Source organism: Nicotiana tomentosiformis, chromosome 3 (assembly GCF_000390325.3).
Source record: "Nicotiana tomentosiformis chromosome 3, ASM39032v3, whole genome shotgun sequence".
NCBI lineage: Eukaryota > Viridiplantae > Streptophyta > Magnoliopsida > Solanales > Solanaceae > Nicotiana > Nicotiana tomentosiformis.
The window spans coordinates 98,549,708-98,693,886 of record NC_090814.1 but is presented as its reverse complement, the minus strand read 5'-3'; the positions used below and the strand labels follow the sequence as shown (position 1 = coordinate 98,693,886).

Genomic DNA, 144,179 nt, shown 5'->3' with positions numbered 1-144,179 from the left:
ACCTCTCTTGCTTGTACCTGAGTAGCTTCAGTATCTGCCCGATAGACGGCCACTAAAGCATCTGCATTGGCCTTTGCTTTTTCAACATCAGATTTTGCCTTGGCAAGTTTGGAGGCCAACCGAGCCCAACTGAGCCTCGAGCTCCTCTATTTTTCTTTCTTGAACCGAGCTCTTCTCCTTTATGATTTGAAGTTGGTTTTCAGCCGATGATAATTGGGCTCGAGCAGTTTCTTTTTCTGCGGCAAGACGTTCCATGCCATCTTTCCATTCCAATTTCTCCTCCCTTATCATATCGACCTCCTCACGAAGCTTCCCAATCACCTCAAGCTTCTGTTGCAGTTGTGAGATCGAAATATTAGCCACCATTCCAGGATCAAGCCTATGGGTTTTTAAGATATTTAATAACTGCTCGATCAGGTCGGTCTGGTCTTGATGAGCCTTGTCCAACTTAACTCGAAGGTCTTTGGGCATTTCTCGCCTCTATGACCCATTGGAGGTCGACCTCATACCGACGCAGCTCAGCTCGAGACCGAGAACATATTTCTCGATGAACTACTGCAGCCTACGTAAGAAAGAAGAAAAGAAGTTAGAGAAGAATAGCAAACATAAAAGTAATATCAGCGAAGGGAGCTAAAGCTTACCCGATTCAGAGCTTGCTGTACTTCATAGAAAAGGCCCGACATATCACTAGGGCCAGCAAAATCCTCGACTCCAGTAAACAAATCACAGAATGGTCCCTTCATGAGACCGGTTTATCTCGAGGGCCCCTAAAGCTTGGGCTTCCCGAATCGCCCCTTCGGAAAAGGCAGGGAGAGTGGGCAAGTCTCCGATTACTATTGCCCCAAGCAACTCGCTTGGGGCGTTATCCTCAGTTCGGAGAGCTTCAGGACCGGCCCCTTTTGATATACCCACCGTTTGTTGACTTCGGTGGGGAGCATCCTCGATCTCTAACGATTCGGGGACTCTGCCCGAACCTTCCTCCGATATCTCCTCAGTCCGAGGCGGAGATTTATAAATCATCATCGATTCAGCTGCCTTTGGGGCATCGATGGTTTTATTCATTCGGGCCACCAGCACGGACCCGTCATTTTCTTCTTCTTCTTCCTCATCTTCATCCCTTAGACGTATAACTGATTCCATGGTTAAAGGGATGGTATTCTTCCTCGGCTTACGAGCCGTCCTCGTCTTCGGTTTTGGATCTTTGGAAGCAGAAGCCCTTTTTTCTCTTATTATCCTTCATCGGTTTTGGAACAGAGGTCAAAGCCACTTCCTCGACGGGCGGGGGCCTCAAAACTGCATCTTTTCCCATACCTACATACAGAAAAATTGATTTAAGTATATGGAAAGCATCTCGTTCGAACTACCAAAGATACGAGAAAAAGGCTTACCATGATTTTTGGCCACCCATCGGCCCTTTGATAAATCACGCTATGAGCGCTCGGCATATGTGGAGGTCGAAGCTAGATCCCGTATCCAGTTCTTGAGGTCGGGAACTATACCGGGCATCTAAGGAACTGATGCATCACAAAAAGGGGATATCGGTGAGAAAAGAAATGAAGGGGCAAAATAGAAGGAGATAACAACAGAATTACACTTACGCTTCATGTTCCATTTCTCGGGAAATGGCATATTTTCAATCGGAATCAGGTCCGAAGTCTTCACTCGAACAAACCTGCCCATCCAGCCTCAATCCCTGTCCTCGTCTATGCTCGAGAATAGAACCTTGGTAGCCCGGCGCTGAAGTTTTATTAACCCGCCTCGAAAGAGGCGAGGGCAGTACAATCGAATGAGATGGTCGAGGGCGAAAGGCATCCCCTCGATTTTGTTCACAAAGTATCGGATCAAAATAACAATCTGCCAAAAAGAAGGATGGATCTGGCCTAGGGTTATTTGGTATTGATGGAAGAAATCAATAATAACAGGGTCGAGGGAACCTAACGTGAAAGGGTAAGTATATACACTTAAAAACCCTTTCACGTAAGTGGTGATATCTTCTTCAGAAGACGGGATTACTATTTCTTTGTTCTCCCAATTACAATCTTTCTTTAGCTGTTCGAGGTGCCCTTCGATTATCGAATACATATATCTCGATACTAGCTCACATCTGCCGGGAACCGACGAGCCTTTGTCGACCTTAAAATCAGAGGTAAGAACACACACCCCAGGAACGCACTCCTCAAGCCGTGGCTCCACCGGTGTTTTGTCGGCGACAAGCTGTAAAGAAGAAGCTTTTTCTTTTTGAGGAATGGATTTTGCTGTTTTCGCCATTTTTGGATTTAAAGATCAAAAATAGAAGGAGGTAACAAAGATTTGGTATTTTTGAAGAGAGATTTATCAGTGAAAAATCACAGATTTACAGATAAACTCAGAATATGCAAGAAAGAACTTTATAAAATTTGGAGATTGGAGACGCAAAAGTGGTAAATAGTAAAGAAATGGGCTATTTATAGATTAAGCAATGTCGGTTCAGTATCAACAACGGCCGACCATAGTCTGACACGCATTAAATGCCTTGAAAACTAAACCGACGGGATAGCTATCATGTGCGTCATGATCGAGCCTGATGTAAACGTCAGCTTATATTTGATCGAGCCGTTGGTAACTCATATCGTTTCTCACCATATCCTTCCCGAGAAACGAGGGGACTATCTGTATACGGTCGAAACTAATTTCGGCCTTCGTACGTATGATCGAGATGGGAACATAATGGGCCGAAGAAAGTCTTCATAATATCGAGATGGGATCCAAAGAAGGCACAAACGAGCTTCAAGTTTCAGGGATAGGTCAAATACCGAGCTCGAAGTCATTATCGAGCTCGGGTCCGAATCGAACTATGATGAGATATGATGGAATCGAACTTAAGGGCCAGAGGCCAACCAATACCGAGCCCAAGTCATTACCGGACCCCGAGTCGGCATCAAGCTCAAACCCGCATCGAGCTCTAAAACTGGAAATCGACTAATACTGAGTCTGATCAAGATCGAGCTCATAGACAAGAGCCGTTGCAGCCGCACTAAAGGAGAGAATCTCGACGGGAATTAGGGAAAAGCTTATTTATCATGGGTTACCCACTATGTATTTTTAATTATATCTAAAGTAGGATCTCCCACTATAAAAAGGATGGCTATATTTTCTGTAAAGCATCAAGTTTTGCATACATTGTAACTCAGATATCATACACTTCCATACTGAAGAATTGTCCTTTTTTTAGCTTCATAGATTGATTCATCTTGCTTAATCCATAAATCATCCTCTTTTCAACTTTGCTTATTTCTCACTCTTTACAGTCAATATTTGATATTTCTATTTACTCTTACGATTAGTGTCAAGTTATACCACATACCCTTAGAACTACGTACAAATTCAACTCTATTCGTTTTTCGGGTAAACAGTTTGATTTGTGTAACATTTCTCCATTGGATCAATCTTCATTAATCTTTGGACAGTTTGTTCAACTTTCATGCTTTCTTTCCGTTCCTAATAATATTACAACATTGAAATGACTTCCTCCGTCCCAGTTTATATGATATTCTTTCATTTTTAGTCAATGCAAAAAAGAATTACATTTTTTTATACTTAAAAATAAATTAACTTAAAACTTACCACTATACCTATAATGACATGATTTGTAGCTACATAAATATCTATGGCTTGTTTTAGACCACAAGTTTAAGAAGTTATTTTTTTTTTTCTTAAACTCGGCATCCAATTAAATATCTTCACATAAATTGGGACGAAAAGAGTATGAAAACTAGCCCTTGTAAAAACAGAATTGTGAATTTTGTACACCAATATGGGCCTATAAAATTGCGATGCACGTCTTTAGGCCCCATTATTGATTACCAAAATCCCATTGAGTTGGGCCACTAAGTTATGGGGCTAGTTCTACTCATAGAACCTCTAATGTTCATACATAATTTGCTGACTTCCCAACATGACTCCACTGTATTGCCTATTTTCATTCATAATAATTAACAATTTGCTATATCCAATTAAATTGCATTAGTAGAAATATATTCTGAACTTAATCTTTCAATTTATTTACTTAAATACTTAAATCTATAATGTTACCCTTCCATAAGAAATCAAAGAACAAAGTCATCACCTATGTCGTTGGAGAGTTAAGGTACTTGAACAATCTTTTGAATTAAAGAACACAGTCACCACCTACTGCAATTTGTTGAGTCCTCTATTTGGAATTCACTCTTAAGATTTTCTTCCAAGAGAAGAAAGGAAAGAAAAAGGATTTTAATTAACATGTAAATCTTGCAATCGAATTTGGGAGGGTGCTAAGGAATATGCTTGTTCTTCTTAATAGTTGCTATGTTTCATTTTATATGTTTTACTTTGATTGTGCTCATAATTTAAGAAAGTAAGAAAACTTTTGAATCTTGTGGTATTAAATTAAAGTTATAATGTACCAAAATACCATATCTAATTGTACTATTTTTCTTAATACTTTTAATTCAGAAAATAAATCTAAACCATCAATATCGGACTCAAGATTAAGGCAGTATTTTTTTTAAATTCCCATTATCTAATGATCTCAGTTTTTTTACGCTAAATAGAAAACAAAAAATATTTTTATATGTTTCAAATTGTTCAAATCTATTTTGAAGTAAAAAAATAGTCATGTCTACTATGTATAAATAGTAATTAACTCTGAAGGACTCTTCAAGAGATTTCAATATCAATATTTACGTCAAATTATTTTTTTCTATATATCACACGTTACTTACAAAGTTCGGGTTTGATTTTCATTTCAGATGCAATTTTCTTGGCAAAAATCATACCACTTGTAAATCCTTTTACCCCTTAAGCTTTTAAGATACAAGTTTTAAAAGTCTTTTTTTTCTTAAACTTCGTGACGAGTCAAACAACCTCATCTAAATTGAAACATAGATAGTATATAATATAATGGGTGAAATTTAAAAATAGCCAGATTTACAAGTGATAATTTAAAAATAGCCATAGTTTCAAAAGTAATTGAAATTTAGCCACTTTTCATGTAAAGATAAATCTGAACAAAAACACTGTTCAAAATCTAGAAAATATTCCAGCATAATATACTGGAGTTTGAATTTTTTACATGTAAACTTTTAGTATATTATACTGGAGTTCCAGTATATTATACTGCTGATGGAGTTCCAGTATATTATACCGCTGATGGAGTTTCAGTATCAATATACTGAAATTTATACTGGAATTCCATCATAATATACTGGAGTTCCAGCATAATATACTGGTCCACCATAATATGCTGGAAGTTCATACACAGGTGCATCAATCTCCAGTATATTATGCTAGACCGGTCTGTATTGCAGCAAAATAGTGGTTATTTTTCATTAACTTTGTAAACGGTGTCTATTTTTGAATTACCAGTCTGAAAACTGGCTAGCCCGTACTATTTTTACTAATATAATAGGTGTAATAAAAAATAGACCCCTACAAATGTGAACAATTGTTTTACCTGCTTTAGGGTAGGCCGCCCCGAACCAGAACTTTTAACTCTTTAAATACAAATTTTCCATATAGAATTAGTACAATCATTGGTAACTTTATACTGGTAGTGGAGTAGGAGTAGTGTTTATTGTATTGCTAGAAAAACATCAATCATAATGGACAAGAGCAAACCAAGTTCGGACAATAGCGCAAAGATTCTTCCTCATTTTTTGGGTTCGTACACAAATTAAAGCTAGTCCACTGCGGCATCAAAGTAAGTTCAATATAGGTAGAGTACTCTATCAGACCTAAGCTCATGAGTTTCCTATTGCTGTGGCCAAAAAGCAACCAAACTATTATGGGTACTGGGGAAGAATCACAGAAGTTTCCTATTACTATGTTATATTCTTTTTGTTCCAATTATGTGATGAATATCACATTTTGACAGTCAACCAAGTTTTTTTTTTTACTGTATTTTTTTCATATGCTTTTAAATATTTTGAGTTGTTACTTATAATACTTTTTATATAGTTTTCAGATCTTAAAAAACTTAAGGATCTATGCCTGAATTCGTGATCAAAATCAAAAAGTTTGATCCTCACAATTCCACCTATATCACATAAATTGAGACAGTACGTACTAGTTTAGTTCTAAACAATGGAATACATATGAAAGGAAGATTTGGTTTTGTACTCCATCATAGAATATTATTTTAGTTATATAATCATTAGGAGATAAATAATAATAACACAAGTATATTAAGATCAATTGTTTTATTCAAATGGTAAGTTAGAATATGAAATCATTTTATATAACCAAAAGGACAAACAAAAAGATCCACGGACAAGGTGCAGAGTGCAGACTACAGCCGAGCATTAAATTCGCACGAAGTGCCATCCATGATTGTATTGGTCTAACTGAAAAAGTAACTTGTAAAATTAAGAAGTGAATTTTTATTTTACAGTATTTAAAAGTAGGAGAATCTATGCCACGACATACTAAGCTATGAAACAAAAGTAGCTTAATTTAATGTTGTTTTATCGAAGTAGCGGTCTAGTTTTACTCTTCACATTAGTGCACAATCTCACATTTTATTTCACATAAAAAGTGCGATCTGTACGCCCTACTCACTTGTATCCCTCTTATGATCAATGCAACCCAGGTTCCAGTCGGAAACTTATATAAAAAATAAAAAGTGCGATCTGCAAAAGAATGAATGAATGGTGTTGATCAATTGTTGATGCCAAGGCTTGTGAGATGAACCATTCCTTCACCATTGGAGATTCTTCTTCTACTTCTTTAATACTTAGTACTCATTCGTAATATTTTTAACTTTATTGGTTGTGGTGAGATAGATAAGATCCCGTCATATTTAACTAGAGGTATTGGGTTTGAGCTATGAGTATGAAAAAAATCCTGTTGGGAAGTATTCTCCCTTAATCGGTCTTACGCTTCAAATATAATCGGGCCTCAATGTGGATACCGAATATGGACGTGAGAAAACCAAAAAAAAAAAAAACATTTAAAACTTTTTTTTATGAGAAAAGGTTATTGGAGTACAGAAGGAATGCATGTGATGTCTTTCCACCCCTTTACTACTCCCTAGCTATTAGTGCCTTAGAAGGGAGAAGGGTACTTGTACGGCTAGTTTGAAGAGTCAAGACTTTGAGTTTTCATTTTTATTCATTCATTTGGTACTCCCGTTATTCATTCATATGCCAACTCATTTGGATTCTTGTCGAGCAAGATCTATCAAAGGAGAATCTCTCGTTAATATTCCCCAGTGCCAGTTTACATAAACCTTTCCGTACCAGAGGCAAAGTGACTAACTTTTAGCGTAAGTTCGTACATAGAATTTTTAAATTTTTGAAATAAAAGTTATATATTTAAACTATATATTAAAAAAAAGAAACAATAGCTAACAATTCATAATATAAAAAAAGATATTTGCAAAACAATGTGATTAAAAAAAACCTTATTTGACTCCTAAATAATATTTTAAGTATCACATAAAGTGAAATAGAGGGTGTAAGAGTTTTTTCATTTCGCTAATCTCAAACCCAAAATCAGTGATTAAGGGTGTGTTTGATATGACGAAAAACAAAATATTTTTTTATTTTTTACTGTTTGGTTGCACAAAATAGTTTGAAAAATATTTTTCTAGATATTACATTTTCCTGAAATTGAAGAAAAATGACTTCTCTAGAAAAAAGTTAGGAAAACATTTCCCACCCATCCCCCCTCCCCACCCCCCACTCCACCTCCCCCCACCCCCCTGATAATTTTTTTTTTAAAAAAAGTTTTTAGTTCTGATTTTTTTATTTTTCAGTTAACAGGTTTGAAATTTTACGAGTTCCAAAGTTATGAGTTCGGAGGTTTATGTGTTTGGAAGTTTGCAGGTTCGAAAGTTCAGCGGTTCAGAAGTTTTTGAAATTTGTGGGTTCAGAAGGTTGTTAGTTCGAAAGTTTATGGCTTCATGTTTATTGTATCTAACTTATTTATGAATACTCTTGAGAAGTTATTTTCCTTAATTTGCGTACCAAACACCGGAAAATAAGTAAGATTACTACTTATTTTTCAAGAAAATATTTTTCACGAAAAATATTTTCCGTTATACCAAACACACCCTAAACGGAGGGATTTTTCGTCCATCTCACTATATTATTTGATGATCAGACATTAAGCTAAAACGAAGACATTGAGTTAAAATGAAGGTGAGAGCAAAAGTTTAATTTTTCGGCGTTCAACATCTTTAATATTGTCTAACTAACGCATAGAGAAAGCTCATATTCCAGCTCCAGATGATAGTTTACCGCTTCATGGCAGTTAAAATGCTCAAAATAACTAATATTGGATTATTGATACCTGCCCAATTTACATTATGTTGTCTAAGGAATTATACTGAGATTAGATGCCTTTGCACCTAAGTTCCTGCTCATACACTCGTCAACAAAATGGAGTAGTCAAGAGGAAACATAGACACATCCTAAAAACAACAAAAGCAAATAGATTTCAAGCTAATTTGCCAATTTAATTATGGGAGACATGTGTAGAAGCACCAACATATATAATTAATAGAATTCAATCAACTGTGTTGAATAAGGATGACATGTGGGCCGGGCCCGGTCCTAAATGGGATTCGCGGGCCCGGTCCTAAGTGGGCCGGTCCTAAGCGGTCTCGGATTTCGCGGGCTTCTCGTTGGAACTGGACCGGGACCGGGATCACGAACTAGCGGGCCCAAACGATCCTAAACGGGCCCAAATGGGCCCAACGGAAACTTTCTATTTTTTAATTTATTTTTATACAAGTTAGAGAAAAAAATGATAATAAAAACATCTAAGGTAATTCCTAGTAAATTATATTATAGAATTATCGCCTAAATTTTTTAATTCAAATTTAAAGACAAAAATATTGTAAAGAGATATTCAAAGTAATGCGTTATAATATATATATACTATACTATACTATATATACATCTTAAGATATATAAGCTATATTTGATTTACTATATATGCATCTTAAGATTTATACATTAATATATATGTGTATATATATATACACACACACACTATACTATAATATATATATATATATATATATATATATATACATCTTACTATATTAAGATGTATATATAGTATATCGTAAAATGTATACTATCGAATATGGCTTATATACTATGTATATAGTAAGATGTATATATATATATATATATATATATAGAGAGAGAGAGAGAGAGAGAGAGAGAGAGAGTATAGTATATACTATATTATACTATATGTATAGCTTAAGGTATATAAAAAGACAAAAATATTGTAAAGAGATATTCAAAGCAATGCGTTATATTTTTATTATAGCATTAAAAAATCATGACAATATCTTTCTTAGTCTTCCTCCCCCTAAGGAATGAGCACAACAAGGTGCTAATACCACCATTGAGAAGAAAAAGAAACTAATCAAGATGTGCCAAAATACAAGTTACATATTAATTTACATGGTATCTCTTACAAATTCCATAAATCCTTCAAGGTCCGGAGGAATTTTCGTTGGTGGTGGCGGAAATGAAGCTTAGTCATCACCGCTTCCAGGCGAAGCATCATCCTCCGCAAGTTCAGCTAGCATTTGTTTATAAGCTTCGTCTACCTCTGGTTGTGATTCAGCAAGTCCAAAATTTCTTCTTTTCGAACGGATCCAATCTCTGAAAAGTACTTATTTTTCCAGGCTCTCCCTCATAGACGCTCTATAATCACCGAGTTGAAGTCTTGCTTGACTGAAAGCGCTCTCTGATGCCACTGTTGAAACTTGAATAGTTAAAATGTCTCGGGCCATCCTTGAAAGAATCGGAAAGTGTTTTTCTTTGTCCTTCCACCATTCCAAAATATTAAAGGAGCCGTCGGGATTCACTTCCTCAATTCCCTGTGACAAATAAACTTCAAGCTCATTTAGTTGTGAAAAATCACTAGTACTAGAACCTTGAGAACCCCTGAACCCTGCCCAAGCACTAAGTGCTCTTACTCCCGCAGTTCTTTTAGATGATTGAGAACTAGAAGAAGAAGGAGTTGGAACATTTGGTCTAGCATGATCTAATGCAACTTGATAAGCATTATAAATAGTTTGAACATTTATTTTAATTGAGGCTATTGCGTCCGCAAGTATAGACAACTCCTCATCTTCAAGTGCTAAACCATTATAAACAGTTTCATACCAAAATTGAGGACCTCCTAATTTCATAGTAGGATTTAACAATGCAGCAACACCATAAATAGGGGGAATAGGGAAAAAATATTTTTTAAATTTTTTTCTCATGGAATCAATAGCAAGTTGATAAATTTCTCCACCCTCTGAAAAATGATCAAATAAATTTGCAAGTTCTGCAATATAAACTAAACAGTTAGAAATAGTAGGATAATATTGCCCAGAAAATTCATTTGTAGCAATATGAAATTTTTCTAAAAAATCTACAAGCATTTTAACATTAGCCCAATCCGCATTTGTAAGGTGCTAATCATCATCACTTACATGAGCATTAAACGTTGAGTTTATGGAGTTTCTATATTCATATGCAACAACTAAACTTTCATACATGTAATTCCATCTAGTTGGACAAGGTTTAGGAACCTTTCTTTCTCTTAGGCCAAATTCATCGCATCTTTTAAAATATTCTCTAAGTCTACTTCTACGGTTTGAATAAAAAAGCCAACTAAGATCCATTTTAACCTTTTCAATTTCAACATTTAAAATTCGCATACCATCACCCACAATTAAATGGTAAATATGACAAATGCATCTAACATGAAAAATGTTACTAAATGCAGGACTTAGTGTAGTGGTAAACAAGGCCACAACATTTGTGTTACTAGTAGCATTATCCATTGAAACTGACATTATTTTATCAATAATGCAAAAATATCTTCAAATATCCATAATCGTGCTAGAAATAAACTGCCCTGTGTGACGTGAATTAATTATTCTATAAGCAATAATGCGCTTTTGCATTATCCAATCCTCATCAATCCAATGACTGGTAACAGTAAGGTAATCACAGTCATTACCACTTCTACCAATATCAATTATAATAGCAACACGATAATTTATATGAGTAAATAAATAGCGCAAATATTGTTCATATTCATATTTATATTTATAAATATCACTCTTTACGGTTGTGCGAGGAAAATCTTTATAAGTAGGATTATAAACTTTTCTAATATAATGCACAAAGTGAGGGTTAGAAGGAAAACTATAGGGTAAGCACATAACAATAACCATTTTTGCCAATTCTTCCCGATCTTTTTTTGGATCATAATATAAAATACCACCGGTAACAGTATTAATTTTCGGTTGAAATTGATTTGACCCAGTACTAAGGTCAGCCTGACTAGGTGCACTTGTTCCCTCGGCCAAAGCTTTCATACGAAAATATCTAGCTTTATCTTGAGGGTGTAGCAATATGTGTCTAGTCAAACTTCCCCCCCTCCCCTCCCCCGACTTCCAACATATTTAAAAACTAACTCTTTGCCACAAGTTTTACACTTAGCCCTATTTTTTTCTCTTAGTTGAGTAAAAAATGACCAAATAAGAGATGTTTCTTCCCGTTTAGAAGGTTGTCTAGAAAAAGTAGGGCAGTAACAGGAGGGTCAGACGGGGGATCATTTGGATTATTATTAGTTGGGTTAACTTCAGGAGCAGGACTAGTGGGTGTATCGTCATCCGGTTGCATTTTATCAAAATCTATTTCTTCATCATCAGTTTCATCAATAGTTGGATTACCATAAAGAGCATTCATATATTCATGATTTAATTGTTCACCGGGGGCAATATTATGGCAAAATTGACTCTCGGTAATTATAATAAACTATTATCGCTATCAAGAATAGCAGGTGTAGGACAAGTAACAGGTTTCGGCCGGGGAGCCGGGGGAAGTGGAGGAGGAACAGATTAGCCACTAGATTCACCACTCTTAGATTTTTCCTTATTTTTACTAAATATTTTTTTAGGGAATAAACCATCTTAATTAATCAAGCAAAGTAAATAAAACAAACAAAACTATAATATTAAAACTTAAGAGTTGGAACGAGATTATCGAATTGACGAACAACTTGTTGAAAAATAATTATCGTTGAAGACTTGAAGACTTCAATTCACCAACTTCACAATTTTGCACAAATTGTAACAATTAAGTAAGCAATTGTAGAAGAATATTAGAGAGAGATTGAGAGAGATTGATGATTTTGTGAGAAAAATGAAAGAATGAGGGGGTATTTATAGTTGAAAATAGGGAAAAAGTATAATTATAAAAAGTTTGGGTTGAAACAAAATTTGGGGGGTTAAATGGCTATTTTGCAAATAGCCAACGGCTATTTTAGCAGACCAAACGGTCAAATTTTTTTTTTAAAAAAAATTATCCGTTGGGCCCGTTTAGGACCGCTTGAACCAGCCCACTTCTGAGCCGGTCCCGATCCTAAACGGTCCCGATCTCGCGGGCCTCCTCTATGAGACCGGCCCACTACCCGACCCACTACCCCACGGTCCCGGTCCTATCCGGTTAGGACCGTTTAGGCCCACTGCCCATGTGGGCTGGCGGTCCTGGGCCGGTCCCGGTCCTAACAAGCCCACATGCCACCCCTAGTTTAGAAAGTTGTCTAGAAAAAGTAGGGGCAGTAATAGGAGGGTCAGACCGGGGATCATTTGAATTATTATTAGTTGGGTTAACTTCAGGAGCAGGACTAGTGGGTGTATCGTCATCCGGTTGCGTTTCATCAAAATCTATTTCTTCATCATCATTTTCATCAATAGTTGGATTACCTTAAAGAGCATTCATATATTCATAGTTTAATTGTTCACCGGGTGCAATATTATGGCAAAATTGACTCTCGGTAAATTGCAATAAACTATTATCACTATCAAGAATAGCAGGTGTAGGACGGGTAACAGGTTTCGGCCGGGGAGCCGGGGGAAGTGGAGGAGGAATAGATTGGCCACTAGATTCACCACTCTTGGATTTTTCCTTATTTTTACTAAATATTGTTTTTAGGGAATAAGCCATCTTAATTAATCAAGCAAAGTAAATAAAACAAACAAAACTATAATATTAAAACTTAAGAGTTGGAACGAGTTTACCGAATTGACGAACAACTTGTTGAAAAATAATTATCGTTGAAGACTTGAAGACTTCAATTCACCAACTTCATAATTTTGCACAAATTATAACAATTAAGTAAGCAATTGTAGAAGAATATTAGAGAGAGATTGATGATTTTGTGAGAAAAATAAAAGAATGAGGGGGTATTTATAGTTGAAAATAGGAAAAAAGTATAATTATAAAAAGTTTGGGGTTAAAACAAAATTTGGGAGGTTAAATGGCTATTTTGCAAATAGCCAACGACTATTTTGGCAGACCAAACGGCTAGTTTTTAAATGGCCAAACTGTCAAATTTTTTTTTTTTAAATTATCCGTTGGGCCCGTTTAGGACCGCTTGAACCGGCCTACTTCTGAGCCGGTCCCGGTCCCGGTCTCGCGGGCCTCCCCTATGAGACCGGTCCACTACCCGGCCCACCACCCCACGATCCCGGTCCTATCCGGTTAGGACCGTTTAGGCCCACCGCCCATGTGGGCTTGCGGTCCTGGGCCAGTCCCGGTCCTAACCGGCCCACATGCCACCCCTACCCCTAGTGTTGAAAGGCAAATCATCTTTTGAAGTATTGTACAACAAACCACCTTATTTGGCTCACATGAGGGTGATATGTTGTCTTTTCTATGCAACTACACTCCCAAAATAAGATAAGTTTGGTCGAAGAGCAATAAAGTCAATTTTGTTGGGATATGGTGTTCATGAGAAAGAATACAAACTTTTTGACTTATCTTATAAAATGTGTTTTATTAGTAGAGATGTTGTATTTCATGAAGGCATATTTCCCTTCCAGGATAGTCAAAAAATCCAAATCCCTTCAGTTGTTGATATTACAAAATTACAGAAGACTATGTGTAGTGGATGGTTTTGACATTGCAAAAACAAACATTTTACCTGATCAATACACTGAAAACCTCATGTCACAGCAAATTCCAAATGCATCAGTAAACCTTGATCAAGAAAATCATGAAACTCAGGAGTCTTATGGTGATATAGCAGACCATGTTGAAGATATAAAAAAATTGGGAGAAATTCAAACAACGGATTTGACTGAAAGAAGATCATGTAGAATAATTAAATCACCTATTTGGCTTAAGGATTATGTGAGGACCGACAAGCAAACAGGAGCACATACATGTTTATATCCTATCTCAGATGTCATCAGCTATGATTGCTTGTCTCACAAATATCAAAGCTTCATCACCAAGTTCTTTGCAGACACTGAGCCTAACTCTTACGTAGAAGCAGTCAAAGACTCCAGATGGATAGAAGCAATGCAGATAGAGATCAAGGCATTGCAAGATAACAAGACATGGACATTGGTCTCTTTGCCAAAAGGGAAGAAGGCAATTGGCTGTCGATGCGTGTATAAGATTAAATATAAAGCTACAGGAGAAGTAGAGAGGTTTAAGGCAAGCTTGTTAGCCAAAGGGTATAGCCAAAGAGAAGTATTCGACTATCAAGAAATATTCTCCCCTATTGTTAAAATGGTGACAATGAGAATTATTATTTCATTGGCTGCAATGTATAAGTGGGACATTCATCAAATGGATGTCTACAATACTTTTTTTTCAAGGTGATTTAACTAAAGATGTGTATATGAAGCTGCCATAAGGATTCACTTGTGAAGGACTTCACCAAGTCTATCGACTGCTCAAATCACTGGATGGGGTTAAACAAGCATCTAGGTTGTGGAATATCAAGCTAACCTCTGCATTGACAACTTCTGGCTTCATTCAAAGTCACTTGGATTATTCTTTGTTTACCAGAAAAGTTCAAGGTAAAATAGTAGTGGTCTTGTTCTATGTTAATGACCTACTAATTACAGGAGATGATGCTGATTTGATACAGACGACTAAGGAGTTCTACAACAACTTTTTATAATCAAGGATCTAGGAGAGCTAAAGTTCTTCTTAGGGATTGAATCTTCCAGAAGTAAGGAAGGGATTCTAATGCATCAAAGAAAATATGCATTAGAACTCGTTTCAGATATGGGATCTCGGGTTCAAAGCCAACAGGTGCACCTTTGGAGGTCAACAAGAAACTTAAAACACTGGAGTTTGACACTCAATTTGGAATTGGAGATGATAAAGTTCTTTGATGATCCTGGTGCATACCAAAGGCTGATTGGAAGACTACTTTACCTCATCATGACTAAGCCAGACATTGCCTTTTCAGTATAATGTCTGAGCCAGTTTATGCATTGCCCCAAGATGTCACACATGGAGGCTACCATCAAGGTGATTAAGTATGTGGGCCTCTTGTCCCAACACTAGGAGATCCGTTACTGGGTACCTAATCAAGTTTGGGAGTTCATTGATTTCATGGAAGTCAAAGACGCAGACCACCATATTTAGAAAGAAGCTCAGCAGAAGCTGAGTATCGAAGCTTGGCTTCAATAGCAGCTGAAATTGTTTGGGTAACTCGTTTATTTGACGAATTAGAGGTGCATATTCAGAAACCTATGTCCATGTTATGTGACATTAAATATGCCATACAAATAGCTGCCAATCCAGTTTTTTACAAGCGAACAAAATATTTTGACATCGATTGTCACTTCATTCGAGAAAGTGCAACTTGGACTTGTTCAACTTTTGCAAGTTTCTTCTTCAGAGCAACAAGCCGACATTCTCACTAAAGAACTAGGTGTCACACAACATCGTTATTGACTGTCCAAGCTAAGCATGAAGAATATCTTCATAGCACCTAGCTTGAGGGGAGGGGTGTGTGTGTGAAGGAATTGGATAAATATCTTACAGTGCACTGAAGCTACCCCGTAATTAGTTAGTAAGTTAAGTTAAGTTAGTTAGTTGTTAGTTGTTAATTATGTCGTTAGTGGAGGTTAGGTATACAGCTGGCTACAACTGTCAGTTAGTTAGGAAGTAGTTATACACTGTATATATAGAAGCTAGCTTATTCATTTTGTACTTAATTTTTCATTCCATACAGAAATTCTTTCTAAGCTCAACCTGTGCTTTCATTTCTCTATTCTCTGTTCTTTCTCATTTCAATGGTGATTGGAGATTCGATGGACTTTGTCATAAATAAATTTTATTCTGTTCGATCCGTGGTTGGATTTAACAGTTGTTTTATCAATAAAAATATATCTAGAGAAGGCAACCTCCTATGTACATGATGGTGTTGTGTATTTGAATAATTATCTTGAAAATCAATTTGTGTATGACTCAAGAAAGTAATGACCATGACAATTTAATGGAAGTAGAAATAACTTACGTATACATAACTATATCTATATTGATGAAGAAGACGTCTTTGATTAAACTGCTGCATATGATGAAGGCAAAAAAGAAATGAATCTTATCCAAGCGAAAAGGAAAATGGAAAATCCAAAAGGATCAAGGAAAAACGAACAAGATTATACATGAGTTTGCGCATTCAAGAGAAAATATTATTTATTGCACATATTTTGCACTTTGTTCAATTGTTCCAAGCTAATAACCATTTTATCCTTCGCCCTCAAATATCACTTGAGTTTAGCATAATTGAAAATCTCTGAATATAATATATGAACTACAGTTATACATAGTTAACAACTTGAAGCAATATAGTTGATTAACATCGAGTTGATAGGGAGAAAAACATGGAAATATATCTTAAGTTATAGTAATATAATATTCTTGTTACTACCCAAAATTCACTAGTCGTGATGACACCTAACTCGATCCGATAGGTAAGCCAACAAACAGTCAATACAATCCAAATGAGATTTATAGGAAGCATTGAAAAATTATCTGAACATTTATACAATAACTCAACGACTGGTAGTACAAATCATGAGCTTCTAAGACTTAGAATTTACTAAAGCTGATACGAATAATACATCATCTATTTGAAATTTACCTAAATAGATTAGCAAAATCTAAAGCTACCAAGGACAAGTGACAGTTATAACAGAAATGCAGGTACATCTTCAATGTTAGTTCCCGCCCCACTCAGCGACTCCAGCTCCAAAAACTGCACGCAAGGTGCAGAAGTGTAGTATGAGTACAACTGATCCCATGTACCCAGTAAGTATATTTTCTAAGCTTGTTGAAGTAGTGACGGGACTTTTTAGTTAAAAGATACTTACTGATATAACATGTGTAGTAAACTAACAATAGAACAACACTACAACATAACAGAAAAGAGTACAAGAAATGAACATGCGAAGCAGTTAGTGATTACTAGAAGAAGTCACGATTTATTATTCCTCAATATCTCGACTAATTCTTTTCTTAGACCGATAACCAAATAAACCACGATAGTAAATCCATAACTCTCATAGTGTGAGAAATATACTCAAGATGTCAAGTCAATGGCACGGCAATAACCTTCGTACATTTATCTCATCCTTACCAAATATACGTATAACAGTACCATCTGAGTAAAAGAAATGCCAATAATAGTAATGACAAAGTGAAAAATACACAGATAGCTATAACGAACAAGGCAATATATATGGACAACGGTAACAGACTAGGTAGAAGACATAGAAATAATAACAGCAATTGAGAAAGAAGAATATAAATCTCACTAACTAGCATGGTAGAATGCTTAGGTACAAATATAACAAACAAGAAGGAAAGCATGAATTTTATGAGCGCACAAATAGAAGGCATGAATAACTAACATGATAGGAAGCTTATTCGAAAGTACAACATATGAGAAATGGCATGGATGTAGATATAACAACAAGAAGTAAAACATGATATTTGCAAGTTAAACAGATAGAAGGCATATGCATCACAACAACAATTGAGATAGAGGACAAAAATAGAATAATAACTGTCACGACCCAAAATCCACTAAAGGTCGTGATGGCGCCCAACACCTCAGTTAGGCAAGCCATCAGTGGATGATTAACTTAATTATTCATTTTAGTATTTTTGAAATCATAATTTTGATCAACTAAGTAGTAAGAAATAGAATTTTACAGGGTAACTGTTAATATTGTCACAACTACAATAATGAACCGCCCACAAGCACACCCAAAACCCGGTGTCACAAGTGCATGAGTATCAACTAGAAAATATAATACATTACAACATCTGTCTAGAGTACCATTTAGACAGGAGAATATAAATAACTCTGATGGAGACTCTGCAGGTTGCGGATCGTAACATAAAATGTAGCTCACGGTAAGTCCCCGAAACATCCGCGACTCTACGCCCAGAAGACCACCAGACATATATGTACCTCCACAAAAATGTGCAGCAAGTATAGCATGAATACATAAATAACTGCATACCCAGTAAGTATCTAGCCTAACCCTAGAAAAGTAGTAACGAGGGGTCAACAACGATACTTACTAGTGGTCCAATAAGACAGATACAGTAAGAAGTAAACAGATATGGGGCAGAATAAATACACGAATTAAACAAGTATAAATATGTGGTACAGTCTTCCTCTCAATGATAAACTCAACTCTCGATTAGCAGTCACCTCCTCCACCAGAGAGTGAGTGTGTGTGTGTGTGTGTGTGTGTGTGTGTGTGTGTGTGTGTATGTGTGTGTGTGTGTGTGTATATATATATATATATATATATATATATATATATATATATATATATAATGGACCTCACCAGATGGGTCGTCATAATTCAAATCAGGAAAACTTCCAGATAAACTAGCCTTTTACAAATTATACGCACGATTCCATAGAAGGATGTTTACAGAAATGTCGAGGCGTACGATCCGATCCCATCATAATCTGGTATATAACCATAGATACATCTATTATATATTGCCGTGGCGAACGACCCGCTACCATGAGAGTGTGGGATATAATCCTGCCCAGGCGAACAGACCGATCCCATAAGGTGTGCGCACGGCCGAGGGTCAAACAACACGAACCATAGATGTATCTATCCTATAGAGGCAAACGACCCGCTCCTATGAGAGTAAGAAATCTTTGACGGGTCCTTGACCCCACTCACGAAGGGACGAGTGAGTTTTAGGAAAGCTTTGGGGAAAGCCCTTCGATGAGAACGCGTAACGCGGGGGGAAATTCATAAGAGGAGTACAATTATTGTATGACAAATCATAAAGTTCATCCGAGCTCTACAATAACGAGTCTACCGCTCTACATAAGTCTAGTTTCAAATTTTATCATGTAGTAAATGAATCTAATAGGCAAGAGACAACTCAAATAGTACAGTTATAGCATGACATGAACCTGAGTCTACCCGGACAATAACACGAATATAGGTACATACGGACTCTCATCACCTCGTACGTACGTAACCCCCACAACATGTAGCAAATATCAATTACAAGACCTAGGGGTAGTTTCCTCCTCACAGAGTTAGACATGAGACTTACCTCGCTCCGAAGTCCTATAACCGGCTTCAAAGCCCTTCTAACAACTCAAACGGATGCCCGTTGGTCCAAAACTAGTCAATCAATATGCCAATCCATAAATACATACTCTAATACTCATTATAAATCAATTTATAACAATTTTCAACTCCGCTCAAAAAGTTAATAAAGTCACCCCGGGCCCACATACCCCGATTTCAAAAATTTTGAAGATAATCATTACCTATAACTTTACGAACTCAAATATATGATTTATTCCCATGGACGAAATGAAGTGAAATTGAGCCAAACCCTCGTTTTAAAGAAGCACACTGCCCAGCCCGACTTTCGCACCTGCGGTCCAATAGTCGTTCCTACGGCTCCGCACCTGCAGAGAGTCCATCGCAGGTGTGGCTCTAACTCAACCCAGCAGCCTCCACTTTTACGGCCCAAATAGCACTTTTGCGGACAACAAGCGCTTCTGCGCTCACGCACCTGTTGCCAAAGTCCGCTTCTGCGGTCCTAGGCCTTCTTGGCCAATTCCGCTTCTGCGATCTCTCCTCCGCATCTGCGGCTTTGCAGCAGCAGACATTTTCTCACACTTGCGCTCCTGTACAGCTCGCCTAGAATCGCTTCTGCCACCCTTCTGGTCGCTTTTGCGGTTCCGCACCTGCGGTCAAAACCTCGCAGGTGCGGTTACACCAGATGACAACAGCTCTAGCATTCCTCCAAGCCCAAACTCGATCCGTTTATCATCCGTAATCGACCTGAGACCCTCGGGACCTCAACCAATTATACCAACACGTCCCAAAATATCACACGGACTTAGTCGAGCCTTCAAATCATATCAAACAACGCTAAAACCACGAATCGCACTTCTACATTCGATGCCGAAGTCTATCAAATCACGTCCGATTGACCTCAAATTTTGCACACAAGTCACATTCGACATTACGGACCTACTCCAATTTTTGGAATCGGAATCCGAACCCGATATCAAGTCCACTCCTTGTCAAACCTTCCAAAAACCTTTAAATTTTCAACTTTCGCCAAATGACCCCGAAATGACCTACGGACCTCCAAATCCACATCCGGGCGCGCTCCTAAGACCAGAATCACCATACAGAGATATTACCAGGCTTGAAATTCCAAACGGACACCAATAGCATTAAAATACGCTTCAACCCAAATTTATGAATTTCTTCCAAAATGCCAACTTCCGACAATAGGCACCGAAACGTTTCCGGGTCATCCAAAACCCGATCCGGACATACGCCCAAATCCAAAATAATCATACGAACCTGTTGGAATTTTCAAATTCCGATTCTGAGGTCGTTTACTCAAAAGTCAAAACTTAGTCAATTCTTCAAACTTGAAGCTTCCGAAATGAGAATTTTCCATCCGAATCGACTCTGAACTTCCCGAAATTCAATTTCGACCACACGTGTAAGTTATAATACATGAAGTGAAGCTACTCAAGGTCTCACACTACTGAATGACGCGCTAGAGCTTAAAACGACAGGTCGGGTCGTTACATTCTCTCCTACTTAAATATACATTCGTTCTCGAGCATGCTAAGAACTGCTCCGAAGTTGTCCGAAATCACTGTTTAACACCTCGTGCACCTACCCGTGCTATCGCAACCCAATTGAGCACATTAGCTTGATCCAATCTGAAGATCCTCCCTTTTTATTTAATCAAGTAAGCCTTAGAGTCAAATTCCAAAATCCGAAATTCTCTACCAGGCCTGTTTTCAGCATACAAACACCGTATCAATCACTACACACTGTACCAAACATGATTGTATACCCTTACTAAATTCAAACCATGCACCGCATAATTTTCATGACCTTAATAACACCCTCTGGCCACACTAGCCGAAATCCCATGAGTCTGATGCCCACAACACACCTCATGACGCATATAAGTCCTGTTTCAACTCTTGCAATACTGCCATGATGGAAGAGATGTGTAGAAACTCATAACCACCTTTCGAATCTCCATTTATGGAGTCTTTCCTCCTGACAAGAATCATTACCTCATTTTGGACTGAATAACAATATTTACTCTTTAATATGACTTATATAAATCCGATCGCACTGATCCCAGGTCCAATAATCTCGTTTCACTCAGTACAAGCTGCTCTGGCAATAAGCCACCTCAGACACTGCCAAAAATCTCATATGATGCCATAATGTGCCAACAAGCTACAAAATCGAATGTGATACATAAGGAAAAGCGAACTTTGGAACGAACTACTCAACCCACGTAACTAATTAAACAACCAAAAATATGTTATGAATCTTCCCCAGAAAATGAGGAACAAAACACACAAAAATAGATATGGGGAAATGTACTCAACATCATGTTGTTGCGGCGTGTAACCCAATCCACACATGATACCGTTGTTGTGTGCAACCCGATCCAACCATGTTACTCGTGGCGGAGTGGCACCCGATCAAAACAACATACTCCTGGCGACGTGCCACCTGATCCACACATAAAATCTGTAAGGAAATACTTACCGAGTTAGGATGCCCATGCCTACGAAATACCCGAATGTCGGCCACAAGCATGCTAAGTGCATAATACCATCCCCAGGGAGACAAATAGCACCATACGCTACAAAACTCAAGCACGACTAAGGTGCAATAAATGACTTGCATATCGAGAGCCATCCTGCTCATATAACACCGCAAGCTACAAGGGACCACGACACATGTATGAACAATCAAGCCATCTCACAACCCACACGGCACAATAAAGTATTACATGGAATAGCCGACAATAAAAATAACATCCAAAGCCCGAAGACTACTCCATAAGAAGCGCTATGCTGAAATGAACATATCCGGCCTGATATAGAGCACACATTCACATTTATATCCATCCACGGACCTCAAGCCAATTCTGATCGTACCGCACTAGGCTAATAACCTTTCAAGGATCCACAATACCCCTTTTCCCATGACCCCCAAGAACAACCGTCAAATCTGAAGCAAACTCACGCGGTCCATAGTCTAAGGAATAGAACGCCCTCACGTATAAACTTCCTCACATTAGCGATAGCACCATAATCCCATACTTGGTTTAAATCTTTAATTAATCAAGTGACTGCATGCCACACTTATGCAATCTTCCCCTGGGATACGCTCCCACCACCTTTCGCACCAGGTAACAAGTCTGCACATCCATACCACCGGCCATACTAATGTTGTCAAGCAAATCGAGAATTCGCAAATTAGTACACAAAGCCTCTTACACATGACAACGATTTCAGGTGGTGTTAAATACAATACCAACTTACTCTAAATATTTGAGTTCTTTCCCGTTCATCCGAGCTCGTGACATTCTTGTCTACACCGAACCGCAAACCTTGATCCTTAACTTCTAATTCCTATGCTGCTCACTGCACCTAATATGCCAATACGCGAGAGTACAAGAATTCCATAACAACTCCTGAACCACTAATAGAATAAACACTCCATCCTATAGAAACCTTTCACTTAACTCATTTCAGGAGAACCATTGCAACACGTGACTAAATTCCCATAACCGTAGAAAATACAATTCTCAAGTAGTGGTCTAAACCACCATAACTCCTCTGGGATCCATCTACATATAACAGTCCATTATAATCAAATATCTATAAATAAATCAGATTACGGCGTCCGTCAAGCCTCGCACGTACCGCCACAAATCACTTGCATAACTTAACACGCCGAAGGAACTGATTATTGGCACCATCATGCCGATTCAACCATTGCTAACCGATCCAAGTCTTCTAATTTACTCTTAACTTGCCTTAGAAATAATAATAGCTCCATTTAAAAATATAACGAACTCAATCTGCATTCATCATGAGTGACCCCATTTCACGAGACCACGTTGCCTCAAAACCCACGAACTAACTCATACCCTCCTTGTGCGCATATTCGCATCTTTAACTGGTACACCCATTCTGATAATTCCTCTATGAGTCCGAAGTTATTTTCTCCCATTCCTCCAATGCTACACCGCAGACCGATGATAACATAGAACACTCCAAGTTCTTAGGCACTGCACTTAAGTTCTTGAACCCATTAGGACCACTGTTGACAGCCACCCACTTTGACTTGTCCCCGAATATAAGCCACACTCTAGTGCGCTGTTAGCACATGAACACCCTATCAAAGAAGCACCCGACCAAATTTTTTTCCTTGTACATAACCCCCACATGAAGCATCACTCTAAGTCTTCCCAAAATCTGAACATGAATCGATAAGGCCAAATATAGAACACGTTCCTCAAATCTTTTGCTCAAATTCCCACTGATGTTTTTCTTTCCTTAGTTGTAATAACCCACCAATACACTGATAACCAGAAACCGCACAAGTAGACAACCACGCAATCCAATCATAGATGGTGGGGCTCTCCCACATAGCTTGAAGCTACAATTACATAACCCTTGAATCCACCAAGATTCCTTCTTCCCCGTTGATATCAACCGAAAGTCCAACAATACATTCCAAACTCTAAGTCATGTTGCATCCAAATAAAATCCGTGGTCCTAGTCACTGTCCATCACGATTCCCAAATTGCTCTAAACTTCTTTCAAGGCGTGTGGCTATCCTACCACCGAACCCATTAGCTACTCTGCCACTCTCCCACTTTGGTTAAACCCTCTCCTCTAAGCAACTACTCGACTTCTGCTTCTCACACTTGCCCTCCTAGAAATGTAACCATCGCAAGACACCTCCCACATGTCCTTCCTCATAAATGCCCTGTGAATCAATAGATCACTACCAACTCTAAACCTCTCCGAAGATCATCCTTCTCGAGCCATCAATATTAGGAACACCGATTCGATTCTGAACCACTGCACACCGTGATCTCTGATAGTCGCTTCCCCGACACCATGTCATAATACACTGCCCCGAAGACGAATTGAAGAAGTCCATAACACCGGCGAACTTAACATATTCAACGAGGACAATGACACCACATCTCAGATGAAAATTCCACCATGCTCGAAATTACCAAGTCTCGTTTCTCCATCATCCCAAACCTGAACATCCATAGTCCGATTGCCTTTCCTCCACTGGAAATAGAATGCTGAACCTCTGAATCATACACTGAGGAAAACCTCATTTCGAGTCATTCACTGCCCTATCACATAGACAAGCACCCTACTATTACCCCAATACTGTGCGATAGCAACACACGAATCATCATAAATATCAGTGCCCAACTTCAAAACCATAGGAAATATTGATACTGAGCTGAAATGACAGAACATCCTTCCACAAGGCGACGACAATAGCCCAATCAAATATGCAGGGAGAAACATCATGCACCATATCCGCAGTACCATTTTAATTACTCGATTCCCAATTGATAACAAGCGCTTCATATCGCATAAGATGGAGTAGGAAGGAAATAAAGGCATAAGCCTCAAAGGAAATAAAACGGCACGAAGAGGAATCAAGAAGGGAAGTTCTCCTAACATCCATGTAGCCTCTCGAAGATAAGTACAGATGTCTCTGTACCGATCCACAAGACTCTACTAGACTTGCTCATGAATTGTGACACCTAAGTGAACCAAACACTCTGATACCAAGTTGTCACGACCCAAAATCCACTAAAGGTCGTGATGGCGCCCAACACATCCGTCAGGCAAGCCAACAGTGGATGATTAACTTAATTACTCATTTTAGTGTTTTTAAAATCATAATTTTCATCAACTAAGTAGTAAGAAATAGAATTTTACAGGGTAACTGTTAATATTATCACAACTACAATAATGAACCGCCTACAAGCACCCCCCAAAACCCGGTGTCACAAGTGCATGAGCATCAACTAGGAAATATAATAAATTACAACATCTGTTTGGAGTACAATTTAGACAGGAGAATATAAATAACTCTGATGGAGACTCTGCAGGCTACGGATCGTAACATAAAATGCAGCTCACAGTAAGTCCCCGCAACATCCGTGCCTATGCGCCTAGAAGACAACCAGACATATATGTACCTGCACAAAAATATGCATCAAGTGTAGTATGAGTACGTAAATCAACGTGTACCCAGTAAGTATCTAGCCTAATCCCAGAGAAGTAGTAACGAGGGATCGACATCGACACTTACTAGTGGTCCAATAAGACAGATACAATAAGAAGTAAACAGATATGGGGCAGAATAAATTCACGAATTAAACAAGTATAAATATGTGGTACAATCTTCCTCTCAACGATAAACTCAACTCTTGATTAGCAGTCACTTCTTCATATATATACAAAATGGACCTCACCAGATGGGTCGTCATAATTTAAATCAGGAAAACTCTCAGATACACTTGCCTCTTTACAAATAATACGCACGATTCCATATAAGGATGTTTACAGAAATGCCGAGTCGTACGACCCGATCCCATCATAATCTGGTATATAACTATAGATACATCTATTATATATTGCCGAGGCAAACGGCCCGCTCCCATGAGAGTGTGGTACATAATCCTGCCCAGGCGAACGAACCGATCCCATAAGGTGTGCGCACTGCCGAGGGTCGAACGACACGAACCATTGATGTATCTATCCTGCCGAAGCGGATGACCTGCTCCCATGAGAGAAAGAAAGCTTTGACGGGTCCTTGACCCCACTCACGAAGAGATGAGTGAGTTTTAGGAAAACTTTGGGGAAAGCCCTTCGATGAGAACGCATAACGCAGGGGGAAATTCGTAAGAGGATTACAATTATTCCATGACAAATCATAAAGTTCATCTGATCTCTACAATAACGAGTCTACCGCTCTACTCAAATCTAGTCTCAAATTTTAACATGTAGTAAAAGAATCTAATTGGCAAGAGACAACTCAAATAGTACAGTTATAGCATGGCGTGAACCTAAGTCTACCCAGACAATAACATGAATATAGGTACGTACGGAGTCTCATCACCTCTTGTGTATTTAGCCCCCGCAACAAGTAGCAAATATCAATTACAACACCTAGGGGTAGATTCCCCTCACAGAGTTAGATATAAGACTTACCTCACTCCGAAGTCCTATAACCAGCTCCAAAGCCCCTCTAACAACTCAAAATGATGCTCGTCGCTCCAAAACAAGTCAATCCATATGTGAATCCATAAATACATACTCTAATTCTCATTATAAATCAATTTATAACAATTTACAATTCCGCTCAAAAAGTCGATAAAGTCACCCCCGGGCCCAAATGCCCTGATTCCAAATACTTTTAAAAATAATAATTACCCATAACTTTACGAACTCAAAAATATGATTTATTCCCAATTCCATGTCCAATGTTGTGGTCAAATTCCAAAATACCAAGTTCTAGGTTTTTTACAAAAAATCCCATTTTCTACAAATTTTCATGCTTAAATCCGTATATAAATCATGTATGTAACTCATAATATGAAGAAACCACTTACCCCATTATAGTTGATGAAGATGGCACTCCAAAAGTGCTCCAAAATCGGCTCCCATGGATGAAATGAAGTGAAATTGAGCCAAACCCTCATTTTAAAGAAGCACACTGTCCAGTCCGACCTTCGCACCTGCGGAAAATCCATCGCAGGTGCGGCTCTAACTCAACCCAGTAGCCTCTGCTTTTGCGGCACAAATAGTGCTTCTGCACTTCCGCTTCTACGGACAACAAGCGCTTCTGCGCTCACGCACATGCGTGCCAAAGTCCGCTTTTACGGTCCCAAGCTTTCTTGGCCAATTCCGCTTCCGCGATCTCTCCTCCGCATCTGCGGCTTCGCAGATGCGGACCTTTCCTCGCACTTGCGCTCCTGTCCACCTCGCCCAGAATCGCTTTTGAGACCCTTCTGGCTGCTTTTGCTGCTCCGCACCTGCGGTCAAAACCTCGCAGGTGCGGTTACACCAGATAACAGCATCTCCAGCATTCCTCTAAGCGCAAACTCGATCCGTTTACCATCCGGAATCCACCCGAGGCCCTCGGAACCTCAACCAATTATACCAACATGTCCCAAAACACCATACAAACTTAGTCGAGCCTTCAAATCACATCAAACAATGGTAAAACCATGAATCGCACCCCAATTCAAGTTTAATGAACTTTAGAACTTCAAACTTCTACATTTGATGCCGAAGTCTATCAAATCACATCTAATTGACCTCAAATTTTGCATACAAGTCACATTCGACATTACGGACCTACTCCAACTTCCAGAATCTGAATCCGAATCGGATATCAAGTCCACTCCCGGTCAAATTTTCCAAAAACCTTCAAATTTTCAACTTTCGCCAAATGACCCCGAAATGACCTTCGGACCTCCAAATCCACATCCGGACGTACTCCTAAGACCAGAATTACCATACGGAGTTATTCTCAGGACCGAAATTCCAAATGGACACCAATAGCATTAAAATACGTTTTATCCCAAATTTATGAATTTCTTCCAAAATGCCAACTTTCCATAATAGGTGCGGAAATGCTCCTGGTTCATCCAAAACTCGATACGGATATACGTCCAAGTCCAAAATCATCATTCGAACTTGTTGGAACTTTCAAATCCCGATTCTGAGGTCGTTTACTCAAAAGTTAAACCTTAGTCAATTCTTCCAACTTAAAGCTTCCGAAATGAGAATTTTCTATCCGAATCAACTTCGAACTACCCGAAATTCAATTCTGATTACACGTGCAAGTCATAATACTTGAAGTGAAGCTATTCAAGGCCTCAAACCACTGAATGATGCGCTAGAGCTCAAAATGACCGGTCGGATCATTACAATAACGATAAGTCACATAGAAAAATAAGGTACAACAATAACAACTCAAGGTAAAGCCAAGAACATTTACACAAGGAAAAAATATTACAACATAATGCATGTGTATCATCCTCGCCCGTATGGAAACACCCTTCGTGCTTTTACCCTCATCCTCACATGATAATGTAAATGAGAATACGATAATATAAATGAAACGGGACGGCATCACCTTTCATGCTTTTACTCTCATCCTCACATGATAATGTAAATGAGATCATGATAATGTAAATGAAATGGCACGGCATCACCCATCATGCTTTTACTTTCATCCTTACATGATAATGTAAATAAAATAGAACAGCATCACCCTTCGTACTTTATACTCTTCCTTACACGATAATGTATATGCAATGGCATGACATTACCCTTCGTGCTTTATACTCTTCCTCACCAAGAATATGTATATCAGTGACAAGTAAGGTAGGAAGCATGAATAACATCAAGGAGAGCGTTTAAGCGAATATTCCGAATGAACATCAATCATAGTTTTCAAGCCAATAACAATTCAATAAACCTCAAGTGCTTTATTATTCAAGTATTTCAACAAGTCTCAATATGATCTTTAACTCAAATGTAGAATCCAATATCTAGAGAATAACGGTCGTAGCGATGTATTAGTAATTAAGCATAATGATGACCAAATTAAATACATCAATGGTTTCACAAAATTCGTCAAATTTTAGTCAAGTCATAATAAGCTAAATCTTGGTTTCTAGCATTTAATTTCATATTCTTGGTAATAGATTTCAAGTAAAACATGAAACAAGAAGGTCACGAAATTCTACAAGGCACAATTAATCATATAATTTACCACAGAGCCTGATTAACCCTGACATAGGCATATACGCTCCTCACCTCATATATGCATCACCCCCGCATGTAGCAAAAAATAGCAATTAGTAGTAAAAATACTCCCAACAAATTTAGGCAAGACACTTACCTCAAACAAGCAAAATTAATACACTAGAAGCGCCATTCCGCTCAAGTCATCCTCCGAACGGCTCGAAACTAGCCAAAACAACTCAAAACCATCAATTAATGCCATAGGGATCAAACCCAATCGATAAGGGTCGAATATTTACACATTTACTCGAAGTCAACCAAAAAGTCAAACTTAGGCTTGCACCTCAGGACCTGACAAAATTCCCAAAATCCGACAACTCAATCAATTACGAGTCAAACCGTACTAATTTCACTCAAATACGACTCCGAATCGATGTTTAAAACTCGAAAATTCACCTTATGAAATATTAGACAAAACCCCCAAAATTTCTCTATAAATTTCATAATCCAATTACCAAAAACAATGAAAGATTCACGAAATATAATAAAACCCGAGTGTAGAATACTTACCACAGTCCATGTGGTGAAAATCGCTTCAAAAATCGTCTAAATCCGAGCTCTATAGCTCCAAATATGTTAAAATGGTAGAAACCCCCAAAAATAGAGAAATTATAATCAATGGACGAATTAATGAATCGCGATCGCGTAAATACCATCGCTATCGTGAAGAAGCAAAATGCACTGCCCAGAAATACTTTATTCGATTGCGGAATAAGCTTCGCAGTCGCGAAGCACAAAATGCTTAACCTTGAAAAGTCACTACACTAATGCGGCCCCAGGCTCGCGAACACGGTGAAGAAGCCATGAAGACCTGCGCAGCTCAGCTCTACACTACGAGTGCATGCACACATGCGCGAATGCGATGCTCAATCTGCAGCAACCTATGCGGACGCGGACTAGTATTTGCCAACGCGAATAAGAAATACTCAGCTCTAATTTTCCCCTAAGCGATCACATACCTATCTTCGCGATCACATAGAATGTTTGGTGCACCAGACATCATCAGAAATCAGCAATAACAACATGGTCCAAAATGGTTCGAAACCCATCCGAAACTCACCTAATCCCCTCGGGACCCCGTCTGAACATACCAACAAGTCTCATAACACGACACAAACCTAATAGAAGCCTCAAATCATGCATAACAACATCAAAACTATGAATCGCACCTCAAATCGAACTTAATGAACTTTTGAACCTTTAGCTTCCAAGACTCGTGCCGAAACATATCAAATCAACTCGGAATTAACTCAAATTTTACACACAAGTCCCAAATGATATAACGAAGCTATTCTAATTCCCGAACCACAATCCGAGTCTAATATCATCAAATTCAACTCGCGGTCAAACTTATGAACATTCCAAACCTTCAAATTTCCAACTTTGCCAATTAGTGCCAAACCCTTCTAGAAATATCCAATTACACATCCGGGCACCACCTAAGTCCAAACTCACCGTCCGAACCTAAAGGAACCATCAAAACTCCGATCCGAGGTCAAATACGCAAAAGTCAAACTTGGTCAACTCTTCCAACTCTAACTTCTAACATGAGAATCCCTCTTCTGAATCGATCATGAATCATCTGAAAAACCAAAATCAATGATTCAAATAAGTCATAATACGTCATATGGAGCTACTAAAGGATTCAAATAGCTGAATAGAATGAAAATGCTCAAAACGACCGATCGGGTTGTTACATCTCCCCCCCCCACTTAAACATATGTTCGTCCTCGAACGTACCTAGAGTCATTCCCAGGCCATCAAATCGCGGTGTAACCTTCACGTACACATACCCGGAGGTGATCCCACGTCACCCCGCTCCATATAAGCCTACCAACACCACATAACTGGGGATCCTTACTTCAACCTTAGTCTGTAAACCTAAGAACCCAATATCCAACATCTGCAATTCATTACAAGAGTCGAATTTCGTATCTACACATTGTATAAGTCTGAACAAGCTGTATCAAACCATAACCATGATCCAAGGTATAATCACATGACACACCACAACTTAGATACTCACAACAATAACTACTGACCACCATAGCTGCCCAAAAGCAAATCCGGTGCCAGGAGTAAACCTCATTCAAAACCTTGGTACACTACCGATGATGAAATAAACACACAGAATATATTAACCACTCATTTTATAAATAAGCTAAGAAGCTCGCTCATCTGACCATGGCCATTGCCCAAATCCTTAGCGGAAATATGGTATCATTCTTCCGAACATTCCTTATCCCAATACGATAGTGCAAATCTCAAGTATAGTGTTAAGGCTAAGCCTTCCTTCATTTTGGCATGATCTCGTAGCTACATGTGTTAGTAATGAGACAAAAGAGAAGTTCATATTCATGAATTTATTCACACTATTCTAGTCTCATAAGTTACAATATTATTCCTTATCGAGACTCTATATTCAATTTTAGTATTGTCTTCTTCCAGTCAAGAGAGCAGCAAGCCTATATATACAGTATTACAGTATTTTCATTACCATCGAGCTATAATCGATGGGCAGGCCCCTATTGGGCAACTTCTGATCAGATGGAAAGTTATATACCGAGCCTACTGTGGCCGAGCGCCTATGAGCGAGCCCAGCATGGTCGAGATACATAGCCTAGTATGGCCGAGCGCCTATAAGCGAGCCTACTATGGCAGAGCAGTTATATATACCAAGCCTTATAAGGCCGTACAATTATTTTACTTACTATATTGAAGGAGTTGAGTCAGTATTAGCAGGTAAGTATATCTCCAGATCATCTTTGACTCCCAGTTAATTTCAGTTATCATATTATCAGTTCAGTTTCAGATTTCAGTTATTTTATTGCCTTACATACTCGGTACATTATTTCGTACTGACGTCCCTTTTTTGGGGGCGCTGCATTTCATGCGTGCAGGTTCAGACAGACAGACGGGTAGACCTCCTCAGTAGGTGTTTCCCGAGTTCCGCCTGATCGGTAAGCTCCACGTCTTTCGGAGTTGCCAGGACTAGAGTTTTGTGTACATCTTATGTATATCTGTATATATGTTATGGGTAGGTCGGGGCCCTGTTCCGATCACAGTACATCTATCAGTAGAGGCTTGTAGGCATATCCTGTTGGTTAGTGCAGTATGTTGGGTTTGTATAAATTGGTGGTTTGTCAGCTGTAGTAGCTATGACGGCCTTGTCGGCCTAGCTTTATATTGATATTTAGTTAGTGCTAGTTTCCATTCAGTTTTATATTTTGCTTCGCAAATTGTCTTGCAAGGTGGCCCCATGGCCAAAGTATGACATTATGTGTTCAGAGTCCCTTAGTCGCAATTTGGTACGCCAGGTTAGGTGAGGCACGGGGTGCTTGTCTCGCTCCTAGGTTCGGGGCGTGACATATAGAAACCTTATCCCAGCCAATACAAGTAGCCCAACTAACAAGTCTAACCAAAAACCATATGGATCCCCACACAACGCGGTTCCGTATACCAAACAAGTAATAATTCAGACATGACAGATAATGGTAAGAAAGTTTAATATTGTAATGATCTGACCGATAGTTTTGCTTTTTAGAACCTAGTTCCCCTAAATAAGTCTCTCAGTATGTGCTTTTACTATTGTATGCCTTGCGGGGATGGTTAGATTGGGATTAGGAAGAGTTCGGGTTGAAATCGAAACACTTGGTTCCTTGGTTTGGCTTTAAAAGACTAAGTTTGACTTCGGTCAAAGTTTTGATTAAACGGCCTTGGAATTGGGGTTTGACGGTCCCAATAGGTTCATATGATAATTTTGGACTTGGGATTATATTTTTATCGAGTTTTGGATGATCCGGGAGTGTTTCAGCGCCTAATAGTGAAAGTTGGCTCTTTGAAGGTTTTAAAGTTCTTTAAATTTGATTTGAAGTAGGATTTGGTATTATTCGAGGTCTAATTGGGATTAGGAACCAGACAGTAGTTATGTATGGTGATTTAAGACTTGCCCGCAAAATTTGGTGTCATTCCGAGTAGTTTAAGTAGGATTCAGCGCTTTCAGAGTAAGTTGGAAGAACTTGAAGTTCATAAGTTGATCCAATTTGGTTTGGAGTTTAATTCTTAGTTTTGTTGTTGTTTTATGCATTCCGCGGGTGCGAGCTAGTCCATTTTATTATTTTAAACTTGTTGGTATGTTCGGGTGGGGTCCCGGGGCCCCCGAGTGTTAATCGAACAGGCTTGGACCAAGTTGGAACTTTGGAGCAACAACTGAAGCTCTCAGCTTCTGGTTTGATCGCACCTGCGCTTGGCTAGCCGCAGGTGCGAGCTCATAGAAGTGAGCCTTTTTCCGTAGAAGCAGCCCAATGTGGGATGCCCAGAGACCACAGAAGCTGGGTAAGCCCCGCACCTGCGCAGCCGCAAGCACCGCAGAAGCGAGCCACTGGTCGCAGAAGGGAGGGAGCCGGCTGAGGGGAAAGACTGTATCTGTGAGGCCCTTTAGCTCATTTATTTCATTCCATGGGCGATTTTGGAGCTGTAAAAAGGGGGATTTCAACCTAGCTTTTGAAGGTAAGTAATTTCTACCTAGTATAAGTTTATTACATAGATTATTTTTATATTTAACATGTAAAATTTGTGAAATCATGAGTTTAAATGAAAAACCTAGGTTTTGATAAAAAATGGGATTAACCACGAAAATGGTTATGGAATTTAGTGAAAATCATATATTTGAGTTTATGAGGTTATGGGTAACAACTTTCTTCAAAAAAAATCTGGAATCCGGGCAAGTGGGCTTGGGGTAAATTTTAGAAATTCTTCAATTAGGGTTGGGAAATCACTTTAATAGTTAGGATATAAACTTTTGAACATGCATTGACTATTTTATATAACATTTGACTAGTTTCGAGTCGTTTGGCACCGAGTTGAGGGTTTAAAGAAAATTTGTGGGGAAAGTATGCTTTGAGACGAGGTAAGTCTCTTTTCTAACCTTGTAAGAGGGAACTCATCCCCTTAGGTGTGTTTTGTTGTAAATTGCTTATGTGGGGAGCTACGTACACACTAGGTGACGAGAGTCTGTGCGTAGCTATAATCCACGTAATGTCCGGGTAGTCTTAGGTATACACCATGCCTTATTGACATCGTTATTTGATTTTTATTAATTGCCTTGAATAAAGCTGAGATTGAGGATTTCAAGATTTAAAAGTTTACAGTTTGGATTTCTTATTTTTAGAAAGAATTGAGGAATATTATAATAACTTTGAGAAATCTATGTTCACTCGCGTCGCAAGTATTACTCCGCGAGCGAGGTAAATTCCTCTACTCTCATGGAAACGGGCCGTTCGCCTCGGCAGGTTAATAGATGTGTCTATGGTTCGTGCCGTTCGACCCTCGGCAGTGCACACAGTATATACATATGTATTTTACATCAAGTCGTACTTACTCGGCATAATTCGTGCGTAATAATTCTTGGAGCCCAATTATAATTGATATTGTTTCATTGACTTGAGAGATTAATTTGTTAAATGATGAAAATTAATTTGGGATTTACTATTAGTGAAAGAATTGTTCATTTATTTCTTGTTATTGAGTTTTCAGTTGTATTTATATAGTCCATCCTTGACTCCCTCGAAACTTAGCGGTGAGCTGCCTTCCGAGCCCGTTCTGCAGCACCCGAAGTCTTCCTTTTGCTTTTACTTTCTATCTATCTCACTTCGGACAGTAGTGTAGTAATTTTTTTTGTATATTCTACTAGTAGCTCATACACTTGTGATACGAAGTCTTGAAAATTATGCTAGTAGACACATGATGATTTGTTTTGGATATTTACTTATCTCATTTGCTCTTAAAATTAGTTATCTCTCATCTTATTAAATTTTTACTTCCTATTTATGCACTAATTAAAAATCAGCTATTTTAAAAATGTTAAAAGAAATAATCATGTGGTTAGTTTATTGTTGGCTTACCTAGCGGTAACGTTGGCTGCCATCACGACCTATAGGAGAATTTGGGTCGTGACAAATATGAAGGCTACTAAGCAAGTTAAGTAGGCAGGGTAATTTTAACATTTTCCTATGAACTATTTTCAACAAGGTGAAAGCAAAATACATGAAATAAGCATAAGGAGTTATATCTCATCACAGTACCGTTGCAGCGCGCAACCCGATCCAATCATATCAATCTACATAGTGTTACCTATCAAGCCATAATACTCGGTCTCACTGATCATATGTGCGTCACATCAAGCACAATAAAGTGCACAAATATAATTGTGGGAAGATGATTAGGCATAAACAATACTCAGAAAGACAAGCACAACTATGGTGCAATAAGCAAGTCAAAATCACGCGGGCTACCTTGCCCATAATGCCATAAGGCCTGAACGGATTTACAATATGCGTGGGAAAAATCATGTAACCCTCACAGCCCGTCATAGCATAAGAGAGAAACACATAACATACACCAAGGTACGAATAACATCCATCTCGCTCGATGATATACATGTGATAATAGTTGCGCAAGAGCAAGCAAATCCAGCCCGATACAGAATACACATTCTTATTAGGCTAAAAAATAATCCCCAGACAAAGTTTCGATCATCCCCAAATAGGTAATTAACCTTCCAAAAGTATATAGCCACCTTTCCATAACACCTACCATCAATCATCCAGTCCTCAACATTTCTTCATAACGTGCAATCAAGGAATGGTCTGCCAACAAGAACATCCAGTCTCGAAACCTTACGAATACCAGAATCTTCATATCCGATCTCAAAACCGCTACTCAAATGGCTGATACATCACTTATACTCCATCATCTTACAGGAAATATCCACAAGTAAACACATAATGCATCCACCAATATGCGCACTCTCCTCCTGTAATATTAATTGGTACCACATCCTCTTAAACATTTGAAATCGTCTGTGTCATCAATAACTCATATCCTTTCCTTTAAAACATTACCGCAACCTTGTACTTGCAACTTTCAACCCCACACAGCGTACCGCTTTTAACATTCTAACTCGTGATACTACAAAAATCGCATTGCCAACTCTGACCATAAGCAAATTGAACACCTCATCGACCGAGAACCTTTCATTTAACTCAATCCAGGAGAACATCACCATAAACAATATAGCTTATATACATGTAGAAAACATCAACTTCGTTAGAGGACATAACCATAATGAATTCTTCGGAGCTCATTAACACGTGATCGAGTCATCAGAACTGATTGCCTCTAACTCAATCGAATCATCCCGATTGCCAACCCGAAAGTGACTCAATATGCTATGCTCGCTCTGAAGGAACCTTATAGAAATTCGAAGCTGTTTCTTGCATCCCTACAATATTACCATGTTGAATCATTCTTGACATAGAAATACCGCAGATCCGATTACCATTTGCTACCTATCTCAAGCCTTACCCATACACAAATTTATAAGTCCTTATATGTTACATATGCTTTGGAACTTGTCGGAACCTTGTTGATAACTACTCACTTTACTTTGATCTTTAATACATCGCTAATACATACCGAGCAACCCGCGCTTCACCAGCACATGACTATTCAAAGAAACAATCAAGTAATCCCTCAGCCCGAAAACTAATACAACGCATGATCCTACAATCCGATCGTCATTAGCAGACTCCCCCACTTAGCCTGAAGCCATAGAACACATCATCGGTGATTCAAAGTACCATGTCTTCATTGCTGCCCCGATCCCACACCGCTATTTAGTTGAATACTTCAAAAAGGCATGCAATATCCGTTATAGAACAATCCGAAGACTCTGCGAAGCACTTACCCATCCTTGCAATAGTCAAGAAAACTTACACATATGCTCTGAAATGATAATATATACATTCCACCGAAAGGAAGCCTCACACGAAACACACGATCCAACTCATCACGCAGGAGATAACCTATTGGCTGTACTCAAATCGACACCTTACCATGAACCCACCTTAATCACAACAACTAGGCCACCAGCTTAGTCTTCTCAAGTCTGTGCTTACCAACTATATATAAGAATGTGCCTTGTACCACAGATGAACGACTGAAAGATATATCATTGTATCCACTCCCAAGACCAAAAAATACATTGCGATGATAATCAAGCATATCCGCAGCATCACAAATCGTCGACGCATAACGAATATCCAGTGTGAGCTACATCGCATATGAATGAATAAGAAGAATCAAAATCATAGGATTCAAGCTAAAACAAGGTCGCACGATAAGAAGAGAAAAAAGGAAAATTTTCCAAAATGCCCCGTAGCCTCTCGAAGATAGGTATGGACCACATCATACCGATCTGCAAGACACTACTAGACACTTGCTCATGACTCGTAGAACCTACGAACCTAGTTCTTTGATACCAACTTGTCACGATCCAAAATTCACTAGTCGTGATGGAACCTAACTCGATCCGCTAGATAAGCCAACTAACAGTCAATACAATCCAAATGAGATTTATAGGAAACAATGAAGAATTATCTGAATATTTATACAATAACCCAAGGACTAGTAGTACAAATCATGAGCTTCTAAGACTTAGAATTTACGAAAGCTAGTACGAATAAATATATCATCTATTTGAAATTTAGCTAAACAGATTAGAAAAATCTAAAGCTACCAAGGACAAGTGGAAGTTGTAACCGGAATGCAGGTACATCTTCAATGCCAGCTCCCGCCACACACAGTGACTCCAACTCCAAAATCTGCACGCAAGGTGCAGAAGCGTAGTATGAGTACAACCGACCCCGTGTACCAGTAAGAAGTATAACCTCGTTGAAGTAGTGATGAGGCTTTTTAGTTAAAAGATACTTACTGATAGAACATGGGTAGTAAACTAGCAATATACCAACACTACAACATAACAGAAAAAAGTACAAGAAACGAACATGCAAAGCAGTAAATGATTACTAAAAGTAGTCACGATTTAATATTTCTCAATATCTCGACCAATCCTTTCCTTAGAGCGATAACCAATAAACCATGATAGTATATCCATAACTCTCATAGTGTGAGAAATGTAATTAAGATGTCAAGTCAATGGCACATCAACACCCTTTGTACATTTATCTCATCCTCACCAAATATATGTATAACAGTACCATCTGGGTGAAAGAAACGCCAATAACAGTAATGACAAAGTGAAAAATACACATGTAGCAATAAGAAACAAGGCAGTATATATGGAAAACACTAACAGACCAAGTATCTCACTAACTAGCATGGTAGAATGCTTAGGTGCAAATATAACAAACAAGAGGGAAAGCATGAATTGTTTAAGCTGACAAATAGAAGGCATGAATAACTAACATGATAGGAAGCTTATTTGAAAGTGAAACAGTAATAGCTCAAGTAAAGGCATGAACGTTTACATAAGGAAAGGTTATTGCAACATAATGCATGTCCCCCTGTAACGACCCGACCGATCGTTTTGATACTAATAGTCCCAATCCCCTATTTACTATTTTTCCCATATCTTTTTCTGCTTAAGTGACTTGCGGGAGGTTTTATTTTGGTTTCAGAGTATTTTGGGACACTTAGTCCCTAAAACGGAAGCTTAAGTCTTAGGATTGACCGTAGTCGGAACTGTATAAAGACTACTCTGGAATGGATTTTTGTTGGTTCCGTTCGCTCCGTTGGGTGATTTTGGACTTAGGAGCGTGTCCGGATTTTGTTTTGGAGGTTTGTAGCTCATTTAGGCTTGAAATGGAAAAAGTCAAATTTTTTAGAGATTTTGACGGGTAGTGGAATTTCTGATATAGGGGTCGGATTCAAATTCTGGAAGTTGGAGTATATCTGTAATATTAAATATGACTTGTGTGAAAAATTTGGAGTCAATTGGACGTGGTTTGATAGGTTTCGGCATCGATCGGTTGTCGAATTTGGAAAATTCTAAGTTCTTTAAGTTTGAATTGGAGGATGATTCGTGATTTTTGTGTCATTTGGGGTCTTTTAAGGGCTCGATTAAGTTCGTATGGTATTTTAGGATTGGTTGGTATGTTTGGTCGAGGTTCCGGGGGCCTCGGGTAAGTTTCGGGTGCTTAACAGATGGAAAATTTGACTTGTGCATATTATGAAGTTGCTGGTTCTGGTGTTTTCGCACCTACGGTGGTAAGTCCGCAGGTGCGGTCCCGCAGAAGCGAGAAAAAAGGTCGCAGGTGAGCTTTTAATCTTGAGGGCCAGTGCTCGCAGGTGCAACGAGTAAGGCGCAGAAGCGGAGCCGCATCTGCAGAAGAGAGATCGCAGAAGCGGATTTGGGGAGGAAGCCAAGTTCCACATAAGTGGACGATGGAGCGCAGAAGCGCATCCACAGATGCGGATATATGTGCGCAGGTGCGGAGCCATATAATTTAATGAAATTACGTAGGTGCAGAGCTTTAGCCGCATAAGCGGTACCGCAGAAGCGGTTAATGAACTGCAGGTGCGGTTTAAGTGGCAGAAAAGGGGCCAAATCGAGGGTTTGATTCATTTCATCATTTTTGGACTTGGGATCTCGGGAATTGGTGATTTTTTGAGGGATTTTCAGAGAGAGCTTTGGGGTAACGATTCCTAACTCGTTTTTGGTTGTATTTTATTAATCTATATTTATTTCCTCCATTTGATTTCGGATTTGGATTGAAAAGTTGGGAAAATGGGGAAAGAGTTCCCTAACCGAATTTCTGAGTTTTGATTGGGATTTATTAGATAATTTTGGTACGAGTGAACTCGTGAGTGAATGGTGTTCATATTTTGTGACTTTTACCCGATTCCAAGACGTGGTCCCGGGTCAACTTTTTAGGGCGAATTTCGAAATTTTTGTTAAAGTATTGATTTAATTAATTAGATGAGTCTATTGTAGTTGTATTTATGATATGTAATTGCTTTTGGCTAGATTTGGTCTATTTGAAGTCGGATATTCATGGGAAAGGCATTGTGACCAATTGATTGAGCTTGGTTCGAGGTAAGTGGCTTGCCTAACTTTGTGTGGGGGAAAATCCACGCAGGATTTGTTCTGTTTTTGATATATGAACGTCGTGTACGTGAGGTGACGAGTACGTACACAGGTTAATTGTTATAAAAACCCCAATTTCTGCTAAGTAATAACATGTTTCCTTCTTATTTGAGTTACATCAGCATATGTAGTATCCTGTTAGCTTAGAATAGCATGTTTACTTTCCTTAATTGCTTATCTGAACTCCGTGCAGCATGTTTAGTGAATTTTCTGTTTTTCCTTGACTTGTACTTTGTCTAAATTGTAGGATTTTGTGTTGTAACTGTTAATTCTATTATTTGAGCTGTATATTTACTTTTGGGACTATGGAACGGTATTCCGGGAGACCCCCTTGTACTGCATATTTACTTTGGGACTACGAAACGGTATTTCGGGAGATCCCCCTGTCTTGCATATTTACTTTGGGACTACAGAACGGTATTCCGGGAGATCCCCCTTGTACTGCATATTTACCTTGGGACTACGGAACGGTATTCCGGGAGATCCCCCTGCACTGCACATTTACGTTTGGGACTACGAGACGGTATCTCAGGAGATCCCCTGTTGTATTTCTGTGTAATGCGCTGTTACCTTCTATTAATTCTTTCTTGTCAAATTTCAGTCTTTATTTTACTATGATATTTCATTCTTGCCTCGCCTTATTATTATTTACACCAGTAGGGTCCTGACCTGGCGTCGTCACTACTCGACCGAGGTTAGGCTTGGCACTTACTGGGTACCGATTGTGGTGTACTCATGCTACTATCTGCACATGTTTTTCGTGTGCAGATCCAGGTGCTCCTTATCAGCCGCGCTATCAGTGAGCCGGGATAGCTTTGGAGACTTTAAGATATATCTGCCGCATCCGCAGACCACAGAGTCCCCTTCTAGTCTTTCCCATGTCAATTATCTTCTGTATTTTGCTTTTGTTAGACTCTGATGTATAGAGACACTAGACTTTACTTCTATAGTTTGTGATTCATGATGTTCCAGGTTTTGGAAATTTACTGTGTATTTTTGAATAGTTGGTTATTATACATATCGGCGGCATGGTACCCAGTTATGTTGTTACTGCTACAGTTAGTTGTTAAATTTATGTTTTCATTTTATTATTCCACAAATGTTAGGCTTACCTAGTTGTAGAGATTAGGTACTGTCACGATGTCATACGAAGAGGAAATTGGGTCGTGACACCCCCGTCCTCGCCTGCACTGAAACACCCTTCGTTCTATGAACGCATGATAATATAAAAACATGAATAATATAAATGAAATGGCACGGCATAACCCTTCATGTTTTTACCCTCATCCTCACATGATAATGTAAATGAGAATACATAAGTATAAATGAAACGACACGGTATCACCCTTCGTGCTTTTACTCTCTTCCTCACATGATAATGTAAATGAAATGACACGGTGCTTTTACTTCATCCTCACATGATAATATAAATAAAATAGAACAATATAACCCTTCGTGCTTTATACTTTTCCTCACATGATAATGTATATGCAATGGCATGACATCACCCTTCGTGCTTTACACTCTTCCTCACCAAGCATATCTATGTCAATGACAAGCTAGGTAGGAAGCATGAATAACATCAAAGAGAGTATTTAAGTGAATATTCCGAATGAACATCAATCACAGCTTTCAAGCCAATAACAATTCAATAAACCTCAAGTACTTTATTATTCAAGTATTTCGACAAGTCTCAAAATAATCTTTAACTCAAATATAGAATTAAATATCTCGAGAATAACAATCGTAGCGATGTATTAGTAGTTAAGCATAGTGATGACCAAATTAAATACATCAATGGTTTCACAAAATTCGTCAAATTTTAATCAAGTCATAATAAGCTAAATCTTGGATTCTAGCATTTAATTTCATATTCTTGGTAATCTAGAAGTCAAGTAAGACATGAAACAATAAGGTCACGAAATTCTACAAGGGATAATTAATCGTATAATTTACCCCCGAGCATGATTAACGCTGGCACATGTATATACGTTCGTCACCTCATATATGCATCACCCCCGCATGTAGCAAAAAATAGCAATTAGTAGGAAACATTTTCCAATAAATTTAGGCAAGACACTTACCTCAAACAAGCCAAATAAATACACGTAGAAGCGCCATCCCGTTCAAGTCATCCTCCGAACGGCTCGAAACTAGCCAAAATAACTCAAAACCATCAATTAATGCCATAGGGATCAAACCCAATCGATAAAGGTCAAATCTTGACGCATTTACTCGAAGTCAACCAAAGAGTTAAACTTGGTCCCACATATCAGGACCCGACAAAACTTACAAAATCCGATAACCCATTCAATTACGAGTCAAACCATACTAATTTCACCCAAATCCGACTCTAAAATCGATGTTCAAAACTCGAAAATTCACCTTATGAAATATTATAACCCCTCCCCCCCCCGTCCCCAAAAAAAAAACAATTCTCTTTAAAATTTAGAATCCAATTATCAAAAACAAAGATATATTTACGAAATATAATAAAAAACCGAGTGTAGAACACTTACCCCAGTCCATATCGTGAAAATCGCTTAAAAGATCGTCTAAATCCGAGCTCCATAGCTCCAACTATGTTACAATGGCCGAAACTCCCAAAAATAAAGTAGTTATAATCACTGGATGAATTAATGAATCACGATCGCGAAAATACCTTCGCAATCGTCTAAACCCGTACACACCTGTGCGAACGCGATGCTCAATCTGAAGCAACCTATAAGAACACGGACTAGTATTCGCGAACGCGAATACGAACTACTCAACTCCAATTTCCCCCTTACGCGATCGCATCCCTATCTTCGCGATTGCGAAGAATGTTTGGTGCACCAGACATCAGCAGAAACTAGCAATAACAACATGGACCAAAATGGTCTGAAACCCGTCCGACATTACCCAGGCCCCTCAGGACCCCGTCCGACATTACCCAAGCCCCTCAGGACCCCGTCCGAACATACCAACAATTCTCATAACATGATACGAACCTATTAAAAGCCTCAAATCATGCATAACAACATCAAAACCATGAATCACATCTCAAATCGAACTTAATGAACTTTTGAACTTTTAGCTTCCAAGACTCGTGCCGAAACATATCAAATCAAGTCGGAATGAACTCAAATTTTGCACACAAGTCCCAAATGACATAAAGAATCTATTCCAATTCGCTGAACCACAAAAACCAATATCATCAAACTCAACTCCCTTTCAAACTTGAATATTCTAAACCTTTAAATTTTCAACTTTGTCAATTAGTGTCGAACCCTTCTAGAAATATTCAATTGCATATCCGGGCATACGCCTAAGTCCAAAATCACCGTCCGAACCTAACAGAACTATCAAAACTTTGATCCAAGATTAAATACACAATAGTCAAACTTGGTCAACTCTTCAAACTCAAAGCTTCTAACATGAGAATCCCTCTTCCGAATCGATCCTGAATTATTTGAACACCAAAACCAACAATTCAAACAAGTCATAATACTTCATATGGAGCTACTCAAGACTTCAAACAGCTAAACGGAATACAAATGCTCAAAATGACCGGTCGAGTCGTTACAAATTAAGTAGCTCTAACAAAAACAAATACGAATTTAGGTGTTTAATCTACGATTTTTAGCTTTGTTACACATTTTTTATATAGTAAAAATTAAAAATAATTTAAAAAGTCAATTATTACTATGAATATTATTTTTATTTTTATCTTTATTTTAAAATAAAAAATAAAACAAAAAATTAAAAATTGTTTTTAAATTTTGGATGGGAATAAAAAAAGAGGAAAAGAAAAAGTAAGGAATTAAAAAATAAAAGTAAAGAAAGGTGGAAATTTTTTTAAAAAAAAGTAAAAGAAAGTGGGAAAAAAAATATAAGTAAAGGAATGTGGGAAATAAAAAAAAAAGTAAAAGAAAGACGAAAATAAAAAAGAAAAGTAAACGTAAGTGGGAATTTAAAAAAAAGTAAAGAAAGTAGAAATAAAAGAAAAGTAAAGAAAGTGGAAAATAAAAAAAATAAAAGTAAAAAAAGATGGGGAATATTTATTTTTAAAAAAAAGGTAAAAATAGGAAGTGAGAATTATTTTTTTTAAAATAAAAAATAAAAAAGAAATCTAAAAAATTTCGAAATGTTTTCTATAAATAGAAGGAAAAAATGGAAGGAAGGGGGGAGGGGGAGGGAGGGGGGAGGTTCTTTTGCGCTAAGGGAATTTCTACTCGTTTCATCCTTTCTTCTTATTTCTTTCGAAATATCCAGCAATTCATCACCCTGTTTAAGACCCAAAAATGCCTCAAATTAAAGCCTAAAAATACCATGTGAAGCTTTATTGGTGGTCACCTCTCTTACGCCAAAAACCAGCAGCTTCACGAAGTACAATTGAGTTTCAGTCCGGGCTCAAATTTTAGAAGGTTCATCGCTAGATTTTCTGCTCGTTTACCGATTTGACCTTAGGTTGGTGTTTGGCTCAGAAATTTTCTTGCATTAATCAATTTCTGAAGGAAATATTTGCTTAAAGGTTCATTACTTATCCTCCATTTGTTAATTATTTCATTGTTTGTGTGATGTTCTTATAGAGGTTCATGTGATAATTTTTTGTGCTGTTTTATTTATACACAATGTCATGTTGTAGTTTCTTTTACATGTTTCAAGCTATTTGTCAACAGATTATTTGAATAGGATTTTATCTTAATGAGATTTGCTATTTAGAATTAAGAATGAAGATCTTGCCATATTAATGGGTCATGCGTTAGAGTTCAAGTAAGTGAACTAGAAATGAGCTACGATATTTAATAGGAAAGAAAGAATTAGCCATGGGTTGGATTGAGTTTAAATCTATGAGGTCCAATAATTTTAGTCACTAGATTAATAATTAGCCCATTCTTCCATAATAGATAAATGTCTCCAAATTTTAAAGATAGAGTAGTAAGTTGTAAATATTTCTAAGTATGGATAACTTGTCAAATACTTTAAATAGCTAAAATATTTCCCAACTTCCAAATAACTTCCTATCCATAAACTCTTGGCCTTACAGTAAATTCAAATTAGTTTAGATAAATGATTCAAGTGCGCTAGTTTCTTTAGGCACGCTTTAAATAATTAAATATCATGGCTATGTGTTCGGTTCCCGTGGCATAGTTGTGATACGTAAACCTAAATACAAGTGCGCGGTCACGTATTCACGTGACTTGACCAATCAACTTCGAATAATAACAAATGTGTTATTGATTGTGTACATGTACGCGTGACATGATTCTTGACACGCCAAACAAAAATGAGTACACGTACGCGTGTCTTATTTCAAGATAATTTTCATATATATAATCAAGCAATAAAAGCGGTCATAGGTAAAACATAAGAACCAATAAATCATGGTTTGTACAAAATTAATCCAAGCCGAGTTGTAGTCAATAAAGCGACTGTGCTAGAACTACGGGACTCGAGGAATGCCTTGCACCTTCTCCCTGATCAACAAAATTCCTTACTCGGATTTCGTTTTTGCAAACCAATAATAATATAGTCAAACCTTCCTTTGACTAGGGATTCAAATAAAATGTGACATGGAACACCCAAAAATCTATTCCAAGTGGCGACTCTGTAAAATAAAATAATCCCTACTCAAATTTATCACTTCAAATGGGAAAACTCTTTTAACCCATAATAATTCATAACACATATCTTTTAGGGGTAAAAAGGGTGTTACATCACTAACATTATCATCTAAAATTGGTGGCAAGAATAAATTGGCACAATTTCATTTCATTATACAGATACAGATAGGTAAATGACACAAACCCACCAAGACGAGATAAGCCTACAACAGCAGAGCATATCCGGTTGACATACATCAGCCACTTAGCCAAATAGATATTCTCAATACCAGTATTGGAGCCAGAATGCATCTATTATTGATGCCAATGGCAAACATTCATAGGTACCTCCATCATTTGTTGATTGATTTTTTGCTGATTAGGAGCACATTAGTATACAAAATAAATGAGAAACAAATTAAACCCCTTTCAAAATTCTAGTGCTTGAGTTGGAAGATTTAGTGCATAATGGATAGGACAATGACACAAGAAAAGGGCAATATGGGATCCTTTTGATATCGAACCCAACATACACTAAAAGGTTAGCTGATCAAAAGGTGCTTTGTTTTGTACATAGAAATTGAATTAAACCAAATAGAGCACTAACTGAAAAAAAATACATACAAAATGGAGAACTCTAAGAAGATATCCACTAATATTGTATACTTCTAGAGTTGCTATATAAATATGTGAACTGAGCACTCTTCATTTCATTGTCAATCAAAACTAGCAAGTCTTGCAATTGTTTGTGAGTGAGAGATTATCAAATTAAGAGAGGAATTTCCATTTTTGGAGAAAAACAAAGATGGCTATTTCTGGCCACTGGGCATTTGCTTTTGGTGTCCTTGGTAAATCACGTTTTCTTGTTCCTTTAGTATCCGTGTTAACTTTGTAGGATCTTACGGTAGATATATATATGGTCATTCTCGCGTCTTATTCTTTCTTCCTTTAATTTCTACAGTAATAGCCAGGAAATAAATATTGGTCAATAGTGGGCCAATAACAATTATATTATGACTTAACTTATAGACAAATCCATACAATATCTTAGTGGAAGTGTCAATTAATCATTTCATCGTACTGGCGTATCCTCAATCATTAGCGTACACAGTTTATCATTGCATGGACCTTTATGGGCATTTTATCTCTTCCAATTAATCATTATTTTACGAAGAATTTCTTTGTTGACCCCTTGAGTTTTCAATCTTGCAGGAAATATTGTCTCGTTTATAGTTTTTCTCTCTCCACTGTAAGTTAGCTGTTGCCCGTATTCGTTTTACTTTATTTTATACGATGTGTTTGCTCTAGACTATGTTGGCCCAAAGTTTGGCCTTTAGCTCCAAAATTATATTATCGTATAATTTAAAATATTACTTATTATTGATTAAAAATAGATTTTTAATATCTTTGAATAACCCACTGGCAATGGGTATTCAAATTCTGTCTATTATTACTATAGTCATTTGAGTAATTGCATACTTATTCACTTGTAGCCCTACATTTTATAAAATTTACAAGAAGAAATCAACAGAAGGCTATCAATCAATTCCGTATGTGATTGCTCTATTCAGTTCCATGCTTTGGATATACTATGCATTTCTCAAGACCAACACAACCCTTCTCATCACTATAAACTCCTTTGGGGTCTTCATTGAAACTATCTACGTTGGCTTTTACCTTTTCTACGCACCAAAGAAAGCCAGGGTAACTTTTTCAAGAGTTATTTTTTTCTCTTTCTTTAATTATTTCCCTCTTACTATGAAGAAAGAAAAGGAATAATTTGTCACTCTTATAAATGCAGGTCCAAACAGTGAAGATGCTTCTTTTAACAGTGGTTGCTGGATTTGGTGCAATTATCCTCATTGCTCAGTTTCTATTCAAAGGTGTCGCTCGTGGGCAAGTGGTTGGATGGGTTTGCCTTGTTTTTTCCTTATGCGTGTTTGTAGCACCATTATGTATAGTGGTAAGCTTGAAAATTAGTTCAGAATCTCATTTTTATTGATTTAACGTATATACACTTATAACAGAGTGTGAAAATTCTTTACACGAAGATTGCGCTCATTTTGGTTGATCATTTCATGCAGAGAAAAGTAATAAAAACAAAGAGTGTGGAATTCATGCCATTACTCCTATCAGTATTTCTCACATTAAGTGCTGTAATGTGGTTCTTCTACGGTCTTCTACTTAAAGACATTAACATTGCTGTAAGTTCTATTTTCAAGCTCATCATATATACCACTTCTTTAATTACTTGCATTTGTGTTCTTACGTTCTTTCTTTTTTATGTTTTATATAGGCTCCAAACATATTAGGATTAATCTTTGGTATTCTTCAAATTGTGCTCTATGTAATATACAACAAGAAAGAGAAGCACATCCTTAAGGAGCAGAATCTTCCCGAGCTACAAAATCATGTCATAATCTTGGATGATAACAAGAAGCTTCCAGAACTAACTGAAGAACATAAAATTGACATTCTGAAACTTGGTAAATTGGTTTCAAGTTTGCATGAAAATGCATGTGCAGCAGCTAAAGAAGAGAAGCTGCCCAAGCTGCAAACTGTGCAGGCCTAAGACTTTGTGAACCTTTAAGTTTAATTTACATGCACCATCTGTATTATTATGTCAACAAATTAAAATGTCCACTGTATTAATTGATATTCTGAGTTCGCCTCTAGTACTGCTTCCCATCATAGGATCGAATTTGATGGGAATTGGGTATATGTTGTGTCATAATTAAGTTTGATTTGTGTAACATTTCTCCATTAAATCAATCTTCATTAATCTTTGGACAGTTTGTTCAACTTTCATGCTTTCTTTCCTTTCTTAATAATATTACAGCATTCAAAGGACTTCCTACATCTCTTTTTTTTTTCTTTTTTTTAAAAACTCTGCATCCAATTAAATACCTTCACATAAATTGGGACGAAAAGAGTATGAAAACTAACCCTTAATTGTAAAAACAGAATTACACCAATATGGGCCTATAAGAATTGCGATACACGTCTTTAAGCCCAATTATTGACTGCCAAAATCCCATTAAGTGAGTTTAGCCACTTAGTTATGGGGCTAATTCTACTCATAGAACCTCTAATGTTCATACATAATTTGCTGACTTCCCAACATGACTCCAGTGTATTGACTATTTTCATTCATAATAATTAACAACTTGCTATATCCAATTAAATTGCATTAGTAGTCTATAATTCTTAACTTAATCTGTCAACTTATTTACTTAAATCTATAATGTTACCCTTCCATAAGAAATCAAAGAACAAAGTCATCACCTATGTCGTTGGAGAGTTAATCTTTTGAATTAAAAGAACACAGTCACCACCTACTGCAATTTGTTGAGTCCTCTATTTAGAATTCACTCTTAAGATTTTCTTCCAAGAGAAGAAAGGAAAGAAAAAGGATTTCAATTAACATGTAAATCTTGCAATCGAATTTGGGAGGGTGCTAAGGAATATGCTTTTTTCTTCTTAATTAATAGTTACAATGTTTTATTTTATGTGTTTTAGTTTGATTGTGCTTATAATTTAAGAAAGAAAGAAAACTTTTGAATCTTGTGGTCTTAAATTAAAGTTATAATGTACCAAAATGTCCTATGAATTAATGTTGTATTGTAATCTTAAAAATGGCATATGAGATGTTAGATACAAACTAAAAAGAAAAGTAAAACACATAAATTAAAATATATAGAGTAACTATTTTGAAATTTTCATTCTTTTTTAACTATCTTAGAGCTAAAACTTAACTCTTTAAATACAAAATTTTCCATATAGAATTAGTACAATCATTGTTAACTTTATACTAGTAGTGGAGTAGTATTTATTGCTAGAAAAACATCAATCATAATGGACGAGAGCAAACCTAGTTCGGACAATAGTGCAAAGATTCTTCCTCATTTTTTTGGGTTCGTACACAAATTATAGCTAGTCCACTACTGCATCAAAGTAAGTTCAATATAGGTAGAGTACTCTACCAGACAAAAGCTCATGAGTTTCCTATTGCTATGACCAAAAAGCAACCAAACTATTATGGGTACTGGGGAAGAATCACAGAAGTTTCCTATTACTGTGTTATACTCTTTTTCTCTGTTTTAAAAGGTATTTTCGGGGCGAGCTCCGGGGCGAGGCATACCAAAAACGCCCCGGGGCGATAGTGTGGGGCGAAAGTCTCAAGAGGCGTACGCCCGGGCGTTCGAGGCGCATTTTTTTAGTAAGGAATAAGCCCCATAGACTTTTTCAAATTAAAATAAAATTTATTGAATTAATCCTTCATATAATACCCAAATTCTCAAAAGTCAGTTTAGTAATTACTCAAAAGGTTTAAAAAGGAACTCAAAAGTATTAAATTTAAAAGTAAACACCTTTTTTTATTGATTTAAGCCCTAATTCATGATTTTTCCAAATTTTTATCTTGTCTGCTAGTCTGCTAATATCTCCCAAAAGCAACGAATATTTAATTTTTTTTACAAATACAAAGAGAACTACATTCTTCTTCATAGCAGCAAATTCAAAGTTCAAATTGCAGGTTAATCATCCTTTTTGTTCCTCCATAAAGAAAACTTTATTCTTTTAGACTCAAATTACTTGTGCTTGTAAGTAACGTATAATATATTATTTTGATTAGTTTTTTGTGGGGATGGAGCACACATATATATAGTTTTCTTCAATTTTTATGCAATTTTATCTGTTTATAAATATTTATTGTCATTATATTATTTTATAAAATATTAAAAATTAAATATATATTGGGCTTACGCCCCGCGCCTCGGGGCTTACGCCCCGCTGAGGCATATGTAAAACGCCTCGCCTTACGTCCACGCATTTTAAAACACTGCTCTTTTTGTCCCAATTATGCGATGAATATCACATTTTAAGAGTCAAACAAGCTTTTTTTACTGTATCTTTTTCATATGCTTTTAAATATTTTGAATTGTTACTTATAATACTTTTTATGTAGTTTTCAGATCTCAAAAAATTTAAGGATCTATGTCTGAATTCGTGATCAAAATAAAAAAGTTTGATTCTCACAATTCCAACTAAGGTTGTCCAACGGGACGGGCCGTCCCGTCCCGTCCCACTTAATTCAAACGGGATGGGCCCATGTTAAACGGGACACGGGATGGGACGGGATGGCCATTTCGTCCCGTTTGTCCTGTCCCGCCTGTCCCGTCCTATCCTGTCCCGTCCCGCCTGTCCCGCGTCCTATTTTTTTTTTGTGCATTATATACAAGAAACTTGTAATCCTTCTTTTCAAGGTTTTCCTAAGACCACGGTTAGAAATGATGTTTTTAAACTTCAAACCGAATATTTTCAGTATATTCGTTGTGTATTGTTTCACTTAGATTGTAAAGTGTCTATCACATCTGATATAGGTCGTAGTCCTAATGGTTGTGATTATTTAACTGTTACATATCATTGGGTTGATCATCACTAGAACATGCAAAAACGTATTATTGGTTATAAATTTGTTGATTCAAAACACAGTGGAGCATATATTGCAACTATTATTCTACAAATTGTTGATTTTTATGGACTCATTGATAAAGTTTTAACTATCACCTTAGATAATACTTCTGCTAAGTGCTAACACAACTGCAGCAACTAGCTTAATGAAATAATTGCAAAATTAATCCAACTTATGCACCGGCCATTAATGAAATGATTGCAAAATTTAAAAAATATTTTTTCCCTATTCCCCAAGTTTATGTAATTTCTACTATACTTAACATATCTTTAAAATTAAGAGGTGCAAATGGACTTGTTCGTAAAATTTATGAGAATTTAATAATTCAAGAAAATGAACAACCATCTCTCGAAGACTGTCAAGCTAACATATATTCTTATGTTAGATCAATGTTTGATAAATATAAAACTATGGAAACAACAAGTGGTGAAACTAGGGAAAAAGAAGAATACAATGAGATACTTAGCATCTGGAGCTATGACGGCATGGAACTCATGGAACATCAATCAACATTGCTAATTCCAGAATAATGTCCGAGAGAAATTATAGATAAGTTACAACGAAGTTATATAGGAGCTTATAAATATTAGTATGATAATTTGTAATTGGTTACTAAGAGGCCTAGTTTAAAAAGAACCTTTCCTAGAAGGTGGCTGCGTAGATTAGGTGCTATTCAAAAGAATTATATTTGTATGTGAGATTTGAAAGTTCTATTAATAAAATAAAAGATTTTAAGCGTTGAATTGTTTTTATGAATTGTCTTACACTCTTACTTAGCTACTTAATGGCTTGAAATTATATTAAATAAATTATAACTTTATTATAAATTTATAAATACTAGAATATTTCATTACAAGTCTTTTGTTTTAATATTTTATAATTCTTTACTTAATTTTCTAATTTTCGTTTAAATTTTATGTTTATTAAATAACTCAAAAAACTAGATGTTGCAAACTTTAATAACTTAGTCATTGTCAAAAGAATAGCGGTTTCCAAACTCAATGCTTAAATAATTTTTTTTTTAAATCGGCACTTAAGGCCCGCGAACCCGTTTCGTCCCGTCTCGTCCCGTTTGTTAGCGGGACGGGATGGGCCTACCGTCCGTCCCGTCTCGTCCCGTTTGTTAGCGGGACGGGATGAACCTACCATTTAGTCCCGTTTGTCCCGTCCCGCCACCGTCCCGACTAAATATCGTCTTGTCCCGTTGGACAGCTATAATTCCAACTATATCACATGAATTGAGACAGAGTACGTACTAGTTTAGTTCTAAACAATGGAATACATATGAATGGAAGATTTGGTTTTGTACTCCATCATAGAATATTATTTTAGTTATATAACCATTTCGTAGGAGATTGTTGGAATAGTTAGTGGTTAGGACTTAACTGTGGTTAAGGGAGTTAACCGTAGAGGTTAGTAGGCTATGACAGTTTGGGTGACAGCTGTAGGTTAGGTCGGTTGATTAAATTAGCACAGTATATATATATATATATATATATATATATATATATATATATATATATATATATATATATTGTAAGCTCATTATGAAGTAAGAAGATCATTTTTCATTCTCTTCTCGAATGCTCTAACAGATCTCTCTCTCTGCTCCATCACCTCTGGTTCCCATTTCTGCACAAGCTCATTTCCTCCATGGGAGGAGCTTGGAGCGGAGTTAGAAACACCAAATTCACAGAGATTAATAATAATAACACAAGTATATTAAGATCAATTGTTTTATTCAAATGGTAAGTTAGAATATGAAATCATTTTATATAACCAAAAGGACAAACAAAAAGATCCACGGACAAGGTGCAGAGAGCAGACTACAGCCGAGCATTAAATTCGCACGAAGTGCCATCCATGATTATATTGGTCTAACTGAAAAAGTAACTTATAAAATTAAGAAGTGAATTTTTATTTTATAGTATTGAAAAGTAGGAGAATCTATGCCACTACATACTAAGCTATGAAACAAAAGTAACTTAATTTAATGTTGTTTTATCGAAGTAGCGGTCTAGTTTTACTCTTCACATTAGTGCACAATCTTACATTTTATTTCACATAAAAAGTGCGATCTGTACACCCTACTCGATTGTACCCCTCTTATGATCAATTCAACCCAGGTTCCACTGGTAAACTTATTTAAAAAATAAAAAGTGCGATCTGCAAAAGAATGAAAGAATGGCCAGGCTTGTGAAATGAACCATTCCTTGACCATTGGAGATTCTTCTTCTACTTCTTTAATACTTAGTACTCATTGGTAACATTTTTAACTTTATCAAAATTGGTTGGGGTGGGATGAATATGATCTCTTCACTTTTGATCAGTTGTCTCGGATTCGAACTTTGGGTATAGAAAATATCTTGTTAGGGAGCGTTTCCCTCCTAATGGGCCTTACACGATGTGAATCCGAATATAGTCGAATTCTAATACGAGTACCAAATACCAACTTGAGTAAACCCAAACAAAAAAAATATTTTAAACTTTTTTTATGAGAAAAGGTTATTGGATGACATAAGGAATGCATGTGATGTCTTTCCACCCCTTTACCACTCCCTAGCTATTAGTGCCTTAGAAGGGAGAAGGGTACTTGTACGGATAGTTTTAAGAGTCAAGACTTTGAGTTTTCATTTTTATTCATTTGGTACCATTTATGCCAACTCATTTGGATTCTTGTCGAGCAAGATCTATCAAAGGAGAATCTCTCGTTAATATTCCCCAGTGCCAGTTTACATAAACCTTTCCGTACCAGAGGCAAAGTGACTAACTTTTAGTGTCAATTTGCACATAGAATTATTAAATTTTTGAAATAAAAGTTACGCATATATTTTGACTACATAAAAATAAGATAAGTCACAATAGCTAACAATTCATAATATAAAAAAAGCTATTTGCAAAAAAATATGTGTATACGGGTAAAACCGAGCTTATGATACACTCCGGTCTCCAATACGATAAAACGAGCTCGAGATATGATTGCCAAGGATCCGAATCGAAGAAAAAGTCTAATCGAGTCAGAATCCGGGGCACGATGCCTGCCCTCGAGAATATCGGGGTTATGATTCGAGATCGATCCAAATCCTGAAAGATTTCGGAGAACATTGTCGGGCAATCAAGCACGATCAACAGAAGGTGGTAATATCCACGACCGGCCGGATATCACGGTGTGGATCTCGGTACGTATCGATGAAGAACCGAAAATAAGTTAAACAGAAGATTTTTTTTACCTTTTATGGAATTGTACTTAGAGTAAGATTCACCTACTATATAAAAATGGTCTGATAATTCATTAGACACATGGTAACACGCATTCCAAAGTAATATACTACTATTTTCACTGTGATTGTAAGATTTTTCTCTCATTCATCAATATTATCTATTGTGAGCCCCGATCGAGGGTGAATGTTTCACTAAGGCTGGAATCATTCTCCTCGCGTGGTTTGAATTTATTGTATCTTTACTTGTCCATTTTAACTCAATTTATCATTTGTATCAAATTAATCTGCATATCCTTAAAACCACTTACAAATTTGATTGTTATCTGATTTTGAGGATAAATAGTTTGGCGTCCACCGTGGGTTTAAGGGTAATAGTGGCAATTTAATACAAATTTCCATAACACACCCTACTTCACACTTGTTCTTTGAAGTGTCTTTGATTTCATGTCAAAGTTTAAAATGTCGAACTCTCGATCTGCCCCTCTAAACATGGATGCTGAGTCTGGCCACCATGGCGAGAACAACAATATGGTACCCGGTAACGAGGTACCCCGTGCCGATCCCAACGAAATTTCGATCGCGAACCCGATCGACGCCAACTCACATGTGTCCATTAACACGAATTTGCCTACCGATCCTGAGAACAACATCCGCGGGGAGAGTTCGATCGGCAACCCAAAATACACATGACGGTAAAGGAGATGGGATCAATTTGTGGGTGATCTTCAAAATGTTAAATGCTCAGCAGGAAGCGATAGCCCAATTGCACAACCAAAGCCGCGCTCCCAGTAGAGTTGAGCCCGAACCATTCTGGAAAAATACTCGCAGAAATGAACCAGCCACAAATAGGCCAAGTGAAGCTGAACTCCGGACCAACCCTAAGATAATAAAGATGCTCGAGAAATTGACAAAACTGGTAGAAACGGGAGAAAAGAAATTCAAAGCCAACGACAAGAAGGTGGAGACCTACAACTCCATAATCGACCAAATCCCGGGAGCACCACCGATACTGAAAGGCCTAGATTCCAAAAAGTTTGGTCAAAAATATTTTCCTCCGAGCGCAGCTCCGAAGCCGATCCCAAAGAAATTTCGCATGCCCGAAATTCCTAAGTACAATAGAACAACTGATCCAAATAAACATGTGACCTCATACACGTGTCATCAAGGGGAACGACTTGGAAGATGATGAGATCGAATATGTCCTGCTGAAAAAGTTCGGAGATACCTTTTCAAAAGGAGCTATGATATGGTATCACAACTTACCCCCCAATTCTATTGACTTATTTGCTATACTTGTAAATACCTTTGTAAAAGCGCACGCTGGAGCCATCAAGGTCGAAACCAGGAAGTTGGACCTTTTCAAGGTAAATCAAAGAGATAACTAGATGCTCAGGGAGTTCGTGCCAAGGTTTCAAATAGAACGGATGGACCTGCCGCCGATGGCAGACGATTGGGCCGTTCAGGCCTTCACCAAAGGACTCAATACTCGAAGCTCATTGGCTTCGCAGCAGTTGAAGCAAAATCTGGTAGAAGATCCACCTGTAACTTGGGCCGATGTGCGTAACTGGTATCAATCAAAAATTAGGGTCGAAGATGATCAGCTTGGGGCCTCTTCCGGGTCTGTTTATCCCGTCCGAGCTAGTTATAGATCCAAAAGAGACATTGATCGTGAACCAAGGTCAAGTAGAGATCGGTATCAACCGTACAACAATAATCGTAGGGGAAACATGTCTGGACGAAACCCTGTGAAAAGTGAAAGGAGAAGCGATTGAGGTCAAAATAACTGGGGACTCATGAGCAAAAACGGTTTCGATAGGCCCATCGGGCCTAAGGAAGCGTCGAGGTTATCAGAGTACAACTTCAATGTCGATGCTTCTGTCATCGTATCTGCCATCGGACACATCAAGGACACCAAATGGATTTGACCTCTACAATCCGATCCAACCCAAAGGGATCTCAACTTAATGTGTAAATACCATGGCACTCACGGCCACAGAACAGAAGATTGCCGATAATTGAGAGAGAAAGTAGCCCGGTTATTCAACAACGGACATCTCTGGGAGTTCCTGTGCAACCGAGCCAAAAACTATTTCAGGAATAGAGATTCTAGTAAGCTGATAGAGCAGGAGGAGCCTCAGCACGTCATTAACATGATCATCAGTGGGGTTGATATTCCTCAGGGGCCGATGTTAAAGCGCACCAAAGTATCCATCACAAGGGAAACACAGACTCGAGATTACGTACCAGGAGGAACCTTGTCTTTCAACGATGAGGACGTTGAAGGCATAGTGCAGTCTCATAATGATGCACTGGTAATATATGTACTCATAAAAAAATCTCGAGTTAAACGTGTGTTAATTTATCTAGGTAGCTCGGCCAATATCATTAGATCGAGGGTCATGGAACAACTAGGTCTATAAGACCAAATTGTGCATGTGGTCAGAGTTCTAAATGGATTCAACATGGTATGTGAGACCGCTAGAGGGGAGATAACATTACTAGTGAACACTGTCGGAACCATTCAGGAAAAAAGGTTCTACGTGATCGAAGGAGACATGAGATACATTGCTATGTTCGGGAGACCATGAATTCACAACATTAGGGTAGTACCCCCAACGCTGCACCAGGTGCTGAAATTCCCGATGCAAGGAGGGATTAAAATAGTTTACGGAGAACAACCGACCACAAAAGTGGTGTTCGCGATCGACGAGGTTATCCCGGTATCCGCACTTTCGATATCGAAGGGTCTAAGTCTAGTGATCAAAGAGGAAACCAAATAGCAATTACCGACACCAGGCTCGATCGAACAGGAGAAGCAGGGGACAGGTGAGGACGACGACTACAGAGTTCCCATGTCTTTCATAGTCCCCGATGATTCCGACGCCACCAAATCAATGGTTGAAGAACTGGAGAAAGTCATATTGATCGAACAGCTGCCCGGTCGTAAGGTATACCTGGGCACGGGGTTAAGTCCCGAGCTCAGGAAAAAAACTCATTCAACTCCTTAGAGCTAACATATATTGTTTCGCTTGGTCCCACATCGATATAACAGGGATTCTGCCCGGAGATAACTACTCACAAGCTGAGCCAAGATCTGAAGATCCATTCGGTCAAGAAGAAAAGGAGGCCTCAGTCTAAAGTCAAGCATGCATTCATCAAGGATGAGGTATATAAACTCTTTAAAATAGGGTCCATCTAGGAGGTTAAGTACCTGGATTGGTTAGCAAACATAGTAGTAATCCCTAAAAAGGGGAATAAATTAAGAATGTGTGTAAACTATAAAGACTTAAACAAGGCATGCCCTAAGGACTCTTTCCCTCTGCCAAACATCGATCGCATGATCGATGAAACAGCCGGCTACGAGATCCCCAGTTTTCTCGACGCTTACTCCGGGTACAACCAAATTCGGATAGATCTCGACGACCAGGAAAAAATTTGCTTCATCACTAAATACGGCACCTACTGCTATAACGTAATGCCATTCAGACTAAAAATGCCAGTGCCACTTACCAACACCTAGTAAATCGGATGTTCGAAGAGCAAATAGAAAAATCAATGGAGGTTTACATTGGCGATATGTTAGTTAAGTCCCTGCGAGAAGAGGACCATTTGAAACATTTGCAGTAGACCTTCAACATATTGAAAAAATACAATATGAAGCTGAACCCGGAGAAATGCACATTCGGAGTTGGGTCGGGGAAATTCCTCAGATTCATGGTGTCCAATTGGGGAATCGAAATTAATCCCTATATGATCAAGGCCATCGAGGACATCATCGTTGTGGACAATGTCAATGCCGTTCAAAGGTTAATCGAGCGTATAGCCTCTTTGGGTAGATTTATCTCGAGGTCATTCGACAAGAGCTATCTGTTCTTCTCACTGTTGAAGAAGAAGAAGAATAACTTCTCATGGACCCCGGAGTGCCAACAAGTCTTGGAGGAACTCAAGCGGTACCTATTGAGCCCACTTTTGCTTCATACTTCGAAGGCAGGCAAACAATTGTACCTGTACTTAGCGGTAAGTGGAGTCCTGGTTCGGGAAGAGGAAGGTACACAAATTCCTATCTATTATGTTAGCAGAACTCTATGCGAGGCCGAAACTAGGTATCCTCACCTAGAAAAATTGGCGCTCGCTTTGCTAAGCGCCTCTAGGAAGCTAAAACCGTATTTTCAATGCCATTCCATATGCGTTGTGACTATTACCCATTAAGAAATGTAATGCATAAACCTGAGCTCTTGGGACGATTGGCCAAATGGGTCATGGAGATTAGCAGGTACGATATCGAATTTTGGCGGACTTCGTGGCCGACTTCACTCCGACCCTAATTACGGGACCTCTTACGGAATATGTACCCTCTTTACGGACGGTGCCTCGAACACAAAGGGGTCCGGGCTTGGCATCGTGTTGAAGCCACGGATGGGTAATGTAGTTACGCAATCTATTACAACTGTAAAATTGACTAACAACGAGGCCGAGTATGAGGCCATGATTGTAGGTCTTGAACTGATTAAAAGCCTGGGGGCCAAGGTAATCGAATCTAAGTGCGATTCCCTCCTCGTGGTGAACCAATTCAATGGAACGTTCGAAGTCAAAGAGGAACGAATGTGAAGATACCTGGATAAGCTATAGGTGATGTTACATCGGTTCAGGGAATGGACTTTACAACATGTACCTCGGGATCAAAACAACAAGGATGATGCTCTGCTAACTTGGGATCGTCGGTCGATGATGATGAATTCAACATGAGAATGGTCGTACAACTCAAGATTAGTTGCATTTGAGAAAGTCAAGGAGAAAAAAGTTATTGATTTCCTATGGGACCACATAATATGCCGATTCGGAATGTCGGTCGAGATCGTGTGCGACAATGGAAAGTAGTTCATCGGTAGCAAAGCGAGTAAGTTTTTCGAAGATCACAAAATCAAAAGGATCCTATCAACGCCCTATCACCTTAGTGGAAATGAGCAAGCAGAATCCACAAATAAAACCATACTCCAAAACCTCAAAAAGAGGTTGACCGACGCCAAAGGGAAATGGAAGAAAATCTTGCCCGAAGTCCTATGGGCATATCGTACGACCTCAAAATCCAGTACCGGGGCCACCCCGTTCTCGTTGGTCTATGGTGCCGAAGTTCTTATACTAGTCGAAGTAGGAGAACCGAGTCTTAGGTTCTGATATGTGACCGAAGAGTTAAACGACGAGGCCATTAGTACGAACCTGGAACTGTTAGACAAAAGGCGCGATACCGCCCTCGTCCGGTTGGCCTCCCAAAAGCAACGGATCGAAGATATTACAATCGGAGAGCCAACCTTTGACACTTCAATACTGTGGAATTGGTGTTAATAATGGTGACATTGATCACCCGAAACCCGAATGAAGGGAAGCTGGGACTGAATTGGGAAGGTCCATATCGAATTATCGAGATCGCCGTCAAAGGATCGTACAAACTCGAAACGGTGATTGGTGATCGGCTATCGAACAATTGGAACATAACCCACTTAAAACAAATACGACTGCTAAGGTACGACCTCATTCATTACTTTTCATTAAATATGTTACGAATTGGACTAACGCTTGCAGGTAACGGCCAAGGAATGATGCAACTATTAGGCATGAAAGCACGCGTTGTACTCTTTTTTCCTTGAACCGATTTTGTCCCAAATAGGTTTTCGGGTAAGGTTTTTAATGAGACAACAGTGAATTGTGCTAACTTAGAATTGAAGACCGATTATGAACCAAAGTCAAGGTTTGCATCAACAGTATTCGAGTCCTCTCTAAGATCGGCCTCGAATACTAGGGGCCATCACCCTCGGGTAATGATTTTAGCAAGGAAGGAAACTTCGTGCTCAAACAAGTCTAGACTTGGTGGATAGGATTTGTTGTAAGGGCAAAACAGTCAAATGAACCGTGCCCACATAGACCACTTAAGCCATAACATAAAGCTTGTACACATTTACAATCTTGTATGTTGCACATAAATAAAAGAAAGTTTCTACCTTGCAGATACATATTTTGTCTCTTAAAAACTATTGTATTTTGTTCCTTATGGGCATCGGGCCCAAAAGCTGCCTCTGTCCGAATCCAAGAGATCATCCCTACTCAGGGACTGTCTTTGTGGGCAAGCTCGTACAGCTCGAGCTACGAAGCCCCGGGGCACAAAACCTATTGAGAAGTGCCCGAACTTCAAAGGCTACAGCTATCCCTATTCAGGGACTGTTGTCCCGGGAAAGCCCGGATGACTCGGGGTAATAAGCCCATTAGGCAACACCCGAACTTAAATATCTATGGCCGTCCTAGAACGGCTCGTAGACGTCCGAGATCCGCAACCAAAACATAAAGCCTTCAAAATTTCTAAACCGCTTCAAAGGCTACCCTTGGCAAAATTATAATCTAAAAAATTCTAAGTAAACACTTCGGGGAAAGCTTCCGGTCATACCAATCCCCCACAAGTCTTAAACAAAATAATACCGAGAGCGAGCATTGTTCGAACTTCCGAACAAGACCTAATTATTACGTGCTAAGACATTCGGTATCTTTGCAATCGTAAAGAAAAAAAGCAAAAAAGAATAAACTTGGAAATTGTCGAAGAGAAAAAAGAAACTTGTATATATACACAGATCTTTACAAAGACCAAACGACCTCAACAAAAAAATACAAAAGTACAAAAGCGAAGAAAAATCTACAAGGCACCTAAGAACCCTGATCTTCGCCGGAGCATGCCTCATCACCAGGGCCATCGGGGTCTTCCCCATCCTCGCATCCACCCGAATCCTCGGAATCTTCCTCATCCTCGGGGTATGCCAACTTCTTAGCCTCGGCCTCGAGCTTCTTAACATTTTTGATCTCGGTCGATAAATCGAATCCCCGGGCATGAACTTCCTCGAGAGACTTCCTCCGGGACTTCCACTTCACATATTCGACAATGGCCTTCAGGCGTTCCTGGGCTGCCTCAGCATCAACTTTGTACTAGGCCACTATCTCTTTAGCGTCGGCCCTGGTTATTTCCGCCACTAACTTGGTTGCTTCAAGCTCCTAGCAAGGGAATCCCGTACGGCAATGGCCAAGCCCAGTTGAGAATGGAGGTCTTCGATTTTTTGGGACCGAGTTTCAGCTTTTTCCTTCACCGATCGAAGTTGGGCCTCCGGCGAGGCCCAGCTGCTCCCGGGCAGTCTCCTTTTCTTAAGCCAATCGGTCCATCTTGCCCTTCCACTCATCGGCCATGGCCTTGACCTCGTCTATCTCAGCCTGGAGCTAGTCGACCCGATCAACCTTCTACTAGACCTGCGAATTACGACCGTTAGATGCCGTGTCTAGATCATCATCATTAACTTCAAATATTTTTACCTATTCCACCAGGTCGACGTGCTCTTTCTGAGCCGTATCCAACTCGGCTCGAAGGCTCTTGACTTCTCCTTCACGTTGCTCACTGAGAAGCTTATACATGCCTATATTCTCAATAGCTCTTTGACTTCGACCTCGAGTTGGCTCAACTCATCCCGGTTCTGGAGGAAGGTTTCATGGTGGACCACCGAGGCCTGCAAATATGAGATGATATATTAGAATTATCAAGAACTAAAGTTGAAAAATAAAAAGGTTTGGTAACATCTTACCTGGTTCAACGCCTTTTATGCTTCGTTGACCAGGCATGACGCATCTACCTCGTTCAGTTTTTCCTAGTCTTCTTCGGTTACCAGGCACCGGAGGTAACTAGTTATCCCTACGGGGGCGAAAAAAAATCGGGCATCCTCCGGAACTGTGATAACGACAGACCGCTTCCGACCAGTATCTGTGCTCAGAGCGGGGAATGGATTGATGAATCTCGGGATCAAGCTCGACCCGCCAACCTCCGAGGGTGAACTTTTCCTTGGTACCTCTAATTCACCCAATTCGGTGAAATCTTTCAGGGCGGATGAATCTACACCGTCAAAAAGGCCTCGGAGGGGATCGTCCGCTCCGTGGACCCTCTCGTGGGATCGCACCTTCATCGTTCGGGCTTCATCGAACATTGATTCTGCGAACGAAGGCGATTTTGAAATATCTATAATGTCGAGGGGGGTAGAGTCGGCATCTCGAGAGTTCTCAGCCCTCACTTCTACATCAGCCTCGCGAACTTGGAGGGGATTAGCTTCCATAATTTCCCCCTCAGGTTCCACCCATTCCTCGGGGACGGACGACTCATGGGCCAAAAAATTTTCATCCTCCTCGGGCTTGTCTCTAATCCGGAGGAGTGATTTCAAGTCAAGCACTCGGGAGTTGGAGGTTTCCTTTGGCTTACCAACTAGCCTCCTTCTCGTTTTCTTTTTCTCCGAGCTCGAGTAACTTGAGGCCCTTTTCCTTTTCTTCTCCCTTAATGTGGCTCTGGGATGTCCCGGAGCAAAAGAATCGGCAGGTAATGCCCCGACCCCAACCGGGGGCCAAAGATCGACGGTCTTAGGAAAACTTGCAAAAGAGAAGTAAAGAAAAATAAGAACGTGGTGCTAGAAAAAGAAGTCTTGCACAACCTATTCGGAAAAAAGATCTTTTCATGGGAACGGGCCTCCCAACGGCCCTTTAAAAGTTTATGACACGAGCTCTCAAAATAGGGCATCTACGAGACAGTGCCTTCTTTCTATTCCTTTAACCGATGAACGTCATTCGGGACTCTAGCGACAGCTGTGCCACTACAAACACCAATGAGAAAAAAAGGAGATGAGCATGAAATCAAAATTCAAAGAGAAGTTTTACTTACGTGATGCATTCCACTTCTCGAGGAATGGCCTATATTCGACCGGAATCTAGTCCGAGGTCCTCACTCGGATAAAATGTCCCTGCCAACCTCGATCAAAGTCTTTATCGATGCTTGAAAATGGGGCTTTACTAGCTCGGCGCACGAGCTTTATCAATCCCCCTCAGAAGATTCGGGGACTGTACAGACAGAGCAAACGATCTACGGTGAACCGACATGAGTCGATCTTGTTTACAAAAAATTGAAGGAGGATTACGACCCTCCATAATGATGGGTAGATCTGGCCGAGACATACCTCGTACCTCTTACAAAAGTCTATAATGACTAGATCCACCGGGCCCAGCATAAAGGGAAAAGTGTAGACACTTAGGTTACCTTCAACGTGGGTAGTAATGGCCTCCTCAAAGTCGGGGACCACTATATCCTTTTCGGCCCAGTTGCATTCCTTTCGGACTAAGGGGAGATCATCTTCGGTAATCGAGCAAATATATCTCGATGCCTCCTCACGCCGACCATGTACCGAAGAGGGCTTCTCGATCTTAAAGTCATCAACGATCGAACAACCCCCGAGAATGAACATCTTCAAGGGAGGTTCAAGAGTCGGTTCATCGGTAACCACGTTAGCAGCGGATCTCCCAAGGTCGACAACATCAAAAGTGGTTTTGTTGGTTCCGGCAGTCGTTTGGGAGGTAGAAGCGACCTTTTGGGGAACATATTTGGAGGTTTTGGCCATTGTTGACTGGGAAAAACTTGAAAAAGATAGAGAAAGGTGAAAGTTGACAGCTCAAATGTGTTGGCTTGAGTAGAAGATGAGTAAAAATTCTGCAACGTACTTGAGTAGCAGAGGCAAAAATGTTAGAGTGTAAAATAGGGTATTGGATTTCTAAAGGCATGAGGGTAGAGGTTTGAACATAAAGTAAAAAATGAACAAATGAGGAGGTATTTATAGGGACCTCATGATGCTTCACGTCCAAGAACAACCAACTGACGAAACGTTTCGGGCTTTTTGTCATTTTTGTCACGGCGTATTGAAGAAGGAATCAAGGTGCTCATGTCGTTTCTAGTGAGCTTGCTCTCTGGGAAATGAGGGGACTATCTGTATACGGGTAAAAATCGAGCTCATGATATACTCCGATCTCCAATAGGATAAAACGAGATTGAGATATGATTGCGAAGAATCAGAATCAAAGCAAAGGTCTGATCGAGTCAGAATCAGGGGGACACGATGCATGCCCTTGAGAATATCGGGGTTATGATTCGATCCAAATCCTAAAAGACTTTAGAGAACATTATCGGGCAATCAAGCACGACCAACAGAAGGCCGTGATATCTCGGCACGTATCGATGAAGAACCGAAAATCAGTTAAATAAATTTTTTTTTACCTTTTATGAAATTGTACTTAGAGTAGGATTCCCCTACTATATAAATGGGGTCTGATAATTCATTAGACACTTGGTAACACGTATTCCAAAATAATATACTACTATTTTTACTGTTATTGTAAGCTTTTCCTCTCGTATCAATATTGTCTATTGTGAGACGGATCGAGGGTGAATGTTTCACTAAGGCTGGAATCATCCTCCTCGCGTTGTTTGAATTTACTGTATCTTTACTTGTCCATTTTAACTCAATTTATCATTTTGTATCAAATTAATTTGCATATCCTTAAAACTGCTTACAAACTTAATTGTTATCCGATTTTGAGTGTAAACAATGTAATTAAAAAACTTATTTGACTCCTAAATAATATTTTAAATATTACATAAAGTGAAATAGAGGGCGTAAGATTTTTTTTTTTGTTTCGCTAATCTCAAACCCAAAATCAATGATTAATAGCCTGTTTGGTCAAGTTTTTTCAAGTTGAGAAATACTTTTTTTTAAAAAAAGTATTTTTTCTTTTCAAAGTTGAAGTGTTTGGCCAAACTTTTAAGAGAAAAAAAAAAGTGCTTTTGAGTAGAAGGAGAAATAGTTTTGGAGAAGCAGAAAAAAGTAGCTTCTTCCGAGAAATACTTTTTTGTGAAGCAATTTGAGAAAAATATACTTAGAAGTACTTTTTAAAAGTTTGGCCAAACACAAATTGCTGCTTAGAAGTATTTTTCAAATTAATTAGCCAAACACAAAATATTTTTCACCAAAATACTTTTAAAAAAAGCGCTTTTGAAAAAAATACTTCTCAAAGTAAACTGATTTTTTTAGTTTGGCCAAACAGGCTATAAGACAGAGGGATTTTTCGTCCATCTCACTATATTATTTGATGATGAGACATTAAGCTAAAACGAAGACATTGAGTTAAAATTAATGTGAGAGTAGAACTTTAATTTTTCGGTGTTCAACATCTTTAATATTGTCTAACTAACGCATAGAGAAAGCTCGTATTCCAGCTCCAGATGATAGTTTACCGCTTCATGGCAGTTAAAATGCACTAAATAACTAATATTGGATTATTGATGCCTGCCCAATTTACATTATCTTGTCTAAGGAATTATATTGAGATTAGATTCTTTGATGCCTTTGACCAAATACCACCTTCTCAAGCGTGCAAAATTGGTTTTTTTTTTGCCAAACACAAAGTGGTCAACAAATTGAGAATTTGAATATAATGGAACTTTGGGCTGGTCGGTTTTATGTAAAATGACCAAAACATATTATTCCCAATTCCTACGAACTAAATTACGTTATACCATAATTTATATTACTTAGTCACCATATTCTAAGCGGATCAATTATTCGTGCGGCATGCAATATGTATTTAATTTCTTTTAGCTATATATAGTTCATGAAAAATTGAAGAACACGAAACACCTTGTTAATTTATGAACTACTGAAGTATTGAGATCTTGATCCACGTTTGACACCTCATTTGAGATTTTTTTTTTTTTTTTTTTAATTTTCAGACTCGAGCATTCCAACATACTACCATCTACATATATGCTTCGAATCAGTGACAAGAAATTCATCACGATTTTGAAATGCATGTTATTCTAGGCTAAAAGTTAAATACGCTTTAAATAAAGAAATTAAAGGTATGCTTCATTTTAAGTGTGTGTGTGAGGAGGGAAGGTAGGACCATTAGTTACCTCAGAATAAAAGTTTGAGTTTTCCACGCAATTTGGACGATTTGATATGCATCTTTTGATCTCAGTCTTTCAATTATTTAATCCTTCCTTTTTATATGAAATCATCAAAATCGTAAGGCAAGCGATGTGTACACATGGTATTATTATTGTACTACTAAGATTAAAGCAAGAACGTTCAAAGTGGCAACACAACCTTAGCTTTATGGTAAAATATAATCAACCTTTGATTTAGATCATCAAATAAAGTACTGTATTCCTGACAGAGATATTACATTCAAGAGGGGAAGATGATATGAAATTACATCAATTGGTTCAATCATTGAGAAAAGCCTAATTCATGCATGACATATGTAGTGGCTGTTCAATTTGAGAGAACAGTGTCCGCAAAACCTTAAAGTTTAGTCTGTTCTTGTCTAAAGAAAATGTATCTCATCCAAGAAAAAAAAAGAAAAGAAAGGAAAAAAATCGGAAAAGTTTGTTTTTTAATAACATAGAGTACTAAAAGAACAACTTATCGAGCCAAACGAAATAAAAGAAGGCCTAATACTCTGATAAAAGTGGTTAAAAAGTTTTTAAATTTTTTTGTACGGTTTGTTTGGTGGTTGTGTGTTGGGCTGGCATCAATTGAAGCCTAATTCACGTAGAAAAAAGAATATGATGATAAATACATATCACTAGTATGTAATTACAAACTACAAATTTAAGAAACAAAGAAATTGGATCCATTAATATTTACTTACGTTATACACTATACAGATAAATGACAACCCACCAGGAGAAGATAAAGTCTAGTAAAGCAATGCAAAGCGAAGCATATCCTGCTTTTCATCAGCCAAACAGCAAATTGATCTTCTCATGAAATAGAGCCACAACTCTATGTCCCAAACTCCATTATTGATGCCAAATGGAAACCATTAATTGGTTCCTCAATCATTTCTAGATTTATTTTTTAGCTGATTAGGAGTTCATTTTGTAGAGAAATACATTAAAATCAAACTCCTCCTAAAAATTAAAGAGTTGTAAGCCTTAGTGCCCCTAAGGATTGGGTAATGACATAATAAAAGAGAGTATTGGGACCCTTGAAATTGATATTGCCCATTGCACCTCTTCAGAGTGCTCTTTTGCATTTTTAAAATAAAATATTTGTACAAATAACAATAGTAGCACCTACTTTCTCACCCCTTCCCCTATATAAATACATCAACCGAGGCCTTCTCATTTCACTGTCAAGTAAAACTTGCTAGTCTTTTGCAATTCTTAGCACTTCTTTGTGAGCGAGCAATAGAGAGAGTGCTAGAGATTTGAAATTCTTTGGTTAGAAATACAAAAAAAGAGAATATGGCTGGTTTTTCTACAGATCACTGGGCTTTTGCTTTTGGTGTCCTTGGTAAATATAGCCTCTTTTTCCTTCTTGACATTATTGTTTTTCTTTCAGCTTATTATTTTCACACTTATAATTCGTCATAGTATTCTTCAAGAGAAGAATATTAGTGAAGACCCAGTGTGCATGTAATGTAATGTATGATAACTAATCATAATATTTAGGCCTTGGTAAATATGAGCACATCTACAAGTAGTTAATGTGATAGTCACTTCGTCGTACTAGCATATGTTTTTAAGTTATTTACGTGTTTCTCCTAAATCATTTGTTTAATTTCTAAAATATGGTCATATATTTGTAATTCTAAACTTATCGTGTTTTTGTTTATTTCTTTTGAAACTTGCAGGTAACATCGTCTCGTTCATTGTATTCCTTTCTCCAATGTGAGTTTCCACTTGCTTTCTTTTTTATTTTAATATTGTAACTTTTTTTTTTTTGGCTTTTAATTTAACACTATATTTTCACACTTTTGCCAGGCCCACGTTTTACAAAATTTACAAGAAGAAATCAGCTGAAGGTTATCAATCAATTCCATACGTGATTGCTCTATTCAGTTCCATGCTTTGGATATACTATGCATTTCTCAAGACCAACACTACACTCCTCATCACTATAAACTCCTTTGGGGTCTTCATTGAAACTATCTACGTTGGTTTCTATCTGTTCTATGCACCAAAGAAAGCCAGGGTAAGTTTTTCAGTGAATCAAGTAGAGTTTTTCTTTTTCTCTTTTAAGGAGTTATTATATAAGTTTAATCCTCACAATTTATTTGACGCAGGTCCAAACTGTGAAGATGCTGCTATTATCAGTGGTGGGTGGCTTTGGTGCTATTGTTCTGGTTACCCAATTTCTATTCAAAGGGGCCGTTCGTGGACAAGTGGTTGGATGGATTTGCCTTGTATTTTCCTTATGTGTGTTCGTAGCACCCTTAGGCATTGTGGTGAGCTTTTACATACACATATTTCAAACATGGTCGTCTTCTCTATTTTTATTTTCATGCGTGAAGAATATAATGCTGATGATTTTTCTCATTTTATGCAGAGAAAAGTTATAAAAACAAAGAGTGTGGAATACATGCCATTACTCCTATCAGTGTTTCTCACATTAAGTGCTGTAATGTGGTTCTTCTATGGTCTTCTACTTAAAGACATTAACATTGCTGTAAGTTCTATATCAAGCTCATCATATCACTTCTTTATTTTGCATGTATATGTGTTGCTGTAAGTCATACGTGTACTTTACTTGTTATATTTTATAGGCACCAAACGTATTGGGATTCATCTTTGGTATTCTCCAAATAGTGCTCTACGTAATATACAGCAAAAAAGAGAAGGCAATCCTAAAGGAGCAGAAACTTCCGGAGATACAAAAGCCATCAGTCATTTTGTTGGACGAGAACATGAACAACAAGAAGCTTCCAGAACTAACACAAGAACAGATTATTGACATTGTGAAACTTAGTTTACTGGTTTGCTCAGATAAAGTACACGTAGCGTCGTGTCCACATGATAATACATGTGCAGCTACAGCTCACGAGAACACGCCGCCGAAGCTACAAACTGTGGAAGCTGCCTAAGACAATATTAGAACTTCCGAGTTTGGAATTGGCATTGATTTCAGTGCACTATTGCACAAATTCTAGCCATTCCTTTGTTTTACTCTTTCCTAATCCTAAAGTGTGTTTATACACAAGTTTATTAGTTAAAGATCTTAATTAGCTCATGTTTCACCTAAGTTTTTTCCTGTACTCATCAGATAGATAAAAATGGGTGTTGATACATAGAGAGGCTAGTTGTGTGTTGGATTTTCTTTTGTAGCAATAAAAGCAACTTTTTCTCCAAAGTTCAATTGAGCTAAACTTGCTATATATTTATTTTAATATAAAGTAGATGGCCTTTGCTACGGCTAAGTATTCTACCAATTGAAAGGAACACTTCCTTTACAAGTTAAAATTTCTATTAGCCGTATTCTCCAAGCATCACGGGTTGAGTTGGACATATATATATTCATTAGCTGGTCTATTTGAACATAACCCCATTCAGTCTATATATCTAGAAGTTTTGCCAATTTGTGCGGCCTATATATATACATAATCCAAATTGATCAATAACAAAAATTGTCAAAACAAAAAACACTAGTGTTTTTTAGATCTGATTGGCTTGATATATCATGATAAATAAAAGAAAAGTCTTTTTTTAAAATTTCATTTAATACTATTCAAATTATAACAGAACAACTAAATAAACTAAGAATGATATTTAATTGGTTGGGATGGTTGATAATAGCCCATTATTTAGCCCAAATTGACATGCTCAGCATCTTGACCCAAGCAAAATTTTAAGACCCAACCCAGTTATCAATTCAAATGCAATCTCATGGACACTATTATATGGAGGAAATTGTTAAATCAACCACCAAATTGGAATAGGATTATTAGAAGGTATATGCGTAAAACTTTTATTGGCGTCTGTTTGATCGTTCCCATTTAACTTGCACTCACTTTTACAAAAACTTTTAACTGGCATCCAATATTTAGGTATACACTTTCTTCTCCGGTGTTGCTGCTTCATTTCTGTACTGTTGCTTCTTCTCGGTGTTGGTTGTTTCTTCCTTTTTACCATTGCTCCTTTGTTGCTTTTTCTTCCTAAAATTGATGAGTGTCAAAATTTGAGTTGGTAATTGTAGACTGTAGTGGAAAATCGAACGTCAGTATTGTTGAACCTAGAGAAAGTTGCTTGATGGTTATCTCGATGAAACTGCTGAAACGGACCTCTTGAGAGATAGAAAAATGTCAGATTCGATTCTTAAGTTACAATGGAAAGATACAAGAACTTCAGATCTCGATTCTGAAGTTGCATTAAAGAAATTGAAGAACTTCAGATCCCGATTCTGAAGTTGCATTGAAGAAATTAAAAAACTTCAGATCCTGATTCTGAAGTTGCATTGAAGAACTTCAAATCCCGATTCTGAAGTTGCATTGAAGAGGTAGAAGAACTTCAAATCTTATTCTGGAGTTGCATTGATGAGATATAGAAGAGTTTTAGATCCGCTCTTAAACCCTAAATTTGTAACTTCAAACGCAAATATGAAATTATTATATGCAAATTCTTAAGTGTATTACGGAGTGGATAAATTTTGCCAATTTTTATGCAATACGAATCTGACTTCAATGATAGCCCCAAAATCGGGGATATATATATATATATATATATATATATATATATATATATATATATATATATATATATATATATATATATATAATGACGAAATATAATAAAGCAGGAAATTAAAGAGTGTTATTACAACATGAAACCGATCTTAACGATGCAGTTCCTAACAAGCTTTTGCGGTAAGTAAAGAAAGCAAATAAAGGCATTGTGCTTTAAAATATGTTTACACGTTCAGCATATCCTTCCAACATCTGTGTGCTTACATAATGTGCTAGAACGTGTGCGACTGAGTTGGCTTCACGCTATATGTGCTTGACTGGTGGCTGGTCCATTGCTGCGAAGAGGAACCTGCAATTATTCAGTAAAGTTATGTGGGCATCATTAGTCATGTGTGGTTTTATAAGTATGAACAATACCTAACAGTCAGTTTCCACAATCAGTGGCATTATGTTTTTAGTAAAGGCCAGCTCAAGTCCCTTCAGTAGGGCTGTAAGTTCATCTTGGAGTGACGTAGTGGCCACAAAAGGGCTGGAGAACTCAGCTATCCAGCTTCCATAGGAATCTCTAATGATTCCTCCTACTCCTCCATAGTTGGAGTTTTTTTTGTGTACACCATCTATGTCGAGTTTATAGATATTTTGTGGTGGCGGCACCCACCGTACTTGAATTCTTGTGGTTTGCTGATGAGTTGTTCTTTGGTTTGTGAGGCAAAGGTATTCAATTGCTTGGGCAACTGTGTGTTGCTAGTGATGTTTGCAGAGGTTTTTTTGAATAGGTTATTATTGCGGTGTAGCCATATATTCCATAGAGTAATGGGGTGATAATGGACAATGTGGCCTGGTTTTGGTTTGGTAGAACTATTGAGTCAGTGGAAGTACATAGTTCTTTAATCCATGTACTGAAATTTGGTGGATTAAAGTCTATATGTAGGATGTTCCAAATGGGGTTATTGCGTGGGCAATGGAGAAAGATGTGTTTTGTGTCTTCCATAATATTACAGTGGGGACCGGGGGGGGGGGGGGATTATTTTTCTATAGAATAGCATGGATGTTGTAGGTAGGCGCTTTATGATTAATAGCCACATGAAGTGTTTTAGTTTGTTATGGCAGTTGCCTTTCTATATCCAAGAGTATTCAAATTCCATTGGTGTTTGTGTAGATAGGCAATGCCTAATTAAAGAGTAGGCCGACTTGGTAGTGAAGGAACCGTCGGCGGTTGGTTTCCAAAAGAAGTTATCTTTGGCAATTTCAGAGAATAGTATGTAGGTGGTATGATTTAATGATTGAATATCTATAGGGATTTCAAAGGATAATTGGCTTAGATTCCAAGAGTTTAGTTGTAATATGTATGAGAGATTTGTCCCCAAGTCCGTATTTGTTAGTGGACCTTGGATGAGAAACCTTAGAGGTAACTGCACAATGATCCAGTTATCCTTCCAAAGGTTAATGTGATTACCCACATTCCAGGCTAATGGAGTAATGGAGTTGAAGTTATTTATGATAGAGGCAACACTAGTTGCATTTGCCTCAGAGAATAGGATAGGGTCATCTGCGAATAGGAGATAGGATATGAGGGGCTTGTTCGACTGATTTTGATAGGTTTCCATTGAAAAATGTTCACTGCATGGTCAATGTATCTAGTAATTGATTGCATACAGATGATGAAGAGGTAGGAGATAATGGGTCTCCTTGGCGTATGCCACGAGAGGGTTCAAAGAATTCTGTCAGTTGACTATTGGCTATGATAGAAGTAGATGATGTTGATTCTTTCATATTTCGGCTATTCAAAGAAGCAGAAAAAACAGAATCCTAGGGCTCAACGACTCAGCAGGAAACTGGACGTTTGACCTACAGAATATACGAAGCATTATCTTAAACAACTTTATAGATATCTACACTAATGAATTACCCTTTTGTTCTAAACATATTACCCATAATCCAAGCACTCTCAATATCCTTAGCGACAGAGATAAAGAGTTCCTTAGTAGAGATCTAAATACACTTGAAATTCCCAAAGCAATAAAGTCTTTTAAGCCACTCAAAACACCAGGACCATATGGTATTCACCCAATTTTCTTCCAGAAATATTGGGTGGACACAAGTCCCTCGATCATCAACATATGCTCACAAGCTTTCCAAACTCCCACAACTGACCATGAGATAAACAAGACATATGTTTCTCGCATCCCTAAGATAAAAAAACCTATAATACATCTACAATTATAGACCTATTAGTCTTTGTAACACGATCTATAAGACAATTACAAAAATTATTGTGAATAGGATATGGCATTTTCTTAACAAATTTATTAGCCCTGATCAGCGCAGCTTCATCCCTGGAAGACGTGCTATTGATAATACTATTATAGTTCAGGAAGATATTCACTCTTTTAAAAAGAATTCAGGTGGTAAAGAGAAAATGATGCTTAAATTAGACCTAGAAAAATTATTTGATCTCCTGGAATGGTCCTTCATTAGAAATTTTCTTCATGCCCTAAACTTCCTTATCAAATTGATCAATCTAATTATGAAAAAGATATATATATATATATATATATATATATATATATATATATATATATATATATATATATATATATATATATGTGTGTGTGTGTGTGTGTGTGTGTGTGTGTGTGTGTGTGTGTTATAAGAAATTATGATGGATGTCTATCTTCCTCCATGCTCTTCCTCTCAAATGCTTAATGACATATTTCTTCATTTTTCATGTCTATATAAAGGTATTGTAATAAATGGAAAGAATACACAATTGAAGTAGAAATAATAATCTCTCCTCTCATTCTCTCTATATCTCTTAGCTTATTTTTCCTTATTTTATATTGTTACTTTGAGCTATATTTTATAATACGTTATCAGCACGAGACTCTACCGTCTCAAGAAGCTCTTTGAGAAGGCTAAAGTATAATTTTTCTCCTCTTTAATTATGACTGATATTTTAAAAAGAAAGTTCGTTGCCATTGAAATTTCGGGCAAAAACTATATGACATGGGTGTTGGATACTCAAATCCATTTAGATGTAATTGGTCTTGGAGATACCATTAAAGATAGAAATAAAGCATCTACCCAAGACTGTGTTAAGGCCTTGATTTTCTTACGCCATCACCTTGATCAAGGGTTGAAAATAGAATATCCCATAGTCAAAGATCCACTTGTTTTGTGGAATGGCTTAAAGGAAAGATATGACAACTTAAAGTTGGTCACACTTCCACAAGCACGATATGATTGGGCTCATCTGAGGCTCCAAGACTTTAAGTCTGTTTCTGAATATAATTATGCGATGTTTAGAATTACTTCTAAATTGAAACTCTGTGGAGATAATATCAATGACTATGATATGCTTGAAAAAGCGTTCACAATATTTTATGCCACCAATATAGTCCTGCAACAGCAGTACCGAGAGAAAAGTTTCAAGAAGTACTCTAAATTTATTTCTCTTCTCCTTGTGGCTGAACGAAACAATGACTTGCTCATGAGAAATCATGATAATCGACCCATTGGGTCTACACCATTTTCCGGTATGAATGAGGTGTATTTTCATTATGCTAAGCGTGGAAATGGTCGTGGCCCTGTTCGTGGTCGTGGCCGTGGCCAAGCAATATTTTTCTTTTCTTATGTGCTAATATTATATTATTCCACTTAATATAAAAAATTAGTACCGAACAAATGTTGGATTTTTTATGTCAATATGACTTAATTATTTAAAGTACCAACAGTATCAATGCCTCACTTTTGTTCAAGTAATTGGTTTGTAAGCCTAGTAATCTGAGTTCTAATAAAGCGTCATTAGCCTTTTCTTCAAGAAGGATGTCAATTAAGAGGTTACATGTATAACTTTGACCATTTTTATTTAGCATATTTTAGGAAATTTTTTTGTTACTTAACCATTGTATAATATATTATTTATGGTAACTCGTTAATATGACTACAATATTTCTTCATTTTGTTTATTATATACCTTATGAACGATTGTCATGTTTTTAACGTTTATACAATTTATTGTCTACTTTTGTGTTTAGTTACCTTTATTTGAACACTCATTGTTTCATGTGTATTAATATAACTTATGTTTTTCGTGTTTTAAAATCATATGACAACCTAAAAATAATTGCATTATTTTTAGCTATGGAATTGTTTGTATCATAATTAGAGTTTGCTCGAAATTGCATTAAAAGTCACTATTGTATCATTGATTTAACTTTTTTTTTCTCTGAAAATACTAATATTTATTCATATACTTCTTTTTGTATGTCAAATCATGGGAAGCAAATATGGATATCTCTCAAAGCAAACTTGGATCAAAGTTCAATTGTAAAAATATTTGCTTAATTGATTCATGTACGACACATACAATATTCAAAGAGAAGAAATATTTCTCTCATTTAAGTACGTGTAAGGCAGATGTTACTACAATTTTTGATAGTAGTAATCTAATTGAAGGCTCTAGAAGAGGTAATATAACTCTGCCTAAGGGAACAATACTTATCATAGAAAATGCAATGTTCTCCTCCAAGTCCAAGTGGAACTTGTTGAGTTTTAAAGATATCCATCGAAATGGATTTCATATTGAGACAATATATGAGAATAATCTCGAATATCTCATCATTACCAAGAATGTCTCTGGCTAGAAAATGGTTATTGAGAAGTTTCCATCTTTATCTTGTAGCCTGTATTGGACAAGAATTAGTGCAATTGAGGCACATTCTATCGTAAACCAAAAGATTACTGATTCCAATACTTTTGTACCTTGGCATGATCGATTGGGACATCTTAGATCAATTATGATGAGATGAATTATAGAAAACTCAAATGACCATCCATTAAAGAATTTAAAGTTTCTTTTAAATAATGAATTTTCTTGCACTTCTTGTTATCAAGGCAAGTTAATTATTAGACCATTACCAACAAAAAGGTCGGGATTGAGTCCCATGAGTTCTTGAAACGTATATACGGGGATATTTGTGGACCTATTCACCCACCTAGTGGGTCGTTTAGATATTTTATGGTCTTAACAGATGTATCTTTTAGATGGTCTCATATGTGCATATTATCATCTCGCAACCTGGCATTTGCAAAACTAATGGCACAAATAATTCGATTATTGGTACAGCTTTTCGATAATCCAATTAAGTCTATTCGACTTGATAGTACTGCTGAGTTTTCATCCCAAGCATTTAATGATTATTGCTTATCAATTGGGATAAAAGTGAAACATCTTGTAGCTCATGTTCATACTCAAAATGGCCTTGCAGAGTCTTTGAATAAACGTCTGCAATTGATAGTAAGACCGTTACTCATGAAAACGAGATTATCCACTTCTGTTTGGGGTCATGCCATTTTGCATGCTGCAACGCTAGTTCGTCTTGGACCGACAAACTATCATAAATATTCTCTGATGTAATTAGTTTTGGGTCATGAACCTAATATATCCCATTTAAGAATTTTTGGGTGCACAATATATGTGCTTGTAGCACAGCCATATCGCACCAAGATGGGTCCCCCAAAACGGCTAGGAATATATGTTGGGTTTGAATCGCTCTCCATTATTCGCTACCTCGAATCATTAACGTGAGAGTTGTTCACTACTCGATTTGCAGATTGTCAATTCGATGAGGCATTTTTTCCAAAATTAGGGGAGAAATTGGTGAAATCAAACGGGAAATTTCGTGAAAAAATCCATCATTGTCTCATCTTGATCCACGTGCCTCTATTTGTAAAAAAGAGGTGCAAAAGATTATTTATTTGCAGAAAATATCAAATTAAATACCAGACACATTTACGGATCTGAAAAGGATAACGAAATCACATATCCCTGCCGAGAATGTTCCAATCCGTATTGATGTCCCTGTTGGACAATCTTATAGTGTCATAGCTAATGAGTCAAAAATACTCCTAAAGCGTGGCAGACCATTGGGTTCTAAGGATCGAAATCCTAGAAAAAGAAAAATAAATGATCAAGATGACACTACGAATGAGTCTCATAAAGAAACCCATGATTTAACCAATCCTGAAATTCATGAGGAAATCAATGAGCCTGAGACTCAAGAAAATAAAGAACTATCAATAAACACAATCGATATTGAGACAAATTTGAATCGATTGAATATAGTTGTGGATTATATCTTTGCATACAATGTTGCATCTAGCATTATGCAAGATAATGAGGATCTTAAACCTCAATCCGTTGGAGAATGTCGACAAAGACGTGATTGGCGAAAACGGAAAGAAGCAATCCAATTTGAGTTGGATTCACTTGCGAAACGTTAAATTTTTAGGTCTATAGTCCAAACACCTAATGGTGTTAAGCCTGTTGGCTATAAATGAGTCTTTGTATGAAAAAGGAATGAGAAAAATGAGGTACAAAGATATAAGGCACACCTTGTTATACAAGGATTTTCACAAAAGCCTAGTGTAATGTTCCGTCATCTCATTAGTCTTGATGTCCATGAAAAACTTCACATGCATTTAATGGATGTGGTTACAACCTACCTTTACGACTCACTTGATAATGAGATATACATGAAAATTTTCGAGGGATTTAAAATACCTGACGCACATAATTCAAAGTCCCGGGAAATATTTTCAATCAAATTGTAAAGATTTTTGTATGGTCTAAAGTAATCAGGAAGAATGTGGTATAATCGCCTTAATGAGCATTTATTAAAGGAAGGTTATATAAATAATGCCATTTGTCCATGTGTTTTTATAAAGAAAACAACATCGAAGTTTGTTGCACTTGCTGTATATGTTGACGACATAAACCTTATTGGAACTCCTACAGAACTCCAAAAGGCAATTGATTATTTAAAGAAGGAATTCGAGATGAAAGATTTCGGAAAGACAAAATTATGTCTTGGTTTGTAAATTGAACATTTGGCAAACGGGACTTTTGTTCATCAATCTGCCTACATAGAAAAGGTATTGAAACTGTTTTACATGGATGAAGCACATCCATTAAGTACTCCGATAATTGTTCGATCACTTGATATGAATAAGGACCCGTTCCAACCTCAAGAAAAGAATGAAGAACTTCTTGGTCCTGAAGTACAATATCTTAGTGCAATTGGTGCACTAATGTATCTTGAAAACACTACAAGGTCTGACATAACTTTTTCAGTTAATGTCTTAGCAAGATATAGCTCTGCTCATACAAGGAGACATTAGAATAGAATTAAACACATATTGCGGTATCTAAAAGGGACTACCAATATGGGCTTATTTTATGGCAATGATTGCAGTCCCGATCTTGTTTGTTATGCAGATGCTGGGTATTTATCTGACCCACACAAGGCTCGATCACAAATTGGCTATGTGTTTACATGTGGAGGTACTGCAATATCTTGGCGATCAACTAAGCAATCAATCGTGGCTACTTCATCTAATGATGCAGAGATAATTGCTATTCATAAAGCAAGTCTAGAATGTATATGGTTGAGGAATATAATACACCTTATTCGAGACAAATATGGTTTGAAGTGTGACAAATTACCCACAATTTTGTATGAAGACAATGCACCTTGCATAGCCCAATTGAAGGGAGGATTCATAAAAGGAGATAGGACAAAGCACATTTCACCAAAGTTATTTTTTACACATGATCTTCAAAAGAATGGTGATATCAATGTGCAACAGATCCGTTCAAGGGATAATATGGTTGCTTTGTTCACCAAATCTCTACCGACGTCAACCTTCAAGAAACTAGTGTACAAGATTGGGATGCGAAGGCTCAAGGATGTGAATTGATGCTCTCATCAGGGGGAGTTAATACGCGGTGTACTCTTTTTCCCTTTCAAGATTTTATTCCATTGGGTTTTTCTTGCAAGGTTTTTAATGAGGCAACCAAAAAGCGTATTTCTAAACATGTGTACTCTTTTTCCTTCACTAGGATTTTTTTTCTAATAAGGTTTTAACGAGGCACATTATCTATGGACATCCAAGGGGGAGTGTTATAAGAAATTATGGTGGATGTCTATCTTCCTCCATGATCTTCCTCTAAGATGATTAATGACATATTCAATGACATATTTCTTCATTTTTCATGCCTATATAAAGGCATCGTAATAGATGGAAAGAACACACAATTGAAGAAGAAAAAATAACCTCTCCTCTCTTTCTCTTTATATCTCTTAGCTTGTTTTTCCTTGTTCTATATTGTTACTTTGAGCTCTCTCTCTATATATATATATATATATATATATATATATAGGAGCACAGAAAATACTTGTAAAAGTGAATTACCTTATATCCTTCCAATATAAAGTGTAAACAAATTAGCATATCCATTTCAAATTTAGGTAAATGAGGAGGTAATATTTTGATTTCCTGCAATACACATGTATTTAACGTTATGACCAAAAAAAAAAAAACGTTTTGATATTGTAGCACTAATAAACAATTATGTATGCCAAACCTCTCACTACCTGGTGGATTCTAATTATAATAATAAAGAAATTGAGCAAATGATTTATGATTTACAGAGGCCCACAACCAAATTAGGCACTTACAGACCAACTTTCCCTCTCTAAAATAGTGTAAATAATTTGTGATAGCTACCTCTGTTTTATTGTTCACTTGTTTTATTAAGCAAACATTCCTGTCGGCTTTTCTAGTCTTCTGTATCCAAGTTTTTCAATTTTTAAAAATTTTCCTTTGATTTAAAATACAGTTAAATAATCAGTTAATTCTAATAGAATTTTAATTTCTTTATAAATAATCTGATTGTAAAAATATTTCTATACCACATGAAACAACTTAAGTTTTTTTAAATTGCAATACAAATACTCCAGTAGGTTTGCAAGACATCTTAAGTGACTTACAAATTCAAATTGCATGCGATCGACTTTCGTTCATTGGCAGCAATAATGCATTTAAAGTCGCATGTATAGTGTTCTCTTGTCCCATAGGCTTTTATTTCCATGCTTTATAAACAAAAAACATAAAAGCAAGAATATTTTATCCTCATTTTGTAGCCCACGCCTCTTTTGTGATTTCTCTATCTCAAAAACAAGTTACATGCATTAACACATTACTAATATCTACTGATATTTCAACTTACACTGTATTCCTTATGCTTTTCCTGTCCATTAGATATATCACAAAATATAAATATATGATTAATTTATCTTCACCCGCTTACAATATCTGCTGACCAAAAATATGATCAGTTAAGTATCATTTTTTTTTTTACAATAGTTGATACTGTACCTAGATTTTTAGTTAAAATAATCAAAGATAAAGTTTTTGCTTTACCCCCACCCTATCTTGAGAAGAAACTTCAATTTATTTATTCTCAAGAACAACTCGCTGACATCATGGACAAAGTTCTTTGTCATTGTTTACTCCAATATTTTTTCATGAGAAATTAAAAGTCTATAAACACTTACCTAACCTTCCATTGAAAAATCATGGAGGAGTTCATTATCCAAATTGTCACTCAATTATTTGAAATACTTAGTAAATTCTATTTGTAATGGAAAAATCACTTAAATATTTCTATAGCATTCAAAAAGCCATTCAATTAGATTTCTCAAATTTTTGGTGGTTAAATACCTATTTTACCATCTAGTTATCAATTTTTATCTTTTTAATAATTTTTAAATATTAGGAGTATAATTGTTTTTTCTCTTTTCACTATATATTATGGACTTACATATACAATAACTGAATCATATTTATAAAATAAAAAACGAAAATAGTTTTCAGGCATATATAATATTGAATGAAATAATTATATAATATTTTCAAGCATATATAATAAGTATTATAAATATACCTCTATTTTAAATAATTATTTTTTATATTACATGCATGGAATATATCCTTTAAAAGTTTTTATTCTCTTTCATTCTCAATTTTGTAAATAAAACATTTGAGTTTTTGTTGTTATTATTAAAATTATTGGTACGAACAAATTATTCTAATTAAAAAATTTCATGTGCTCAATTATTTTATTCATTAATTTCATATGAAATCTCTTATTTTATAAATCAATTATAATTTTTAATATAATATATTTATGTAATTTTAAAAAATATATTACTTATCCATATAAGGTTGAAGCATAATACACATACGTTAAGACTAGTTAGATAATAATTCAAATAAAGGGGTAAAGGGGTTGGGTTAGTTTAAGTAGCATTTGACATATTGGACCAACTTAGTTATAAAGTCAGCGGCCCAATTACAATGTACCGGGTCCAAAGCTCAAACGACACCGCATCAATAGTAGAAACTATTGTCCTACAGTTTGCAGTTTGAGATTGCAAACCATATTTATGTTTTATTTTCTTAAATTGATGAGTAGTCACGACCAAAAAATTATCGGGTAAAAAGAGGAAAAAGTTACAATATTTAAAAAGTATGAAAAAGAGAAAAGTTGATAATTTAGATGGTAAAATAGGTATTTGGCTACCGAAAATTTGAGAAATATGGTTGGGTGACCTTCCGAGTGTTATAGAAATAATTAAATAACTTTTCTGTTACAAACAAAAGAAAAATAAGGTAATTTTATATAGTTGAGTGACTCAACTATGGAGCATATCCAATTTTTCCACAAAAATTCTAGCTACTTAAGTATCTATTTAATTATGCACTACCCAGATAGTCGAAGTTTAATCGATTAGACAGTTCGTAAGTTAGTCGATGGAGAAAAACTTATTAATCTAGATTTTACCAATTTTTCACATGGAATTCACAAAGTACCTTCGAAAAATTATATCAATTTTTAGAAAAGTTGATTCTGGACCCCTCTTTTCTAACGATTTTAATTATTTTCACTTCGAAAGAACCACAGGCTTAACAACTTTAACCTTAGAAATGCTTCAAAGAGATCAATTAGTTGGGGATAATATCGTGTTTTTTATCTACTTTCTCTTTCTTTATCTCAATTCTGCTAAGAATATTATGATACAATTATACTCTGTGATGTGACCCACCGTAATTCGTGTCTTTAATATATGTAGGTCTTTTTCTTAGTAATAGTAAAAAGGACAGAAAGAAAAAAAAGAAGAAGGAAAAGAAACCAATATCACTACTAGAAATTCTGTAAAAACCGGTCACGGTCGACCGACCAATTTTGGTCGGTCAAAAAATCGGCCGAAAAACGATCGAAGTCGGTCGGTTTTTTAAAATATTTTATTTTTTAACTTTTTTTTAACGAAACCGACCAACTTTGGTCGGTTTTCTTTGGCGCAAAAATGCGGGAAACTATTTTTGCGTCTCTTGAAATTTATTTTTCAAGAAACCGACCAACTTTGGTCGATTTTTCATTTAAAATAAATTAAATTAATATTAAAAAAATCGACCGAAATCGGTCAGTTAATTCGGCTGGTCATTTTAAAAAACTAATCGAATTCGGTCGGTAATTTTATTTTTTAATAAAATCGACCGACATCGGTCGATTATTTTCGCAAAGAGTATAAATGAAATAAAAGATAGTCTTAAAATAAAATATATCAATGGTCTAGTGGTAGAATAGTATCCTGCCACAGTACAAACCCCGGTTCGACTTCGAGATGGTGAATTTTTTAATTACATAATTAAAATACCGACCGACTTCTGTCGATTTTTTTGGCAATTTTTTCTTTTTTGGAATTTAATTGACCAACCGAAATCGGTCGGAAAATAAAAACCAAAGTCGGTCGGTTAGCTCTACTAACCTTACGATTACCGACCGCCACGAATCGGCCGGTTTTCGGTCGATTTTTGCCAATTACGACCAACATCGGTCGGTTTTGGCGGTCGATTTTTCCCCTTTTTAGTAGTGTATGCACATTTTAAATCGCAGTTTAAACACGCTCTCAAAAAAAAGAGGGTAATCCGGTGGACGAAGCATCTGACGTTCACACAGAATTCGAGAAAGATCGTATGTATCTCAAGGAGTGTGATATAAGCATCCTACCTCGATGCAAGCATGGATTCCAATAGCTCAAATCAGTAACTTATAGATGATACACCAAGAAAACTTTATCATTATTGCAAGACTCCCTTCGCGCTTTTACTGTAGAAACAATATTAAATGTACGACTGTCTTTGTTTTAATTCTTGTATAAGATTCCCACGAGCATTTTCCCCGGAAAAAATGGAAGAACTTTTTCTTTGGTTTCAAATAATATACCTTTAGGACGATAGATCATAATCGCCAAATAAAGCCGGTGAACGATCTCCTTTTCTTTTTTGCCTTTTCTAGCAATCATTAAAAGTGAAGAAGGCAGTGGAAACATCATTCATTGAGGGTGACCTCAACAAATAGCTATAGTTCTTACGACATAGTCTACTTTCATAGTACCACGTCCATGTTTTAGTGCTAGTAAAGTTCCTTGGGATAGAGTCGAACTAGGAAAACACAAAAAAGATAAAAAATATAGAATAAAGTGAAGTGGGTTTATGTCGATCTCTTATCCTTGTAATTTGTGTGGTTATTATGGTAAACGTTTTTCTTTTATTTTTTGTATTTTTCCTAATAGCAATATTATTTGAGATTTTTTCACAAATAGCCGGCTATATTCATTGTTTACCTTTTTAGTCATATACATAGATTAAGTAGTAATTATACACATATAATACATAAATTATGCATATATTATATCTTCACCGGCTATTTTTATTTTAAGCGGTTAGATGAACGGCTATTTAGGTTAATATCTTCATATTTTTTTATATTGTCTCGCCTTGATATGATTAATAGGGAAAATGATACGTTAGAATAAGTAATCTTTGTCAAACAAAGTGTAACTTTGACAACGTGCAGTGTACAAGGGTTACCAAAATATATCGTCTGCTTCAATGCTTCCATGAAAGTCTTTTTGATTTATTCGCAGTCAAATCTAAGCTTTCATTAGAGTTAGATTCTCAGAATCCAAAATGATTACTAAGAAAAATAGAGGAATACTAAGGCAAAGGATGTCGACAAATGCTAAAATCTCTGGAGTATAGCCCGCGCCCGTGGTGGAGCTAGGTGGACAGAAACGGGCCGTCGTCCAAAATTACAATATATATAAAAATTTAAATTTTTTTCATGTATAAATATAAAATGTATACGTTGAATTCCCTTAGATTCTTTGCGTTTTTATTTTTTAAATCTCCTAACTGAAAATTTTGCTTCTGTCACTGAGTATAGCCTTTTAGGATGCATTTGTTGAAATGAGAGGGGTGGTCAGATTAGCCTATGAAAATATGATCTTTCCAACTCGCTCAAGTTTGGGTCTGAGTATATTATAGCTGATCAATTTGGAATAACTACTAACTCTATTTAAAAGTTAGATTGATTTGAGCTAAACATATAGTTCCATTTATCTCTGTTGGTCCAAGTGAAGTTTTATTTTGAAGATTGACAAAGGAAGCTCAGGCATGAACTAGGTCCATCCCCTGTGTACACAGACACGGGAAGATTCGAGCATGAGGAATGCACGTGAAAGAGATAAGCTTAACTTATTATATCTAATATCTCCTGATCGAAAATGTTGCATAATTGTTAAGGAGAAGGACTCCTTACCCAAAGAGAATACTATCCAAGATTAAGGAGGAGTTATCAGTTGAGGATAACTAGAACTCTTCTACCAAGGAAGAGTAGCATTAGAACTCTAGTTGTTTCTTATTCTACTAACTAACTCTCTCTCTCTCTCTCTCTCTCTCTCTCTCTCTATATATATATATATATATATATATATATATATATATATATATATATATATATATATATATATATATATATATTGTATGATGTTCTCATTCTACAGGTACACACAAAAGCAGAAGTTAAACGTGAGTTGAGAGCAAAATATCAAGGCATTTTGCAAGCAATTCTTGTGTGATTCAAGTGTGCGAACCTGAAGCTACATGAACCAGATAGAAGAACTAATTCCAAGTGTCTGTCTTTTATTCTAGTTCAATTATAGTAGGTGGTTTTCAAATTGTACCTTTCAGCTTTATCTAGAAGCAATTGTAATAGGTACTCTGAGTATTCAAGTTAGAATTAACTTGAAGTTGTCGCAACAGTTAGAGGTTGGTTGCCACAACGGGATTAAAGATAATCCTTAGGTTTACAAAGAGTTTTTGTAAATATTTTTTTGGCTCAGTGATTTAGTGAAGTGTTGGAAAAAATCTTACTAAGTAGTAGGTCGTGATTTTTTACCTTTTGAGCCGGGTGTTTTCCACGTAAAAATACTTGTGTTCTTTACTTTTCGCATTTACTATTTCAGCAACAGTACATTAAGGAACACTTAGAAGAACCAGGTCTTTTTATAATCAGTACATGCGAAAATTGGACACCACACAAATCACCCCCCCTCTTGTGTGGCATTGACATATAAAATATCAATTGGTATCAGAGCGGGTTACCCTTGAAGAGGCTAACACCTTAGGAGAAAATCAAAATGAGTGCACCACCTGAAAACTGGGAAGGACAATCCACTGCTAGGCCACTACTCTTCAACGGCCAGTACTACTCCTGGTGGAAAAATAAGATGAGAGATCACATCATAGGAGAAAACTATGGGCTATGGGACATTGTCATAGATGACCCACTGGATACCATGAAGATAAATGCTGAACAAGTAGAGGTACCAAAGATAAGAGCAGATTGCATAGCTGATGACTTGAAGAAATAGGAGAAGAATGCCAAAGCCAAGAAGTGACTTGTTTGTGGACTTGGTCCAGATGAGTATAGCAGAATCCAAAGTTGTACCACTGCCAAAGAAATATGGGACACTCTGCAAGTGGCTCACGAAGGAACACCTTAGGTAAAAGGGTCTAGAGGAACTCTACTATATTCTCAATATGAGAACTTTACTATGAAGGACAGAGAAACCTTTCAAGAGATGTACACAAGGTTCACTACATTGACAAATGAACTAAAGTCTCTTGGACAGATTATTTCTAAAGAAGATAGAGTCGAGAAAATATTAACAAGGGTTCTGCCTGTTACTTGGGAGAGCAAAATTACTGCTATTCAGGAATCAAAGAACATTTTCACCCTCCCACTAGATGAATTAATTGGAAATCTCACTGCTTATGAACTTAGGAGACAAACCATGAAAATGGATGTACCTAGGAAGGAAATGAGCCTGGCACTCAGAATCACTGAAGGTTCTGATCTAGAAGATGATGAAATGGTTATGATTACCAAGGATTTCAAGAAGTACTAAAGGAGAGGAAAGGGTCCTTCAAGAAGTGGAAGCTATAGTAAATCAAAAGTTCCTCAGAAACAAACCAATAATGGATGCTACAAGTGTGGAAAGACTTATCACCACATAAAAAACCGTCTCCAATGGGAAATTGAATGGAAGAAAGAAAGAGCTGAACGAAGGAACAAGAAGAAGGAACAGGTTTAACCCAAGAAAAGCAAAGGATCAATCAAGGCTATGGTCGCTGCTTGGGGAGAAGGCTCAGATAAAAGCTCAGATGATAATGATGGGGATGAACAAGCACTTATGGCCATTGGAGAATCTGATGAGGAAACTGAGGTAAGTGTAATTCATCTCAAAGACAAGATTAAATTGCTGTCTAAAGAAAGGTTATCTGAGTTACTTCTAGAACTAATTGATGAATATGCGGATGTAAACAATGAAAAGGAATAGTTATCTAAAGACGGTGTGATTTTGAAGGCTAAGTGCAAAAACCTGGAACTTAGGATTAGTGAAATTGTAAGTGAAAATACTATTTTGAAGAACCAGGTTCATGCACTTGACTCAATTGTCCTAGAGCTTAGATCTAAAAATTTAAAACTGAAATTAGGAACAGGTAAAAAGATAGCTGATCACACACAACTCACTCTAGAAGAAAATATAGGAAAAACAAAAGATGAGTTGTATAAAAGGGATGAGCGGGTAAGAATTCTAAAGGAGGATTTAAGCAAGGTCAAGCATGATGTAGACAGAACTTGTAAATGGAACATGTCCTCCGATGCACTTTCATGGATAGAAGAACATCATAGTAGCAACATAAGAGGACTTGACTTTGGGAACCTGACACCTAAATGTGATCCTAAAAGCAAGTACCTCACACTTTCTGAGAACAAGATTTGCACACACTATGGTAAATCAGGTCACTATAAAAGTGAATGCACTGCAAAAGAAAAGGCAAGTCAAAAGAACAAAGAATTTGTTCAAGGGAAAAATAGGCTACCAAGTTGGGCTAAAAAGAATTTAATTCATTATTTTGCCTATAGAAAGGGACCCAAACTAGTTTGGGTTCCGAAGACAAACCCCTGATATTTTTTGCAGGTCCAAGTGAAGGAGAGCAGTCAAATATGGTACATGGATAGTGGCTGCTCAAAGCACATGACAGGAAACAAGAACCAATTCCTTTTACTTGAGGACCTTAAAGGAGGTAATGTCTCCTTTGGAAATGGGAATAAAGGTGATATCATTGGGGTTGGAAAGGTAGGTAAGAATGATTCTCATTCTATTGAGAACGTCTACTTGATAGATGGACTAAAGTACAGTCTAATAAGTGTATCACAATTGTATGATAGAGGTAACATGGTAGCATTCACATTTACTAAATGCTTTGTGATTAATATTACCATTTGATAAGATAGTTTTGAAGGGAAAAAGAGTGAACAACATATATGTTGTAGATCTGTCCACACTTTCAGAAAATGAACTCACTTACTTAAGTGTGTTGGATAATGATCCCCTCATTTGGCACAAGAGACTTGGACATTCCAATCTAAGTCAACTCAACAAACTTGTCTCCAAGGACTTAGTGATAGGACTTCTTAATATTAAGTTCAAGGAAGATAAGGTTTGTGAGGCCTGTGCAAGGGGGAAGCAGGTATGATCCTCTTTTAAAAGCAAGAAAATGGTAAGCACCACCAGGACGATGGAACTGGTCCATATGGATCTTTGTGGACCAATGAGAACATTAAGCAGATGTGGTAAGAGATATATGATGGTGCTTGTTGATGATTACTCTAGGTTTACTTGGACATTATTTTTAACATCTAAAGATGAAGCATTTGACATGTTTACTTCGTTTATTAGAAAAACTCAGAAATAACTAGGTAATAAACTTGCATCAATTAGGTTTGATCATGGTACTGAATTTGAGAATGCTAAATTTGCTGAATTTTGTGATGAACATGGCATAGATCATAACTTTTCTGCTCATAGGACTCCACAGCAAAATGGAGTAGTTGAAAGAAAGAATACGACACTTGAAGATATGGCTAGGACCATGCTTCTTTCTAGTAAACTGCCTCATAGTTTCTGGGCAAAAGTTATGAACATTGCATGTTACATTATAAATAGGTGCATGACTAGACCTCTTATAGAGAAGACTCCTTATGAGTTACTTAAAGGGAGAAAGCCAAACATATCTCATCTTAGGGCATTTGGATGCAAGTGCTTTGTGCACAATAATGGTAAAGACTCCCTAGGTAAGTTTGATCCCAGAAGTGATGAATGAGTCTTCTTGGGATATTCTTCACATAGTAAAGCTTACAATATTTATAACAAAAGAACTATGTGTGTAGAATAAAGTATACATGTAGTTTTTGATGAAACTAACATTCTTTCTGAGAGACAGGAACATGAAGATGAAGCAATTGGGCTTGTTAGAAACTCAAATGAAACCACAGCCCAGACTGAAGCTGCATCAAAGGAAGGAACAGGTGATGGAACAGGTCCTTCTACCCAGGGCAACCTGATAGGGGGAACTGAACAAAGAAGAATTGATCCTCAAACCCTGAGGGAACTTGTCCATGAACCTGTTCCTCAGCAACAAAACACTGAAGGAACATCTAAGGGAAACCAACTAGTTGTGAAACCTTATAAGTACCAAAGTTCTCATCCCATTGAGAACATAATTACCGATCCAACCTCTGAAATCAAAACCAGATCTTCTTTGAAGAATCTTTGTGCCTTTGATACTTTTCTATCTCTTATTGAACCTAAAAATATTGCTGAGGCTTTGCATGATGCAGACTAGGTGAATGCAATGCAACATGATCTCAACCAATTTGAGAGAAGTCAAGTTTGGTATCTGGTACCAAGACCCAATGACATATCAGTAATTGGCGTTAAATGGGTCTTCAGAAACAGACTTGATGAAGATGGAACAGTTACAAGGAACAAGGCAAGATTAGTGGTTCAAGGATATAGTCAAGAGAATGACATAGACTATGATGAGACTTTTACTCCAGTTGCAAGATTGGAGACAATTAGACTCCTTATAGCCGTTGCTGGTTACATGGAACTCACTCTCCATCAGATGGATGTCAAAAGTGCCTTCCTCAATGGCTATCTAAAGGAAGAAGTGTTTGTCAAGCAACCTCCGGAATTTGAAAGCAAGGAATGTCCTGATCATGTGTACAAACTTAACAAGTCACTTTATGGGCTAAAGCAGGCTCCAAGAGCATAGTATGAAAAATTATCAAAATTCTTGCTTGAGCATGGCTACAAGAGAGGTAAAATTGACAATACTTTATTCTTGAAAGAAAAAGGTAAAGATCTCCTGGTAGTTCAGATATATGTTGATGATATAATCTTTGGAGAAACTACTGATAAGTTAAGTAAATAATTTGCTAAACTAATGGGAAGTGAATTTGAAATGAGTATGATGGGTGAGCTTAATTTCTTTTTAGGCTTACAAATTAAACAGAACTCAAATGGAACTATGATCCACCAGTAGAAATATGTGAAAGAGTTGCTAAAAAGGTTTAAAATGGAAGATTCCAAAGAAATTGACACTCCTATAGCAACAACCATAAAATTGGATATAGATAAACCAGGTTCATCTATTGATCAGAAGGTGTATAGGGGAATGATTGGCTCTTTATTGTATCTCACTGCTAGTAGACCTGACATTGTTTTCAGTGTAGGCATTTGTGCTAGATTTCAGGCAAATCCAAAGGAGTCTCACTTGACTGATGTCAAGAGGATCTTGAGATACCTAAAAGGCACCACTAACCTATATTTATGGTATCCGAAAGGTAGTAATTTCAATCTAGTAGGGTATGCTGATATTGATTATATAGGTTTTCTTGTGGATAGAAAGAGCACCTCAGGTATGGCACACTTTCTTGGCTTATGTCTTGTGCCTTGGGCCACCAAAAAGTAAAATTCGGTGGCCTTATCTATTGCTAAATCTGAGAATGTTGCTACTGCTTCATGTTGTGCTCAATTGGTGTGGATCAAACAATAATTAATGGACTTTGGGATTGATATAGGTTGTATCCCCATCTTTTGTGATAACACTAGTACAATTAATATGACCAAGAACCCGATTCATTACAAAAGGACTAAGCACATAGATGTGAGGCATCTCTTTTTAGGGGATAACTATGAAAATGGTTTGATTTTTGTGGAGTTTTGTGCTCCTGACAAGCAAATAGCTAACATCTTCAAAAAAACTCTAAGTAGAGATTACTTTGAAAGGAACATGTTGGAATTAGGGATGATTAAGATCACCTAAAAGGACCAGTTCAAATTCATAATGAAAAAGAAAAAAAACATTTTGGTTAGAAAATCTGAAAATTTTGTACATAATTAGATTAGATTTTGCTCAGTCTCATACTTTCATCAGTATACTCTTGTTCCATGTGCTAAAATGACTCATTAATCTCTAATGATATTATCTCTATTTTCTTGGAAAATTGATACTTACACGGGAGATTTCTCAGTGAAGAACCTGGTTCATCAAGATTACTTGGTACGTATTCTCCACTCTGCATAATTTGGAATAGTTATATTTGGATTTTGATCAAAATGAGAGTCCCATTATATCCTAAACCCCTTGATCTTATCAGTTACGAAATGGACCAGTTTCATTCAAACAGAGTCCAAACCACATTAAGTGCCTAGATTCTAGGGACACTCTTCAATGTCTCTTCAAACTGAATTTTAGTTTGATTAGACTTTGTAAAGGCAGTCGTTACCTAATCAAAGACTTCCGCTTTAAATTTACTAGGCCTCTATTATTTCCTTCCATCTCAATTTTCAAGCAGTCAACAATATCTCTCTTCTCTCGTCTTCTAAGCATACACAAACCCAATTTTCCAAAATTCCCACATATAGAAATGACAAACCCTTCAGAGAATCCATCATCACCACCCAAAGAAATCACACCCACACCATATATCACACCTATAACCACGCAAAACTCTAAGAAAAGCAGAGTCAAGATGCTTGCTCGCAAGGTTGTTACGGGTAGAGAACAAATCAAGAAAATAAATAAAAAATTAAAAGCGAGTAGGGAAGAAGAACCCTAGAAATCTGATGAATTGTTCTAATCTGCTACTGAGGGGGAAGAAACGGTTTCTTCTGAGACAGAACATGTATTATCCGGACCTAAATTTACTCCTGAAACTATTTCTGAGGTTGCTACGAATTTGGAGACTAGGTTTGTGCTGGTAAGATCTATGACAAGTGTTGAAACTACTGAGTCTGGAAATGTGGGTGGTGAAAATAAAAAGAGAAAATAAAAAGAGAGAGAGGGTGCTAGGAGTACTGTGAGGGGTATGGGAAAAAGGAGTAGTTGATTCTTCACCCACTCCTGTTGGCCTAACTAAAGAATCAGGTGCTATGGTAGTTTGGGGTGAGGAATATGCTGGAGAAAAGGAAAGTGTGAGAGAAATAGGGGGAAGTGGGTCTGGAGAAGCTGCTAAGGGGTTGGTTTGACTGGGGAAGAAAAGTGTTGATGAACCTGTTCCATCTGAACAGGAAACCCTCGCAGACCTACTGAAAAGGGTGACTGATAGTTACAATCCCAAGAAGAAAGGAAGTTCAGGAGTTAAAACCCCTCGCACTGCTAGGGCAAACAAGAAAAGGAAGGCTGCCTCTTATATTCCTGTAGAAATTTCTTCCACAAGAGGAAGAGCTACAAGGAGTCAGAAGAAGCAGAGTGAGGCTGAACTGGAGAAGGCCTTAGAAGAAAGTAAGAGAAAAGCTGATGCTAAGGGAAAGAAGAATGTGGTTGAGCCTGTTGAGGTTGTTGAAATTGATGAGATGGACCTGGTCCTTCGGGATGAAGATGAGACAGAAGAAGTGGAGGTTGTGACTCCTAAAGCTAATAAAGCCAAGACTTCCACAAAGAAGTTTGTTTCAAAGTCAAAGTCCGCTGAACCATCCACTTTGGCTAAATGAACCATGTCTGCTGTGAAATCAAGAAAAGTGAAAATTGTGGAGGAAGAAGAATGGAGTGGAGAGGAAGAAAAAGAAGAAGATTCTAATGCTGAGAAGGACAAGATGGTTAAATTTGGAAAGAGAACCATCTTAAAAGGCAGATTCCTCAGGGACTTGGAGGAGGAAGGAATGTTAATGCTGCTGGAGAAGTTATCTTTGCAAAGCTGGAAGGACATGGTCCTTCAGATGGATGGAAAGCTGGTCAGGATTGAAATTGTGGAGTTCATGGCAAACTGTGAGATCAAAGATGATAGGATCACCAGTGTGGTCAAGGGGGTAAAAATGTCTTTTGATGATAAAGAACTAAGAGAGATTTTAGGTGTACCTGCTGAATGGTACAATTATTATAAGAAACTTAAATGGCCAAGTCTAGAGAATCTCCCTATTGCCATTGCCATTACTAGGAAGTTTGGTGATAATGAAGAGGAACTTGAGCCCAAGGCTATTTACAAAAGTGAGATGAAACCACCCCACAAAGTGTTGTTCGAATTTGTTAACAAATGTGTGCTGCCAAGGCAGGAAAGGAGGCATATTGCCACATTCATAGACCTGGTCCTTATGGAATGTTTGGATAGTGGGAGGCAAATCAATTGGCCTGGATTTATCTTCCAGCTTCTTGATAGGGTTCTAAATGGCACCAAGACTCATGCCATACCCTATGGTTTTATTCTCACAACTGTACTTGCACACTTCAAGGTACCCATCAAGAAATAGGAAGTTGGTACATGCAAGGATCATTTTGGGGCAAACACTCTAACTACTTGTGACTATGAAGTCTAAACCACTCCCAAAGAACCTGGTTCATCCAAAAAGGTACTAGTAAATAGCAAAGTGCGAGCTTTGGTGCAAGAAAGTGGGGCTAAGGATGCTGAGATTGATAGGCTAAAGAAGAGGTTAGCAGAGGTGGAGACCGAGAGAGATACTCTCAGAGCTGAGCTGGTAAAAGAAAAGGAGAAGAATGATGGCATTCTTCAGGATATGCTGAAACTACTCCAAATCAAAAACCAAGAACCTACTTCTTCCCAGCCTTAAGCTTCCTAGCCTAGTGTAGATCAACCAGTGACCCAGTTCGGAATTGTTTTTTGCTTCTTTTGCTCATGATCCAATGTCTTTATTTCTTCTTATGCTTTGTGGTAGGATCTTATCAATCAATGAAATTCACTACTTTTGCTCTAACTGTTTGTTGATATTTCTTAGATGGCTAATATCTTTAGACTGATCGATGATATTTGACTCCATGATTGCATGTGAAGTAGCCCCAGTGGCCATGAGTAATTTCTACTTAAAATCTGGTTATCTAACATTATTATGCAACTTTTCGATGATGCCAAAGAGGGGGAAAAAAAGGTTGTGCTTTCACTTTGGACAGTGATATTTATAACCTAATGAACCTGGTCCTTGATGATAAGTGACTTTAAAAAGGTAAAATATTCTAACATTGTGTTGATGTTAAGCTGAGTTGAAACAGGGACTAAGCTTATGAAAAGCACAGAGTTTGTCATCATCAAAATGAGGGTAATATTTGGCCCAAGTAAAGTTTTGTTTTGAAGATTGACAAAGGAAGCTCAGGCATGAACCATGTCCATCCCCTGTGTACACAGACACAGGCAGATTTGAGCATGAGGAATGCACGTGAAGGAGATAAGCTTAACTTGTTATATCTGATATCTCCTGATCGAAAAGGTTGCATAATTGACAAAGAGAAGGACTCCTTACTCAAAGAGAACACTATCTAAGATAAGGGGGGAGTTAGAAGTTGAGGATAACTAGAACTCTTCCACCAAGGAAGAGTAGCATTAGAACTCTAGTTGTTTTTTATTCTATTAACTCTCTATATATTGCAGGATGTTCTCATTCTACAGGTACACATAAAAACAGAAGTTAAACGTGAGTTGAGAGTAAAATAGCAAGGCATTTTGCAAGTAATTCTTGTGTGATTCAAGTGTGCAAACCTAAAGCTACATGAACCAGATAGAAGAACCAGTTCCAAGTATCTGTCTTTTATTCTAGTTCAATTGTAGTAGGTGATTTTCAAATTGTACCTTTCAGCTTTATCTAGAAGCAATTGTAATAGGTACTCTGAGTATTCAAGTTAGAGTTAACTTGAAGTTGTCGCAACAGTTAGAGGCTGGTTGCCACAACGGGATTAGAGTTAATCTTTAGGTTTACAAAGAGTTTTTGTAAATGCTGTTTTGGCTCAGTGATTTAGTGAAGTATTGGGAAAAATCTTACTGAGTAGTAGGTCGTAGTTTTTTCACCTTTTGAGCCGGGTGTTTTTCGCATAAAAATACTTGTGTTCTTTACTTTTCACATTTACTATTTCAGCAACAGTAGGTTAAGGAACACTCAGAAGAACCAGGTCCTTCTATAATCAGTGTACGCGGAAATTGGCATATAAAATATCAACCTCACAAGTAAATTTGTTAAAACATTTTTAGGAAAATCATTTTTGCTTGATATATACGTGATGAAGAAAGAAAAAGTTTTAATTATTAGTTTTGTTATATAATTGAACAAATTATACGGAAACAAACCAAAAAATAAAATTTGATTAGAGTTGGCAAGATGGGCTATGACCCATTATTATGCCCATTTTTACTCAACCCATTTCAGCACAAGCAACATATGAGTGTCGCTAATGATTTAATTTATTTTGACCTGTTCAAATTTAATCAAACCGTCCATTTGACACCTGCAATGGTTCGATTTGACTAAAAGCCTAATTAAACGCCAAGAGGAGATCTTAAGCTTTGCTAATAGTAGTATAATACTACACCGAACTTGCAACTTTTGGAGGACTGATCAATTTAGGCTGTTTAAAGTTAAGATATTTATTATCAAAACGTGAATCTTTATTGAATATTAGTAATAATTTACTGGTGGAGCTTTGCCTAGGTCTCGAATAGTTCTTTATAAAATTACGAAATCTCATGTTGTTCAATAGTCAAAAATCGAATATTCTAGTGTAGGCATATGAAATTTATTGAAATCAAATCCGTAAAATAATTTGGACTATATTTTAAATTCAAGATATATTAGTTCAAATAAATTTATTGGGCTAATATAATTGGATTAGTTATATAAGTCAACATATATGGATTAAATAAATAAGTCTTAATCCATTGGGTTAGCCCATTTAATTGGGCTAAAGTGATGAACCCACTTCATTAAGCCCAAGATGTCATCTTCCTAGATGCCCAGTTTGGTGCCACGTGTCAAATGATGTGGCGTGCCAAGTCAAATAGAAGAGCCAATACGATTGTGCCACGTGTCAAAATGACAAGGCATGACATGTCAAATTAAAGGGCCAATGAAACCGCACCACATGTGCAAGTGACATGTTCTGGCCAATCAAATGCGGCCTTGTCACACTTCAATTTGATTGGTCGGAAAGAGTTTGTTCTTATCATAACTCTTTCCTCTCACAACTATAAATAGGGGTCTTCATAACTCAGAAAGACACCAGAAGTTATAACAAGAAGCAAGAGGGAGCTCGTGGATCAAACGCTGCAGATTTCTCTAAAAGCTACAAACATTTAAGTGTTCTAAGGATTAAAAGATCAAGACGAAGATTCAAGAACAAACTGCAAGCCCTTGGATTAAAAATACGTCAAGATCAAGATCAGCCCTCAAGCATTTGGATTAAAATAAAATAAAATTTAAGATTGAGCTCGAAGACTCTTTTATTTATTGTTGAAAAGTAGAATCAGAGGAACCATAAAGATTGTAATACTCAAATATTTGAAATAAAATACTACGATTGTTGCAATATTTTTTGTTCTTGATTTTATTTTCTCGACGCAATTTATTTTCTAAGTCCGTCAAAACAAAAGGATACTTGATAGTTGACGTACACTTTTGTTAGGTATCAAGGGCCAAAGAAAACTTGTTTAGCATTGCAGTTTATCTCTATAAAAGTCTTCAAAAAATATAGCCTTTTCTAAACACAACGGAAACCGTCAGATTTTTTATTGCAATTTTAACTATAGGTCATAAATAGAAAGCCTCTTGACCAGTTAAAGATTCAGCCTTTTTCTATAAAAAAGATAGAACCCTAAATTATCTTTTCAAAAATAAGGGGAGCCGTCAAAAAATTTATTGCAATTTTTTCCATTGAGTTGATTGATCTCAAATGCTAGAAAGCCTCCAAGAAATTAAAGGGCTGGTCCTAAGTGAGTTTTCCTTTCTTCTTTTCACTCTGGGATTCATTTTTTGCATTTTGTGCTTGTTGTATGGAGAAACTTGTGAGGTAAAAAAGCATAGTCAATAAACTAGGCAGATCCAACCAGCATTTACGCGTCATTTATCACATGCGTTTTTTTTTTGTTCTCATTAACATCTTATTTATTTCGGAAATAATTATTAGTAATTTTTTATTCAGGCTTATTATATGGATTCAAATATATTAATGTCCCATGGGCAGGGGCGGCTCAAGGATATGCGGGGCCTAAGACCAAAGTTTAATATGTGGCCTAAATTTTTAAAAGATAGTTATAACATACGTTTTATTTGAAATATATTCTTCTAACTTTTTGAAATACAAAGTTGTTAATAATCTTTTTTATAATCGATTTTCTCTAATTATCTTTATTCAATTGATAATATAGCCGGCTCATTTAATTTTTTTGAGATATTGTTGATATTAGATACTCCCTCCGTTTTAATTTATGTGAACCTGTTTGACTGGGCACGGAGTTTAAGAAAAAATTGAAGACTTTTAGAATTTGTGGTCCTAAACAAGTCAAAAAAGGGCCCAGAGTATTTGTGTGGTTATAAAAGTTTCTCATTAAGGGTAGAATTATAAGTTTGAGATAAATTGTTTCCAAATTTAGAAAGGGGTCATTCTTTTTGGAACGGACTAAAAAGAAAATAGGTTCACATAAACTGGAACGGAGGGAGTAATATTTTATAAAGCAATAGAAGTATAGAATTATTGGAAGCTTAAAAGTATTGTTGAACATTGGAGCTAATGTAATCTTGTAGAAAGAAAGTGAGTAATGAAATATTGGAGAAAGAAGGCGAGTAAGAATATTAAAGAGAAAGACAGAAAATATATAGGGGTTTCTGAAATATAAAGAGAGTGGAGAAAAGAAAGATTGACTTGAACATATTAAGAAAGGGAGAGTGAATTTTTATATACATTTTCTAATGAAGGAGTAAAACTGAAACGTTGCGAAAACTATTCATCTATCCATTTTTAAATATGTCAAATTATTACTTTATTTACATATCTAAAGAGCTCTATTGCCTTTTATATTAAAAACTCTAATTTTGTATTAAAAAGTACTAAATATTATTTTTTAAATACCTAAAAACCTTTTTTTAATTTTAAAATAGGCCCCCCCAAATTTGGGGGCCTAAAGCACATGCCTTACCCCTCATCACGTTAGAGCCGGCCCTGCCCATGTGCAAACTTTTAAGATCAAAAGTCAGAAATATTATTGTCGGGGATAACACTTGTTAAACTTGAAATTCTGCCCATGAAATACAAGTCGGGTAAAAAAATCAATAGCAGCACGAAATGTCTATTTGTACGGATCACCATTCCTAAAGCTTACATTACATGTTTTGAAGCTTACGCCTCGCCTCACAATAGGCAAAAGTATTCCTTACTGCCCGACCCTTTAAAAGACTGCACCAACGTGCATCAAAAATCTCTTTTTTATTTTGGGAAAGTTACACATTATAGCTACTTTCAAAAATAATAATAGGTAAATTATTTTTTTTATATTAATGTATAATATATATATTTTATATATTTGACTACCAAATATAATTTTTTTTTATCGACCGATTAAATGCCTAACTTATCAGAAATTTCTTTAGACTATGACTAGAGAAAATGATACATCCTTTCCGTGTATGCGCTGGAATGCGAGGAGGGAGGAAGGGGGGGGGGGGGGGGGGATGAGGGGGGAGGGGACCATTAATTCATAACATAAAGTCTGAAATTTTATTTCTCCACGCAAGCTGGAGGTATTTTAAGAATGCATCTTTAGATCTCAATCTCTCAATTTTTTAATGTTACTTTATAATTGCTGAGACCCTTTTCAGTCATAATAATGTCTCTCAACTTTTGCATGAATTTTTCTTTTACTTCTACTTTTTGCATGGGTTCAAGTCAGGCAAGCAAAATACACATATGGCGCTATTATACAAATAAGATTAAATCAAGAACGTTAGAAGTGGCAGCAGCTAGCCTTTATGGTAAAATCAAACATTTATATATAAGGTCAACAAGCTAAGTAAAGTGATCTCCCATTGACAGTGATATTGCATATAACATGATGAGTCCATCCCATAGGTAAGAAAGACATCTTCCTTTTGGCTTTGAAATGTCAAGCCAACTAAAGGAATAGTAAGGAAGATTTTATGATAAATATTTTTTTAATTTCACATTAAATATTTGACTCTTGCCAAACTCATGAGATCATTGATGACATCAATGAAATAATCCTAAACACTATATTAGGTGTCTTGCTCTCATTGTAAAATACACCAACAAAGAGAGAAAGAAAGAGTGAGGCATCACAGACAAGATATAAGAAAATAATCTGTTAGAAAAATAGAGACTGAGTGATATTGTATTGAGGTGGGAATATCAAAAGAGGGTTATTTCTTTTGAGTGTTGTAGTGATCTTTGGAGTATTTTTTTCGGACCTACAAAGTGTAAAATTCCTTGCTATAGTGATATCAGTTGCTCCTCTCAAGGCCGTGGTTTTTCCCTTATTCAAAAAGTTTTTTCACGTAAAAATCTTGGTGTCGTTATCACTCTTTTATTCTTGTTAATTACTGAATCTCGGTGCTACATTATTATTCCGCTTTTAGTACCGTGACTATTATTTCTGTGAGGGGTTTTATTCCCAATAACTAGTATCAGAGCACAGGTTCTGCTCGTTCACAAGAATACTATTCACTGTCGGTAGTACTATACTCGATGAAAAATAAAAATATCCGGAGTAAAGTACGAGGTAGCAAAATTTAACGGAAATAGCGGTTTCTCAACATGGCAAAGAAGGATGAGAGATTTGCTCATCCAACAAGGATTACACAAGGTACTAGATGCTGATGCCAAAATACCTGATACCATGAAAGCTGAGGATTGTGTTGACTTGGATTAAAGGGCTGCTAGTGTAATCAAGTTGCACTTATCAGATGATGTGGTAAATAATATCATTGATGAAGACACCGCACATGGCATTTGGACAAGGTTGGAAAGCCTATACATGTCCAAAACGCTAACAAATAAATTGTACATGAAGAAGCAGCTATACGCTCTACACATGGGTGAATGTACGAATTTTTTGTCACATTTAAATGTGTTTAACGGACTAATCACACAACTCGCCAATCTCGGAGTGAAAATCGAGGAAGAAGATAAAGCCATCTTGATGTTGAACTCATTGCCATCTTCGTACGATAATCTGGCAACAACCATCCTGTACGGTAAGACTACCATTGAGTTAAAAGATGTCACATCGGCTCTTCTACTCAATGAGAAGATGAGAAAAAAGCCTGAAAATCAAGGACATGCTCTCATCACAGAAGGTAGAGGCAGGAGTTATCAAAAGAGTTCGAGCAACTATGGTAGATCCGGAACTCGTGGGAAGTCTAAGAACCGATCCAAATCAAAAGCTAGAAATTGCTACAATTATGATCAACCAGGTCACTTCAAAAGAGATTGCCCAAATCCAAGGAAAGAAAACGGTGAAACTAGTGGCCAGAAGAATGACGACAACACAACCGCTATGGTACAAAACAATGATAATGTTGTCCTCTGTATAAACGAGGAAGAGGAATGCATACACTTATCAGGTCTAGAGTCGGAATGGGTGGTTGTTACTATGCCACACCAGTAAGAGATCTTTTTTGCAAATATGTAGCAGGTGATTTCGACCTTATGAGAATGGGTAACACAAGTTACTCAAAGATTGCGGGGATCGGTGACATTTGTATCAAGACAAATGTCAGATGCACATTGGTTCTAAAGGACGTGCGACATGTACCTGATTTGCGGATGAACTTGATCTCGGGAATTGCTTTAGACCGAGATGGATACGATAACTATTTTGCAAATCAAAAGTGGAGACTCACCAAGGGATCATTGGTGATTGCAAAAGGAGTTGCTCGTGGCACGTTGTACAGGACAAATGCAGAAATATGCCAAGGTGAATTGAACACGGCACAAGATGAGATTTCTGGAGATTTGTGGCACAAAAGGATGGGTCATACGAGCGAGAAGAGATTGCAGATTCTTGCCAGGAAATCACTCATTTCTTATGCCAACGGTACAACGATAAAACCTTGTGACTACTGTTTATTTGGTAAGCAACATAGAGTCTCATTTCAGACATCGTCTGGAAGAAAATTGAATATACTTGATTTGGTATATTCTGATATTTGTGGTCCAATGGAAATTAAATCGATGGGTGGTAACAAATATTTTGTTACTTTTATTGATGATGCTTCATGAAAATTATGGGTTTATATTTTGAAAACCAAAGATCAGGTGTTTCAAGTTTTCCAGAAGTTTTATGTTATGGTGGAAATGGAGACATGTCAAAAGCTAAAGCGTCTCCGAAGTGACAATAGAGGTGAGTACACTTCAAGGGAATTTGAAGAGTATTGTTCGAGCCATGGTATCAGACATGAAAAGACAGTTCCTGGAACCCCACAACACAATGGCGTAGCCGAAAGGATGAACCGCACCATTGTGGAGAAGGTGAGAAGCATGCTCAGAATGGCTAAACTGCCTAAGTCATTTTGGGGTGAAGCAATTCAGACAGCTTGTTACCTGATCAATAGGAGTCCATCAGTTCCATTGGCCTTTGACATCCCAGAGAGAGTTTGGACCAACAAGGAGGTATCCTACTCGCATCTGAAGGTGTTCGGTTGCAGGGCTTTTGCACATGTACCAAAGGAGCAGAGAACAAAGCTAGATGATAAATCTGTTCCATGCATATTCATTGGATATGGAGATGAAGAGTTCAGATACAGATTGTGGGATCCTGTAAAGAAGAAGATCATCACAAGCAAAGATGTAGTCTTCCGAGAAAGTGAAGTTGGAACTGCTGATGATATGCCAGAGAAGGCCAAGAATGATATAATTCCTAACCTTATTACCATTCCTTCTACTTCTAAAAATCCCACAAATGCAGAAAGTAGGACCGACGAGGTTGCCCGAGCAGGGGGAGTAACCTGGTGAGGTTATTGAGCAGGGGGAGCAATTTGATGATGATGTCGAACAAGTGGAGTACCCCACTCAGGAAGAAGAACAACCTCAACCTCGGAGGAGATCAGAGAGGCCAAGGGTAGAGTCATCCAAGTACCCTTCTACAGAGTATGTCCTCATCAGTGATGAAGGCGAGCCGGAAAGTCTTAAGGAGGTGCTGTCTCATCCAGAAAAGAACCGGTGGATGAAAGCCATGCAAGAGGAGATGGAATCTTTGCAGAAAAATGGCATGTACAAGCTAGTTGAACTTCCAAAAGGTAAAAGACCACTTAAATGTAAGTGGGTCTTTAAACTCAAGAAGGATGGAAATGACAAGTTGGTCAAATACAAAGCTCGATTGGTGGTTAAAGGCTTTGAATAGAAAAAAGGTATTGATTTTGACAAAATTTTCTCACCTGTTGTCAAAATGACTTATATTCGAACAATCTTGAGTTTAGCAGCTAGCCTAGATCTTGAAGTGGAGTAGTTGGATGTGAAAATTGCATTTCTTCATGGAGATTTGGAAGAGGGGATTTATATGGAGCAATCAGAAGGATTTGAAGTAGCTGAAAGGAAACACATGGTGTGCAAACTGAATAAGAGTCTTTATGGGTTGAAGCAGGCACCAAGGCAGTGGTACAAGAAGTTTGACTCATTCATGAAAAGTCAAACTTACACAAAGACATATTCTGATCCATGTGTATATTTCAAAAGATTTTCTGAAAATAACTTTATTATATTATTGTTGTATGTGGATGACATGTTAATTGTAGGAAAAGACAAAGGGTTGATCGCAAAGTTGAAGGGAGATCTGTCCAAGTCATTTGATATGAAGGATTTTGGCCCAGCACAACAAAATTTAGGCATGAAGATAGTTCGAGAGCGAAAAAGCAGAAATTTGTGGCTGTCTCAGGAGAAGTACATTGAACGTATACTGGAACGCTTCAACATGAAAAATACTAAGCCAGTCAGCACACCTCTTGCTAGTCATCTAAAGTTGAGCAAGAAGATGTGTACTACAACAGTAGAGGAGAAAGAGAACATGGCTAGAGTTCCTTATTCTTCTGCAGTCGGAAGCTTGATGTATGCAATGGTATGCACTAGACCTGATATTGCTCACGCAGTTGGTGTTGTCAGCAAATTTCTTGAAAATCCTGGAAAAGAACACTGGAAGCAGTCAAGTGGATACTCAGGTACCTGAGAGGTACCATGAGAGATTGTTTGAGCTTTGGAAGATCTGATCCAATCTTGAAGGGCTATACAGATGCTGATATGGCATGTGACATTGATAATAGAAAATCCACTACTAGATATTTATTCACATTTTCAGGGGGAGCTATATCATGGAAGTCGAAGTTGCAGAAGTATGTCGCACTCTCTACAACTGAAGCAGAGTATATTGTCGCTACTGAAGCTGGCAAGGAGATGATATGGTTGAAACGGTTCCTTCAAGAGCTTGGATTGCATCAGAAGAAGTATGTCGTCTATTGTGACAGTCAAAGTGCAATAGACCTTAGCAAGAACTCCATGTACCATGCAAGGACCAAATACATCGATATGAGATATCACTGAATTCGAAAAATGGTAGAGAATGTGTCACGACCCCAAATTCCCTCCGTAGGATGTCGTGATGGCACCTAGTCTCTAAGACTAGGTAAGCCTATCAATGCAGAATAATAATAAATATCTGAAATAATTAAACTACAATTCAAACAATATCAACTCCCAAAACCCGGTAGAAATAAGTCACAAGCTTCTAAGAATTTATTCTCAATGTCTCTATATGTCAAGGTCTAGATAAAATATAAGGAAGCAACATAAAATGATAGAAGGGGACTCCGGAGTCTGCGAACGCTGGCAGATATAACTCGAAGTCTCCGTGCGCAGGTAACTCAATGACGTCTAGGCTGGTAAAATATACCTGGATCTGCACAAAAAGATGTGCAGAAGCATAGTATAAGTACACCACAGCGGTACCCAGTAAGTGCCAAGCCTAACCTCGGTAGAGTAGTGACGAGGTCAGGTGAGGCCCTACTGGAATATAATAATGGCATGGTAAAATATTTATCAATGTAGTAAAATAAAATGACATTGAAAATGAATCAAATAGTATGTCACATTTAATGACACCAAATAATTACAAATAATATCTCGTGGAAATCAAAACAGAATTTTCTTCAACTTTATGAAAATCACAATAATAATCAAAGGCAACTACAGCCATAAATCAATATCAACAAGAGCACTCCCGAGGTACCACCTCGTAGTCCCAAATCATAAATAAATTCACAATATCTCATTTCCTTATATCACCGCGGGAGCCTTCACAATTAATTTAAAGAAAATATTTTTTCCGAAATAGCATCCCGCGTTTTAGCCACCCTTATCACACCGCATGACTTCTAGTAGTTCCCCTACTAGCCACGCGTATCAAGCCACCCTTATCTCACCACATGCGTTTCAACACCCAGACCTTATACCACCGCATGCGTATCAATATCACAATTTGCACCTCAAATGCTCAAATAATTTAACTTGCCAAAATAATTCAACAATAATATTTTTCCACAATAAAGAGCTCACAGCTCATGCCAAAATAAATCATCAATAATAGTTTGCCACAATAAAGAGCTCACGGCTCATGCCAAAATAAATCATCAATAATAGTTTTTCACAATAAAGAGCTCACGGCTCATGCCAAAATAAATCATCAATAATAGTTTTCCACAATAAAGAGCTCACAGCTCATGTCAAAATAATTCATCAATAATATTCTTCCACAATAAAGAGCTCACGGCTCCCTCACAATGAGTATAAAAATATTCAGGAGTAAATAATTTAGGAAAATAATATTTCAAAATCTTTAATACGTTGCTTCAATATCAAGTTTAAAAATGTCAAATACTTCATATTAATAATATTTAATTTAAAAAAAATCAACCTTCAAATAATGCACAGAATAAAAGAAACCAAGTTTCAACTAAACAGGTAAAATAATTAGTAAGAAAAGATCAAACAAATTTGAAGTATATATCTCACATCAATGATGGAGAATATAACAAGATAAAATAATTTAATAAATGCGCAACAGTGATCTACACAATTTAAAAATATAATTTTCACAATTTAACTCGTGTACACACTCGTCACCTCGTGCACACGACTTTCAACACATTTCAATAATCACATCAATACCAATCCTAGGGGAAATTTCCCCCACACAAGGTTAGACAAGTTACTTACCTCGACTTGCTCTAATTTAACCAAGTATTATGCCTTTTCCTCGATTTTCCGACTCCGATCAACTCGTATCTAGTCATAATTAATTCGATACAGTCAACAAAAATTATAGTAACCAGTTTCATAAGAAAAAATTGCATTTTCATTAAAATCCGAAATTAGCTTAAAATTTGCCTGTGGGGCCCACATCTCGGAATCCGGCGAAACTTATAAAATCCGATAACCCATTCAATTACGAGTCCACCCATACCAATTTTACCAAAATCCGATAATAACTCGACCTCCAAATCTTAAATTTTCGTTTTTGGAAGATTTTACAAAAATCTTGATTTTTCTTCCATAAATTCACGGATTCATGATGTAAATGAGTATGAAATCATGAAATATAATCAATATAGGATAAGGAATACTTACCCCAATATTTTCCCGTGAAAATCGCCCAAAAATCGCCCAAGAACCGTGCTCCAAAAATTCAAAACGAAATGAATGAAATGAGCATTTTTGGTCCTTAAGTTTCTGCCAATCCGTCACTAAAAGTCCATTTTTCGTCACTAAAAGTCTACCAGAAATAACTCTACCAGTCTTATTTCAATTGATCATAACTTTATGTACAAATATCCAAATGATAAATGGTTTAACTTTCTGGAAACTAGAATCCACCGACTACAACTTTTGTGTTTTGCAATTATTCTGATTCCTTATGCATTGCGAGATATAAGCTCCCAAAGTCGGCTGTATGTATCAGAATTTCTGGCGAAATTTCTGGCGAAACTGCTCTACCAGCCTTCATTCAATCCATCATAACCTTCTGTACAAATGTCCAAATAATGCATAGTTTAACCTTCTGGAACCTATATTCATACGACTACAACTTTCATGTTTTGCACATTTTCTAATTCCTTATGCATTGCGAGATATAAGCTTCCAAACTTGGCTCCACGCACGGAATTTCTGCAACAGAAATTTCTGCAAACAAAAATTTCCAGCACTTTGTCCGAAATCCATTCCGTTTACCTTCCGAAATCCACCCGAGACCCTCGAGACCTTAACCAATTATTTCAACATGTCCCAAAATATCATACGAACTTAGTCGAGGCTTCAAACTACATCAAACCATATCAAAACGACGAATCACATCTCAAATCAAAATCAATGAACTTTGAACTTTCAAATTCTATATCTTGTGTCGAAACATATCAAATCAATTCGGAATGACTTCAAATTTTTCACACAAGTCATAAATGACATAACTGAGCTATGAAAATTTTCAGAATCAGATTTCGACCCCGATATCAAAAAGTCAACCCCTCGGTCAAACTTCCCAAAAATTTAACTTTCGGCATTTCAAGCCTAATTCTACTACGGACTTCCAAATAAAATTCCGATCACGCTCCTAAGTCCAAAATCACAATACGGAGCTGTTGGAATCATCAAAATTCTATTCCGGGATCGTTTGCACATAATTTGACATCCGATCACTATTTAAACTTAAAAATTTAATTTTTCATCAAAATTCCATATCTCGGGCTAGGGACCTCGGAATTTGATTCCGGGCATACGCCTAAGTCCCAAATCACGATACAAACCTACCAAAATTGTCAAAATACTGATCCAGGTCTGTTTGCTAAAAATGTTGACCTAAGTCAACTCAGTTGAGTTTTAAAGCTCTAATTCACATTTTAATTCATTTTTCACCTGAAAACTTTCCGAAATTTTTTTACAGACTGCACACTCAAGTCGAGTAATGGTAAATAGTGCTTAGATAACATAACTAATCATTAAATTTAAAGATGATATTTTGGGTCATCACATTCTCCACCTCTAAAATAAACGTTCGTCCTCGGACGGAGTTAGAAAAAGTACCTAAGCTGGTGAATAAGTGTGGATAACATATGCGCATATCATGCTCGGTCTCCCAAGTCGCCTCCTCGACTGGATGACCCGTCCACTGACCCTTCCCGGAAGCAATGTTCTTTGACCTCAGCTTTCAAACATGCCTATCCAAAATAGCCATTGGTTCCTCAACATAAGATAGATTCTTGTCCAACTGAACCGAACTGAAGTCTAGCACATGAGACGGATCCCCGTGATATTTTTGAAGCATAGAAACATGGAATACCGGATGACCGGTAAAGAGACTAGGTGGTAGTGTAAGTTTGTAAGCCACCTCTCCAACTCTCTCAAGAATCTCAAAAGGCCCAATATACCTAGGGTTCAAATTGTCCTTCTTCCCGAACCTTATCACACCCTTCATAGACGAAACCCGGAGCAATACCCGCTCACCAACCATGAATGCAACATCATGAACCTTCCGATTCGCATAACTTTTCTGTCTAGATTGGGCTATACGAAGTCAATCCTAAATCAACTTAACCTTTTCCAAGGCATCCTGAACCAAGTCTGTACCCAAAAGTCTAGCCTCGTCTGGTTCGAACCAACCCACTGGAGACCGGCATCGCCTACCATACAAGGCCTCATACGGAGCCATCTGGATGCTTGACTGGTAACTGTTGTTATAAGCAAACTCTGCAAGTGGTAAGAACTGATCCCAAGCACCCCCAAAATCTATCACACACGCACGAAGCATATCCTCCAGTATCTGAATAGTGCGTTCGGACTGCCCGTCCATCTGAGGGTGAAATGCTGTACTCAACTTTACCCGGGTACCCAACTCACGCTGTACTGCCCTTCAAAACCGTGAGGTAAACTGTGTACCCCGGTCAGAGATGATAGATACTGGTACACCGTGAAGTCTGATAATCTCGCGAATATATACCTGAGCCAGCTGCTCTGAAGAGTAAGTAGTAATCACAGGAATGAAATGAGCTGATTTGGTCAGCCTATCCACAATCACCCAAACTGCGTCCAACTTTCGCTGAGTCCGTGGGAGCCCAACAATGAAATCCATAGTGATCCTCTCCCATTTCCATTCTGGAATCACTAACTTCTGAAGCAATCCACTAGGTCGTTGATGCTCATATCTCACTTGTTGACAATTTAGACACCGAGCTACATACTCCACTATGTCTTTCTTCATCTTCCTCACACCAATAATATTGCCTCAAGTCCTGCTACATCTTCGTAGCACCCGGATGTATGGAGTACCGCGAATTATCAGCCTCCTGGAGAATCAATTCACGAAAACCATCTACATTAGGCACACATAGCCTACCCTGCATCCGAAATACATCTTCATCTCCAATAGTGACTTCCTTGGTATCGTCGTGCTGAACTGTGTCCTTAAGGACAAGTAGATGGGGGTCATCATACTGACATTCCCTGATACGATCATAAAGTGAAGACTGGAAAACCACGCAAGCCAAAATTTGACTCGGCTCGGAAACATCCAATCTAACAAACTTGTTGGCCAAAGCCTGAACATCCATAGCTAAAGGCCTCTCTGCTACCGGTAAATATGTTAAGCTACCCAAACTCTCTGCCTTACGACTCAAGGCATCGGCCACCACATTGGCCTTCCCCGGATGATAGAGAATGGTGATATCATAATCCTTAAGCAACTCTAACCATCTTCGCTGCCGCAAATTAAGATCCTTCTATTTAAACAGATGCTGTAGACTCCGGTGATCAGTGTAGATTTCACAATGGACACCGTACAAATAATGCTGCCAAATTTTTAAGGCATGAACAATAGCTGCTAACTCCAGGTCATGTACAGGATAATTCTTTTCATGCACCTTTAACTGTCTGGATGCGTAAGCAATTACCCTACCGTCTCGCATCAACACTGCGCCGAGACCAATACGTGACGCGTCACAATACACAGTATAAGATCCTGTACCTATAGGTAATACCAATACTGGGGCTGTAGTCAAAGCTGTCTTGAGCTTTTGGAAGCTTTCCTCACATTCCTCGGTCCATCTGAATGGAGCGCCCTTCTGGGTCAATCTGGTCTTAATAGTTGTTCATAATCAATTACCGAATCATCAATTAACTTCATGTTAACGAAAATCTCATTTCAAACTTTCACAATACTGATAATGAGACACGAGGCATGAAGACCTCAAACTTATTTACTCAAATTAACGAGTCACATTTAACGCCACCTAGGCGGGCACCTACCTCGTAGGTTAAAAATTAATAATTACCACACAAATTTGACAACTATGCACAGAGAATTTCATATAAGAATTTTCAAATAAGCCTAACAGGCATGACTCCTATTAGTACTATAGTACAAATTTAATTTCACAAGGGAGAACTTAAACACAAGAATTTTCCTCACAAGGATCTCGTCCTTATATAACTTCCACCGCAGCTCGTAGCCCGGTTTAAACATATCAGTTTATATTAAAATGCGAGGATCTCGACCTCGGTTCTAAATCACAAGTAATATGCACATTGTACCAATTGAAAATTTCCATTTTCTCCTTTTAAATAATTTCGGTTACACCAAATCACAACACATAATGAACCCCATACCGGTAAGGCATATAATTCACAATTTGTAATTAATTATTCAGAATTTACATCAAAATTTACCGAAATAAGTAACAGAAAGCCACATTTAGCCTCGCAGCTCTTATTAGTGACCAACACGAAATGATAGGCGTAGTTATCTCCATAAAATCTCCCAACAGGGGTAAACACATAAGTAAATTATAGAATTATAAAGCTCACTCATAAGTGGAGCACAATAGGAAGACTCGTTTCGATATTGAGAACCGAATCAACTTAAGGAAATTATTCCTTTATATTAAATCGAGGTCGTACCTGTAACGACACCATCTGATGTAGCGACCTCTGCCATACCGTAAAATAAATATATCAACGGCTGGGTCTCCACCTCTAGGACGCCTTTTACCCGTCTGTCCTCCACCCTTAACTGGTCGTGTGGGTGGTGTAGTAACTGCAATGGGACACGTAGCCTGAGTGCTTTGATGAAATATGTCTCTCCCAAGTTTGGGACAATTTTCTTATAATGTGCCTAGTATCACCGTATTCATAACAACCCTTTCGCGGGTTAGGCTGCTCATATTGAGTCTGTGCAGATAACTGGAATAACAATTGTAGGAACTCATGTCGGTGGTGCATTAAAAGAACTTACTGGAGCACCCCGAGTAATCCGATGTGCGGACTCGACTGGCCGACTGGCCGAGCCCCCTCCATAATGATTTATACTTGCAGAGTAGAATCCACCGAATCCCCCAGAACCTTGAGACGTCTTGGTCTCCTTAGCTTCCCTTCTTTTTTTTTTCTTTTTTTTCTTTTCACCCCGAACACATTCTAATATTTTGGCAATTTGTACAACTAGCAGAAATGAAGTATCATCTTGTAGCTCCCGAGTCGTACAAAATTTTATGATCATAATTGAGTTCTTTAATGAGTCTATGGACTCGCCCTCTGGCTGTAGGAAGCAAAGTAGGAGTATGACGGGCTAACTTATTGAACTTGATGGCATATTCTGACACCGTCAATGGTGACCTAACGCAACTGTTCATACCCTATGCGCCACGGATTACGGAGAGTCTGGGATACAAACTCTTTCAAAAGCATTTCTGAGAACTGAGCCAAGTGGGCGGTGTTGCATTGGCTGGTCTGCCCTCTTCATAGGCTTTCTACGAACACCGGTGGAGAATTATCTCTCCCAAGGCAAATTTCTTCTTTTGTTATGCTGACTCAACACTGTAGAGCTGACTCATTTCTTAACATACTCTTCGATTCTTCTTTGGGGTAACCCTTACCCCTATTTATAAACAACGATCACAAAAGTAGAGCTATATACAGACAAATCTTGGCACGAACCACGTAGTCCATAATCTCGTCAACAACTGTACTTCCTCTAAAGCACCCTAAAATCCGCAACCGTAACGTCCACGCTGAGTAGACCTTTTGTAAATTAAAAGTTGTTTCTATAACTCCTTTGGTACTGAAGTAAAGGATTATTAAGGAGGCGGACATACCGCAAGTCCTAACCTTATCCTCTACAAAATCTCAGGTTTTAAACATATGTAAATTTTAGGGAACCTTTCAGTACCACATATATACATTTCAGGCCAAAACTGATATAATACATGACCCCGCAATCCACCCATTGGTAGTGGACGGCGTAAAGTTATAGGCCACAATAATAACCTTCACAACTCGTATAAATCAACCAGACGCCAATGTCAGTTGCACCCCGCACATGATTCACTAGGTGATCTCTCAATACGCCCACATCTTCAGTCGGAACCACACGTTAAGGCAATGTTTGAGCATCTCTGGCTCCCTCGTAGTGCATATGCGGTATCACGAATCGTCGACGCACAACTGATATTGAGTGCGCAATGTCATACACGAGTGGATACAAAGGAATATAAGATATATGTTTCAAGCTAAATCAATGCCGCACGATAAGGAGTCAAAGAAGTGAATATTTCCTAACAGTTCCATAGCCTCTCGAAGATAAGTACAGACGTCTCCGTACCGATCTGCAAGACTCTACTAAACCTGCTTGTGACTCATGACACCTATGAACCCAGTGCTCTGATACCAACTTGTCACGATCCCAAATTTCCTCCGTAGGATATCGTGATGGCACCTAGTCTCTAAGACTAGGTAAGCCTATCAATGCGGAATAATAATAAATATCTGAAATAATTAAACTACAATTCAAACAATTTCAACTCCCAAAACCCGGTAGAAATAAGTCACAAGCTTCTAAGAATTTATTCTCAATGTCTCTATATGTCAAGGTCTAGATAAAATATAAGGAAGCAACATAAAATGATAGAAGGGGACTACGGAGTCTGCGGACACTGGCAGATATACCTCGAAGTCTCCGTGCGCAGGTAACTCAATGACGTCAAGGCTGGTAAAATATACTCGGATCTGCACAAAAAGATGTGCAGAAGCGTAGTATGAGTACACCACAGCGGTACTCAGTAAGTGCCAAGCCTAACCTCGGTAGAGTAGTGACGAGGTCAGGTGAGGCCCTACTGGAATATAATAATGGCATGATAAAATGTTTATTAATGTAGTAAAATAAAATGACATTAAAAATGAATCAAATAGTATGTCACATTTAATGACACCAAATAATTGCAAATAATATCTCGTGGAAATCAAAACAGAATTTTCTTCAACTTTATGAAAATCACAATCATAATCAAAGGCAACTACAGCCATAAATCAATATCAACAAGGGCACTCCCGAGGTACCGCCTCGTAGTCCCAAATCATAAATAAATTCATAATATTTCATTTTCTTATATCACCGCGGGAGCCTTCACAATTTATTTAAAGAAAATATTTTTCCCGAAATAGCATCCCGCGTTTTAGCCACCCTTATCACACTACATGACTTCTAGTAGTTCCCCTACTAGTCACGCGTATCAAGCCACCCTTATCTCACCGTATGCGTTTCAACACCCAGACCTTATACCACCGCATGCGTATCAATATCACAATTTGCACCTCAAGTGCTCAAATAATTTAACTTGCCAAAATAATTCAACAACAATATTTTTCCACAATCAAGAGTTCACAGCTCATGCCAAAATAAATCATCAATAATAGTTTGCCACAATAAAGAGCTCACGGCTCATGCCAAAATAAATCATCAATAATAGTTTTTCACAATAAAGAGCTCACAGCTCATGTCAAAATAATTCATCAATAATAGTTTTCCACAATAAAGAGCTCACAGCTCATGTCAAAATAATTCATCAATAATATTCTTCCACAATAAAGATCTCACGGCTCCCTCACAATGAGTATAAAAATATTCAAGAGTAAATAATTTAGGAAAATAATATTTCAAAATCTTTAATACGTTGCTTCAATATCAAGTTTAAAAATGTCAAATGCTTCATATTAATAATATTTAATTTAAAGAAAATCAACCTTCAAATAATGCACAGAATAAAAGAAACCAAGTTTCAACTAAACAGGTAAAACAATTAGTAAGAAAAGATCAAACAAATTTGAAGTATATATCTCACATCAATGATGAAGAATATAACAAGATAAAATAATTTAATAAATGCGCAACAGTGATCTACACAATTTAAAAATATAATCTTTCGCAATTTAACCCGTGTACACACTCGTCACCTCGTGCACACGACTTTCAACATATTTTAATAATCACATCAATACCAATCCTAGGGAAAATTTCTCCCACACAAGGTTAGACAAGTCACTTACCTCGACTTGCTCCAATTTAACCAAGTATTATGCTTTTTCCTCGAATTTCTGACTCCGATCGACTCGTATCTAGTCATAATTAATTCGATACAGTCAACAAAAATTATAGTAATCAGTTTCATAAGAAAATATTGAATTTTCATTAAAATCCGAAATTAGCTTAAAATTTTCCCGTGGGGCCCACATCTTGGAATCCGGCGAAACTTATAAAATCCGACAACCCATTCAATTACGAGTCCACCCATATCAATTTTACCAAAATCTGATAACAACTCGACCTCCAAATCTTAAATTTTTGTTTTTGGAAGATTTTGCAAAAATCTTGATTTTTCTTCCATAAATTCACGGATTCATGATGTAAATGAGTATGGAATTATGAAATATAATCAATATAGGATAAGGAACACTTACCCCAATGTTTTTCCGTGAAAATCGCCCAAGAACCGTGCTCCAAAAATCCAAAACGAAATGAATGAAATGAGCATTTTTGGTCCTTAAGTTTCTGCCAATCCGTCACTAAAAGTCCATTTTTCGTCACTAAAAGTCTACCAGAAACAACTCTACCAGTCTTACTTCAATTGAACATAACTTTATGTACGAATGTCCAAATGATAAATGGTTTAACTTTCTGGAAACTAGAATCCACCGACTACAACTTTTGTGTTTTGCAATTATTCTGATTCCTTATATATTGCGAGATATAAGCTCCCAAAGTCGGCTGCATGTATCAGAATTTCTGGCGAAATTTCTGGCGAAACTGCTCTACCAGCCTTCATTCAATCCGTCATAACTTTCTGTACCAATATCCAAATAATGCATAGTTTAACCTTCTGGAACCTATATTCATACGACTACAACTTTCATGTTTTGCATATTTTCTAATTCCTTATGCATTGCGAGATATAAGCTTCCAAACTTGGCTCCACGCACGGAATTTCTGCAACAGAAATTTCTGCAAACAGAAATTTCCAGCACTTTGTCCGAAATCCATTCCGTTTACCTTCCGAAATCCACCCGAGACCCTCGGGACCTTAACCAATTATTCCAACATGTCCCAAAATACCATACGAACTTAGTCGAGGCTTCAAACTATATCAAACAATATCAAAACGACGAATCGCACCTCAAATCAAAATCAATGAACTTTGAACTTTCAAATTCTATATCTTGTGTCGAAACACATCAAATCAATTCGGAATGACTTCAAATTTTGCACACAAGTCATAAATGACATAACTGAGCTATAAAAATTTTCAGAATCGGATATCGACCTCGATATCAAAAAGTCAACCCCTCGGTCAAACTTTCCAAAAATTCAACTTTCGGCATTTCAAGCCTAATTTTACTACGGACTTTCAAATAAAATTTCGATCACGCTCCTAAGTCCAAAATTACCATACGGAGCTGTTGGAATCATCAAAATTCTATTCCGGGATCGTTTGCACATAATTTGATATCCGATCACTATTTAAACTTAAACTTTTAATTTTTCATCAAAATTCCATATCTCGGGCTAGGGACCTCGGAATTTGATTTCGGGCATACGCCTAAGTCCCAAATCACGATACAAACCTACAAAAATTGTCAGAATACTGATCCAGGTCTGTTTGCTAAAAATATTGACCAAAGTCAACTCAGTTGAGTTTTAAAGCTCTAATTCACATTTTAATTCATTTTTCACCTGAAAACTTTCCGAAAATTTTTTACGGACTGCACACTCAAGTCGAGTAATAGTAAATAATGCTTAGATTACATAACTAATCATTAAATTTAAAGATGATATTTTGGGTCATCACAGAATGAATCTCTAAAAGTCTTGAAGATCCATACAAGTGAGAATCCTTCGGATATGCTGACCAAGGTGGTACCAAGAGACAAGTTCGAGCTATGCAAAGAACTTGTCGGCATGAACTCTATATGAAAAAATGGAGTTACCTCCTTCAGGTGCATGGGACTGGAGGGGGAGATTTGATGGGTCCATCCCATGTGTAAGGAAGACATCTTTCTTTTTGGCTTTGAAATGTCAAGCCAACTAAAGGAATAGTAAGGAAGATTTTATGGCAAATATTTCTTTGATTTCACATTGAATATTTGACTCTTGTCAAATTCATGAGATCATTGATGACATCAATGAAGCAATCCTAAACACTATAGATAGGTGTCTTGCTCTCATTGTAAAATACACCAACAAAGAGAGAAAGAAAGAGTGAGGCATCACAGACAAGGTATAAGAAAATAGTTTGTGAGAAAAATAAAGACTGAGCGATATCGTAGTGAGGTGGGAATGTCAAAAGAGGGTTATTTCTTTTGAGTGTTGTAGTGGTCTTTGGAGTATTTTACTCGGATCTACAAAGTGTAAAATTCCTTGCTATAGTGATATCAGTTGCTCCTCTCAAGGCCGTGGTTTTTTCCTTATTCAAAAGGGTTTTCCATGTAAAAATCTTGGTATCGTTATCACTCTTTTATTCTTGTTAATTACCGAATCTCGGTGCTATGTTATTATTTCGCTTTTAGTACCGTGACTATTATTTATGTGAGGGGGTTTATTCCCAACATAACACGTTCCACAATTATATGTAGCAAGAGAAGAAGACGGCTTAAAACATCTTGGGTTCAGATGCTCAATTAAGAGCGGAGCTAGAAGCCGATATATGGGTTAGGTCAAACCCAATTAATTTAATTTAAACTTTGTATGTGTATTAAAAAATTTATTAAATATATAAATAATCAATAAGAGATACGTATTGGCTCTTAAATTTGTGAGAACAGTATTGATGTCACCTTAAAGTTTAGACTGTTGTTGTCAATTGTGATTATTTTTCTCTAAGCGAAAAAGAGAGGGCTTTCTTTGATAAAAATAAAGGAAAAAAAGGGATTTTCTTTTTCATCTATGCGCGACATATTTGTTGATTGTGGTTGGGTTTATTAATTAGGTAATAAACATGTGCCACATTTATTGTGGTAGAGTTTTCAGAGGAGATAATTAATGTCTATGTCTAATCTATCTGATAATCCAATTTTTGGGTTAAATGTTCAATAAAATTTCACAGAGTTGGCATCAATTGAAGCCCAACTACTTCATAGCAAAACATATTAGGCTAAAGTCTAACATGTCACAAGCATTTACAAATTTAACAAACATAGATAAATTGGACCCATTTCATTTCATAGTACATCATACAGATATATGACACATTACTAGGACTAGATAAGCTTACTAAAGCTTAGCATATCCTAATTTCATATTTTGGTCCCACATTAGGATCAAATGCAAGTACAGCAAATTGGATCCATGTTTAAATTTAGGGATGCCTAATTACTACTTGTAGTTGTAGATGGAGAGGTAAGACATTATTTCCGTCTTCTCCATGTCTTCTCTGTTTTGTTACTAGTAACATACGGGGTCAGAAATAGTGGGCACAGTATGAGATAGTTCAGAAATGAAGATATTCGGGATAAGCTGGGATAATTTCTGTGGTGGACAAGATACGGGAAGAGAGACTGAGATGGTTCAGACAGGTTGTCAATGGTGGGTCCAAGAAGAGGTAGAGATAAACAGAAAAAGTATTGGGGAAGGATGATTAGACAGGATATGGTACATCTTTAGCTTACCGAGGACATGACTATTGATAGGAGGGTGTGGATGTCGAAAATTAGAGTAGAAGGTTAGTAGGTAGTCTAACGTTTTTCCTTCCGGGTCCATGCCTGTAATTTTAGTATTATTCTCGTACTTTTTTATTCTTAGATTGTCTATTAATTACTACTTGATGTTACTTTTATTGGAATATACTATTAACCATTTGGTTTAGCTATATATAGTAATATATTTTATTCTTTATGAAATAATTGTTCATTTGATTTATCCAATTCATCAAAGTATTATTTTAAATATTCTTTATGGAATAATTATTTATTTAATTTATCCAATTCATTGAAGTATTATTTTAAATAAATTATTTGTTACATGTGTGTCCTTTAATTGTGTAGTAGACAATTTAGTGTATGGAGTCTTAGCTCATGCACAAAAGATTTAATTGTGGGTTCTCTTATAAATTATGTTTACAATCGAAGATATTGTTCGGCAAAATATCTTGATAATTGTAGCACAAGATTAAAGTATAATTTATCTTGATTATGAGAGTGGTTTTACTTCAATTTCTTGTACTAGTATACTTAGTGTATATTGCATGAACCAAGTAGAGAAAAAATATTTTGTACTGAATATATAAAGTATTTTATTTTTGATTCATAAAATGAGCTTATACTCCTAATCTTGATTTATGTTATTATGATCAATGTGATTTTTTTTTATTGTTTTAATTTATCAAGGGTACAACTCTATTTTGAGTTAGTGTATGCCTAATAGATTGGAGAATAAGGAATGACATTTGTGAAATAATAATTAGTTGATAGAATCCATGACTCAACCTTGAGTTTGATAATACCCCTTTATGTAAGCTTTCATGAAAATCGGCCGATGAATTTTGTATCCGTTATATGAAATAGTTTAAGCGGAAGTATAAAGGATTTAATTAGTTGATTAAATTAAATTGTAAGTGATTTAGTTTAATTTAATAGTATTTTTAATCTTAATACGGGGAGTTAAAATAAGTATTGGTGAATTTTTAAAATTCATATTGAGGAGTTCAATTGCAGTTTTTTAGTGCAATAAACTGTGATTAATTATAGTAGGATTTAATTCACTCCAAATTTTCGAATTAATATTATAATTGGTAGCCTCTTATTATTTATGTGGTCAGTGCTATACCTATAAAAACCTTAGCAGACTTGAGAAAGAAGTTACTTGGGAGAAAAGTTCTCTATTTGAGTTGGATAAGGATTCTACTACCCTAGCATAATCCTACACGTGTTTGGGGTTGTTTTGGCTTAATTTCGTGTGCTACAAATAGAAGACTAGTTTCACCTAATAACTCACTTTGCAGAGTAGTAATATTTGACCACACAAGTATTTCTGTCTAAGGCTTACTAGGAGCATAGCTGAAACTGTAATCCTGGATTCTTGCCATGTGAACAAGTTGTGAAATTTTTTCGAAAGGTTAGTGTTTCTAATCTTTGTAATTAAATCATTGTCTAGATTACATGTATGTTATTTATGCGTGCTTCCGCTGCCCTGCTTCGGTTCTACTATTAGTTTGCTATTGTTAATGCTTCTTTTTCCTTGACTTTTTTACTATTGCATTTTTCTTTTCTAAATTACTGTATTTATGCTTACCTTGAGCCAATGGTCTATTAGAAATAACTTCTCTACCTGTACAAGGTAAATATAAGGTTTGTGTATACACTACCCTACTCAGACCACTTTATGATATTACACGAGGTATGTTATTATCGTACCATACTGGTTCGGATCGTTGGCCTAAACCCCCACCATAATGGTGAGATTATATTTTTTAAAAATATCCTAAATTCGTCAGTCATTGCAGCAAATTAATCTTCTCAATAGCTGCACAAGGCTGCATTTCCCTAACTCTATTATTGATGTAAATCCAAAGCTTTAATTGGCCCCTCCGTCATTTCTGGACTGATTTTTGTTCGCTGATTTGGGTTCATTTCGTACAGAAAATAAAAGAGAATCAAACACCTTTAAAAAAAAAAAAAAAGCATGATGAGTTGTAGGTCTTAGTGCTGCTAAGGATTAGGGGATGACATAATAAAGAAGTGTTCTGGGACCCTTGAATTTTGATGATATTGCCATTATTGCACCCTCACACCTCTGAGTGCTTTTCTATCTAATTCCCACCCCTTGCTTGTATAAATATGTCAACCTAGCATTAATCCTCATTTCACAGCCAAGTACAAATTAAAACTTGCTAGTTTTTTGCAACTCTAGCATTTTGGGTGAGAGACTTGAGTGCTAGAAATATTCAATTCTTGGCTAGAAACATACTTAAATTAAAAAGAGATGTCTGGTCACTGGGCTTTTGCTTTTGGTGTTCTTGGTAAATAAAGCCTCTTTTCTCCTTCTTGCTTCTTGAATTGTTAGATATTCCTAGTTGAATTCTTAAATATCAAAAGCCTCTCCTTCCTTCTCTCTCTTTTTCAAAAAAAAAAAAGAGATCTTTTAACATATTATTTTTCTTTGTGCTGAATATTTCATACTACTCCCTCAATTTCAGCTTGTACGAACCTTTTCTAAGTATGATACTCAAATTAACTTATATTTTATGCGAATTTGGACATAGATTTTTAAAGTTTTTTGAAATAAAATTTACATATTTAGAATTACATAAAAGTACTATAAATCACATTCAAAATATTTAAAAGCTATTTGCAAAAAACATGATAGAAAAATCTTGTTTGACTCCCTAAATATTAATAATAGTAATAGTTTCATTCTTTCTTAAGTAGACAAGAGTGGGTTGCAGCCTAATTAGCTCATCTGCGTAAGTATGAGCACAATAACAAGTAGTGGATGTGTTTAAGCATATTCTCAGTAATTTACGCAGAATTTGTTTGATAATTGGTATGCGCCTTTCGAGCAAAATCACTTTAATTTTTTCCTAAAATATGTTCAAAGTCTTGCATGTCTTAAACTCATCGTTCATTTTTTTTCTTTTTCAACTTGCAGGTAACATTGTCTCGTTCATTGTGTTCCTTTCTCCACTGTGAGTTTCCATTTGCTTATAGTTTTGAAAATGTTCAGTTTTCTTGGTTTTTTTATCTGACTAACACTCATATTTTCACATTTGCAGGCCCACGTTCTATAGAATCTACAAGAAGAAATCAACAGAAGGCTATCAATCGATTCCTTATGTGGTTGCTCTCTTCAGTTCCATGCTTTGGATATACTATGCATTTCTCAAGACCAACACTACACTCCTCATCACTATTAACTCCTTTGGGGTCTTCATTGAAACTATCTACGTTGGTTTCTATCTGTTCTACGCACCAAAGAAAGCCAGGGTAGGGAATCAAGTACAAATTTTTTCTCCTTTAAGGAGTTCTTATATAACGTTAATCCTCACAATTTATTTGATGCAGGTCCAAACTATGAAGATGCTCCTATTATCAGTGGTGGGTGGCTTTGGTGCTATTGTTCTGGTTACCCAATTTCTATTCAAAGGAGCAGTTCGAGGGCAAGTGGTTGGATGGATTTGCCTTGTGTTTTCCTTGTGTGTGTTTGTAGCACCCTTAGGCATTGTGGTGAGGTTTTACGTACAAATATTTCAAAACGTGGTCGTCTTCTCTATTTTTTTCCCATGCATGAAGAATATAATGCTGATGATTTTTCTCATTTTATGCAGAGAAAAGTTATAAAAACAAAGAGTGTGGAATACATGCCACTGCTCCTATCAGTGTTTCTCACGTTAAGTGCAGTGATGTGGTTCTTCTATGGTCTTTTACTAAAAGACATTAACATTGCTGTAAGTTCTATTTTCAAGCTCATATATACCACTTTTCTACTTTCATGTATTTACGCAATGTTTACGTACGAAAAATATCTTGGATCTTAATTATGTAGTTTCCTTCTTGCTATATTTTATAGGCACCAAACGTATTGGGATTCATCTTTGGTATTGTCCAAATAGTGCTCTACGTAATATACAGCAAAAAGGAGAAGGCAAACCTAAAAGAGCCGAAACTTCCAGAGATACAAAAGCCAGCAGTGATTGTGGTGGATGAGAACATGAATAAGAAGAAGATTCCAGAACTAACACAGGAACAGATTATTGATATTGTGAAGCTTGGTTTACTGGTTTGCGCAGATAAAGTACACGTAGCATCGTGTCCGCATGATAATACATGCGCAGCTAAAGTAGAAAACATACCCAAGCTGCAAACTGTGAAAGCCTAAAATATACTACTACTCTTAGTAGAACTTCACTTCTGGAATTGGCAGTGATTTTAGTATAGATTCGCACCAATTCTTGTTATTCCTCTTCTTTTTCCTAATATCCTATGTGTTAGTACACAAGTTAATTTTTACTCATGTTTCGTGTAAGCTTTCTCTTGTGTACGCAGAAAGATGAAATGGTTGTCTTGATACTTATATAGAGAGAGGCTGCTGGTTGTGTTGGCTAGATTATATTCTGTAATTAATAGCAATAAAAGTGAACTTTTATCCAATCATTGCGTTAACGTTCTATTTAGGGTATCGTTTTTATGCCGTACTATCAGTAAACAGCAAGAATATTTTATTTTAAATCACACATATCTTATTTTCAGAAAATTTTACAAAATTGATCAGCTCGTGTCATCACATTTGTGCAAGCATGCAGTCCTGAAATGTGGGAGAGCAAGACACCTAAAGTGAATTACTTCTCGCGTTTCATTTTGTCTTAGTTTCACTGTACACTAATTTTATGAAAATAACAAAACTTTTGCGAGATTTGTTCATGGGCAGAAATAATGCATATTTAAAGTCGCATGAAAAAGTTGGCTCGTGACGTAAACAGTTTCTTTTTATAACTGTGGTGTTCAGTGGCGAGCCACATTGGTGTCTAGCAACACACCTTCGCCGAAATATTACACTATATTACTAGATAATTTTTATATTTTATGTATATTTACTATACGTTGACTTCCCTTGACTTTCGATGTAGCTAATTATTTATTTTGACACCTCTTGATGAAAATTCTGGCTCCGCCACTGGTGGTATTCAGACATGAAATTTGAACCTAAGACTTCATGATCCCCACTTTATTGACCACTATGCCACAATTGGAACCTAAGACCAGATAGTTTATTAATTGATTTGTAAGATTTTTCCTTTTGAAAGCGCAATTGGAATTTCAATCAACTTATTCTGTTAGCCACCATGAAATTATACAAAGAGCTGGTGTAACTTGTTCTCACTGCTTGTTATTTAATTTCTGCTGGCCAAAATGAAAATTATCGGTGTGCATAGTTTGTTAAAACAATCAAAGATAATATTTCCCCCTACCCTACCTTGTCGGACAAAACCTCTAACTGCAAAAAGGAGTATATTAAGGCCCAATCAAAGAAATTTTCCTAGGAGATTGTGCCGTGTATTTATTTCTTCAGGTAATTCTGTAAATGCATCTTAATTCTACATTCTAGTCACACTTTTCTTCTCTTATGTAATTAAATTACGTATGAATATTAGTAATATATATCAGTAAGGTGGGAGCACTACACGATTTTTCAAGATAATTTCTTGCTACTTAATTAACTTTTTAGCTTAATTCTTCTAGCCGGTACACCCAAATTTAAGTTTGATCGGTTACATATTTTTAAGTTTATCCATGTAGAAGACCTTACCAATTATACCTTTTCCAAGATTTTCAGATGGAATCCGCAAAATAGTAAAAGAGTTACATCTAAACTTAAAAAAGACTATTGTATTTCATTCTGGACCCCTTCTTTTTAGGGATCGGCTTTTGATTGCTTTTTTACTTTTTTTTGGTTTCTCGCTTGGTGTCCGGTATCCGCATGGGAGCCTGACTATATCTGTATATACGGATAAAAACCGAGATCATGATACGCTCCGGCCTCCAATAGGGTAAAACGAGCACGAGATATGATTGCAAAGGATCAGAATCGAAGCAAAGGTCTCATCGAGTCAGAATCTGAGGGCACGTTGTCTGCCTTTGCGAATATCGGGGTCATGATTCGAGATCGATCCAAATCCTGTAAGACTTCGGAGGACATTGTCGGGCAATCAAGCACGACCAACATAAGGCCGTAATATCCACGACCAGCCGAATATCACGGAGTGGATCTCGGCACGTATCGATGAAGAACCGGCAATCAATTAAATAGAAGATTTTTTTTTACCTTTTATAGAGTTGTACTTAGAGTAGGATTCCCCTACTATATAAAGGTGGGGGGGGGGGGGGGTCTGATAATTTAATAGGCATATTGTAACACACATTCCAAAGTAATATACTACTATTTTCACTGCTATTGCAAGCTCTTTCTCTCGTTCATCAATATTGTTCACAGTGAGCCCGGATCGAGGGTGAAGAAGTCTCTAAGGCTGGAATCATCCTCCTCGCATGGTTTGAATTTACTGTATCTTTACTTGCCTATTCTAACTCAATTTACCGTTTTGTATCGAATTAATCCGCATATCCTTAAAACCACTCACAAGTTTAATTGTTATCCGATTTTGAGGGTAAACAGTTTGGTGCCCACCGTGGGGATAAGGATAATAGTGATAATTTGATAAAAATTTCTATAACACACCCTACTTCGCATTTGTTCTTTGAAGTGTCTTTGATTTCAGGTCAAAGTTTAAAATGTCGAACTCCCAATCTGCCCCTCTAAACACGGATGCTGAGTTTGGCCACCTTGGCGAGACCAATAATACGGTGCCCGATAACGAGGTGCCCCCTGCCGATCCCAACGAAATTCCGGCCGCGGTCCCGATCGACCCCAACTCATATATGGCCATTAACATGAAGTTGCCTACCAATCTTGAGAACAGCATCCGCGGGGGAGTCCGATCGATAGCCCAAAATACTCATGGCGGTGAAGGAGATGAGATCAATTTACGAGTGATCTTCAAAATGCTGCAGGCTCAGCAGGCAGCGATAGCCCAACTGCAGAACCAAAACCGCGCTCCCAGTAGAGTTGAGCCTGAACCGTCCCCGGAAAACACTCTCATAAATGAACCAGCCACATATAGGCCAAGTGAAGCTAAACCCGGGACCAACTCGGAGATAATAAAGATGCTTGAGGAATTGACAAAACGGGTAGAAATGGGAGAAAAGAAGATCGAAGACAATGACAAGAAGGTTGAGACTTACAACTCCAGAGTCGACCAAATCCCCGAATTACCACCGATATTGAAAGGCCTAGACTCCAAAAGGTTTGTTTAAAAACCTTTTCCTCCAAGCGCAGCTCCGAAGCCGATCCCCGAAGAAGTTCGCATGCTTGAAATTTCTAAGTACAATGGAACAACTCATCCAAATGAACATGTGACCTCGTACACAAGCACCATCAAGGGGAACGACTTGGAAGATGATGAGATCGAATCTGTCCTACTTAAAACGTTCGGAGAGACCTTGTCAAAAGGAGCTATGATATGGTATCACAACTTGCCCCCCAATTCTATTGACTCATTTGCTATGCTTGCAGATGCTTTTGTAAAAGCGCACACCGGAGCCATCAAGGTCAAGACCAGGAAGTCGGACCTTTTCAAGGCAAAGCGAAGAGATAACGAGATGCTTAGGGAGATCGTGCCAAGGTTTCAAATGGAATGGATGGACCTGCCGCCGGTGGTAGACGATTGGGCTGTTCAAGCCTTCACACAAGGACTTAATACTCGAAGCTCATTGGCTTCGCAGCAATTGAAGCAAAATCTGGTAGAATATCCGGCTGTAACTTAGACCAATATTCCTAACCGGTACCAATCAAAAATTAAGGTCGAAGATAATTTGCTTGAGGCCACTTCCGGGTCTGTTTATTCCGTCCGAGCTAATGACAGATCTAAAAGAGACATTGATCATGAGCCAAGGTCAAGTAGAGATCAGTATAAATCGTATAACGATGATCGTAGGGGTAACGAGTCTGGATGAAACCCTATGAGAAGTGAAAGAAGAAGTAATCGAGGTCAAAATAACTGGAGACTCATGAGCAAAAACGGTTTCGACAGGCCCATCAGGCCTAAGGAAGCGTCGAGGTTATCGGAGTATAACTTCAACGTCGATGCTGCTTCTATCGTGTCTGCCATCGGACGCATCAAAGACACCAAGTGGCCTCGACCTATACAGTTCGATCCAGCCCAAAGGGATCCCAACTTAATATTTAAATATCATGGCACTAACGGCCACATAACAGAGGATTGCCGACAATTAAGAGAGGAAGTAGCCCAGTTATTCAACTACGGACATCTCCGGGAGTTCCTGAGCGATCAAGCCAAAAACCATTTCAGGAATAGAGATTCTAGTAAGAAGATCGAGCAGAAGGAGCCTCAGCACGTCATTAACATGATCATCGGTGGGGTCGACGTTTCCTAGGGGCCGATGTTAAAGCGCACCAAAGTGTCCATCACGAGGGAAAAACGCACTCGAGATTATGTACCAGAAGGAACCTTGTCTTTCAACGACAAGGATGCTGAAGGCATCGTACAACCCCACAATAATGCACTGGTAATATCTGCACTCATAAATAAATCTCGAGTTAAGCGTGTGTTAATTGATCCAGGTAGCTCGGCTAATATCATTAGATCGAGGGTCGTGGAATAACTAGGTTTACAAGACCAAATCGTGCTTGCAGTCAGGGTACTAAATGGATTCAATATGGCATGTGAGACCACTAAAGGGGAGATAACATTACTGGTGAACACCGCTGGAACCATTCAGGAAACAAAGTTCTGCATGATCGAAGGAGACATGAGGTACAATGCTCTGTTCGGGAGACCATAGAATCACAACATGAGGACAACTGAAATTCCCGACGCCAGGAGGGATTAAAATATTTTACGGAGAACAACCAACTGCAAATAAGATGTTTGTGGTCAACGATGTGATCCCTATATCCGCACTTTCGACATCAAAGGGTCTAGGTCTGGTGGCTAGAGACAGAAAAAATAGCAATTACTGATACCTGCCTCGATCGAACCGGAGAAGCAGGGGACAGATGAGGACGGCAACTATAGAGTTCCCAGATCTTTCATAGTCCCCGATGATTTCGACGCCACCAAATCAACAGTCGAGGAACTGGAGCAAGTCATATTGATCGAACACCTGCGTGATCGTAAGGTACACTTGGGCACGAGGCTAAGTCCCGAGCTCAGGAAAACACTCATTCAATTCCTTATAGCTAACATAAATTATTTCGCTTGGTCCCACCTCGATATGATAGGGATTCCGCCGGAGATAACTACTTACAAGCTAAGCCTGGATATGAAGTTCCATCCGGTCAAGTAGAAAAGGAGGCCTCAGTCCAAAGTCAAGCATGCATTCATCAAGGATGAGGTATCTAAACTCCTTAAAATAGGGTCCATCCGGGAGGTTAAGTACCCGAATTGGTTAGCTAATGTAGTAGTCCCTAAAAAGGGGAATAAATTAAGAATGTGTGTAGACTATAAAGACTTAAACAAGGCATGCCCCAAGGACTCTTTCCCTCTGCCAAACATCGATTGCATGATCGATGCCACGGCCAGTCACGAGACCCTTAGTTTTTTCGATGCCTACTCCTGGAACAACCAAATTCGGATGGACCCAGACGACCAGGAAAGAACATCCTTCATCACTAAATATGGTACCTACTGCTATAACATAATTCCATTCGGACTAAAAAACTCTGGTGCCACTTACCAACGCCTAGTAAATCGGATGTTCGAAGAGAAAATAGGAAAGTTAATGGAGGTTTACGTTGAAGATATGTTGGTTAACTCCCTGCGAGCAGAGGACCATTGGAAACACTTGCAGGAAACCTTCGATATATTGAAGAAATACAATATGAAGCTGAACCCGGAGAAATGCGCATTCGGAGTCGGGTCCGGAAAATTCCTCGGATTCCTGGTGTCCAATCGGGGAATCGAGATTAATCCCGATAAAATCAAGACCATCGAGGATATCACCATTATGAATAATGTCAAGGCCGTTCAAAGGTTAACTGGGCGCATAGCCGCTTTGGGTCGATTCATCTCGAGGTCCTCCGACAAGAGCCATCGGTTCTTCTCAATGTTGAAGAAGAAGAATAACTTCTCATGGACCCCAGAGTTTCAACAAGCCTTGGAAGAACTCAAGCGGTACCTTTCGAGCCCACCTTTGCTTCATACTCCGAAGGCAGACGAACAGTTGTACCTGTACTTAGCGGTATCTGAGGTAGCGGTAAGTGGAGTCCTGGTCCGGGAAGAGGAAGGTACGCAATTTCCTATCTATTATGTTAGCAGAAGCCTAGGCGAGGCCGAAACTTGGTATCCTCACCTAGAAAAATTGGCGCTCTCTTTGCTAAGCGTCTCTAGGAAGCTAAAATCATATTTTCAATGCCATCCTGTGTGTGTTGTGACTACTTACCCTTTAAGAAACATAATGCATAAGCTCGAGTTCTCAGGACAATTGGCCAAATGGGCCGTGAAAATAAGCCGATACAATATCTAATATCGACCCTGAACCGCCATTAAATCTCAAATTTTGGCGGACTTCGTGACCGACTTCACGCCGACCCTAATTTCTGAGGTCAAGAAGGAGTTGTTGTTGAACTCGTGGACCTCTTCCAGAATATGGACCCTATTTATAGACGGTGCCTTGAATGCAAAGGGTTCCGTACTTGGGATCGTGTTGAATCCATCGACGGGTAATGTAGTTAGGCAATCTGTTAGAATTGTAAAATTGACTAACAACGAGGCCGAGTATGAGGCCATGATTGCAGGTCTTGAACTAGCTAAAAGCCCGGTGGCCAAGGTGGTCAAAACTAAGTACGATTACCTCCTCGTGGTGAACCAAGTCAATGCAACATTAGAAGTCAAAGAGGAACGAATGCGAAGATACCTGGATAAGCTATAGGTAACGTTACATCGGTTTAGGGAATGGACTTTACAACATGTACCTCAGGATCAAAACAGCGAGGCCGATGCTCTTGCTAACTTGCGATCGTCGTTCGACGATGATGAGTTCAACTTTGGAAGTCGTACAACTCATGAAATCGGTAGTGGAGGAAGGACATGCTGAGATAAACTCGACAAGCTTAACTTGGGACTGGAGAAACAAATACATAGATTACCTGAAGACCGGAAAACTTCCCTCGGATCCTAAAGAATCGAGAGCTCTATCGAAGACGGTACCATATTCAGAAGAGCATTCGATGGCCCACTCGCCATATGTCTGGGACCGAGAGACACCGAGTACATTTTGAGAGAAGTCCACGAGGGCACCTGCGGGAACCATTCGGTCTTGAGAAAGCCAAATTGGGCAAAATCACTCTCTGACCGAGAGGTATTGAGTGGGTAATTTAGAGTTGATAGCTATAATACACCTCAGTCAACAGAATAAGCATTAAAGTCTTTATCCCATTAGGAAAACACTAAGGTAATTGTCACAGCCCTAGGCTTTTTATCAATTTGGAAAAACCTCAAAAACAATTATCTCTAGTCTTCTTTCTTTATTTTTCAATCAATAGAGTAAAATTAGAAATAGAAAATCAATCTTTTTGTGGAAGTGCAATCTAGATAATTCAATCATGCACATTGAAATATATGCTCCTAACTCCCATCTTAGCTCCATGTGGATTCGACCCCGACTCTTAGTTGGGTTTCCATTATTGAAAACGACCGTTTCATACCTCCGTTGAGGTATGCTTTGGACGCGATCAATTTTTGGCGCTGTTGTAGGGGAGTTAAAAACGGTGTTAGCTATATATTTGGGTGTGTTTTTGGAGTCTCTTCTTTTCCTTCCATGTTACTAACGTGTTTGAGAAATCGTAGGTACAACTATGGCAAACAATGATCTCGAAAATATTTCTTTGGGGGATGTGGACGTTGAGGATGACCAAGTGGATGAGGTTCCTCTCGAACCTCAAGCCAATAGAAGAGGCCGAGTGCGTCATGACAATGTTCCCGTTCCACCCGCACCTCCACCACGAGCGGCTCCACACCGGGTGTTACCCAATGAAGGATATCCAAGTGCTATAGTCTCTCCCTGTATTAGGGCGGGAAACTTTCAAATCACCAACGTGATGCTCACTTTGCTAGAGCAATGAGGTTTCTTCACCGATGCTCCAAGTCTAAATGCATACAAACATTTGAAGGAGTTTGTAGACACTTGTTGGGGGAGAAAATAAACAAATGTCTCCGAGGATGCATTGAGGCTAAGGGTTTTTCCCTTGTCTTTACGGGGGAAAACCTTTGATTAGTTGGAATGTTTGCCGAACCATTCCATTCACACTTGGGATGAGTTGGCGGAAAAGTTTATTTCTAAGTTCTTCTCTCCGGGGCACATGGCTACACTTCGGGATGAAATTTTGGCATTCAAGCAAGAGCCAAATGAACCACTACACGAGATATGGGAAGGCTATAGAAAAATGGTTGAGGAATGTCCCAACAACTATATGACGGAGAACGTGATTCAACAAGCTTTCTATCGTAGGATCAACACAACCAACCAATATGTAGTGAATCAACTTGCCAGTGGGAACTTCATGACTACGCCTTATGCGGAGGCATATGAGGTTTTAGATAAAATGGCGGAAACATCATCGGCATGGGAATCCCGGGCTAATGTTCCACAAGATGATCCCAATTTGATCCACCTTTACAAAGAGTTGCATGACCATGGGCAAGCCATAGCCGAATTGACTACCACGTTGAATCAATTAGCAAAGACTCAACTTGAACAAGTGCAAAATCCTAAGCAAGTCAATGCCATGGAGAGAGTGAACATGATGGTGAACAAAAGGAGAACCAAGGGTCCACAAGTGCAACATTGAGCGGACAATTTTGTGCAAGAGGATAGTGGTTTTGATTAAGACGATTCTTACAATGACTAAGAAGAGGAGGTGTAAGTCAATGGCAATGAAACAACTTCCAAGGCCCAAGTCAACACCAATGGCGACCTCAAAATAATCAAGGCAATTGGAATTCTCAATACCAAAGAAATTGGAGTGGTGGAAACAATCAAGGAAATTGGAATAACGACAACAATCAAGGAAATTGGAGTGGTGGAAACAATCAAGGGAATTGGCAAAACAACAATAATCAAGAAAATTGGGGGGGGGGGGTAACAATCAAGGCGAATGGATCAATACTCAAGGCAATCGGGGGTTGGGTTTTCAAAGGCCCCCCGATGTATCAATAACCGAGCAACCCGCCTCTTTATCCTTCCTATGGCCCAAGTTCTTCAAACAATGAGATGGGGCGTATTGAGAACATGTTCAAGCAAATGATGGAAAAGAATGCCAATTCGGATGCCCAACTTGCCTCACACAACACATTGATCCGCAACTTAGAAGTTCAAATGGGGCAAATATCTCAAGCTCTAAATTATCGTCTTAAGGAGGCACTACCAAGTGACACGGTGGTAAAACCAAAGGGTGGGAACAACACGGGGCATGACATGGCTGTTACTTTAAGAAGTGGGAGAAGTGGAAATGCATCCACCTCAAGTCAAAAGCAACTTGTGGATGACTAGCAAATGGAACAAGAAGAAGAGGTCCCGAACAATGTGGTGCAATCAAATGATAAAGTTTGGATTGATATCGATGATAATGTGGAAGAGACTCAAGAGGAGGTGAACCCGTTTAGGGATCACATCATTAACATACCAGAGCCGGTAGTGCAAAAGGCTAAGGAACCATTGCATAAGCCTCCACCTCTATATCCTCAAAGACTTGCCAAACAAAATGGCGATAATCAATTCAAAAAATTCATTCAAATGATGAAGAGTATCTCAATCAATGTGCCATTAGTTGAAACTTTTGAACAAATGCCCGGTTATGTAAAGTTTATGAAGGATCTTGTAACAAAGAAATGGTCAATGAATTTTGAAACTATTGAAGTCACTCATCAAGTGAGTGCAATTGTGCATTCAATGGCTCATAAGTTGGAAAATCCCGGTGCTTTCACAATTCCTTGTATAGTTAGAAGTGCTGAGTTTGCTAAAGATCTTTGTGATCTTGGGGCAAGTATCAATTTGATGCCCTATTGGGTTTTTAAAACTTTAGGGATTGGGAAACCGAGACCCACCTCTACGAGATTGCAAATGGCTGATCAGACCATGAAAAGACTTTTGGGAGTGATTGAAGATGTCTTGGTTCTTGTTGATAAATTCATTCTTCCAGCGGATTTTGTCATTCTAGATTGTGAAGCTGATATGAGGTGCCGATTATTATTGGAAAACCTTTCCTTGCTACGGGGAAGTTTCTTTGTAATGTTGAAGCCGAAGAACTCATCTTTTGTGTGGGTGATGAAAAAGTGGTTTTCCATGTGTGTAAATCCATGCGGCAACCAAATAGCAATGAGGTGTGCTCTTTTGTGGACTTGGTGACCGATATTATTATTGATGATACAAGTGCCACAATCAATGTTGGTGATATATTGGAGGCCGTCTTGCTCAACTTTGATGATGACGAGATAAATGGCTTCATGGAATGTGTGAACTCTTTGCAAGAAATGTGCTCGTATTATGCACCCTAGAAACTATCCTTGGATCTTGAAAATAGGAAAACTACTCCTACAAATCTTTCCATTGAAGAGCCTCCTACCTTAGAGTTGAAGTTGTTGCCTCCACATCTTCGGTATGAATATTTTGGCCGTTGTTCTACTTTACTGGTTATTCTTTCCTCTTGTTTGACTAACGTGCATGTAGATTCTACATTGGTAGTACTACATAAGAGGAAGAAGGCTATTGGGTGGACATTGGCGGATATTCGGAAAATAAGCCCCTCATTTTGCATGCATAGGATCAACTTGGAGGAAGGCGCCAAACCATTTATTAAACATCAAAGGAGATTCAATGAGGCTATGCAAGAAGTTGTCAAAAAGGAGGTTATCAAGTGGTTGGATGCCGGGGTTATGTACCCCATTTCTGATAGTTCGTGGAATTCTCCAGTTCAATGTGTCCCAAAGAAGGGGGGCAAGACGGTGATCACCAATGACAAGAATGAGTTGATTCCTACAAGAACGGTGACCACAAGCTCAACAAAGTCACAAGGAAGGATCCATTTCCACTTCCCTTCCTAGACCAAATGCTTGATAGATTAGCTGGTTATGCTTTTTATTGCTTTCTTGATGGGTATTCGGGCTACAACCAAATCCTTATTGCTCCGAAGGATCAAGAGAAAACAACATTTACATGTCCCTATAGTACTTTCGCCTTCAAGCGGATGCCATTTGGTTTGTGTAATGCCCCGACGACTTTTCAAAGCTGTATGATGGCTATCTTCACGGACATGGTGGAGTACTACCTTGAAGTTTTCATGGATGACTTCTCGGTAGTTGAAGATTCTTTTGATGATTGTCTTACGAATTTAGATAAAGTGTTGGCAAGATGTGAAGAAACAAATTTAGTGCTCAATTGGGAGAAGTGTCATTTCATGGTCGAGGAAGGCATTGTCCTTGGCCACAAAATCTCAAATAATGGAATTGAAGTCGACAAGGCAAAAATTGAGGTGATTTCTAAACTTCTACCTCCAACTTTGGTGAAAGGTTTGCATAGTGTCTTAGGCCACGCAGGGTTTTATCGGCGTTTCATCAAAGATTTCTCTAAGGTGGTGAACCCGTTGTGCAAGCTTCTTGAGAAAGATGCTAAGTTTAACTTCAATGATGATTTCATAAAAGCCTTTGAATTTTTAAAGTTCAAGTTGACAACCACTCACATCATCACCGCTCCAAATTGGAGTGTCCCCTTTGAACTCATGTGTTATGCTAGTGACGTAGCGGTTGGGGCTTGTTTGGGGCAACGCATCAGCAAGATTTTTCATCCAGTCTACTATGCTAGTAAGACCATGAATGGTGCCCAAGTAAACTATATCGTTACGGAGAAAGAGCTCCTTGCCATTGTGTTTGCAATTGAGAAATTCTGCCCGTACTTGATGGGTGCGAAAGTTATTGTCCACACTGATCATGCAACGCTTCGTTATATTATGAGCAAGAAAGATTCCAAAGCTCGGTTGATGAGATGGGTGCTTTTGTTGTAAGAGTTTGATATTGACATCCAAGATAGAAAAGGGAGTGAAAATCAAGTGGCGGACCACTTGTCTCATTTGGAGGAGGAGGAGAGGCCGCATGATGGCCTTGAAATCAATGAGTCCTTCCCCGATGAGCAATTCTTGGCTATTTCTATGAAAGAGGTGCCATGGTTCGTAGATCTAGCAAATTTCCTTGTGGGCAGAATCATCTCGCATGAGTTCTCTTCAAACCAAAGGAAGAAGCTCAAACGGGATTGTCAAGATTATTATTGGGATGAACCATACCTTTTTTGGATTTGCACGGATGGGGTGATTAGAAGATGTGTACCGAAATAAGAGCAAGGTTAAATTCTTGGGGCTTGTCATTCTTCGCCATATAGTGGTCACCATGGTGGAGCAAGAACGGCGGCCAAAGTGCTAAGTTGAGGTTTTTATTGGCCCACTCTTTACAAGTAAGCAAGTGATGTAGTGAAAAGATTTGATGAATGTCAACGGACCGGAGGAATCTCGAAGAAAAATGAAATGCCTCTCACTACCATTTTGGAGATTGACTTCATGGGTCCTTTTGTGAGTTCTTATAGAAACACCTACATCTTGGTCGCAGTTGATTATGTGTATAAATGGGTTGAGGTCGTTGCTCTACCTAACAATGAGACGAGAAGTGTTGTGGTGTTTCTGAAAAAGAATATTTTTACAAGGTTTGGTACTCCGCGGGCTATAATAAGCGATGGGGGGCATTTTTGCAACAAGGCTTTCAACACTTTACTTAGCAAGTATGGTGTTACTCATAATGTCACATCTCCCTATCATCCACAAGCTAGCGGTCAAGTGGAAGTCTCCAACTGGGAGATAAAGAGTATTTTGTCTAAAATAGTGAATGCTAACCGGACGGATTGGTCCAAGAAGCTTTATGATGCATTATAGGCTTATCGGTCCAAGAACATTGATGATGCATTATAAGCTTGATGTCCAAAACATTTATTTTTGTGCTAACTTGATTTGAAGTGTGCTAAAAGAATGAGTGTGCCTTAGAGGAATGGTGGACAGAAATCTGGCTAAGTGTGCAAAATTGTGCGGACCGTAGGTGAATTGTGCGGACCGCACATTTACAGTTATTGAAACAAAAGTGCTCTGCGGCCACACAATTATCTTGCGGACCGCAGAAGTGGAAGGTGAAATATACCAACTCTCTGAAGTTGATCTATTAGAAAAAAGGTTGATCTGCGGCCGCACCAGTAAATCTGCGGCCGCAACAAGGAATCTGCGGCCGCAACCATAATTTTGCAGACCGCAACCAAATTTCACCTTAAGCCTCCCAGGTAACAGAGTGCGTACCGCACATGAAATTGTACGGCCGCACTTGCCCCTCTTTCCCTAAAGAACATCAAGCATGTAAATAGAGGGCTAGGGCTACTGTTGCTCTTTCCCTTCTCTAAGCAAAATCTCAGTAATCTTTTGAAGTTTTTTGTTTAGTCTACCTGTGCATTCATACAACATCTTTGATCAATCTCTCATCACACTCATTCATTTGGTAGGTTTCAAAATCGAGTTAATCTTTTTCTTTTAATTTGTAGTTTTTAGTCAATTTTAGGCCATTTGTAAATAAAATTCAATTGTACATACATATGACGGTAAATTTGTAGTGGGTTAACTAGTACATATTCTGGGGGGACTGGGTAAATTTATTCTCATGCTTTTATGATTTTACCATGTCAAAATTTGCAGAAAAATTATAAATCCTAGTTGAAAATTCACTGGCTGTTCGTATTTTTTGAATTCTGCGACCGCACCTGAAATTGTGCGGTCCGCAGAAGTTGACTATAGGTTAGTTTAGTAAGAATGAGTCTATGGCCACAACAAAAAATTGTGCGGACCGTATAATTTCCATTGCAGCAGCAGAACAACTCTTTCACTATCTTTAGAGAGTCTACATTTTGTGACTCAAATGTGCGACCGCAGGTCAAATTATGCGGACTGCACAAATCATGTTACGGTCGAAAATCCACCAATTCTCTGTCATCATGTTTTTGGTTTCTAAGTTGCAGCCGCAAGGAAATATGTGCAGACCGCAATTCCCATCTGTGGCTGCAAGAGAGAATTGTGCGGTCTGCAAGGCTTCATCTACGTCCGCAAGACAAATTGTGCAGACCACAGACACTAACCCTTCAAGCACACTGTGCGTGTGACCCTCACTGTATTTTTATGTGTTTTCTTATATATCTCATGTGTCTGATTGAACATTGAATTGCAACTAACAACTGCATCTATTTGATACAGATATTGGTTCGATCTAAATGCAGAGGTGATACTTCTAAAGGAAGGGGAGAACCTTCTCGTGGATGAGGCAAGAGAGCCAACTGAGGGACATGCCATCATCATCCCATAGCACTTCTGAGGGTTCGGAAAGTGCTAGTCAGGCTTCTGAGCCATACACTACACCTGTCCCTGACGTACCAGATACATCAGTTCAGGACATAACCGATGATGGTAGAGGGGGAGATGCCACAACTGCTGGGATTGAACGAACAAAGAAGAAGGAGGTATGGGAGGACCGATTTGTCAGCCTAGCAGCTTTCACTAGCTTCCGCACTTGGTGGCCGGCGAAATCGCTAAAACTTGAGCGACAATTCTTATTGACAGATCTAGAGAGATACAACCCCGCCATGCTGAGGCAGTTTAGGGAGTGCAAAGGGGTGGACGTGGTTTACCTAGAGTGTGGTGTATGCTAAAGAATAACTTGTTGGGGAATTCTACACTAATATGGCTCATATTAAAAAGGGGATAAAGGTGAAAAAAGTGAGAAACCTCAAAGTGCGATTTGACCAGCACACACTGAACACATACTTGGGCTTTGATGATGTCGAGCCAAAGGAATACTTGGAAAAGTGTGCACTTGGGGATGCAGTTCGTCCTTGGTTAGCGGAGATTCTAGCTGCACTAGGTCCACTACCACCACGGATCACCATTGGGGTTCCTATTCAATGGAGTACACTGAGCTTCGAAGCAAAATGGTGGCAATCACTTATCTGCAGTAGACTGGACCCGAGTCAACATGAGACTCACTTGCCGATTCCTCGGGCAGTCTTAGTTGCCTCTATCATGGCCGGGTACCCTATCAATGTGGGTGCCGTGATGTCGGCCAAAATCTCTGTGATCGCCCGACATGATGATTATTCCTACTCGTACCCCAACACTATTACAGAGTATCTTATGGATGTGGGGGTGGAACCAAGGGATTTTGATACAAAGGTAAGGCCGAAGAAGCCTTTCTCATGGTACTCACTTATGGATGCAAGCAACCCGAAGAAAAAAGGTCGACCGTCTACAACCACAGGCCAGTCTAATGAGCCAGTTGTGGTAGTTGCGGAGGGAGTTGGTGTCCCATCTACTTCGGCCGAGCCTTCCTCTAGTGACGTAGATATGCCTCCACCATTATCTACAACCCCTTTTGCAGCTCCTGCCATAGTCTTCACTTCAGCTTTGAAGTCGGTGCCCATACCTACTGCTCCACTTTCTGCGTTGCGAGTCTCCCTGACATTAGCGATCCTCAACAACTGGATGCAGACAACAATTGCAAAGTTGTCTGACTTATCCAGTGCTATTTTAGCACAGTCTACTATTCAAGCACCTCATATTCCCTCGAGGCAGTGCGTCATATGTTTACCAACCCAGTCACACCCAGAGGTGAGGATGATGAGATCCAGTTAGATGAGATTGAGGGTGGTGACATTATTGGGGACATAGAGATGTTCAAGGAGCCATATGGAGGTTTCTTCACTCTTTTACTCTTATTTTGTTAAGCATTGGGGATAATGTTTATTTTTAATCAGGGGGTGGAGTGTATTTTGAAGATATTTGATACATTTTGGGACATTTGGCCTGTAATAACTTGACATTATTTTCTTTCTCTTTCTTATTTTGTATATATTCTCTCTTTTTCTCTCATTATGTATATTCAGTAGTTTTTGTTTATTAGCTTCTTTATTTTTGTTCCGCTATTAGTTCTTAGTTTGAGTTAGTAGCTTCTTTTTATGTTGTAGTAGTAATGAATAAAAAGGCCTAATTAAGTAAGGCTCGAAGAATCAAACATGCCTCATTTGGTACCAACAAACTTAACTACGTGCTTATGGTTAGAAACAAGGTTTTTGAAAGAAATAACACTAGTTAGTGACTTTGTGACTCTTGTGTTGACTTTGACAACCATCGAGTGGTTTAATTGAACCATAGTGATTATCAATCTTGAATGTGGTCGTTGTGGGCCCTCGACTCTATCCTTTTTAACAATCCAGTTGTGTGAGGGGTGGGATACATTTTTGCTAGTCCAAGTACCTATGCGAAAGGTCTAGAACTTGCCCCGAATGAGTTTCAAGGCGAAAGCCTAAGTTTTGCTTGGATTGAGAAGTGATTGTAGGCTTTCATTGGCCAGTTTGAATTTTCTATTACCTACCAATGTTGTTATCCCTAGTCAACCCATTTAAGCCTCGAGCCTTTCTTATTTGATAACCATGTTACAAGCTTTTACCCATTTTGTCGTGACCCTCTCTTGGCACCCGAGCTTTCCTTAACACTTTTGTGAAACAAATGGCTAAAATCGTAAGTTTGGGGGAGAGACGAGAAAATTGAAAAAGGTATCAAGGCACAAAAATAGTAAAGAAATGATGAGAAGAAAAGGCAAGAAAAGAAAAGAACAAAATGAAAAATGCAAAAAAGTGAATAAGTGGAAGAGTTGAAGGGATTCAAAGAGAGGTAATGATCCCAAACATGGAGAAATTAAAGAGGGAGAAAATGTAATTAATGATCAAGAAAGAGTGAAGTTAAGTCTCTCTAGTTCCCCAAGGAAAAGAAAGTGCCTCATAGAATTGGCAAAGTGTGAGCCGAGAATAAGAAAAATGGAGTGCTTAAGGAAAGGTGTAACCACTCAATCATATTGTATCCAACCCTAATCCAAAATCCTTAATTACATTCCAAAAGTATTCCTATTTGATTTCAAGCTGAGTGAGCTTACATTAGTGGCGATCTACATGAGGGGTAAGCCTATGGTACTTGAAGCCGTACTTGCGACATTCTCTTGAGAGAGGTGAGTGAGCCTTTCATAAATCTTTGGATTGAGTGCTAAAATTCTTAAGTGAGCAAGGCAACCGGAAAGTAGAGGAGGAATAGTTTGGAGTCCACCATGATCTATATGATAGAGAAAGATTCCTTGATGAGTAAAGTCAACTTTTGATGCTCAAATATCACTTTAGAACTATATGTGCATAAATGTTTAATTTGTCACCTTGTTGATAATACATAAGTAGTGTGGGTAATTGTTGGTCCCAACTGATGTGTGGATGGCTTACTTTTGACCCGTTGAAATGACCCTTAACTTTTGGAGGTGGGAACTAAATTATTTGATTGAGGACAAGCAAAGATTTAAGTTTGGGGGAGTTGATAAGTGGAGATTTTGACTACTTATTAGCGCCTTTTAACTTTTGTTTTATTCTAAAAGCATTGAATTGTGTTCCCGAAACTAATAAAATTGTGCAAAATTGCAGGAATGCTAGAAGTTAGGCTCCCGAGATGAAATCTGACTAAAAAAGGAGCAGTCTAAACACAAGGCAATAAAGGGCACAGAAGCACAAAATGTGCGGTCCGCAGAAGAAATTGCGGACCGCAGAATTCCATCTGCGGCCGCAAACAAAGAAGGAACAATTAGCAGGCATTTGTGCAAATTGCGGACCATACATGAACTGTGCGGCCGCAAAAGCTGGGCTAGGAGTCAAGATTAGAGAGTATGCAAATTACCAAATGCAAAACCCCAGTGAATTGCGGACCGCACAAGAATTGTGCGGCCGTAAAAAATTGCCTTGCGGCCGCAGTTCTAAATTTGCGGATTACAGAAATGTTGCCTTGCGGCCGCAGTTTAGAAATGTGCAGTCGCAGAATTCAAGCTCCTGCCAGATGAAGAAATCTGAGGACCGCACATGGAATTGTGTGACCGCAGAACCTCCGTAGTGGTATTTTTGTCCGAGATTTTCAGCCTGGTATAAATAGACGACTTTCACAAAATTAGGTTAAGTTTGAACCTCTGCAATTACTGTAGTCATTTTTCTTTGCCAATTTTGGAAGTTTACTTTGCTTTGGTGTATTTTACAATAGATTTAATCATTTTAAGCTTTCATTATGAGTTTAATTAGTCTTTCTTCTCTTTTTTCTTCAAACCAAGTATGAGTAGCTAGAGTTTTACTAGGGTTATGACCCAACCCTAGTGTGTAAACCTTATGGGTATTTAATTTAGTACTTGTATATGATTGGGTGTTTATTATTTAGCTTAGTTAATGCTTTAATTGTGGACTTAATGGTTGCAAACATTAGTTCATACCTATTTGACTTAGTCTCTTTTTGAGAAAGAGAGACCTAGTCTAGGATAACTTAGCTAACAAGGAATTGGGTCAATCGAGAGATTGATTAACCCAATTAAAGGGTTCAACCTAGAGATAGTAATAACTCAACTTGAGCTTTTATCAACTGTTTTGTGTGATTCCCATTTGGTCTTGAGAAAGCCGAATTGGGAAAAACCACTCTCTGATCGAGAGGTATAATAGGGTAATTTAGAGTTGATAGCTATAATACACCCAGTCAACAGAACAAGCATTAAAGTCTTTATCCCATTAGGCAAACACCTAGGTAATGGTCACAGCCCTAGGCTTTTTATCAATTTGGAAAAACCTCAAAAATAATTATCTCTAGTCTTCTTTCTTTATTTTAAAATCAATAGAGTAAAATTAGAAATAGAAAACTAATATTTTTATGGAAGTGCAATCTAGATAATTCAATCACGCACATTGCAATATATACTCATAACTCCAATCTTAGTTCCCTGTGGATTCGACCCCGACTCTTAGTTGGATTTCTATTATTGCAAACGACCGTTTCATACCTCTGTTGAGGTATGATTTGGACGCGATCAACGGCCCTTCGAGCATTTGTGCCACGAGTGCTCGGAGTAGGCCATTTGTGAGACAATACATTCGACCCACTCCTTGAGTCGAGAGACATCGTTTGGGACTGATCGACAACTGCACTACCACGAATATCAATGAGAAAAAGAGTGATGAACACGAAATCAACATTCAGGGGAAAGTTTTACTTACGTGATGCATTCCACTTCTCGGGGAATGGTCTGAATTCGGCCGGATCAAATCTCAGGTCCTCACCCGGACAAAACGACCCTGCCTGCTGATAACTAGGGATTTTAGCCTATTATTTACTCTATTTTGCTTAGGTTTTGGGTCAAAAATGTGTAAAGGTATTTCCGAAAACTAACATAATGTGCTTGCTTGCAGGGTTTGGTCAAAACGAGGCAAAGAAGCCATAATCAATTCATGAAGGAGTCAAACCTGCATGAATCCAAGGCTGAGATTGGAGCACTGAGAGCGGTAGAAAAGCGCGGCCACGTAAGGACCACCACTGAGGCGACCACTATTACGCGGTCCACGAAAGTAGATTCAGAGAAGCTGCTTTGAGTACTAAAATCACAGCCGACTGCGTTGGAAAGATGCGGCCGCAAAATCTTTGGCGCGGCCACGAAGGGAATTTCGCTGAGAGCGCATCTTGAGGTTCAGAGACCCTGCATGTCAGGCTTAACTGAAGAACGCGGTCCGCGTCCAAATTATGCGGCCGCAATGGAAGCACACACGGACGCGGTTGAAATTACATGGTCCGCAAAGTTAAGCACAATCCAAGCCTAGTATTAAATAAACGCAGACCGCGCTCATTATTATGCGGCCACGAAAGCTCAAGCATGGACGCGGTCAGAATTACGCGTCCGCGAATCCTCCGCAGGGGAATTTGTTTTCGAAAATTTCAGCCTAGTATAAATAGACCCTTTTATCAATTTTAGGTTAAGTTTTGTTCAGCAGAGCACGTGAATGACTAGTTTTTCCTTTTTTGGGCAATTTTAGAGTAGATTTACCTTCAAACTTTAGATTTTCATCTTGTACTTTAATATTATGGCTTATATTTCATCTTTATCTTTGATTTCTGCTGCTAATATGAGTAGCTAGACCTCATAGCTAGGGTTGTGACCCAACCCTAGTATGGGTATTTAATGGGTCTTGAATTTTAGGGCTTAATTATTTATGGGTTAGTGATATTTAGCCTAATTCATGCTAAAATTGTAGAATTAGTGGTTACAAACACTGACTCATACCTTTATGACTTAGGCTCTTCTTGAGAAAGAGGGACTAAGTCTAGAAAAATTAGGCTAACAAGTAATTGAGGTGAACTTAAGAGATTGATAGCCCCAATTAAAGGGTTAAACCTAGATATAGTAATACCCGACATGAGCCAATTTTACTTGTATTGTATGAACACCCATTTGGGCTTGAGATAGCCAAATCGGGCAAAGTCACTCAAACTACCGAGAGGTATATAGTGAGCACTTATGTGTGATGGTTATATCATGACCCCAATCACAACAAGCTTGTCCTAGATTCTTGATACTCATTAGATACTCACCTAGGCGAAAGTCACTTCCCTAGTGCCTTTTAACACTTGAAAACTTTCATCAAAAATAATGTACTTAGCTTACACTTAGCATACAATAGTATAATATTAGAATAGAATTAATCTCAACAATGTTTGGAAGTGCAATTAGGAACAACTCGCACATCTAGATTAGTTAGACACCCAACTCCAAACCAAATTAACTCCCTGTGGAAATTGATCCCGACCTCATTGGGTAAAACTGCATCGACCATCCTCCCTGTGGAAATCGATCACTTTTTGGCGCCGTTGCCGGGGAGTTAGACGGTGTTGGCTATCTATCTAAATATTTGTGTGTCTTGTTTTTCCTTCCTTCTATTTTTCTAACTTTTGTGTATCAATCACTTTAGGTACCAAATGGCTCATAATGATGCTCTCGGACATGTTCTTCCGGGGGAGGAGGTAGATGACAATGGTGAGGATAAGGTTAATCTAGAACCTCAAGTCCAAAAAAGAGGCCGCCAGGCTAATGACAACATTCCAAACCCTCCCCCACCTCCTCCACGGGCAGCACACCGGGTGCTACCCAATGAAGGTTACGCAAGTGCAATTGTCCCGCCCCGGATTCGGGCCGGCAATTTTTAAATTACAAATATCATGCTGACCCTATTGAAGCAAAGGGGCTTCTTCACTGGAGCTCCTCATCAGAATACATACAAGCATCTAAAGGTTTTTGTAGACACATGCTGGGGGAGCAAGCAGACGAACGTGTAGGAGGACGCTCTGAGATTGAGACTTTTCCCATTTTCACTTAGAGGAAAAGCTTTGGATTGGATCGAGAGGCTACCCAACCACTCCATACACACGTGGGATGAGTTGGCAAAATGTTTATAGCCAAGTTTTTCTCACTGGGTCATATGACAACATTGAGGGATGAGATCTTAGCCTTTAAACAAGAACCTAATGAACCCCTACATGAAATTTGGGATCGATACCGGACAATGGTCAAGGAATGCCCAAACAATGATATGACTGAAGCAATGATTCAGCAGGCATTCTATAGGGGCATCAACACGACCAACCAGTGTGTGGTAAATCAGCTAGCTGGGTGGAATTTTATGAAAATGCCTTATGCCGCTGCTTGTGATATACTTGATGAGATGGCTGGCATATCCTCAGCTTGGCAGAGTTGGGCAAATGTTCCTCAGGGTGACCCTAATGTCATCCATCTTCACAAGGAACTTCATGATCATGGACAAGACATAACCGAGTTGACAACTACTATGAATCAGTTAGCAAAGGCCCAACTTCAGCAAGTTTAAGGGACAAAGCAAGTAAATGCCATGGAAGGGGTATATGTCATGGTCAACAAAAGGAGACAGCATGGTCAACACGTGCAAAACAATCAATATCAATATGAGCAAAGTGGTAGTGATTACAATCAAGACGATTCTTATGATGATCAAAGTGAGGAAGTGTTATATGCCAATAACTACCAAGGTCAAAGGAGCAATAGTCCAAATCAACAATGGAGACCGCAAGGGAACAATCAAAATTGGGGCAACCAAGACCAAGGGAATTGGAACAATGGCAATAACAACAACTCGAACAATTGGGGGAACAACAATCAGAATTGGGGCGGCAATGAAAACCAAGGGGGTTGGAATAATAATAATCAAGGCAACTGGGGGCCAGGATTTTAAAGGCCCCCGATGTATCAATAACCCAACAATCCTCCTCCATATTCGTCTCAAGGGCAAAGTTCTTCAAACAATGAGATGGGGCAGATAGAGAGTATGTTTAAACAAAATGATGGAAAGGAATGCTGACTCTGATGCCCAAATAGCCTCCCATACTACCTCTATTCGCAACTTGGAAGTACAAATGGGTCAAAATTTTCAAGCATTGAATACTCGCCCTAAGGGGGCACTACCAAGTGATACGGTAGTAAACCCGAAGGGTGGGAACAATACAGGCCATGCTATGGCGGTGACCACAAGAAGTGGTAGAGGTGGAGATGCAAGTACCTCTAATCCAAAGAAGATTGTGAGTGATGATGTTGTGTTTCAAGAAGATGATAAGATTCAAGCCAATGATGAGAATGTGAATAATGAAGTGAGGATCGATATTGATGACAACATGGAGGAGACTCAAAATGATGTGAACCCATCTAGGGAATACGTGATAGACATACCGGAAATGGTAGTGCCTAAAGCCAAGGCCCCTTTGCCAAGGCCTCCTCCACCGTATCCTCAAAGGCTTGCAAAGAAAAATAATGAAAACCAATTTAAGAAATTTATTGAGATAATGAAAAGTTTGTCAATCAATGTGCCCTTGGTGGAAGCTCTCGAACAAATGCCGGGATATGCCAAGTTCATGAAGGACTTGGTAACTAAGAAGAAGTCTATGAATTGTGACACCATCAAAATGACTCATCAAGTGAGTGCCATTGTGCACTCGATGGCTCCAAATCTTGAAGATCCCGATGCCTTTACAATTCCATGTACCATTGGTAGCGCCGATTTTGCAAAAGCCTTGTGTGATTTGGGAGCAAGTATTAATTTGATGCCATATTCCGTATTCAAGACACTAGGTATTGGGAAACCAAGAGCTACTTCCATGAGATTACAAATGGCGGATCGGACAATGAAAAGTCCGCTTGGTATTATTGATGATGTTCTAGTCCGGGTCGACAAGTTTATTTTGCCTACTGATTTCATGATTTTCAACTACGAAGTAGACTATGAGGTGCCTATAATATTGGGGAGACCTTTACTAGCAACAGGGAAGGCAGTGGTTAATGTGGAAGTAGGGGAGCGCACCTTCCGAGAGGGCGATGAAAAAGTTATATTCCACGTGTGCAAATCAATGAGGCAACCAAATAGCAATAAAGTTTGCTCTTTTGTGGATCTTGTGACGGAGGTGATAGTTGATGACACGAGTGCCATAATCAATGTGGAAGACCCTTTGGAAGCTGTGTTGTTAAACCACGAGGATGATGAAAAGAAAGGCTTGGTTGAATGTGCAAATGCGTTGCAAGGAATGGGATCTTACTCATATGGGCCCCGTAAACTTTCCTTGGACTTGGAAAACTAGAAAACTCCACCAACAAAGCCCTCAATCAAGGAGCCACCAACATTGGAGTTGAGGCCTTTGCCTTCACACCTCAGGTGTGAATTCTCAGGCCCTTCTTCCACATTACCTATTATTCTTTCTGCTTGCCTAACTAACGTGTAGGTAGACTCCACCCTTGCGGTGCTTCAAAGAAGGAAAAAAGCAATTGGATGGACTTTGGCTGACATTCGGGGTATAAGCCCTGCCTTTTGCATGCACAAAATTATACTAGAGGATGATGCCAAACCCTCCGTGGAACATCAAAGGAGGTTGAACGAGGCTATGCAAGAGGTCGTCAAGAAGGAAATTATCAAGTGGCTTGATGCAAGGGTTGTGTACCCTATTTCATATAGTTCATGGACTTCACCGGTACAATGTGTGCCGAATAAGGGGGTATGACTGTGGTCACAAATGAGAAAATGGAGTTGATCCCCACTCGTACTATCACCGGATGGAGGGTATGTATGGACTACAGAAAGCTGAACAAAGTGACCCGCAAAGACCACTTTCCATTGCCCTTTCTTGATCAAATGTTGGACAGACTTGCCTGGCGTGCCTACTATTACTTTTTGGATGGGTACTCAGGGTACAACCAGATTCTCATTGCACCGGAAGACCAAGAGAAAACCACCTTCACATGTATGTATGGCACATTTGCATTCTTACGAATGCTGTTTGGTTTGTGTAATGCACCGACTACCTTTCAGCGGTGTAT

General features: G+C 37.9%; 4 protein-coding genes across 6 annotated transcripts; all 4 read left to right on the top strand.

Moving 5' to 3' along the window:
* Positions 1-46,238: 46,238 nt before the first annotated feature.
* On the top strand, positions 46,239-120,414 carry LOC104093180 (bidirectional sugar transporter SWEET12-like). Of its 3 annotated transcripts, none has more exons than XM_009601182.4 (6): positions 46,239-46,385; positions 46,750-46,786; positions 47,031-47,241; positions 47,339-47,500; positions 47,622-47,741; positions 47,834-48,329. In XM_009601182.4, exons 1-6 carry the CDS (start codon positions 46,343-46,345, stop codon positions 48,107-48,109), a joined length of 849 nt encoding a protein of 282 aa, XP_009599477.1. In that variant the 5' UTR covers positions 46,239-46,342; the 3' UTR covers positions 48,110-48,329. The 3 variants fall into 3 exon arrangements, with proteins under 3 accessions (XP_009599477.1, XP_070053422.1, XP_009597195.1); XM_070197321.1 differs by lacking the exons at positions 46,750-46,786; positions 47,031-47,241; positions 47,339-47,500; positions 47,622-47,741; positions 47,834-48,329 and adding exons at positions 118,916-118,952; positions 119,040-119,250; positions 119,329-119,490; positions 119,592-119,711; positions 119,834-120,414 and having other exon boundaries at positions 46,328-46,385; XM_009598900.4 differs by lacking the exons at positions 46,239-46,385; positions 46,750-46,786; positions 47,031-47,241; ... (1 more) ...; positions 47,622-47,741; positions 47,834-48,329 and adding exons at positions 118,123-118,286; positions 118,916-118,952; positions 119,040-119,250; ... (1 more) ...; positions 119,592-119,711; positions 119,834-120,414.
* On the top strand, positions 67,251-69,257 carry LOC104085259 (bidirectional sugar transporter SWEET12-like). The gene is made up of 6 exons (XM_009589285.4): positions 67,251-67,421; positions 67,762-67,798; positions 67,892-68,102; positions 68,194-68,355; positions 68,457-68,576; positions 68,674-69,257. The coding sequence occupies exons 1-6, from the start codon at positions 67,373-67,375 to the stop codon at positions 68,989-68,991; spliced, it is 897 nt and encodes a 298-aa protein (XP_009587580.1). The 5' UTR covers positions 67,251-67,372; the 3' UTR covers positions 68,992-69,257.
* A 2,769-nt stretch (positions 120,415-123,183) lies between the features above and the next one.
* On the top strand, positions 123,184-123,642 carry LOC138908229 (uncharacterized). The gene has a single exon (XM_070198880.1). The coding sequence runs from the start codon at positions 123,184-123,186 to the stop codon at positions 123,640-123,642; it is 459 nt and encodes a 152-aa protein (XP_070054981.1).
* Positions 123,643-142,981: 19,339 nt separating this feature from the next.
* On the top strand, positions 142,982-143,446 carry LOC138908228 (uncharacterized). Its single transcript, XM_070198879.1, has one exon. The coding sequence runs from the start codon at positions 142,982-142,984 to the stop codon at positions 143,444-143,446; it is 465 nt and encodes a 154-aa protein (XP_070054980.1).
* The last annotated feature ends 733 nt before the right edge of the window (positions 143,447-144,179 follow it).

Bases quoted from the DNA above. Each gene is read 5' to 3' on its own strand.
- LOC138908229 (XM_070198880.1), top strand. From the start codon at position 123,184: ATGCTTGAAATTTCTAAGTACAATGGAACAACTCATCCAAATGAACAT.
- LOC104085259 (XM_009589285.4), top strand. From the start codon at position 67,373: ATGGCTGGTTTTTCTACAGATCACTGGGCTTTTGCTTTTGGTGTCCTT. The intron at 67,799-67,891 runs GTGAGTTTCCAC...CACTTTTGCCAG, and splicing joins ATTGTATTCCTTTCTCCAAT to GCCCACGTTTTACAAAATTT. The intron at 68,103-68,193 runs GTAAGTTTTTCA...TATTTGACGCAG, and splicing joins ATGCACCAAAGAAAGCCAGG to GTCCAAACTGTGAAGATGCT.
- LOC104093180 (XM_070197321.1), top strand. From the start codon at position 46,343: ATGGCTATTTCTGGCCACTGGGCATTTGCTTTTGGTGTCCTTG. The intron at 118,953-119,039 runs GTGAGTTTCCAT...TCACATTTGCAG, and splicing joins ATTGTGTTCCTTTCTCCACT to GCCCACGTTCTATAGAATCT. The intron at 119,712-119,833 runs GTAAGTTCTATT...TATATTTTATAG, and splicing joins TAAAAGACATTAACATTGCT to GCACCAAACGTATTGGGATT.
- LOC138908228 (XM_070198879.1), top strand. From the start codon at position 142,982: ATGGCGGATCGGACAATGAAAAGTCCGCTTGGTATTATTGATGATGTT.